Below are 142,686 nucleotides of genomic sequence, written 5' to 3' on the forward strand. Positions count from 1 at the left end.
GATGTTTCAGTCTACTTTTAAAGACTTTCATGTCAATAATTGGAACTTAAACCACATTTCTCTGTCATTAGGACTATGTGTGGCAGATGGAGGAGAAATGCAAGTGATGGAGGACAGGAAAAGCCAACATTTTCTCCTGATTAGATTTGTCCCATTTACTTTCTCCATATTGGTATATTCAGTAGAGGCACACTTCAAGAAGTGGTGAGTCTGGAAGTACAGAGACCCAACAGACAAAAAGCAGCAAATTTCAGGCCCCTTTGGTGTTCACACAAGTCACTGAGAACACAATTTTCCTTCTCCCCTGCAAAACACTGGGCACCACCACACCACAAACCCCACGTTGTAGCTACTCCTTACCTGCAGAATTCAAAGGAAGCACTTGCATCACTACTATTGTTATCCGGCAGAGCATAAAGGTCAGCCTCACATTTCATCTAAAACACAAACATGACCTTTGGAATGGGATTTTAAATGACAGCAGAGTCAAACCTTCCTGCTGTCATAGGAAGCTCTGTCTCTCCTTAACTGAAGGTGTTGCTCCCTGTTCTCCAGATTAAAAAAAATAAATAAAAACATTACCTGTGTCGTATTCCATAACTGCTCTTCATTTTCTGACCATTTTCATTGTTTCTTACACAGTGAAATGAGTATTGCTGGGAAAACTAGCAGAAGAGTACAACTGCAGAGATAAGATGGAGCTAGTACCACAAGGTGGTTTTGTGCAAGAGCACAAGAGAACAGCTTGTAAGTGGCATGTAAACAGAGCTAGGAGTTCACAAAAACCACATAAACATTCATATTTACAAAAGAACGTAAATATTTGTATTATTATTAAGTTATGGATATAACCTCAGTTTTATATTTATATACAAAAAACCTGAGTATAGAACTTATTCTACTTGTATTAAAACCTAAAAAGTTTCCCATTTGCAATTGACTTTGGCCAGTTTAAACGTGGTGCTGTGACTGTCTGGTACTTTATTCCTTTAAGTGTTTCATAAACAAACCACCACCACCACAACCAACCAAACAAAAAAGCCCCAAAATCAAACAAACAAACAAAAAAAAAATCACAAAACCAACCCCCCCAATTATCAAATTTTCATTTCAGAAACTATAAACTAGCTCAGATCAAGAAGCAAATCATGCTTGAACCCTCAAAACTAAATCATAGCATGTCTCATTTCAAATCAAAATGTAATGCCTGCCATATTCTCTTGGCACTTGGGGTTTTCTGGGGTTTATTTTTTGAATACTTTTTGTTGTAACACTATCACCAATGCCAAATTAGACATAATAATTAACAGTGTCTGAAAGTGACTGAATTTTTGACAGAAGAAAGTTAAACTCTTTTTTCCTGTTATAAATTTGATTTTTGTTAATAGTAGCCATAAGAGGGTTTCATTTTATATTTATGATACTTTATACTTGTTACTTTGCTATTTTATATTTAACGATGCTCTCACAGCCCACTTTGCAAAGCTCTAGAGAATATGACAAAAGCAGTAATTCTCACTGAAGAATGCCTTAACTTTCCCCTCCATATAAATTTGGGACTGGGAGGATGAGAGGGAACATAGAGAAGAATCAAAATAGGGGGGAAAAACCCTAAACAACCTATAACTCAATGTCCCAGTCACAGAATGGTTTTGGCCATGAGCCCTTCCAGGGACAGGTCATCCACATCTTCCCCCAGCACCCAGTGTCTTGCTAACCTCCAGGTAAAGAATTCCCTCCTAACATTTTGTCTCAATCTCCCCTCTTGCAGCTCCAAACCACTCCAGCATCACAAAATGCCCTTGTAGAAAATCCCTCTTCAGCTATCCTTGTAGCCTCTTTTGAGGCTCTGAAGTCCCTAAAGGACTGAAGGACTCCCAAGTTTCCTTGGAACCCTTTTTTCTCCAGGCTGAGTAACTCCAGCTCCCTTCTCCTGTCTCCATAGCAGAGGTGCTCCAGCCCTCTGAGCATCTTCTGGAATTGTCCAACAGGAGCTTCTCCCTTCTCCTCTTGGGGACCCCAGAGCTGGCCACAGCACTGCAAGGTGGGGTGTCACCAGAGCAGAGGGGCAGAGTCACCTCCCTCAGCCTGCTGGCCACCCTGCTTTTGGCGACAAACTGCTGACCTGTTCACATAGAAAAGTACATTATTCTGTACTGCAGTAAACATTACAGAAAAAATGCCATTGCACAAGGGGCAATTTTTCTAATATTAATTTCTTATCATTCTCCATGAGACTGAGAGGCTTTTGCCATGCTGGCAGCATGGTGCTTTCTTGCTATTTTTTCATATCCCATAGCATCACTTTTCTTTAGTGCCCATAAACTGTCCAGATTTCCCATTAGGTGGTGATACAGCAATATTCTCAGTGCCAGAGGAAAGGTCTGAAGCGTATTTTCAACTATAAGTGATTCTACAAAAGATCAAAGAACATTAATTTGACACTGCATGCCTAATGCTGTGCTTTCATTTGCACAGTTTTACCAGCTATTTTTATTCACAATTACCCACCAGACCCAGAACAACTGCAAAAAGATCAAGTGCAGTAAAACGAGGAGTGAAATTCACCTGTATATGCAGCTTTCAGCAGCTGTGAGCACTGGTGTCAGTAAAACCAGATCACTGGAACTCAGTGCAGGCTGTGAGAGAGAAAGCACAGCTGGAATTTGATGCTCACAGTCTTTATAGCTACTTGTAGTATCAATGAAGCTTGATTATAGGTTGAATCTTGAATTCTGGCAGCTGAAGAAAAGACTCCATTGGCTACACAAACAGACAGAAAACCTGAAGGCATTTCCTAGTGCCTTTTTAGTGTAGGTTTGCTAGTGTAATGTAAACATCAGCCTCAAGCATTTATTTCCTGCACTTGGGCAAGTATTTGTCCCGTTATTTATAAAAATCATTTCAGTCCCATCTCAGCCAGTGCAGCCTCAAGGCTGCTTTGATTTTCCACCTACAGCACACAACACCTCCAAGCAACCTCATTCCACATTGTCATGGCAGGGAACAAGACACGATGAGAGGGCAGATTCTCCATGAACCTTCAGCATCTTCCTTTGGCTCCTTCACTCCTGCTCAGGGACTTCATCACTACAGTGCCACTGCCAGAACAAAGACAGAACATTTTTACCCTCTGGTTAAGTATTAGCAATTCTCATTCACCCTGTTAAATTTTTATTCAATGAGAAAACATATTTTCCATCAGGTGCACACATGGTTTAAATAGAGCTTGCGCTTGCCCACTGGAAACAGATCTCGTAACCTTGTCTTTCTGGATCTCGTTGGGATTTTGCAAACAGCACCTCAATTCAACACAGGTTTTATAATTTAAAATCCCATTTTCCTTGTTTCATTTCTTCTTATTTTCTTTTTTTTTTTCTTTACAGAAAATGAAAGCAGATCATCAACCTTAGCTTTTTCAACAGACACTTAAAAAGAGCTCTATAAACTGATCCACCTGCTCTAATTACTGCACAGTTTTATATTCTCTTGAAGAGTAGCTGAGACTTGTCTGCTGCATCATGGCAAAGTATGAGTTCATCTGACCCAACCATATTGAAGCAAGTCCTTAGGGAGGAGAAAAGAAAGCATGCTGGCAAGCTTAATTAAATGTAGACTTTTCTTAAGTCAACATAAAACAGTATTTTCCATGCCACCCTTTTCCTACTTGCTCCACACTGATGCACATCTTTAATAAAATGAACACATGAGTATGTCTCAAATCCATTAAGGGTCTAAACTGTAATTTTTAGCTACAGTAAATTATGGCAGGAAATGCAATATTAGTTGGACAAAATAAAGCCTTTTTTTTTTTTTTTAATTAACACTAGGGCTGAATGAGACCAAGTGTTACATTTCTAGTTTTTAACAAAAATATTAATGGTACAATTTTATAATATGTCTTTGAAAAGTTTAACACACCAAACAATACTTGAAAGTGCTCAATTCGATTCCTGCTTTACAACAAATTCCTTGAAATAATAAATCTTAAAAACAGGAAAGACAAAAAAAGCAGACAGTTGCTTTCCTAAATACTGTTTTCCCTGAAGTTTCTTTATCCTTTCTTCCCCCAGTAGTGAATACAGCTGGAGAAGTGATGCTCCTAATATTTTCCTAAATACTAAGGGTTTGTAATTAGAGTAGTTCACGCCTGTGTTTAACAAGGGAATCACTTTCCACCAACTCTCCCTCCTCCTCACCCAGAGGAATTCCTCTTACCTTTTACACTTAAAAAGGAGCTGCTTTCAGCTATATTTTCCTTTAATTGCATACTTGCCCCTACCTTTCTTTCCTTGAAGCTTGAAACACTAACACAGAGACCCCAGCAGTTTAGATGCATTACACACTTTTCTGATAGACAGCACCTGATACCAACACTAGCTTTTCCAACAACACCCAGTGGAACGTCACAAATTACTTATAAACACAGCTAGACCAGCAGGGCAGGAATAAATGGAAAACAGTCCTCTATTTAAGTGGCAGATTGAAGGACAACGTAGAGCAGCATCCCTGCAGCAGCACTAACCCCCAACACAGCATAAATGGATTCTCTGCACACAAAAGCTCACAGCGACAGGCAGCCACCATCGAAACAAGTGAAATCACAGCCTCTGAGGAAAGGCAAAGCGCCTGCCCCCTTATACCACACAAAAAAAAAAAAAAAAAAAAAAAAAAAAAAAAAAAAAAAAAGAAAATCAGAGGCTCGCATCCGGCTTGAACCACGGCAAACCTTCAGGAAGCAGAACTCCCTACCCTTAGGGCTAGCGTTACACCCGCAGGCCGGGTACGGAGGAGCCGGACCGACCGCGGAAGGCGGCCGAAGCCCGGCCCGCGCCCTCAGCGCTCCCTCAGCGCCGGCCCTTTCAAGGGAACGGCGCGCGCCGCTCGCGCCCCGCCCGCCCGGCCCTGATTGGCTGCGGCGGGAGGGGGCGGGGCGGGGCCGGGCCGCAGGGTGACGCGTCAGCCGGGCGGGTCACGTGGCCGCGCCCTCCCCGCTGCGCTCGGGGGCAGCTGGATCCGGCCGCGCCGCTGTCAGCGGCCCCGGGCAGCGCCAACAGGAGCCCGGCCAAGCGCCGCCCGCAGCCCCGCACCAACGGGTGGGCAGCCGGCTGCAGCGCTCCGCCAGGTCAGTGCACGCCGCCGGCCGCGGGGACAGCGGGAGTGCTGTAGGGGTGTGTGGGGGCGGCGGCAAGGGGCGGTTGGTGCGCGCTCCTGAGGAGGTCTCGGGGCTGGAGGAGGTCGGGTCGCGCTGCGGTGTCGGGAGAGCGCTGGGGGAGCGGCGCCGCGCTCTCTGAGGAAGGTACCGGGGGGATGGCGCGGGGAAGCGCTGGTGCTCGGCCCTCGGGAGAGGTGGGTAGGGCAGAGCTCCCCCGCCGTTCGCAGGCGGCCGCAAGCCGCCCCCGTGCCCCTCGGAGCCCGCCCGCCTGCCCCCGCTCCCCGCGCTCCCCACGCCTCCCCCGGGCCCGCCCCGGGCCCGCCCTCCGTCCCCGCGGCTGTCGAGGAACGGGCCCCGCCCCCGGCGCTTCCCGCGCTCCCATTGGCTGCGGCGGGGCCGCGGGCGCGGTGACGTGGCTGGCGGGGGGCAGTTGGAACCGGTTGGGGCCGCGCCGCCCCCTCCCCACCCCCGGCAGGCGGCCCCGGGCGGCGGCCCCGGCAGGAGGGCGGGGAGCCCGGGCTGCTCTGTCCGCAGCCCCGCACAAAGCGAGCGAGCGACCGAGCGGGGGCCCGGAGCGCCGCTGCGCTCCGCCAGGTCAGTCGGCGCCGCCGGCCGCGTGTCGCGCAGGGGGCGATTGAGTGCGGCGGAGCCGGCTCTGTTCGAGCCCCGTGCGGAGAGGCCGCTGAGGAAGCGGTGCCCGGTGCGTTTTCTGGGAGGACGTGGAGGAGGAGCGCGTCGTCCGGGGACCGGGTCGTCACCGCAGGTTCCCTGAGAGGCGGGAAGAGCGCGGCGCCGTGCGCCCGGGGGCGGCCGCGGTGCTGCCCGGCCCGGGGCGGGGGCGCCGTGCCGGGAGGGCTGCGGGCGCACCGCGCTGTCCGGCCGGGCCCCGGCTCTCACCGCTGGGTGGCTTGGTGGGCGGCGGGCCGGGGAACGCGGGGCCCACGGCTCTGTTTGTTTACGTCCCCGCCTGAAGCCCTGGCCCGGAGCGCTCCCGCAGCTGCCGCATTATGCAAGCGGCCGCGCCGGGGCGGGCCCGGGGACGTGGCGCGCCGCCTCCCGGCACGGCTCCCGCTGCGGGCCGGGCCGGGCCGTGCGGGGCGGCGGCGAGCCCTCGGTCCGTGTCCTGGGCTCGCTGCGGCGCCGCTGGGCTCTGGCGGGTGTGCGCTGTGCTGTTCTTTGTCTCGGCTCTGCACTGAAGCAGCGCAGCGATGGTGCTGCCGGCTCGTGGTTGGATGCTACTGATCGCATAGGAGCTAGTGGGGCAGCTCTAGATTAAGCTGAACTTTACAAATTAATCTGTTGCCTGCGTCCTAACCAGGCACAGATTCCATTTTTCTCTTTTTCTTTTTACGTTGCAAGCTTGTCTTGCTAGTATTAGTGTTTTGATTTATCAGAACACGCAGTGTTAGATGGATGTTAACCTTCGACATATTTAAAATGTTAATGGTAGGGTGAAATAGTTGATGAGTAGAATTATTTTTATCACATGTGTTTCCATTCTAGCACTGCTTCCTGAAAAAATAACTATATAATATGTTAAAAAAACAGGAGACTGCTGTTGGTCTTGAATAGACGCTGGTAGCCCAAGCTGCCATGTAATTAGTCTTTTCAGTAAAGCACGTAGCCCCTCAACAGAATGGATCCAGGCTTTGGAAACCTGTTAAAAAAGTGGTTTATTGAGAGCTGTGGGGAGCGTTTTACATGTTATTTGTCCAAGTCATTCCTAAGTGAGGAATGTTAGTGTGATCACAGAGAGCTAAATTGCTGCCTGCCTAAGATCTTGTCAGCCTCACGTTAATAATAAGCAACACTTCAGAAAAGAGGAATCAGACTGATGCTGCTCTGTCTCACAAGCCTGCCCTAGCTGTTTCCTGTCTGTTTCAAGAACTTTGCAAAAGTGCTGTGGCATAGCTGAGGCAGAAGAGTCTGTCACATGGACAGGTAAATGGCAAATGCTGAAACAATTAACTTATTGTTACTTAAAACAAAGCAGATACATCGTGGGTGAACAGAGAGAACCAGGGCTGACGTGGCCCCGCACATGGGGAGCTTAATTGATACTGAAAATACAATCCTCAAGATATTTTTCTCACTTGCTTGTGTATTAGTGTGATGTAATTTCAGAGGTATCTCTTGAGGTTTGCTGCTTTCTAAATGTCAGCATAAGCCTGCTGGTAAAAGTTCAGCCTTTGAATCAGAGCAGCATGACCAGATCTTCCGTGCAAGTTTGTTTGCTGTCCAGTGCTAGCACTGCAATGCAGGAGAGACCTGCTGACTTCGTCCTTGCTCCTGCAGTCAAGGTGCAGGGGGAGGAAAGGAGGGGGCAGGAAGAGCCCTCTTGTTGTTTGGTTGAAGATGATGGAGTTGATGCTGTAATGCTGTTTCTAAAAATTCTCTCCCAGTTGTTAGAGGGAATGCCCTGACAAATACATCCTCTGACGCTGTTCTAAAACCCAGATGTCGTCAGCTAGTGTTATGTAATTTTCTTGCATGTATAATTTATTGCTTTAGGTGTATTCTCTAATATCTGATACCTCATTAGGGCCAACCACAAACAACAAAATCTGTTCATCATGCTACAAGATTAACCAGATACCACTCGGTATCTTTGGAATATCACAGTGTGTGTCTTAGGCTCGTGTCCTTTTGTTCAGCACAGCAGCAGACCTGATGCATGGTGCATTTTCTATTGCTGTGTGTAGCACCTCTTTGTAAAATCTGAGCACATCTTCTTCAGCAGTGCTGGGCTGTGTTCAAATTTATGGTTCATGAGGGAGGCTGCAAGGAGTGCTCTGTGTCAGCCCCAGTGCTGCCAGTGTGTCCTCCCAGCTGTCAGATGACTTGGCTGGGACTGTGGCACCTTTCCCCTGCTTCAGCGGGGAGTTGGACTCTCCTGGGTGTTGTTACAGCTCATGAGTCTCTTCTCCTAAGGTGAAAAGTGTCAACCCAAAATGACAAAAATAAAACCAAAAATACTCCAGCCTTCTAGTCCTTGCTGATTTTATCTTTATATGCAACACAAGGAGAGATATTTTGAAATAATTGAGCATGTTTACTTTTAGGATTGTGCACTTCCAGGACTGTGCACCGTGATCTGTGATGAAATGTGTGCTAGCATTGTGAAAGAGCCTGTTTGTGCACCCAACCCACCCCCCAGGTGCTGGTGGGTTGACTTGAGCAGCTCTGTCACCCCTCTCCTCAGGGGCAGAAAGGTGGAAAAAGCCTCAGGGGTCAAGGTAGAGGCAGTTAATACAGGAAGAAATAATTTATGCAGAAGCAAAGGGAAACAGAAGATTTTATTCTCTGCTTCCCCATTAGGGAAGCCGGGCTTCAGCAGGGATAGGAGATGTTCTGGAAGACAAATGTCTTAAATAACAAATGCCCTCCTTTCTTTTAGTTTTTTTTTTTTTTTTTTTTTTTTTTTTTTGTTTTGTTTTTGTTTTTTAATATCTGCCAGTCCCTGAGCAGATGCCATAGGATAAGGAATGTCCCTTTGGTCAGCTTGGCTCACCTGTGCTGGCTGTGTCTCCTCCCAGGATGTTGCCCACCCACATCCTCCTGGTGATAGTGAGGAATGTTGGAGAGACAGCGCTGATGATGCTGTGTGAGCACAGCTGAAACTCTGGGTGTTATCCACACCTTTCTAGCTGCCAGTACAAAGCACAGCTCTGTGAGGGGAAATTAACTCCATCTCAGCCAGACCCAGTACAATGGGCTTCATTTTTCTGCAGCTGACTAAGCAAATTCAGTAATAGAGCAGGCAGAAGTAATCTTACACTAAATATGTTTGAAAGTTCTAAAATACATCCCAGGAGTTTTGTGGCACCTTTGTACTTAGTTGTCTCATTTTAGTTGTCTAATTACCTTAGAAAAATCCTATTAAGTACCTATAAAATTTGTTATTAAAAAAAAAAAATCCACCCATTAAAAAGTTACTTTGTCAGCTGTATTTTTTCAGCTCGTTGGAAAAATCTGTGCTGCATATTATCCTGTCATTTCAAAATGTAATGTCACCCAAGAGAGTTTTGAGTTGATAGATTTCCATCAGAAATTTTTACTCTTAGTTTATTAGATAGAGATTGGTGCCTTTTTGTGGGGAGAGAAGGGGAGAAATGTGACACTTTGGTGTGAGTCTGATGCTTTTTGGCTTTCTTACCAGCATGTTACCAAATTCTTATTATCTTTAATGGGTAAGCTAAGTGTGACCAGCCATTCTGCAGCCCTTACAGTCAACTTAGAGTTGATAAAATCAGCTTTTCATTCAAGTCTGTCAAGGTAGTTACTTGAAATGTTCCCTGCCTAATTTTGAAAACCCTCTGTCCATGCAACAAAGTTCAAGGCCTTCAGGCTTGTAAGTCTCCAGTTAAAAAAGTTTAAAAAACCCCAAACCATTGTACTTCAAGCCTGCCCTTGGACCACTAGAATCAAAGCCTAAAAACCTGTTCAAGCTGCTATTAAAAATATTGGTTGTAATGAGGAGAGAGCAGGTAACCTGGCTGCATGGCTGCTGTGAATTTTTATAACTCTGGAATTTGTCCAGTGTTTGTCAGATTAGGCTCTGAGTGCCTCAGATTACCTGGTGTGTATTTAGCTAATCCTGAAAAAACATGTAAGATATGCTACAGCAAGCAGCCAGCACCTCTTAAATCATATTGGAAAGGTTAGGGAAGTTAAGGGTGGGGCAGAATAATCCACTAAAACTGAAGGCTTGTGAAGGGTTTTAATATACCACCAGACCTGTAAGCCAGAAGGTTCACATGAACTTCAAGATTTGAATTAATAAATTATGTCCCTGTCCTGGTATATTTCTAACTACAACCAAAAAATATTTTGGTCTTCCCCATCCACGATGACATTTGTTCCCTCATTTTAGAGGAAATTTATGATACTTTGTGATACTTTAATAGTTGATTGTGTTATGTCATCTTTTCTTTCTTACCTGCATTTTCTAGAAGTTCTCTTTTAGAATCGGGGAGGGGAGAGTTTGGATTTCCTATTCTTTTCTTCTATTAATGTATTGTATTGGGTTTGTTTGTTTATTTTTAGTGAAGTGCTGATAAGTGTCTACCTGTGTGATATGTCACTGACATTCAAGTGTTCACTGCTTTCTTGCATGTGCTTGTAGTCTATAAAAGGTGACCAAAGGAAGAGGAGCAATTGTTTGCACCCAGGTTAGCATCTGAATGCCTGTTGCTGCAGCAGATGTGAATTTAGCTTTATTACTTTTGGACTCAGGGATTGTTTAAAAAGGGTTGTTGCACAAGGATATCTAGCTTGTAAATCAGCTCAATCGATTTTATTAATATTTGGTGATTAGGAAATGTTTCTCATTTCTAATGCAGCTGTTCTAATTTGCTTCAGTTCCCCTAAGCAGTTATGACATGACCCCTCTGAGCTGAGGATTCTCTGCATTCACCCAAAAGTCCATCCTTACAGGAGTGGGAAGGATTTTGTTAATTCTTTGCCAGCTTCTTTGGTTAAGCAGAGCTGAAAATCTGAAGGAAGGAACATCCTGTTTCAAAGATGCCTGACACTTCGAGGTCAGAGGATTTGATTGTTAAAGCTTGCCCTTCCCCTTTGGGAATTAAATTATCATCTCTTTTCAGGAACCATCAGTAACTAGACAGCTAAACTTAGGTTGTTTGTTTTTTATTTTTCCCTCCCCATGCAGTAAAATGTTTTTGTATCATGTTTTGGAAGCACAGACTACTTTCATAAGTGCATTATAATATACTACACAGGCTTGATTCCTTAAGAAAAAACAGATCTGGTTTTTCCTTGCTGTGTGTTTGCATTCAGTGTTCTGCTAGAAAAGATGGGTTTTTTTCAGAATGAGGGGTGATACTTTGACCCTAAATATAAGAGCAATACCTGTACCTGCAGTTCTGCTAGAAAAAAAAAAAGTGCTCTTGCTTGGTGAAGTGGAATTCTTCTTTTCTTCATATACATCCCTTGGGTAGGCTGAGTAGGTTTTTGAGATAAAATGCATTTTGGGTAGAATTTTGGCAATTTTACAAAGTCAGTTTATCAAAACCTCCTTACAACTGGCTACTCCAATTTTATGAGGCAGTTCAGAAAAGCCCACACCTGTCTTGCAAGTAGGTACATAGAATTTTTACAAGATTGGCTAAAAGCTTTATAGATTAGGAGGGTTTTGGATGATTCTTTAGGAACAGCTGGGTAGTTAGTTAATTTGCAGTAGGACACATGCTGGTTTTTGTGAAGTTTAAATTCGAGTCATTGCATTGGCTCTGGAAACAGCTTTTTTTTTTCTTTTTAATTTTTTTTTGCAAGCCAAAAGCATATTTTTGCTTTGGGGAGCTGGGTGCACACATCAGCTTTCACTTTCCTTTTTGACTTTTGCAAGGCATTTTTGCCTACTTCATTTCCCCTTTGGCTCCTCTGCCCTTTCAGTTAAAGGCTGTCCAAACAGGCATTTGGTGAGCCCCTGACTACTTGGTGTCATCATAAATGCACACTAGTAATTTATATTCTCTGAATTACACTGAGATTTTTTTTGTCACATTAGACCAGTTTCCTGAGCCCAGTCTTAGTTTCAGCGCTGAAACATGCTGTGCTTCTCAGTCTATAAATAACTGCTAAAAAAAAGTGCTAGAATGTGTCACTTAACATACACAGAGACTAATGACACACAGGTGAGCAAGTTCCTAAAGGGCATGCCCTTCATGGAATTCCTGTTTATCAGCTCTGCTTATTTCTGCCTTCAGTAGTCTGGGATTTTATCATTTGCAGAATGATAAAATTTGTGAATGACAAATACAGAATTGGAATATGTGACCAGAAAACTTTATATGTCTACTGGGGTTTTTTGGCTCTCATTTTACTACTGAAAAGTCATTTTCCTTGACATGGAGAGGGAAAATAAGGGAGGAAAAAAAGGAATGTAAAGTAAAGGCAGCTGTAGTAGGAAGGAGAGTTAGAATTGAGAGGAGGAGGAGAAGATCCAGAAGAAATAGTTCTGAAGGTTCTATACCTGCAATAGCATTCTAAATGCCCACAAAGAATGAGGTTTGATGATGAGCTTCTTTTTCCCCTCCTGTTTGGTGTCTGACTATCTTTTGCTTTCAGCATATTAAACTGTCGTGTGCCCTTTGAAGGCAAGGGCTTCTCCTTGTAGTAGTAGAGCTAATGAAAGGCAAATTTTTCTTCAATGTTGTTAGTTCTTTCTGATGTTGTTATTAAAAGATTGCTGACCAAGATTGTACTGAAATAAAATGCTATTTGTCCTGTTCAAAAATAGCAATAGTAACATTCTCCTTCTTTGGTTAAAAAAAAACCCCAAACAAAACACAGAACAAAAAGCCCCCCACAGCAATGTGTAAAGAGCTGGATTAATTGAAACCATTGCAAAATTTATTGTGCACATAATTAATATAATTATTTTGTAGCCCTGTCCAGATGGATACACTTTGGTGGTGATAGTCTAGCAACATCCATATGTAGACTTTACGATGACTGCTGCTTTTGTAAATAATATAAAAGGATGTGATATATCAATAGTGTTTCTGCTGTAATGGTGAAAATGGGGTTCTGCCAGGTTTTTTTCAGTCAAGGTGTTGTGCATTGGAGGAGAAAATTGAGGCAGAGTCAAGTGTTCCAGCTGCTGTCCTGGCTAAAGGCAGTCTCTTCCTGCTGTGCTGCTTTGAAGACTGCTTGGTGCTTCCAATTGCTCCTGGTGCTTCCTGAGAAAGTCTGGAAGTAGGAGAGCAGGGAGTAGGGATGGACAAGTGATAGCAGAGAGCTGTCATCTCTTACGGGTCGTTCCCCTTGTCCTTCAAGGTGGTTGTGCTTCTCTGTGGAAATTTACTTGTGCTTTGTAGAGGATGCTGAAGAATAGCACTGATGAGACAGAAGTTACTGTTTGCCAAGGGTCCTAATCTTAAATCTCTCAAAAACCTTCCAGTGGCCTCCTTGGAAGCAAAATTAGTCAGAAGGAGAGTTTTGAAAAATCTCAGCTGAAGACTGATAAATGCTGCAGGATCCTGATACTTGCATATGGTATTTGATTTAGTAGTCTTTTTCTTATGCCAGTGTTGCAGCTGGATGCTGTTTTCTGTGTCTGCAGCTGCTTTTAAAGAGCTTTCTACTTCTACTGCTCACTCAAACAGTAATATCACAAGTGGCTTGCTTCCCTGTAAGTGGTGGGATTTCTGTTTCCTCTTAGAGCAGCAATAAATGTAATGATTGTTCCTCAAATTAGTTCTCTTTCTTCCCACTACAGGAGATTTCAACGATCCCAAGGCAAAAGTTCTGCAGAAATGACCTCTTGTCAAGTCACTTTTGAAGTAACAGGATCATCAGCACCAGGTACTCAAATCATGCTTTCTCCTTTTTGTATGGTTGTGTAGGAGAAAACTTAATAGAGGAGTGTTCAAAGGCTGTCTTGTCTGTTTTCCTCAGAGATAAAAGAACATATTAGATCAAATATCAAAATGATAAATCACTGTAAAATATATTAAGACATTTCACCCATGAATTTGAAAATGAGAGTTGGGAAATAAATTTTACCTCTTTCTCCAAACAAAAATTTCATAATGTGCTAGGGATTTTGGTGCTAACCGAAATGGTTATGATGGGTTTAAAATCTTCTCTCTTCAGTACCTTTTTATTCCATGGAAACAGGCATTTATATTCTGACCCATGATATTTAGGTACACATTGATGTGTTTGTTCTGTTTTTTATGCTCTTTGCATCCCCGTTGAAAGATGTGACCTCTATCAGAAGTTACAGACAGAAAGAATATGCAGCTTAATTCAGTATTCTGTCTATGCAAAAAAAAAAAAAAAGTTTAAAGTAACTTCTGTTATCCAAATGAGGAACACAAGGTATCACATCAGATAGAGCATGAAAATCTGGTATTGATAAATTGTGCATATTACGTTGACCTTCATCTTCAGGAACTTGGAAGGAAGGAGATGTGTTTAAACCACAGCTGGTAACTGAGGTCCACAAAACTGCTCCCAGCCATGTTCCTTCCCAGCTTCTTCCTTCCCAGCCCCCTCTCTGGTGGGGAGAGAACAGAAAAGGCCTTGATGCTGTGAGCAATGCTCAGAAGTAACTGAAATATCCCTCTGTTATCAGCACTGCTTCCAGGACAAATTCAAAACACAGCCCCTGCTAGCTGTTGTGAAGAAAATTAACTCTACCCCAGCCAACAACCAGCACAGAAGTTACACCAAAAATGAAATTGATTGTTGCCTAACAGAAGCAGATGAATGTGGGAGCAGATTGGCAAAATTCCTATGCCAGGCCAATGCCAGCCAGATGGCAGAAGTGTCTCCTGGAGTTGGTGGGGAAGAAAATGATAAAAGCATTGTACAGGTTTTGACATCTGCCCTGTGTTAGACCTCTCCTGTGTTTCTCCCTCATGATTTGGCATTTGGGAACTGAAAAGTGGTACTCCGTGTCAGTGTAAAGCTGTTAGTAAGGAGTAGAGTTTTTTATAGCATTCTGGAGAAAATGTTAAAATTTTAGAGTAAATTGACCTTAGCTCAAGACTGGTGTAGCTGTACCATGGGAGTATTGCAAGCTGTTCTCTCTTTGTCCTGCTTACACTGTTGCTTCCACAGCTGTGATGGCAGTGTCAGTAGCAAAGCTGACTTTGGATGTGTAACTTCTTCCTGTGCTAATAATACCTGCAATGAAAAGTAGGATTAGTGAGAACTAGATCCTGCCTCAGTGGCTGCTCACACGGAATGATCTGGAAATACAGCATTAAGAGATGGCACAAAAGGATGCTTCTGCTTATGACAACATTGATATTGTTGGGGTTTTGTTATTTTTGTTGGATCAGTGAGGCTGTTGCAAGCTTTGAGTTGTGGCAGAAGGCTTAGATTAACCTTCTTTGCAGTAGCTGAAGGAGCTCTGCCAGGAGCAGCCTTGAATTCCATGACAAGAAGCTGAGCACCCCTGAGCTTGAAATGCAAACCCAACCCAAACCCCAGTGTTCAGAATTGCCTATGGGGAGGCAGTTTGCCATGCTTTTCACTTTGCCTTTACTGGGGTAATTAAGGCAGTGTTGTACAAGTCCTAATTCAGCCTCAGTGCAGCTGTTGAAGGGAGTTTAGGGTGGCTGCACATCCTGTTCATGTGTTGCCTTCTGTGTGAGAGGGGGTCACTGGATGTTCACACGTTTGTTTAAAATAGGAGCCCAGAGAACTATTCCAGCTGGCACCTACTAAGAGGAATATAATTAGGTGGCACTTCAAAGGTTGGCTGTGTGTACACTAAGATCTATTAAGTACTGCTGTTTTAAGGGGATGTTAAAAGAATTTTAGCTTCTTTTTTGCTGTCTCTACTCAGAAATTCTACCTGTGTGGTGTTCAGGTGGTCTTCCCTCCCCACTTTATCTCCTCCCTGCAAAAACAAGCCATCATGTGCCTCAGGATAGGGTGGAAAAGGGAAAGCTAACATAGGCAATTGCATACTAAATATACTCATAATGTAGATTTTTGTCTGCATTTGTATGCTTACAGTGACCATGCAAAAAGTTCAGGTTTCTTCTTTTAATAAATTGCAGCAAAATATTAAAAAAAAAACCTGCTGAAGTTCAAGGTGTTATTATGTGAAATTATTTCAATAAGCTGCTTCCAGACAAAAGTTTTCTTACTTTGTCATCTGTAGATTTTTTCCTAACCCCTGGGTCTGCAGAGGTTTCTTTCATAAGCAGGCCTGTGGTATCCCTTATTAGTTTAACTGGAGAAAAGGGACACAATTTTAGAGACAAAAGGGCATCCTCAAAACTGTAACTGTGTACTTTGAAGTGTCAGCTGTGGTTTGTGGCTTAGGAGAAGGTAGTGTACACTTGCTGCATACAGCTTTTCTACTTTGTGTCTTGGGATTATTGTGTTCCCCATGGTACTCACTTTGAGAACAGGAGCTAAGTCAGAGAGGCTTGTATCATTCTTTTGTGGTGCCTAACTGTACTTTAAAACTCCATATTTGCTCATTCTGCAACAGCTTTTTATTATGTCTAAAAATCTTGTTGAAACCCTGCAAGATCAAAATGCTAACTTGTTCTTTCCATTAGTATTAATCATTAATCATCGTTGTTCTTACAGTCAGATATATATAGGTTTTATATTAAAAACAAGGCTAAGTTGCAATGGTCACTTTGGGATATTCCAAAATTAAATATACTGTTGTGACCTTTCGGGTTCTGTGTGTATGTATGCATTAAGATAAGTGTGACAGTTTCATGTGGATTTTTTTTTTGTAACAATGTTGTGTTTTGATACCCAGTAAAACCTGAAAGCATAGCAGCAAAATTAACTTTATTTCTCTTGGGAATCAAATTAATGGGGTATGTTGCCTTGGGAATAATGCCAGCAACCTCCTGTTTGTCTGTGCTTTCTAAATTGTTGGTATGAATTCGAGGGAATATGGACATACATTAAAAAATACAGAGTATCTAGGGAAATAACCGTGTTACCTTGAGATTACACATTTTACTGTGAAACTTTGCCTGCTACATTCCCAGAGATGTTTTGAACACTCTTCCTTAAGAACAGTTTGGAAGCCAACCCTTGTAAGGGCTGGGATTGTCATTAGTCCCTGTCTCAGGTCCTTGGGATGGTGAAGAAAACGCTGTTTTAGGTGGGGTATGATTCCTTTCTGGACAGGAGGGATTTTAGATGAGTGATTCTGGTGTATATATTTAAAATACTTGAAAGTTTGACTGTGGCTGTACTTTTTAATGCCATCTAGCCTGAAGTAATGATGATTGGGTTTTTTTTTCTGTCTGGATTTTTTAGGAGAGGTTTTTGCAATATGTGGAAGCTGCAGTGCTTTGGGAAATTGGAATCCCCAACTTGCGGTGGTCCTCCAGACTGTGGATGAGTAAGCTGGTTTTGATTCTTGGCTTTTTTTGGGGGGGATTTTTTTCTTCTGTTTTGAATTTTTTTTTTATGTGTTCCATTTGAAGTAGCTGGAGTTCTGGAGCAACAAATTTATTCTGTCTTTGAGTTTGTAAATTCTTGAGCTGCATGTACTGTTAGTAGAACTCCAGAATTTCTTGGGTTGCACTTGAGCACTCTGAATGCTTAGGAATATGTTTAAGAAAATATGAAACTTGGGTGTGCTTTTCTAGTTACAGATGATGCTTTTTCTGTTGTGGCTGGCATTTCAGTAGTTTAGCTTTAGATACTTGGATTAAGAAGCTGTTTTGGGGCAATTCTCAGTCCCATGGCTATGCAGCAAGTTACAGGAGATGTATAGAATAAAAGAAAGTAAAGACTATAAACAGGTTATTATTGTGCTAGAAAGTGATAGGGAGGGGATTATTTAAACTGAGAGTTGCATTAAAATTCTTAAGGGGGATGGGATGTCTGTATAAGCATGAGTGTCCATAAAGCAAGCTTAAATGCAGTGGAAGAATTCAGTATTTTCTTAAAATGGTGCCAGCTTATGGCAGCTCTGTGGTGAAGGAAAATAAGGCTTGCAGGCTGTGTCTGTAATTCTGTCAGTGACTGGCTGTGTGATCTTGGATGAGTCTCTGAGTCACTTCACCATGTTTTCCCCATCTGTTCAATGGGGGTGAGAATTCTTGCTCTCTTAGAGCACTTCAGATCTGTCGATCCAAAAGTTCACTTTCAATTCTCAGCACATCTCCTGTTCTGTGCATGTTTGCCTAAGGTACTTTGTAAGAACTTTCCTTGCAACAATTCACTAGACTTTATTTTAGAATATTATTAGACATGTGTCTGAGGTGGCTGTTAGGCTGTATTTTGAAACTTTTTTTTTTTTTGGTTGGTTGTTTTCTTTTTTTCTCCACAGTGTGTTTGAGAAAAGATGGAAAGCTACTGTAGAGCTTCCTAGAGGAGTTCCTGTTCAGTATCGGTATTTTAAAGGATACTTTCTAGAACCTAAGGTATGTACAACCTTGTCTACTTAAAGTTGGCTCATCCCTAGTAAAAATTCCCATACTTGAAATAAAAAAAGGATTTCCTGAGTTAAGCATGAGATTTTTTTTTTTTTAGAAATAAGTCTTGAATTGCTACATGTGAAACACTAAAACATCTATGGAAATACAGTTCACTTCTGGAAATACATGACCATATGCTGTTAACTTTAATGACATTATCTTCTTTCTTTTACCAGTGACAGTGTTCTAAAAATTTCAGTGCCCTGACATTATTATAAAGCTTAAATAATATGGTGAAGTTCTCATAGTTAGAATATGGTTGCATATGGACTTCAGCAGGGCATGGATCTCAAGTGATCCATGGAAGGAATGGGATATCTAGCCTATATGACAGGATGGAAACAAGTGATAGTAGGAGAAAAATGGTTAGTGTAGGAGGTGCATTACAATTCTGAAAGTTTTTGAAATCACTGCAGATCTGTTTTTGTGAAGTATGAGAAATATTAACCAGATTCTGTGCTGCATAGTTAACGTAAGTTAATCTCTTGAAGTGAAAAGATGAAACAAGGGATGAGGCATCCCATTGTTTTCTGTATGTTTGTATATAGGTATTTGCACAACTTGGAGGGAAAAAAAAGAGCCAAGAGACAGAGGCAGCTGTGTTTTTACAGGTATTGAAAGTTGCATATGAAAGTTACATAAATTAGAGTTTAATGTATGTGGCAGTGTACTGGTTTGTAAACATTGCACTAGGGCAGGGGGAACTTCTTCAGATGGGAAGAGGCTGCATCCAGGAAAAAGCTAAGCTGAGTTGGGAAAATAAGCAGCTACTCTTGAACTGTTTTCCATAATAACAAGTAAATAACCTTAAGAAATTTAATGCTGCATTTGCTGTCTTTCTTATTCTGTTAATATCCTTTAGCTATTCACCCTGGGCTTTAGTTCCTCATTGAAACTGGGATTATGAAGGCTGTAGGTAAATGTGCAAAGGAGTTACAGAACCAGCTCATCAATATCTTTAAAAAATTTCAAATTACTGTCAAGAGCATGTAAGTTTTTGTCAGCCTTTTTTTTAGCTAAAAAACCACATTTGACAGAGGTATCATTTCAGTGAAGGATACTAATTTCAAATGAAACACAGTTCTGGTTTTTTCATTACAGCATGTGATATAGTCTAGTTTAAATACAGAAACTGTATTTAAAATGGTACTTTGGGGCAAAAGAAGAGAAGGTCAGTAATAGATTTATTTTGTTGGGGTCAAAGTGAGGCCAAAAGTAGATTAATCCTTACAGCTCAGCAGCTCTGATGGGACTCTTACATTTTATTTTTTTTTTTTTTTTGCAAATGCCCAGAAGTTTAAATGCAAGCAATATCACACTCAAAAAGCAGAGTTGGTGAGCAGAGGCTGAGCCCTAGCTGATAGACAATACAATTTCTGTTTTACCATTTGCAAAAGCTTACCCTGTGTACTGGTGAGTGTGTTTCTTTGAGTAGGTGCTCTGTATCGTGCACACTTTATGCACCGTGTGATGCAGGGTCTGCCAAGGTAAGTATGAATTTTATGCAATATCAGGGTAAAGAGCAGGAAAAAAGGCAACCACCCTTCAAAACAAAGTAGGTGAATTCCTGGGGTGCAGGGTTGTCAGCTTAGTGGTGTCTGACTTGTACCTGTTAAATGCACAGGACTTTATTTCTCATAAAATAAAGTCTTTTGAAGGAAAGAAATCCAGGTACAGTGTTGGTTTCTTCATCTTTTTGTAAGCCTCTTGCAGAACAATGAAAAAGTAACAGGAATATCATGTACAGTATAGTGTGAGACAGTACATGGAGAACTTTAGCAATAAGGAAATGCTGATAAGGAAAGATACTTCTAAGTTAAATTATTCTGCATATTTTTATTTAAGATTTTTTTTCATTAAGCATTGCATGTGATTAATCTCCTAAATTTGACAAGCTGGCAATATATGATCTCTGACATGTATGTAATTTTTTGTATCAATTTTATCGGTAGTAAAACAACAGTGTAATCTTAAGCATATGTTCAAGTCTGAGTATATGAATTTGACATGACATAATTAGTAAATCATGCTGAGGACAGATCCACCTGAAGTTAGCAACTTCTACAGCAACTGCATCTGTGAAGATGCTTGAGTTGGACATGGTGGCAAAAATGGGGGTGATACATGTTGACACAGAGAAATGGTAGTTCCTAGATTACCCACAGTACTGCTACAGGCTGGATGTGAAAATAGATAGAATACTTGACATTTTATTTTAAAAAATTATGTCTTTTTCTCTTCTCCCTTTAAGAAGGTCATCATTTGATCTTAAAATTTTTTTACTTGAAGGAAAGTATGATGTAATGAAAAGTCTTGTTTGTAGTGAAGCATATTGGTGTTAACATAATTGTGGTTATGTAAATAGGGCAGGGTTTTTTTAAAATAATATATGGAAATTCGTAGAATTTTTGCATGCATATGAATATAGATCCAAAGAACGTTTTCCTATAAAATTGGTGTCAGGTCTTGGCTACTGCATATCAAGAGATACGCAGCTGTGTTGCAAACATTTTGACCGTAAGCATTTAAAAAGAAAAATAAATACACACACTTGGATGAAACGAGACAATAACTTAAAGTATTTTGGTCAAGGTTGTTCTTGAACATAATCTGGGACCAGTGAGCTCCCTGTGAGGATCTTCCTGGGTTTTATTCTACACTCACTTTCTGTTTGTGGCAGTGGGTTGTGAGGGGGTTTGTGTGAGGCACACCAAAACTCCCTTGGCTGGAATTTGTCTTCTGTGTGTCTTAGGTTTTAGAAGAATAATTTGACATGCATTGTTTGCATGATGCATATTTGAAAACCTGAGTAAGGAACACACCTTAATCTGTTCAGCTGTGTTCTGTATTTGCTTTTAGAACTGTAAATAAGCATGCAAGTTCAGGGTTACTTCTTTCAAGGCAAGTGTGAAATATCTAAGATGTCTGTGCATGTAGCAGGACTTTAAAAACTGGATTGGAGGACAGTTTTCACACTTTCTCTTTAATTACAGAGGTTTCAAATGAGAGTTAGATTTACTTTTTTCAAGTGCAATTAAATAAATCCATTTAGTGCCTGGACTGTAGTAATAAAGGTGAAAATTAGATCTAGACTCACTAATTAATGCCTTAGAAAAACTTTTGTAGATTAAGAACCTGTGGTTGTCATGATAGTAACAAAGGCATTATTATTTGCTGAGATAGCAGATAGTGTGTGAAACTGTTACTGGAAGTATTAGAGCTGTAAAATCTCTACTGAGCTCAGCATTTCTTGCCAGGTGACTTTTATGTGCTGCTGCCTTGCAAGCAATGGCTGAATGGCTTTAATTATTAAGTTTAGTGCTTAATTATTGTCTTCTGCATGGTACAGAAATCCAGAGAGATTTTGGTCAGAAATGCAGCTTTAGCAATTAAGTCTAATTTAGCTGTTTTGTATTATTGAAGTAGATTATTCTTGAAACATAGTTTTAATTAGTGAAGTGCACTTGGATAAATGTGTTTGTGTGGCATTTTTAAGATTTGGTTTGGGTTCCCCCCCATTCCCCTAATGCCTACTCTATTGTGCTGCCTTAAAGCAGGAACCTTGGAACTGATCTCCTAAATTACCATTTAAACATCCACAGAAGTGTTTTCATTATTTAATTGTACTGAGTACCCAGGCACTTCATGCAGATGATGCATCTGCTTTGAACCTCAGAACCATTATGCTAGATAGGCATTTTTCCCTTCCTTTCAAAAGTGTCTAATGACTGCTGGGGAGGGAGGCTCCAGCTTCCTATAATGGAAGAAGCCTCGATTTTTAAAGGAAGTTAGTTTAAAAATCCTTTAAAATGTCCTTTAAAATTGAATCAGCTGTTCAGCTAATCGAGATCAAGCAACAAAATGTTTGTGTTGGCTTTAAAAAAAAAAAGAAAGTATCTGTATTGGCAGAAAAGGATCCACAGGGCCACTCAGTGTACTGCCTGTGAGATGCTTGATGTGACATTTGAATGGACGCCCTTTTTAGACTGTCCTTTAGAAACTCTCCTTTTAGGCAATATTACCATCCTGTTAATATTGATGGCACATCATTTAGTTCTGCTGCTCAGCTGGGCTGCTTTTCAGATGTGGTCAGTATATGCCACAGAAATGACATTACTGTTTTGACCTCATTGTAACAACGGCTTCCGTTACATGTAATCAAAACTTTTTTCAAATGCCTGTAAAATCAGAGATGGTCTGAGCAGGGATTGAGAGGGTTCTTAGTGGTGTCTGTGCCTGTTCTCTAATCAATTGCCCTTTTTTTCCAGGTAGCTTTGCTTGGCTCTTCTTAGTATGGAAAGTGTTGAGGGTTCCTTGGATTAAATGCACAATCAGTGCTTTGTATTTCTTCCAGGAGAGGAAATTGTGCTGAATGTATCCAGCACGGTGTCCTTATTGTTGGGATAATGTTATTCAAATTCATTCAGCATTTTAGAACCTAACTTTACAATGGACAGTTACAGTAACGTGAGAAATACATTGGTATTTTCATACAATACATTGGGGGTTTTACGAAAAACCTTTGCTTACCTTCTGAAGGAAACTGATTAGTCCCTTTCAGGAAGATTTGCATTGCCCAGGTTCACAAACTAAACTTGTGCACACGATTGTGGGAGCTGCTGTTGGAGATCTTGCATGCCTGCATGATGGGAGTAAATGGCAGCCTCCCTGCTGACAAACATGGTTTGCAGCTTTAGAAACTGTCATTGTGACAGGTAAATGTCACTGTGCTGTGAAAGAAGGGGAAAGAAACTTCTCATTATTTACTTTTCTAGAAATCCTAAGTGTGGTCATTGTGGCAGCAGTGTGAAGTTGGGAACTAAAACTGCTCTGTAACAGGAATAAACTGGAAGCAGTAATATAATTTTATTTCTATTTTACATGCAGTCTTTAAAACATAACTAAGCATATATGTTTTATTCTGACATGACCTTTAAGTGTGGATGCCTCTGAACTCGTTAGGAACATTGCTTTAGCTGAGACTCACAGAGCAAAGCCATCCTACTGAGCTCTTGTTCAATGTTTGGTGTTTGCTTGCTGTTAGCTCACCCAAAGGCTTGGGAGATTAAATGTGCTCAGTGTATGTCAAGAAATCCCTTCTGCATGTAAAGAATTTACAGGGTGAGCTGTAATGGAACAAAGCATTATGGTCCTGTGTAATTGTGCTGCTGAAGTTTGAAGCTTGGCTGGATGTCCCTGTGGGTCTGAAATCTCTTTAAACAAGAACCTGAGCTACTGGGACTAGCTGGTGTTGAAGTTTCCATGTCTTTGGCAATAGTAGCAAATGTTTTTTGGAAATAAGAGTTACTTAGGCTCCAAAACATCAAAATGACAAATTGCAGCTATTCGACAGTGGTTTTTACATCTGATAGTAACAACTGTGCCATGCTAGGGGGGACTTCTCAGGATGACTGAACTGGGAATCAGACATGTTCTCTCTGTTGTTGTGGTTACCTAAAAGCTTTTACCTAGAAAGCTATTTCAAAGTTAAGTTGTTCTGAAAGAAGAGTTTAACACTGTTCTGGTTATCTGAGTCTTGGCTGTGTTTGTCAACAAATGTATTCTTTTGGTGGATAATATTTCTTTTTTATGAAAGTATCTAATTTATCCTGCTCCAGCTGGAATAGACTGCAGGGTCTTCATTGCTGGCTGGTTGGGTCAATTGTTTATGTTTTAATTAGATGATAAATGACTTGCTTTCCAGTACCACAACTAAAATAACTGTTTTATAGTCTTTGAATTTAGTAAGGCAAATTTTGAAGGAGAACTCACCCCTGCAACTGCTATGTGCATGAGTAGGTGCTGAGTGCTGTTTGGAATTAGATATGTGGGGTATGTTTTTCATAAACTGTTGCTGTAGCTTGAGAACAAAGTGAGCACTCCTAATGAATTGAGAGATTTTTTTTTTGTTTTGTATCAGAAGGAAACTAAAGTAGTCCAGCAGAGCATCTGTTAGCAGTAAAAGTTTAATGATTCCGTGTAACTTCTCTGCCATGTCAGACTGTCACAAGTTTTGTCATATGTATTCACAACACATTAAACAGAGTCATCAGCAGTTGCAGGGGTAAGAAGCTTCATCTGTTTTCTTTCTTTCTTCTTCAGTCTTTTTCTCTCTCTGTTCCTCTCCCTTTCTTCTTCTCCTTCTTCTTTTACTTCCTTAAATCTCTTAAGTTTAGTTCACAACCATCCCAAACAGCTTCATGGGTACAAAGTCAGATCTAACAAAAGAAATTATTGCAGACATTTAACTTTTAAATTACAGACTATCGATGGTCCCTGCGAAGTCATAGTTCACACGTGGGAGACTCATCTACAACCACGATCAATTACCCCTTTAGGTATGGGCATCAACTGCATCTGTTTGAGGCATATGCATAAGATTGCTGATATGCTGCACACTGGTTTAGAGGGATTGATAGCTATAGTTTTAAAGTACTTAAATTTATTAATATGTGGGAGGTATAGACTTTTTCTGTGCACAACATGGGCCTTACTCTCAAAATATATATGTATATATACATAAGTGGCTTCAAAATGGAAGTGGATGTGAAATTCTTTGCTGTCATCCTTAAGATTATGGGGGTTGGTTTTTTATTAATTTGAAATTTTAATAATTTTCTGTAAGCTTAATTCTTTGAGACTAAGGATCCATATGATCTTTTTTTAAAGAAAGTGGGGGGAGGGTGTGAAGTCACTGCTGCTTTTTTATTTAAGTACTATTTAATTAGTAAAATTTTAAACAAAAAATGTTTAATTAGGCTTCTATAAGTAAATGGATTAATGAAAATGGCAACATGAATGCACTTTTTTACCCGGCAATTTAGCAGAAATGTATTTTGCTGAAAGAAAGGGTGGCATGGAGACTTGCATATGAGTTACTAATGCTTTTCTGAACAGGGAAAAAGTTTGGGGTTTAAGAGTGACTGAAATAACCTTTGAATGTAGCTTGTAGTTTAAATCTCTTATGCTGCTATGGCATGTTTTATGCACTGTCTTTTCTAGCACGTAAAAAATGCTATTTTCTCCACACTTAGAAGTTCACATTTGTTAAGAAATTTCCTAATTATTTGAAAGAAATGTCTTTTAGAAAGAAGGTGGTATCAAAGAATCTGTTTGTTAAGCACTAATAGTACCATGACCACGTTCTGTTCTCCCTTTGCCTTTTTTTTTTAATTTCACTTGAATTAGTAATGTTTCTATTCCTGTAAGAAGGTTATTTCTGTATTTGTCAGTAACTGATAAAAGAAGCAGCCTATCCTCTGCTAGAGCCTAGACTTTATCTCTAAATTTAGATTACCTTATTCCAAGTTGAGATTTTTTTATTTACCCCACGTAATACTCAATTCTTCACAAGCAGTTTTTAAGAAAATGCAGCAGTGCACAGTATGTTAGCACTGGGTCATTTTGATCCTAAATTGTTGCCTGTGGTTATTAAGAAATTAGGTTAGGAGCCAAATGATTCTTAGGGGGAAAAAAGGGATTAACCAGTGTAGAGACAAGATTATGTGAAGTTTTATGTTTTGAGAAATGCATGGTTTGTTTAGACTATGACAGTTCTGTTAATGCTGGTGAATTTACTTAGTGCCTTAAGATTTCAGTTCTTAAAGCTTTGGAAAGAGTAAGGACAAAAGTAAGTGTGAAGTGAGCTTTTTCAGTATTTCATGCTAGGTTGGTTTCTGTCATATGGGCAGAATAAGCATTTTAATTGTGACTGACTCAATTTAAAACCTCTAAATGTGCAGCAGGACAACTTTCCTGTATGTCTGCAAGAAAATTTAATGTCTTTGACAAGTAAAGCCTCTTGGATACTAGTGGGATGTAGTTATCAGCAAAATACTGCAGCAAGCCAGAAAATAGTGCAACCTTTTTACTCTCAGTTCAGATTACTTGAAGGGAAATGTGGCATTTTGTGTGTGGGTTGTTTTTTTCATGCAGAAACTGAGAAAAAACAAAAATTAACATCAATCTTTATAGAAGGTTGCAAAAAACATGCTGCTTTGTCTGTTTCAGTTTTCCTGCCTTTTTTTAGATACACTTTTTAGAAGTGAAGTGAAGAATTAATTTAACTTGGCAGTGTTTTTTAAATGTGAATACTAATTACTTTTTCCCATTCTTTTCCATTCCTTTTAATTCTAGAAAATAAAATTACTGTCGATGATGGACACTTTGGAATCTGTAGTAAGTGAGATATATTAATCTTTATTCTTTACCATAAATTTAATTTAAACAAGGTTAAGTCTTGTAATTGAATAATATTTAAGACTGTAGGTTTTGAAAAAAATTGCCTGTGATAGTTTTCTTTGCTTTTACATTTATTTTTGTATCCAGCATTGGTGAGTTCATGCTCAGGCTCTTATCCCCTCTAATGTTAATAAAAGGGTGTTAGGAGGAGTTGAAGTCTTTTCACTCTGATGATGTTAAAGGTTGAAACTTGGGAACTTTAAATGATGAGCATGCATTTTTTGAAAATACAGAATAGGCTTAGCTTTCTCCTAGTACCTAGCCTTAGAAAAACTCCTCATGCTTGGAAAAACATAATCACTCCCACTGAATGTACCCACTCTGCCTCTTCAGACAGAGATGCAGCTGCCAAAAGATTCATGTAAGCCCACACCTCATGTTGTTGTGTGTGCACAAATGTCTCACTTCTCACAGTTCTGACCCACCTCTCACTTAATGTTCAATCCTCTGACACTGAAAGTAACTCCTTATCATAGCTCATAAATCTTGTCTTTTTTCCATTTCCCCCTCATATCCTCATCAAATGATGGGTTTGGCTCTTTAGGAACTCTTCAAAACTCTGGGGTTTGCTCCAGCACCCGGTTTGCAGCTTGTGTTTCTGGTCGTCCTGCTTGCAGACTTGCCTTGTTTTGATGTTCAGGGTGAGGATTCTCATCAAAAACCTTTTCATCAAAACTGCTGCTGTACCCTGTCCTGCAGACTTGCACTGATTATGATGAGCTAATGGGCACACCTGTATCTCATCAGAAACAGGGAGCCTCTGATTGCTTATGAGCCTCCAGAGCTCCTGTCAGTGTCACTCCATGTGTGGAGAGATCCCAGGACAAGGGAATGTTACTCAGTGCTGTCCTGCAGATAGTTTACACCTGGTCCATGGTTCCTGTTTAATCCCATTAAAATCCAGCAGACAGCTGCAGTTCCTGTTGGCTGGTCTGGGTAGTTCACAAAGCCTGGGGAAAGGCTGCACCCAGCTTCTTGCATTACTGTAGACCTAGGCTGGTGATAAAGGAGGATTATGTGCAAGAGGAACTGCCTAGATCTCCCTAAAATACGTTACTGAAATGTCTTCTCCTTTCTGTTTGGCTTTTGATAGATGGTATTAAAACTGTGGATGCTGGGTGGCTGACATGTCAGACAGAAATAAGGCTACGTCTGCATTATTCTGAGAAACCCCCTGTACTGATATCCAAGAAGAAATTTAAAACATCAAGGTTCAGGTAATAGCCTGCTCATCTCAGTATGCAATTTACCTCATGTTAATTGTCAATACTTGTGATAACATTTTTTACTTAATTAATGTAGCCTTTAAATTCATTTTTGGGTTACTAATAGCCCACTTTCCAAGTGTTAAAGCACAAATACTTCCTCCATACTTGTCTTGGTGTTTCTTGCTTTTTGGCTGGAACTGCAGTGTTCTTATGTTCTTACTTGAATCAGTTTGGTGCTTTTCCCTGCAGAGGTGCCTCAAAAATCAGGCATTTTTATAACTCCACAGTTAATTGTCAGAAATGGGTATCTTAGCCCTGGTGTTTAGAGGACTGCACTGTTGCACACAGTGGGCAAGGGTTTGGCTGGCTGGTTGCCCCTGGGTGTTGTGGTCAGCTGCTTGATGTCCCAAGTGAAAACCAGGGATGAGGGATGTCCCTCAGGGTCGGTGATGTTGGTGACATTTAAAATAGGGTTGAGTGTCCCTTCAGCTGTTTGCTGATGACACCAGCCTGAGGGTGCAGTCACACTGGAGGGAAGGGATGCCATCCAGAGGGAGCTTCACAGGCTTAGGAGTTCAGATCTCACCAAGGCCAAGTGTAAGATCCTCCACGTGAGCTGGAGCAATCCCAAGTGCAGGCTGGGTGGAGAATGGATTGAGAGCGCCCTGAGGAGAAGGACTTGGGAGTGTTGGTGATGAGAAGCTCCGTGTGACCCAGCACTGCGCACTTGCAGCCCAGAAGGCCAAGTGCATCTGAGCTGCAGCAGCAGCAGTGTGGCCAGCAGGGCGAGGGAGGGGATTCCGGCCCCCTGCTCTGCACTGGTGAGACCCCACCTGGAGAGCTGCATCCAGCTCTGGGACCCCCAGGATCAGAAGTACATGGAGCTGTTAGAGTGAGCCCAGAGGAGACCATGAAGGAACACTTCTGCTGTGGACACAGGATGAGAAGTTCTGTGTTCTTCGGCCTAGAGAAGAGAGGACTCTGGGGAGACCTTTGCAGCAGTGCCTAAGGAGAGCTGAAGAGGCACTTTGGACAAGGGCCTGGAGTGACAGGACAAGGGAGAACTGCTTTGAACTGAAAGAGGACAGGGTTAGATGGGATATGAGGAAGACATTCTTTGTGTGTGGGTGGTGAGGCACTGGCACAAGTTGTCCAGTGTTGTAGGTGCTGAAACCCAAGAAGTGTTCAAGGCAAAGTTGAATGGGGCTTGGAGGAACACGGTTGAGTGGGTGTCCCTGCCTGTGGTAGGGGGGTTAGAACTGATTGATCCTTAAGATTCCTTCCAAACCAAAGCATTCCATGGATCTCTTATACTTGATTTATTTTTTTTTTCTCAGTTTTGATTTGATTCTCCTTCCCACCAATTCCAGATTTGCTGATGAGGGGAAGATTTATTTAATATGATGCTCTTCAGTGAGATTTAGTACTTACATTGTGTTCTCTATAGCTTTGCCTTTTTTCCTTGCATGTTATAGCAGGTAGAGAGAGCAATTTCTGAAGCCAGCTTCTTGTCTTAGTTAAATGGTTGAAATAAAACTTGATGAAGTAGATGCAATTCACTAAATACTCTGTCCTAAAATGATGGATGTGTCCAGTAGTTTCTGTGACTGTCGCTCACTATGGCAGTGTCATTTTTCAAGTTTGTGTTGTAACTTGTATTCTTTTTTTTTTATGAGGATATATTTCATTGTGGACTCGGTGTAATGGATTTCCATGATTGTAATTATTTCTTTGAGATATGACTTCAGTTTTACTGGTGACTTGGCTTCTATAAATGATAATCCTGTATCTCATCAGCTGTGTCTGTGATGCAGGAAGGGATTTGGTTTACTCATGTATACTTACATCACTGACATAACTAATTTTGTCTGGGAGGTTTGCTCTGTATGGTGAAGGACTCTGAGTCTTATAGAGAAGCTTATGCTTCTCAGTCCAGGGTTTTTCTGAAATCCATTCAGTTTAAATGCTCATTTAGGATTTTTCAAGGGACTTAACTGCATCAGCCTATATTACTTACATCTATTAGAGTATACTTATCTGCCTTATCAGAGAGACATAGCAGCAGCCACCAATGTTCCAAGTCTTGGTCTTGATGATGACTGCTGTTTTCAGTGCTTTTCATTAGCCTGTTGGCATTATGGGTGTCAGTCTGTACAGGAAGGCTGTCTATTTGGCAGCCCAAATAGCCTGGTGGAGTGCTGCTTCTCAGACCACTAGTAGAGTCTTCATATTTACCCAGGTTCAACTTTAAGCAGTGACTTGAGCACTGAAATCTGTCTAAAATAAGATTTAGACAATAGCCCATGTGAGGAGCCTCTGTACACAGTGCTGTTCTGTGAGTGGTGGAGTTGAGAAGAATTCTTGTGTTGTACGAGCTTCTGCTCCAGCTTCTTCCTAAATCTTTATCATTTGCAAAGGCACTGCAGTGACTTAACCATTTGTTTTGTGTTTCTGGTTGAGTAGAGTAAAATTGACCCTAGAAGGCCTAGAGAAGGACTATGATGAAGAGGGCCAAGAGAAGACATCCCCTCCTGTGCCTCAGAAGATGGCAAACACAGTGGAGTTCTCCTTGATCAGTGACAACGACTACAAGTGTCGGCACTCTCAGCCAGACTGTGGCTATGCTTTGCAGCCAGACCGATGGATAGAATACACAATACAAACCATGGAGCCTGATAACTTGGAATTAATATTTGATTTTTTTGAGGTATGTCTCTTTACCCCTAAGAAGCAACACCGGTCTGCCTTTTGGAGCTCAATTGTTGTGAAGATTTCACTGTTGAAACAGAGCTACTGCCTGATGTTCTTCATCTTTTGGATTTATTTACACAAGTGTGAGACTACTGACTCCCAGCCCACTGTAGAAAGGTTTTTGTGAGCCTTCTTGATGTGGCACAGGAAGTTTTTTAGTGCTTCTTACTTAGAAGTCAGTACAAATTAGACTTGAATCTGTGTGTGTGTGCAGTATTGCCTGCTGTTAGGTTGGCTTGATATTAATCCAGAAGTTATGCTTCTCCTGCTTCAGCCTGTACAGTGCGTATATGAACTGGTTATATCACAACTATTGAGTCTAAATTTTTATATTATAAGCAAAAGACATTTCTCTGAACTAAATTGTGCAGATTAAAACCGGATTCTCACTACTGTGGCTGTTATTTTGCACTGTTCTTTCCCCCTGAAAGGTCCTAATTTGAAGTTCTTTTTAAAAGAAAGCAACTTACACAGAATAATGTTTTTTAAGCGTTCTCTTTTTGGTCTGAAAATGCCTTCAAGATCACTTACAGTCATAATTGTAAAGTGTCTTCATCGTTCTAGAACTTGACTATGGTCAAGTGCTCATTCTGTATATTAGTTCTTCCCTGCAAATGCATACCAAGTTTTTTAGCATTTGAAGCATAAATATTATTCCAGTTAATTTTTGTTCTGAATGGGACTTGGGCATTTTAGAAGACAGACTATTCCATGCATGCTATTTTGATGTGAAAAGCTTAGCAGATGTAAGGGGTGTCAGAGAAAAATGTGAATTTTGTAGATTTCTGTTAAAATTTGCATTTTCCTGATAGTAATTTATAACTCACTGTTACATTAAACAATTTGAGCTGAGATTAGTGTTTTGTGTAACACACAAGAAACTTGTGTTGTGTCCTGAGGAGCAAGCCAGAAGAGTTTGTTTAGAATTCTCACTCCCATCTAACAGTAGGGGTTTTGGGTTTTTGTTTGTTTTGTTTTCAGGAGGATTTAGGTGAGAAGGTAGTACAAGGTGATGTGCTCCCAGGTCACGTAGGCTCTGCCTGCCTCCTGTCATCCACAATTGCAGAACTTGGAAAGAGTGCTGGAATTCTTACACTTGCTATTATGAGCAGAAATCCAAGGAAGACAATTGGAAAAGTTAGAGGTACAGTTGATGCCAGCAACAGATGCAGATAATTTTCCTCAAAGCCATCTGCTGTTTACTGACATGTGAAGCATTGCTGTTTTCCTTGCAGTGGACTACATAATTATCAAACCTATCCAGGGATACACTTGTGATATGCAGGCTTCATATGCAAAGTACTGGAAACCAAGAACAACTCTGGATGTTGGACACAGGGGAGCAGGGAATTCTACAACAACAGCTAAGTAAGTTTGTTTGCATTTTAAACTGGGGAAATTGAGGAAGTGGACAGTTTACAAAGCTGCAACTCATAGTCATTTACTTCAGTATCAAGTTGTGGGTATTATCTAGAACAACAACTTGTGATTTGTGTTTCTGTTGTTTCAGTTCTGTGCTATACTGCATCTAACAAACCCTTTTTCTTGGCTGTTGTTTCAGGCTTGCTAAAGTTCAAGAGAACACCATTGCATCCCTGAGGAGCGCTGCTAGTCATGTATGTACACACATTTTCATGCACACAGCACCTGTCTAGTGCAAACTAGGTTGGCTTGTCTGCTTAATTTGCATGATTCAATACAGTGAATGGTAGTTGAGCTAGTGTAAATTAGATAAAATCACCGTGGAAGTTGCCTGAGTTATGGGAAGTTAATAGTGGGTTAGACTCTCAATCTCAAGTCCCTTAAAAAAATCAAAACTTGCATTTAGTATATTCTGCTGGTATTCTATTACAGGGAGAATTTTAATCTCAACCCTGTACAGACAATTTGAAGAAATAAATCAAATTTTGGCACTGCTTGAGTCTCTCAGCATCCTCTCAGGTGGCAAAGGTTTTGCTCAGGGGCTGCTGTGTACTGAAACTTGCTGTCTGAAAATGGGACTTGGGAGCTGAGCTGGTAGAATAAACCAATCCTTGTTTCGGTGCTTGAAATCCTAAGATAGAACTTCCAGCTGGGGAGATGATAGCTCCATGTGCCTGAATTCTCTGATGGAGGTGGTCACTTTTATTCCTTCCAATAATCTTGATCACTGAACAGAACCGTAGCTACTAAATTACTGTTTTGAACAGTAGTTCTTAATCCCCAAGTGGACTCTACAGGTTTATAGACAGGCTTTTAAAATGCTCACGAGAAATATGCATTGTGGCAGAAATTTGCTGTGAAGTCATCAGCAGCATCACCAGAGAAGTGCTTTCATCTATTTGCAGATTGAAAAGGCTGAAAGCCACCACTTTGAAAATATTTCTGCTGAGAAAAGGGCTGAAAAAAACCCATGTCCTCTTTTCTCTGTGTGCTGATGGAGAAAGTGGGTGTCAGGGTGATCATTTGAGGAATGGTATTCTTGGAGGCCTTCAAAGCAATGACTTCCAGACAGTCAATATAAGTAAAAAAACCCAAACCTGTTACTGCCTTTCCCTTTCTTTCTGGCCCTCCCTCTTTTCCAGAAGACTGTACTTAGAGCTTTTGGATCTTTCTTCCTTTTTTAAAGGCCCAGAAAAAATCATTTACAGCTGAAAAGGGCAGGAGAATGGCAGATGCAGCTATTTCTGCTCTTGCACAGGTTATAACACACTGCTGCTGTGTTACTCACTAGTGACTCCAGAAGTTTGTTCCTATATGGAATATCTCCCTAAAGCCTTGGCAATATGGATCCATCACTTCTCTTGGTGTGGTGGTGGGAAGGAGGGAGGAAGATGCCTCAAAGTTATCTGTGTTTAAAACATTTATGTTTAAAAATATTGTCCTAGTCTTTTTCTGTAATCAGGTTCACAAGACTTGAATCTTATTAGAGGGTTTTACAAGATTTAGCAAGATAGATGTATATATGTCTGTATTATGGTAATTAAGATAATTTGCCATATAATTTTTTCAGCTTTAATAATCCATTGCTGAGCATGATTTAATTGGTAACAGCCAGGTGTATTCGACTTCTGCTTGATGTCCAGGACCTGTGAATACTTGACAATACTTGCATGCAGTTCTGTAGTCCTTGTGCATAAGTAGTTAATGGGCTTTTGTTCTGTTCTGTGTGGTTTTCAATTTTCTGTAGGGAGCAGCATATGTGGAATTTGATGTGCATCTTTCTAAAGATCATGTGCCTATAGTATACCACGATCTCACATGTTGCATGGCCATGAAAAAGGTAAAGAAGATAATAGCTGTATTTTATGTATAGATTTGCCCATTCTAGAAATGTAAATTGTCAAGAATAATTCTGGGGACTCAAGGGATGGAATGGCAATAAATATGCAGCATTACTTAGTGCACAGAGCAGGGAAGTTGAGTTTTTTTTCCTTTTGATGCTGTAGCAACAGCATTTCAGATGCATGGTTTGGCACTCTTCAAGCTCACATTGTAGTTACTGCTTAGCTTCTTTCTGACTTAAGATTTGGGAGAAAAAAAGCAGACCACTGCTGTATTCAATGGTGCCTATGGGGCTCTCTTACACTGAGGCCTGAATGTTTGCATTCTGTCCTGTTCTGCTTATCTTCCCTCCCAGTTCTGGCAGTGAATGCAGAGCACACTGCTCTGCGTTCTTGGCACTGGGTCTTGTGTCTTCAAACTCCCACAACCATTGCAGTATTGCACTTTGTGAGAAGCTTGGTTTTGAACAGCTGTGGAAATGGAACTTTGACTGGGGGGAATGAATACTCAGTGTATCTTCACTCAGTATTGTTTTGCTTAGTAAAAATTTCTTAGTGAAGTGAGAAATGGACAGAATTTTTTTGACACCAGATCTTTATTTTGGGAGTGGTCTTTGTGAATTTTACCCCAGGACATTTATCTTTTTTTGTTAGTTTCTGAGACATTGGATAAACAGCAGTAAAGTGAACTGCCTTAAAATATTTTTTACTGCATTTCTTTACTTGTAAACATCTTTCCTGAATACATTAACCCATCAAGTTTTTACAGAATAATTATGCTAACATTTTGGGAGGAAATAACTTTGAAGCCTCTGACTTGCATGAAAGATGAAACACTGGGTTTCTTTCAAATTGTTTTATGCTTTTAAGTGCCTGTGTTGTCTTGTGAAAACTGATCATCTTATTCATAGGATATCACTTGTGTCTTTATCAGTAAAATAGGAAACATTAATTGCCTTTATGGCTACTATATGAAAGGTGTGTAGGCTTTTTTTGTTGTTTTCAGTGATGCTTAATTATGTGTTGGTTCTCTTCAAAGAAACTGGATACAGAGCCTTTGGAACTGTTTGAGATTGCAGTCAAAGAACTCACATTTGATCAGCTGCAGTTATTAAAGGTATTGTTTCCTTGGCTAGTACAATAAGCTGTGTGTAGAATTTTATGAAGATTGGAGGTTTTGGGAGCAGCTACAACTAGTTCAGGAGAGTACAGTTTTAAAAATTGTACAAACAGAATAATTGGGTAGTTCCAAGAAAAATACTTTTTGCACTGTTTTTACAACTTGGATAAATGTCAGTGCTTTTATCCTCTAGAAATATGGTGTCTAATTTTCAAATGATAAAGGGACTGTGTTGAACTGCTCTACCTTCCAAACAGAAATGCCCTGTCTAGATAAAAAAAGGATGAGTGGGCTACTGAAGACTCTGCTGAGATACCTGCCCTCAGTCAAGGACACCATCTGGCTGGTCCAAGAACCATATGATTCTTTTTACTTAAAATTACTTGGTCTGCTCCTTTTTGTGAAGAGAGAATTTGAATGGAGCAAGGGAGTTGGCTGTGTCTGGCCTGATTCTAGCTCAGTATATGTGACTGTAATATAAAACAGGTCAGCCCTCTTCACTGGATTGAAACACAGAGGAGGGATTAATGTTCAGACTTCTTCACATCTTGATGTTGAATTATAGTTTGTATGGGTTTACCCTAAACACAATTCCTGAATTTTCAGTGAGCATGTTTTCAGTCTGGCTTTTAGCTTTTCTTGGAATTGTTAAAACAAAGTTTGAAAGAAAATTGTGATGTGTGCAGTATGTCTTTTATTCTTTTACAAATTACTGTAACTATGTCTGTGATAGACTTTTGAACTGTAAAACTATTTACAAGCAAAATTAGTTACATTTTACATGTAGGAAGATGTGGGTAGAGTGTTAATGTTGCTCTTATGCTCTTCAGCTGGCTCACGTGACGGCCCTGAAAGTAAAAGATCACAATGGTATGTACTAGTTTGGAAGAGTGCTGGGATTGATGTATTACCATGTAATTATAAAAATTCTGTGGTTGCAGATGCTTGTTGTAATCACATTTGTCCTGAACATTTCTAAATGCTTATGTAGTTAATTTTGTGCATGCTGTAGAGTTCTTTACTGGGAAGGAAATATCTGAACAGAAGTTACTCCCTTGGGAAGCAGGGACAGAAAGATAGAAGGCAAATATATAGAGAGATATATATTTCTGAATAATCATAACAAAATTGCCACTGATGTTTCCATCTTATGCTTCTCCAGCTGTACCTTCAGCTCTCAAGAATTTCTGACAAGAACTTTGGTAACTGCTGTAGGATGTCTTAGCAGTGCTGTTCATTTTGGCCTTTGTAGGGACAGGAAATTATCTCACACATCCTACCTGTATAAGAAAAGATTAAAAAAAAAAAAAAGCCAAAACCAAACAAGCCTTAATAGCCAAGGCTTATTGTGGATATAACTCACTGAGTGAAGTGGTGAGGGATGGGAGAAGCCATTCTGATATATATTGTGGCAAGGTTTTAAATTCCAAACCAGGAATTGCCAACACCATCATGGGAGTTATGTCAGTGTTAGAGGAAAAGGTGTAGGTAATCAAAAGGAGACCTGATTTCATTGTTCACTCCTAAAGGCCTTACAATTTTGAGCCAGTCTTTTCTTGCTGGCATTACTGGGCTTATGCTTCTGTTTGTTTTAATTCATGATTTTATATTTCTTTCCAGCATCTTTTCAAGAGGAAGAGAACTCTGCTTTTGAGATGCAGCCATTCCCTTCTCTGCAAAGAGTAAGTAGTGAATATGGAGCAAGGTGTTTGGGGAACATGAAAGCCTGTGTTTTACTTTCAGCTTTGCACACATGGCAAGGGGGATATTGATTTTTGGGTTTAGGCCTCTGGTATCAATGCTGGAACTGAGAACAGGGGTTTATTGCTGGACACTGGAGAGTTTTCAGTGCTTACAAGTAACAGCCTGTGTGTGTTTCAAGCTTCTGAAGTCAAGAGCCCAAGCTGTGTAGCTCAGGGTGCACTCAGTTTTACAGCTGGTTAACGTGGGCATTGCCTGTTAATGCATTGACAGTTGTTTCTAATTTTGAAAGAAACCACACCTGGCCTTTTGCAGTTCCTCACAGTGTCTTGGCCATCTCTCAGAGCCAGACACTGAGAAATGTTGAGTGAATTTCCAGTGTGTTTCCATTTAGGACTGGTTTGTGTTAGCTCCACCTTTTGAAATCACCTTGCAAATAATTCTTTACAGGAATTTCACATGAAAGAACTTTTGTTATCATGGTAATGGCAAGCTCCTGGATTTCATACTTAAGATGCATTTTGCATTCAAAAGAACTTTCTGGAGAAAGAAAAATTTTTTTTTCTTTAGGAGTACAAATGGAGCATTTCTTACATGTGTTAAGGTGAATTGACTCACATTTGTACCATGTCAAAATCGTGTCTTTAAGATTTTATCCCCTTTTATGTATTCATTAAGTTTAAACTGGAGTCCAAAAGGGGTGTTGTATGAAATGTTAAAAACCTGGGGTTTTTAATTCTACTGTTAGACACCATTAATATTAAACTCCAGTGTATTCTCCCAACAATTACCTTCACAGTGCTCTGTTGTCCTCCTTTGCTGTGGGGTCTCTTCATAGTAAAATTTTTTTCAGGTCCTGGAGTCTGTTTCTAAAGATGTTGGGTTCAACATAGAAATAAAATGGATCTCCCAACAAAGGGTAAGGAAACATACATGTGATTTGCTTGTAAGTTTATAATTTGATGTGGCAATTTGTGAGCTGCAAAGGCATGATTTTTGTGGGGTTTTGTGCCCTTTTTTAAAAATGATGCATTATTTTTAAACTGGGGGTGCAGTAGCAGCACTCCAACAAATGAACAGACTTATTCTTAAAATGATAAGTATCCATAGGATTGAGTTCAGACTGCTTTTGGTAGGAGGCTCTTTTTAAAATCAACAGATCACAACAGGGCAGGCAGGAAAGTGCCAAGAAACTCAACCTCTCCTGGTCCAGCGCAGGAGCAGCTACAACATGGTGCAGTAGTGCAAGCAGCTGCTTCTTTCTGATCAGCAGGGTTGCAGACTCAGCTGGATTGTGCAGCACTCAGTCCAAAGGGAAATGTTTGTAAAGGCTGGGATTTGGAAGCCTGGAGTGGGGGAAGGAGGCTAAGGAGAGTGGTAGGTGGAAGTCAGGATGCTAGAAATAACAGCAGAGAGTAGCTGCTGGAATTACTGGTCTTCAGGGAATTCCTTTGTGGTTCTGTAGCTGTAATAGGCTTCCTAGGAATGCATTCCTGGGATGGGGAGACAGGGAATTTTTCATTGACTTCATTGCTGTGAGAATTCAGCTGCACCTCTCAGGCTGTCAGTCCTGGAGAGCTGTAACCAGCACTGAGCACACGGAAGGATTGAGTCTGCATTCAGACTGGCCAGCTGAATTCTCACTTTGCTCAGGTTGACTGAGAGACCATTGCTGGATAAAATAATTCTACTAAGCATTAATTTAAGTGACTCAAACTTGTGCTTTCTTTTTCCAGGATGGACAGTGGGATGGCAACTTGTCAACTTACTTCGATATGAACCTTTTTCTAGATATTATTCTGAAAACTGTTTTGATGAATGCTGGAGAAAGAAGAATTGTGTTTTCTTCTTTTCATGCAGATATTTGTACAATGTAAGTTAAGAAGAGAGAAATAATGTACTTTGTTTTTGAAATTTATTTTTATTTGGTAAAATTTCTGTTTGTATTTAAAAATACACACCAGGAAATAAATAACAGGAGTTCTCCTTAGACATAAAATTTGGGTGCCAAAATAGTTGGGAACTGAAATGAGACCACTTTGCCATCTGGAATGAGCCTGAAAAATAAAAGTAGATGAACAAAGTCATAGTGGATATTTTTGTCAAGTGCCTTTCTGGATGCTTCACTCTTTCTTAGCACAACAAAAAAGATCAAGGTTTCTTCTGGTTTCCCAAAGTCTTTTTCAGTCATACTTGAGGGGTGTGCAAGCCTAACTTAGGAGCAAATAAGCTTGTGACAGTATTCAGCTTGAAAAATGCATTAGTAAGGTGAGGGGCTGTGTGTTAATCATGCTTAGAAATTCCTTGTTGTGATCTTCATGATCATCGTGAATCTGTGCGCTTAAGGAGAAAATGACAGAATTAAATGGCCTTTGGGGATTATATATAAGCATACTGAGGATGTAAGGCTGAGTTCAACATCAAGTCTAGCTTCCCTTAACCTGTGTGTTAATCTCCAGTAGTGGCAGAAGGACTCATTTGAGCAGTCTGTCAGCACAGTTTGATGCTAAACTGTGGGACCATCTCCTTGCACAAGCTAAGAGCTAAAAGAGCATGCAGGAAAGAGAGGAATTCCCCTCAAAACAGTGAGATCAAATCTTTGTCTTTTCAATTTTTTTTCCCCCATTTGCTACTTGTGGACTTTTTTCCTGACAGGATCCGGCATAAGCAAAACAAGTATCCTGTGTTATTTCTCACCCAAGGGGAATCTAAACTCTATCCAGAGCTGATGGATCTCAGATCTCGCACAACTCCAATTGCCATTAACTTTGCACAGTTTGAAAACTTGCTGGTAAGCTGACAAGTTAAAATCAAACCAAATTATTACTGCTTGTTTTAAATCTGTCATTTTTGACACTAATGCTTTAAATTATGACTAACCTCACAAAAGAAATACACTAATATTGGGTAACTGCCAAAAAAATGTCCATTGTTTGAAATGGTTTTTAATACAGTGTTTTAAAATAGCGCAATAAATAAACTCTCTAATTGTATTAAATATTTTTTATTATTATGGATGAAACAGTAAGGATCTGCCAGTGTCAAAAGATTAAAAAAGCTAATGTAAGTGTTTCAGAAACATGGATTTTAATTGAAGTCTTTTGTATTTCAGGGAATTAATGTGCATTCTGAAGATCTGCTGAGGAATCCAGCATTTATTACCCGAGCCATATCCAAAGGCCTGGTTATCTTTTCATGGGGTGATGATGCAAATGACCCAGATAACAGGAAGAAGCTGAGAGAATATGGTGTTCATGGGTTAATATATGACAGGTACTTAGTTGTGGCTTTTTAAAAGAATAATCATAATCACCACCATCATCAAGCTTAGAAACTGTTGTAAATTGATTCTGGTGAAATTTCATGATGCTTCTTGGTTGACTGGGTACAGAAAGTACAAGGACCCAATAAACCTGGATAAAGAGCAAATCTAACACCAGTTCCCCCTCTTTCAGCTGTATCTATGAAGCAAAATAACTTTTGTTTTTCCTGAGATCAGCATAAATGTAATTTGATCCTTCAAAGAACAAGTGCATGGCATACACGTTCAAGGTGCTACTAATATTCATGATAGTAATTTTTAAGTTATGTATGTGATACAGCAAGGAAAATGCTATTTAATTGTTTGACTGGAAGTTTCAGCATTCTACACTGAGCTGTGGAAATAGTTAACACAGCATTCTGTTGTGTTTCAAAGCTGTGAATTCACATTTTTCCTCTTGAAATTAGCTTGGAGTGACTCCAGGGCAAACTGCCAAATTAGGAATTTCAGAAAGTAGCTGTTACATCCCAAAGTTCAGGTAGAGACATCAGAAAACTGTGTTAAATATTTGAACAAATGTGTTGTGTTATTTGGTTGCTTACAACAAACCAAAGTTGTAGGTCTTTTGTCTTTGAAGATGAGAAATTCATCATTATGAGATGAAGTTTAATTTGAAAAGCTGTATTAAACTAGAATTTCCTATAGATTAGAAAGTAATTGTGAAAACATTAAGTGTTAACTGAGGTTTCAAATTATAGAAGGCTTTCAAACCTTATTCTTTAGCAACAAAAAACCCCCCAAAAAAACGAAGGGGGATCAATAATTGTCATATAAAGTGAAAACTCTGAGAGTCAATTTAATCATACCTAGGGGCCAGAAATCAAATGTGTTTGCTCCTAGAGTTCTAGGCTCTCAGTGTAAAAAAAGAAAAATAAAAATAGTTAACTCTTTTCAGTCTGTTGCTGACTGCTGAGAGTCCTTTCAGGGTGGTGGATCCATTGCTTCTCGGGTTTGCCAGAGGTGCCACTTCTTTTGCTGTACAGAGTGTCTCCTATTCATTGGCAGTAAAAAAAGGAATACCCAGGTTTTTGCACTGGGGATCAGCTTCAGACTGAAGACATGGACACATAAGTCCTCTTTCCTGCTACAGCAGCGCTGTGTGTTGCACCTCTGCTACAGCTCTGGATTGGGGCCCCCTTTAGTCAATGAAAAATACCTCTGGGCTAGAATGCAGGTGAAACAATCCTCTGACTACACAGTGTGCAGTCATAGGGTAATGAAATTTAATTCTGTGGTATGCATTAGTTCAAGTGATACGTTACTGGTGGGGTGTTTTAATCAACACCACTGCATCAAGTCTTTGTGAAATGTCTCTTCATCTCATGTCTCCTGATCCAGTCTTCCAGAGTTGTTAATTACTCCTTGTGCAGTAGGTATCCACTGCTGTGGTAAAACAGTAAAGCAGGGGACAGCCCAATTTCTGACTTCTTGTTGCTTTTATTGCTTTAGATACTCCAAACTAATTAAATGTTGTGGCATTTATGTCGAGGCTGCAAGTCGCCTACTTGTCACCTTATGTGTCCTGTTGTACTGTTTGGTGTGTTTTAAGTTGTAGTAGGACAGTAGAACACCTTTTGTCTCACTTTTTGATAAATTCTTCGGAAGGCTGAATTCCCTTGTGGATTTAACTGAACAAATATTTCTTAACCTTCCTTCACTGTTCAGATCATCTGGATTCTTAATAGTGTTCATCTCTCCTCTTGCTGCCTGCCTCCTCTGTCACTTCCACTTCAACATCTTCCCATTTTTTGGAGAGGAACCACAAAATTAGTATGAACTCCAAAGCTGTTACTGCAGGCTTGTTATTTCTAAATGTAATTTCCCTTTTTTTTTTCTGTAGGCCAAAACAAACAGTGGGATGTCCCTTTGCAATTCTTAATTACTTTTCAAGTTTTACTAATTGTGTGAATAAAATTAAATTCAGTCTTAATACAGGTTAGGGATATGACACTTTCTGAAAGTTGCATCAGATGTCTCAAGGTGGACATTTTGAAATGCAGGTGGTACCTGCAAGTCCTGGAATGTAGGGATGTAAAACCTGGCAGCAAACTTTTCCACTCACAGCTGGAGCTGCTGGTTAAAGAGCCAGTCTTTCAGATCTTTTGAGACTTGAAGTTGATATTTAGTTGATATTTAGGTAGGGTGTCAGCATCCGTATTCTGTGCTGCTTGGAGTTTAGGAATAAATAAATAAATATAAAACTGAATTTAAAAAGCAAAACTTGAGAGAGAGGGATGTACATGACTGGTGCAAGGTCTAAGTAATAAGCAGGGACTGCAGTAATCTGTTTTAGTGTAAAGCCAATTCATGCTATTGTTGTGTCTTCAAATTCCACAACATTTCCAGGGCTGAATTAAGATGGTGCTTCTCCCATGGATTCTGCATTTTTGTTCTCTGGATTTATGGCCAAGTCCAGATATCTATCAAATATGGTATTTTGTGTTGCTGTTTACTAGACCTTTACTTACACCATGTTTCGTGCTAATTATCTGAATAATCTAGGAAGTGAATAGAGGAATTTTAGTGAATTTTAGGAATTGCTTGTGTGTGGCCCTGAGTTACTGTGTGCAGTAGTTATTTCTGAACTTATGAACTGTGTGCATAGAGATTATTTCTGTAAGATATTTTTTTTCCAAACTTTAATCATCCATGTAGAATTGACCAAAACACTGTAGCCAGTTGTGAAGATGGCAGAAAAACTGTGTCCTGAATACCCAAAGTTGGTGATACCAAGCACTGGGCAAAAAAAAAAATGCAGGTAGGGGGTCTGGCTTTGCTTTGCATGGAGGAAAACTGCAAGACTAAATCTGGGAAGCTTACAAATGCCAAAAGTATTAAAAGGCTGATCTCACTGGGGCAGAGGAAAGAACACAAATGCACTCCCTCCCCCCATCCAGGCCTTTCTCCACTTGGGCAGCAGATGATTGCATACACCCAAAGTCATTAATCCAAACAGATGTTCTGGGATGCTGGGATGATATTCTCCTGTTTTCCTACGTTCAACTGCCATTCATCTCAGTGTTTAACCAAATTATTTGAATTAAAAGGGCAGCCTCTACAGAAAGGTGCCATGTCTGCCTTCAGGCTTTTATCTGGGCTCTTACACAGGAAAGTGCTTTATGTGCATGACTGGGTATCTTCTGTCTGCACAGAAATCACATCCTTAAAATGCTTTCTTAGTCTGATGTTTCAATTTTCATTAGAGAAGAAATTTCATCCTATTGTGAAATTCTCTGGCTTGGTTAAAATGCTGCTTTTTAAAGCAGTATTTCTGAGGTGATTGATCTGGTGTTTTCTGCTGGATAGGCTTTGTAAACAGTCCAGAAAATATTTCTGTATTTGAAGATACTTACCTCAGTGAGAACAATGCAGCCTTGTGTTTTTACTCCTGCTGGCTGTGTATTAAATACCAATGTGGAGAGGGGGTGGGTGCTGGCTTACACTTGCATCATCTTTTGTCATTCACTTTACATGATCTGAATTTTATTTGTTGAATAATACACAGAACTGCATAAAAATACTGAATCACTACTTCCCAAACATGGATGCTGAGAGCTTTTCCATGAGAGCTTTGTCCAAACACTACAGTTCCTTAGGCTGCATGCTGCATTTGCAGGCAAAAGCTGTGCTTGACTGGTATTAGTAACTTCCCAACATTTACACAAATTTAGCTGGCAGTCAAATCACAAGCATTCTAAACACTTCTCAAAAGCAGAAGACTGCTGAAATCTGGGCTGCCCTGTTTGCCTGAAACTGCATGTTACTTTAAATAACAGCATGGATATGTGGAGGAAGTGTAGTATGAGTTGATTTATAATCTACTCAGTGACTGAATTAAGATGTTATGCAATGCCAGTTTAAGCCTTCCCTATTTTGTGAATTGCAGAGTAAACTCAAAAGTTTTCCTCGACATCTGAAGAAAAGTGAAAAGCTTTAACCAAAAGCTTCAGAAAATCTTCTGAGCATGAAAACAGTATTTCAGTGCTGCTACTTCTTGTGTTGTATGTGTTTTCAGAGGTTGCAAAACACCTTTCAGGAGCCAAACACATCAGTTTTACACCCCCTGCAGAGCCCTGCAACGTCCTGCAAGTCTTTTGTAGAAGGTGCTTACTTAAAAAAATAATGTTTAAAGGACTTGTCAGTCTTCTGCAGGGCTTTCTTATTAATAGGAGGTCGGATGGAGAAACTTTGGTGCATAATTGCTTACAAATAATTGTCCTGTTGAAGAATGGAGGCTAGGGAGATGAGAGTTTATTCCTTATCTTTACAGTGATGTTGGAAATAATGGGAGAAGTACTGGAGCTCTCTTGCTGCAAACTGGTGGTGTGGTTTCATGGACCCAAACAAAAAGTAGGGTCAGGAAATTCTGAAGTTTTGCTTTGAGTTGTCTTCTCTGCCTTTTGTTTATAAGAAACCAAATACCCACATTGGAGTGGACTGGCTTTAGTGGACAGCTTGTAAGGAGGCTTGGAGGGTTGAATTCAACCAGAATCTCAATTGAAAAGAATTTAGAATGGAGCAGGAATTAGAGTTAATACTTGTAGTAAAGAGCTAGTAATAAAATACTTGCCAGAAGCTGCTTAGTAACATGCTCAGCCATGTTCTAGGAACAAGGGCTTAGTAGAACCATTCTTTTGCTGTTATAGTGACTTGAGATTCTTAGTTCCTAGCATGTGTTTTATATAGAATACTCTTCAGTGTTCTGTCTGGAATTCGCAGGGAAATTCATGAGGTGTCAGCTGACTCAACTGAAGAAAGCACAGGAAGGAAGGAAGGTAGAGCTAAAGCTTCCATTGGGCAAATTTGGGTCGTATCTTAGGCCTGTACTGGATTGCAAGTGGTGTGCAAGTCATTTAAATGCTATGACTTCTGTCTGAATTTCATCAAACTGGACAGCACCTATCCTCACTTCTAGGAGTTTATTCACAGAAATTGTCCTTGACCTTACTGTGATCCATATCAATATTTCCTGTGGAAGTGTTTCCTCACTTGAATCCCTTTGTTGTACCCTTCTTTGAGCTGCATGTTGTTTTTGGTGTCTGAGAGTTGCCAGCAGTTCACAAGTTGTCTTGTCAGGGTAAAAGGGCACCTTGCACTCTCTCACTTTAGCACTACATTGTTTTCTTACTGGCATTGGTTCCTTTTGGGTATAACTTGAACATGTGTGAGAGACAAAGGATGATGAAATAAAACCAAGCTATTTTCTTGAAAGAATCGTAAGTGAAATCTGAACATTCTTGAAGACTAAGGCAGAAGCCATGGTAATTTATTGCAGAAGTTTTCATTTGAAGGAGATAAACCTGGAGACCTTGAATACCTGGAGCTGTGTATGTGCAACAACTAAAAGTGAGAGCAGCTCACTTTTAAGGTGCCAGGATTAAAATTTTGGATGTAAACATGCTGGTATTAGAAATGAATGTTGGGAAATGAAGGTAAATCCGTGTTACAATAGGTGGTGTACCAGTGTTGGGTTACAGAAGCATCAATGCTTTTTCTTTGTGATGAATTAGACCAGAATAGTGTTTGAGCTGTGCTCAGTGCTTACACTGTCACTCAAAACGTGGTTTGGATTTGGACAGTCTGGTATGATGCTGACATTTCAAATCTGCAGCTTTGCTTATGTGTGTGAAGACAAGTGAAAAGAGGATAGACTGTTTAAAGTACTGTGGACGGGTAATTTGCATTAGGTGTGCAGAGAGGTCAGATTTTCTATTTTTCACTCTTCACTTAATATGGTGGTAATTATGGTAATTTAAAAAAGAAAAAATTCTGAACTTCTTGAAACAGTAAGTGTACACTCCATGCAGTGTTACGTGCAAGCAGTAAATCACAGTCTGTTCAAATAATTTCAGGGCTCTGAAATTTCTTCTTCAGAGCCTGGAACACTGCTTTTGTTTCCCTGCTTTGTGCCACCTGTAAAATCACATTTGTCAGGAGATTGAGTGAGTATATGCCAGTGGGTCTTCAGTATAGCCAACGAAAAACTAACCAGTCTGTGGAACAGGAATACTTTTATATTGTGAGATGAGCAGCACAACTTAGGGTACTAACCCTAAACAAACTGACTTTGGGACCCAATTTTGCTCTGTTAAGGGGAAAAAAAAACCCAATTGCTTAATCTGGTGTACATTTCTGTGGACTGCTAGTTTATACTGATGAGTGTTTTTTCTTTTCTCATTTATTCAGGATATACGACTCAAATCCTGAACAACCAAATATATTCCAGGTGGAGCAGCTGGAACGTCTCAAGAAAGAGTTGCCGGAGTTGAAAAGCTGTGTGTGTCCCTCAATTAACCACTTCAAATCCATAGCTCCATGTAAATGCCATCATAGCTACCTGGAAGAGAAGGCTGTAGATAACTTGAAGAGTGTTCAGATGCAAAAGGACTAATTTTAGGCAGAATGCTGTTTTGTATCTATTAAATTTTCACCATTGGAATATTCTGTCTATGCTTTCAGGTTGGTTTGGTTTAATTTTTAGTCTTCAAATAGCAATAACTGTGTTCCTCCTTCCTAACAGTGCTTAGTAAAATTTCAAATAATGTTAAAATATTCAGCCAGTTATTGTTCCAGTTTACATATACAGTTTTAACTTTTTCCTCCCATCATATCAAATCTTGAAAAAGAAAATTATTATATTATTTTGCTTTTAAAAATACCCAAAAATTAATTAAGCAGTCTCAGTAGTGAAAGCTCAGAAACTAAATTGTAGAGAAATTACAATAATCTGATAGTGAATATATTGAAAATTTGTTTTGATTTTGATTTTACTTACAGGCTGACAAGCTGTAGCATTTATCTGGCAGCAAGAAATTGAGTGATTTTAAGATACATAGAAATAGATCTGGCCTATAAAAAGATCTGGACAAATTGGTACCTCATGTATATGTATTTGCACTGGTAGATCCACCTGTACAAAGCTTCGTGTCATTTTAAAATATTTTTTTTATTTTTTAGCAAACTGCAGCTCATTTTCCCCCACTTTATTGGACATTCAGGCTGCTGCCTTTGTTTCCTCAGCCCCAGTTCAGTGGTACAGCAATTGGGGGGGAACCACGAGTACAGGTTTTTCATTCATCACACACAGGCCTGCTAAACTTTAAAAATGTTGCTAATAATCTTAACAGAATTACAGAAACAACTTCAGTAGTTGAGAATCTTTTTTGCACAGTAACCTTAATGAACAGAGTATGTACCCTGCACAAACTCTACAAAATGCATGCTTTATCTATTAAGCATGAATTTTAGGTGTTTGCTGAGGTCCTTGCATCTTCATGGTGCTAGTTATGTGTGAAGGGTGCAAGGACCAACTCAACAACTTAATCTCCTTTGCCTGAGAAGCCACAAGCCTGTTATTCACAAACATTTGGAGAAGAGGCTATACCACACGTGGTTTGTCTTATTTACATAATGCAAGCTACTAGCTTTTGTATTTTGCAAGATCTTTGGCTTTTACCATCACAAATGTACTGGATTCAGATAATCAGTATTCTGTTGGCTGGTATCTATCCTCTGTAATTTATTACAAAGTCATAGTTTAGAGCTCTAATAGATAAGTATGCATGTCCCTTTTCCTCCTGACGTTGCAGGTCATGCCAACACGACAGCTGTAACTTTCTACTGAAATGTTAATGTATAATAAGAATGGAAGATATTTATTTTTTTTTTCTGTTGTAAATTGACAATGAAAACAATAGTATGTACTATATTCTTTATATACAGTCATTGCTACATATAGAACTGATTGTACAAAGAGTAAAGCCATTGCAAATAAGTGCTTGAGCCTGCACTGCTGAGCAGTTTGAAACAGCTTGTTTTGATTTGTGCATTTTAGTATTTAAAGTTTTTTTGTCCTGCACAAACAACACAATAGTATTGGGTATCTGGAAGCCTTCTTTTATTAAAAAAAAAAACCAAACAAAAATGGAAAACAACCCTAAACCAAAACTGGAAGTGTGTGAGCTGTGTTTTTGAGAAGGGGAGGGGGCAGTGAACCAGAATCTTGGCATCAGGAACCTGTGGCTGTTACTTGATACATTCCTCATTATGTGATTAATTCTTAATTTTTTTTTTTCCTCCTCTGTGTACCCTGTGGGATCCTCTTGACAGGTCTTGAGGGCTTTGCCAACTGATACTCAGCTCCTAGCAGAGTTTGTGTCACTGCTTGTGCAAGCTGAGCAGCACATCCCCAGAGATGCTGCGACGCCTGTTCTGTGCAAAGGGGGTTTAAAAGCTGTGCTGTGTGAAGCACCCTCTCAGACTAATCCCGGTGAGATGCTCAGGAGGGGTTAGGCACCCTTAAAATCTTCTTTCCAGCCTTCAGGGCTCAGGGAATAGCACTTGCCAGTTCTGCTTGAGGGGAGTGGGGGTGGAAATAAATCCACCCGCTGTGATGATTTTACAGGACATTTTGAGCAGTGTCAGTGTCGGTGTTTTCTTGCTGGCTCCCTTTTTTCTGAGTAAGTTGTGTCAGCAATTTCCTCCAAACCTGAGGAGCTTCAGCAGCTCTCCTGCTGTGCCAATTCTTGGAGCTGAGCTCACAGCTTGGGCACGCTGAGCAGCTGTCACTCAGCCACTGGCATTGCAGAGGGGATAGAAGGAACCAAAGAGCAGGAATTTGGGATCTGGCAGGGGAAGCTGCCGCCTCCTGCTCTGGAGTGCTTGTTGGAAACCAGCATGGTCCAGGGCAGAGATGGCTTTGCTCCAGCCAAGAGACTGCTACAGAATTTTAATGCAGAGATGTGTGAGCTGTAGTAGGGGAGACGGAATTTCTGTCTTGATTTTTGGAACATTTCCTTCTGGACCACCCAAAGACTGGGCTCTACATCTGTAGTATTGGTTGCTAGATGACACTCCCACATGATGCCTGTACCTGTGTGTGTGGATATATATATATATTTTATATATATATGTTTATGTATGTAGCGGGACAGGACAGAGCTGATGTGTTATGATATGCAATGGCAGTTTCCACCTAGGAAGTTTGGATGCTACCTCCGACATTTCTCCAAATAACTGGGCCTCCAGGTGTTTTCAGTCACATAGATCTTGCACCTTAACTGTAAACATGCAGCAAAATTCTTGGTCGCAACAGCTGCCAGCTGAGGAAACACTTGATGACTCCACATTTGTCTCACACCTCTGGAATTGCACCCCACATCCTGGAGTTTTGCACTTTCCTTCTCACCTGCATCCATCGTATCAATCTCCTAGAGCCCAGCTTTGAAGCTTTAAACAGCCAGCAACTGCTTCCATACAATTATTGGAAAAAAAAGCCAGCCCTGGCCTTCCCCTTCCCCTTGCAGACTGTAAACTGCACCACATGCAGGTCTTTGCTCTTTTTTTTCTCTGTGTGTGCCCTCAGATTCTCTCACAGAATCTATGTCCAAAATTAAGAAAACTCCAGCAGCTTCTCCCACAGAGAAGGTCCTGGAAGAAAGAGCCAGTGCTGGAGTGCCCCTTTCTTTTGTAACCTATAAACTGCACTGAGGTGATTCTCTTTCCCTTCTTCAGCATCCTGAAGCCCTCCCCTACATGCTCCCACTGAAGGTGCCAGGACAAAAAAGATGTTGGCTTTTACCTTCCCACTGTCACCATTCAGAACTCCACCCTATATCCCTGTGTACTTCCTAGACAACTAAATCTCCTGTCATGCTGCCTCAGAAACCCAAAGGGCAGATCTGAAGCCAAAAGTCTCTAGACCCTACTGCAAAATGTGCCAGGACAAAAAGAAACACGTTTATTTTGGGAGGCAAGCAGCTCTCCCCGATGGAGGTAAAGGCCAGCACCTGCTTTCTTTCATGGCACTTCCTGAGTGGGAGCAATCCACTCCCAGGAGCCCTGCACCAAAATGTGGATGCTGCCTCCAGAGTTGAGTCCATCCACCAGGGACTGCTGTAACACAGCAGTTCTCTCCAAAGAGCTGTTGCTGGTTTGTACCTCCCCGGGGCAGCATCTCCTGCGCCACCAACGATGGGGTGAGGTGCTTTCCTTAGCAAATGGAGGCATCCTCATCCTCTTTCTGGAGCTCACCTCCAGTATTTGGATACCAGCTCCAAAACTGTGTGTGTCCAGGATCTCTTTCAGAGAAACCTTTCCAGAGCAGAAAACTCTTCTTAGTGGTTTATACCTCCCTAGGGAACCCTGTAATATCATCCTTTTCTTTCAGGTGGCCGGCACCTGACAAGGACAAGGATGAATAAATGCTTTATTTAAATTGATAATGATTAGATGAAAATGTAAAAAGATAAAAATGCAAAACAGCAAACCAACAAGCTGATCAGAGTTATTTGCTACACAGTAAAGCTGCTCATACAGTGCTCTGTTCATTGCACCAATAACACAGCCAGCTTAATAACTATCAAATAGAGGTTGATGTTACCCACCCATGTCACTGACCATGGGCAAGTCTCAGCCTCCAGAGCTGTCCCTGAGGAGTATTCCCACCCAAGGCAAGGATCTTTGTGCATCTAAAGGAGATATGCTGGGAAAACGGACTGATCTTTTGTAGTATGAAGAGGTCGATTGTCCTGCAGCTTTTAGATTCTGTGTTGTCCTCAGCAGAACATGTTTGAGTCAGATGTTACCAGCTCTTTGGTTTCTGCTCCAAACTTCCATCTCTCACTTCCCTACCAGGCTCTTCCACATCCCTGTTGATGCCCACCTCAGTCGGGAGGAGCACCCTCAGGAGGGGCCTGATTTAAGAGAGTTTGGTCAAGCTGGTCTCAGCATTCTTCACCACTGAACCCAGCTAAACCCCCCGGTTTTTCATCCATCACCAAAATTTTGTAAATAAGACAAAGAAGGGGTTCTTTAAAGCTGTCCCAGCCCTTCCAAATGGAACAGCACCAGTGCCCCTGCCCCTCATAATGCAGCTGCTTGTTTCTCACACCAGTCCCGTGGTCCCAGAAACTAAATTGCAGAGAAATTACAATAATCTGATAGTGAATATATTGAAAATTTGTTTTGATTTTGATTTTACTTACAGGCTGACAAGCTGTAGCATTTATCTGGCAGCAAGAAATTGAGTGATTTTAAGATACATAGAAATAGATCTGGCCTATAAAAAGATCTGGACAAATTGGTACCTCATGTATATGTATTTGCACTGGTAGATCCACCCGTACAAAGCTTCGTGTCATTTTAAAATTTTTTTTTTTATTTTTTTAGCAAACTGCAGCTCATTTTCCCCCACTTCATTGGACATTCAGGCTGCTGCCTTTGTTTCCTCAGCCCTAGTTCAGTGGTACAGCAATCGGGGGGTAACCACGAGTACAGGTTTTTCATTCATCACACACAGGCCTGCTAAACTTTAAAAATGTTGCTAATAATCTTAACAGAATTACAGAAACATCTTCAGTGGTTGAGAATCTTTTTTGCACAGTAACCTTAATGAGCAGAGTATGTACCCTGCACAAACTACAAAAATTTGAAGAGAGCTTCGTGTCCATCCCTTACAGAGACAGTGAGACCCCTCTGGAGCTGTGTCTGTGTCTCCAGCTCCAGTGCCTGCATTCCCACCGCTTCCAGCTCTCCCTCTTTGCTGACTGGTTTCTAGGGCTGCCTCATATCCAAGTTTTCATGCATTAAGTGTAGCTGTGTCACCTTAGGGCAAATGGAATCTCACTGGAGAAGTGGGAAATGAGGTGGATGCAGCAAAAAATATCCCACCTTTGAAGAACTCATGAAGGTCAGCACGGACTCTGCGTTTAAGTGAGAAAAGGCCTCCAGAAGAAAAAGAAAGATGGCATTATCTACTTGGATGTTTTTGCTTCAGTGGACTGGAAATAATAGAGCTCAAGGTCTGGGTAAGAGGCATCCATCCCACTCCATCCCTGCCCCACCAGCTCTGTGGTTCTGTGCTTCCTCTGCCATGTAACCTTGCCCCTCACTTAATCTGCTTATTGAAAGCATTTCCCCAATTTTTCTGATGTTGCAGCCTCCTCCACTCATCTGCCTCACTGCTTTCTCCAAGGGGCAGGTTTTACCCCGTCTTCCTTTCTCAAAGTCCTTTCTTTGCACTTTTTGGCCTCAGCATCTGGAGTTCTGTGGTTTTTGCTGTGTGCCCAAGCGTGTTAAAAAGGAGTAAATATTCCATATGAAGAAGAAGGGGAATGACTTGCTCCCACGGACTACAGACAAAAAGGTAAAATTAAAAAAATGAAACCACTTGGGAAGTTTCACCATTTTAGGTCATTTGTGTTACCTTGGCATTTCCAATCTCCTTCAGAGGGACGGAGGTGGTTTGCCCTGCAGTTTGACTGCCCCCTTGCCTGGATGTGTGTGGGGCATTTCTAGGCCCCACTGTTTGCCCCGTGCCACATCCTGGCCTGCCTTGGCCACCAGCCACCCTCGTGTCCTCTGCCGTGACCCCCTCAGGTGTGCGGCGGCCACGCTGGCTCGCCGTGCTCATCAAAGGGGACGCGAGGCTGTGCAGGTGGATGGGCACAGGTGTCCCCTGCTGCCCTCAGCTGTCACCCCAGTGCCACCCTGCCCTGCCCAGGGACCTGCCTGGCACGCTCGGCCGAGCGGGGACAGCCGAACTGCGCTGGCAGCGCCCCGCGGCTGCCCCTGCATCTCCCGAACCCCTCCCATGCGAGTGCAGGTCACAGGGTTTGGCCACACCTGTGCCACTCACAGCTGTCTTCATCTGTCCGCGGGCAGCAGGGACACAAGAAACCGGGGCAGGAAGGGGAGAAAAGAGGAAGAAACGAGAGCAGGAAGGGCAGGAAAGGAAGAAGAAGAGAGAGGGAGAGGTGAGGAGGCTGCATTCGGCAGTGAGGAGCGGAGGGGCCCGTAAGCACCGTGCCAGAGGCTTCCAATGTCCTCCTCAACTTCCACCAGCACTTTGCCCAGCGGCCTGGCCGTCCTGACGACCTTCCCAGATGTGCTCTTCATCCCTGAAATCGTGAGTGCTGCCTTTTCCCGGGGGGAGGCCCGTGGCTGCTGGCGGGGCTCTCAGCACAGGTTATGCTGCAGGTGTCCGAGGGGTGACACTTGTCCCCGGACACCTGGCTGCGGAGCCACAGGGGGCTGGGGGGCAGCTCACCCTCCGACAGAACCGCGGGCTCTGAAGCCCTCCTTTAGTCTGCAGTGGGATTTTTCTGGAGCCTTTGAAAAACGTTGTAATTCCCCGCCTCAAAAACCAGCAGGGGTTGCTGGTGGGTTTAAGTGGGTTGCCAAATGGAGCCGGTAATCAGCCGGGGGTGATTTTAGCGGGCAGCACAGGCAGGGGATGAGCCGCTCGCTTGGAGCAGGGACGGGGCCGAGCTGAGGGAATTGTTCGCAGCAGCCGAGGCTGCGCTGCTCCATCGCGGCATTCCCGAGCCGCAGGCGCGGAGCTGCTGGACCCTGGGCGTGTGGGTGAGCGAAAGGTGAGCAAAGGGTGAGCAAACACCTTGTAACTTCTTTCCACACGGTAACTTCATTGGGCAGGAGATCATAATCTTAATGGATTTGCTCTGAGCATAGGTAATGAGATAAAAAGTCTCAGCTTGAACTTTTCCCCCCAATGTCCTCTGCCCCACTCGTGAAACGTGCTCTTCTCACAGGAGCTTGGAGGCTTTTTTCCAAATTCTGAGCGCTTTGGTCCAGCACTGAAAGCTCTGGCTGAGTACTGTAGTATGGCTTTGTTGGCCCCACCTTGGGCCTCCCCCTGGGGGCTCCCCTGGCAGGGGAGACCCTCCTGGAGCAGTTCTGTGTCAGGAATGAGAGACACATTGGACCTTTTCGGTCTTCAGCTTCTGTTTATTGTTATCTCATCAAAACTTCAGCACGCCGTCTGCACCAGACTCTGCGTGCAGGAAAAACAGCACAAAAATGGCCAACAATCTCGTGTTACAAGGCCTTTGAAGTCTAATCAATAACTAAGCTGCCCAATTAACAAGTGATACCTAAATTATTTTCCTTTCTAACCCAATAACTGACCCCTAAAACCCCACAATGCGGATTTTTCTAGCCAGTTACAAGATACCACCCAAACCCAAGAAGAAGGAAGAAAAAGGAACATGAGACAACACCCTGTACCCTCCATCTTGTTCCCATCTACAACATTCTAAAAATCCTAAAACCTAAATTTCTCACCCAAGTGACATACTATACTACTCTCTATAATCTATTTCACACTTTTGTGGTCTCTAGTTTATTTTGAGGCTTTGGAGGCCTTCTCCACGAATGAGGGTCAAAGACAGTTCTTCCTCCCAGAACCCCTCAGGGCAGACAGAGAAATATTCCCCTCGCCCTGGGTTTCCACATTGTAGGACGGCATTCAGATTATTTCACGCTAAAAACTTCAGCTTTGCCATCTGGCACCAAACCCTCCCCTGTCACCCGGCTTGCTCCACAATCCTGGGATTGACAGCATTTCCTTCGTTCTCCTGGTGATAACAATGCAGCAAAGAGGACCTAGCCTTCCAGTCGTGGTCTGCAGACCTGGTCTCTGCCCGAGAGCAATGCCCAGGTTTCCTGCAGCTACAGGAAGGAGAATCTTAAGTGCCTGTGGAGGTTTTGGCTGGGCTGACACTTGCCAGCCACCCCTGCCGCTGAGTTGTTAGTCCTGTTGGCCTCAGTGAGTTTATTCCCCCTGAACTGTTTGTTTGTAATCCCTGTCTCCAGGGGATTTGGCTTGCTGAAATGAGCACCCTGTCCTTTGGTTTGGCTAAGATCTGGAAATGCGCATCCTGAAGGCCCAGGAAGGAGGAATGCTGCATGACTGGATTTCTCCATCTCCAGGCAGCTTCTGGGCTGTGCTGCTGTGTGACCTCTGCTGTGTACAAAGGAGGTGGCTGCCTTTAATCAGAGGGATAAAGAGTTTCTCATTCCTTGGTGGGATCTCAGGTTGCCTGCCATGGGCTGAGATGGTAACACAACAGAACAAAATTGGCATTTAAAATGCCAAAAGACGGTTGTGAAATTTTCAGAAGATCCTACCTGCAGCTCAGATGATTGCCACATTAGCATGGGCTGATCAAAAGCTACCATTTTTAATCTGTGAGGCTCAGTTTAATTCTTGTAATCTATTTAATTTGAAGAACTTTCTGCACATATGGATACCCAGACCTATGTGGAAAACCTGAAACAAGCTGAAAGCAGATAAGTTTGCTTTGTAAAAGGTTTGTAAAGTTTAAAGGATATTTTTTTTTCTTAGACTGCTGTCCACATCTTGCTGTGAGTTATTGAAAGCCTCTCAATCCTTCCTTCCTTTTTATGAATCTTCCCCATAAAACCAAAGTCAATAATCAAACCACGTCAAACAGACTTTTCTGAGTGGGTAAGCACAGCCTCAGGAAGGAGAGATGGTGAGTGGTAGGAAGTGAGCTGTGGTGCTTCTTTCCCCATTTTTCTTTCGTATCTCACCATAATTTGTGCTTGGTTTTAATGGAGCAGCCACAATGCTTTTCCCCAGGATTTTTAGCTGCACCCCACTCATTGTGCCAGCACATGAGTGATTAACAGGACTGGATTAGTGTTCAAGTTGTTACAAGAGGGACCAGAACAGCAGCACTTTGGAAGACCCATTTTCACTCAGGTCTTTGCCACATCTCGACCACATAATTGATGTAAAGTGTCAATTTGCATAATGGCACCAACAGACTTTTCTACAACTGTGGGGTGGCACAAATGATGTAACATTTTCTGAGTTATCCTAGATCAGAGACTTCCTTTCCACTTGTAAAATGCCTGCAAGGAGATGGAAATGGAAATGAGTATGAGCTGGCACTCGGATGCTGACTGGGATACACTGGCCAGAATGACCTTAGAGTCAGCAAGGCTCTCCTACCTCTGGACATCTGCCTGAATCCCAGAGTGGCTGCTGGTGAGGGACAGGTCCCCACAACAGCACAGGTCCACACAGTGTGGGCTCAGCTGCGGAGCTCCTTATCATAGGATGCTGCACAGACTGAACTTTGCACAGGTCCAAGGAACACCTGGGCTGATTTGTGGCACAGAAAAGCTACTGAGGGCATTTCAGTGCAAAAGCACCACTTGCACTCCAGACATTCCACAACACTGAACATCATGCCCCCATCCTCTTGTGCAGGAGTCTGCCGGTGAAGGGATGGAGCCTAGACATATCTGTCCCTGTGTACCACCAGAAAACCCAAGGCAAACTCCCAAGGCTGGCTGAGAAGGTCCCACCTGCTCCCACAGCAGCAGCTGGGATCAGGCACAGCTGTGGTATAGCCAATGAAGGATGACCCAAAGAGCTGGAGTAGCAATACAAACTTGCCAAACTTTCCCAAGTAGGAGCTGGGAGCCTCAGGCTCACTTCCCCCACCCAGGGAGTCAAACCTCTCCTCAGCCTGTTCTCTCCTTTCAGAGTGATACTTGCACGTGGCCTTTGTGAGGGCAGGTGCCTGTGCTGCCTGTGCAGGTGAGCCGGGTTTGACACTGCTCCTGGCAGGGATCTGACAACGCTGGATGTGAAGCAAACACACCTCTCCTAAATCAGCCTCCTTGTTCATTAAAGCCAGCCCTCAGAAGGGTCTGAACAGCCTCCTGAGCACACTGGTGTAGGGAGGGTGTGAGTGGCAGTGGCACCAGTGAGGAATTATTTTTGGGTCAGGATCAGTGGCAGATGCTCCCAGCTAAATTCCCATTTTTAAGTGGAGGCTGGGAAGAACTCATGGGCTGCTGCCATGTGCAGTGCCAGAGGCGTGAGTGGCTTTTGTCTCTGCTCTGGACAAGTCACTTTATCCCGCACTCACCCCGTCCCCCGCTTTGGCTTGCAGATCTTTGGGGGCCTTGTGTGGATCCTGGTGGCATCCTCGAAGGTCCCAGAACCCATGCTGCAGGGCTGGGTGATGTTTGTCTCCGTGTTCTGCTTCGTCATGTCCATCTCCCTCCTGTGCCTCTACATCTGCGGGGCTCACGGCGGCGGCGGCAGCTGCTGGGTCACCTTGGTACGTGCCTGTGACAAAGCCCAGGGCTGGCTCTGTCGCCAGCGGGGTGCTGCTGCCGCACTCCAGCCTGCAGCCTGGGCACGGCTGTGTGGGCAGCGTGTCCCCCTCGGAGGTGACTGCGTGGTCCTTGTTCCTTAGGACGTCATCTGCCACGAGACAGCAGCGCTGTTCTACCTCAGCGCCGCGGTGCTGGAAGCCTCCACGACCTATTTCCTTGGGCGCCTGCCCCCGGGACAGGAGTACAGGGAGAACATCGCTGCCGTGGTGAGTGCCTGGCAGGAGGGTGAGGCATGGCACCAGGTGCCCCTGGAGTGGCCTCACGTGCAAATCTGTATTTGCACCAGCAGTCCGGGGAGGGGGCAGAGACACCGGCCGCCGTCTCGGCACGCACGGACGTCCCCGCGCGCGTGGCACGTCACGAGGCGCGTGCCCGGCGCCGCAGTGGCGCCGTGCCATACAGCACCGACGGGCTGCTGTGTTTTTCCATCACAGGTGTTTGCATTCGTGGCCACCCTGCTTTACGTGATCCACAAGGTGTTCTCGCTCCTGCGGTGGAAATCGTCCTGAGAGCCCGAACAGCCCCCAGGAACGACGGCTGCCATCTCCAGGCTGGGTTTGGGTTTTGGTTTTTCATGTATAGCCTAGAAACAAGCAGCTTTTTATGTGGGATCTTGGTGATGAAGACAAGGAGCCTGCCAGAGAAAGGAATATCCTGGCACAATCTGTTTCCCTTCAATATCTTACAGGCTGGGTACAGTTTAATGCTGGGGCCAAAATTAAAAAAGAAAAAAGAAAAAAAAAAAAGCCATCCAGCTTTAAAAAACAGTATAGTTGGGTTCAAAGGGCTAAAATATCCCTGGACTGCACCTTTATGTGTCCAGGGTTGCTACTGGTATCAGAGGAAAAGCGAACTACAAACACCAAGGAGCACAAACGTGAAACTGTGTCATTTTAATCGCTGTGTGCCCATTTAAGTCTGTTTCCCCCCCTAAAACCGCTGTACAAATTAATATTTTCATGCAGATTCTGAAAATGCCTTCCCTGACTTGCAATGAGCAATGGGAACAATATTTAACTCTGCTCGGGAGCAATGTGGATCACTGCAGCTCTTGAAGGGTGCTGCTGGATTCTGAGGCACGACTGCAAGGCCAGGAATTACCACTGCCCTGGATCCCCCCACAAAGCACAACCTGGAAGGGGCCCAGTGGGCTGGAGGAGAATTCTCTGGGTGATCAGAAACAAATCCTCAGTAAGCAGAGGCAATCAACTCCTGCATTTGGTGAATGGCTACTCTCTCACACACTGCCACGGTGTCACTAATAAAGATGGGTTTGCTGTGATGTTGAGGACGGGTGAGTCCTTGCTGCTCTTTTTCCCTTTGCTACACCCAGGCACAGCCCCAGGAACTCTGCACCCTGACAGGGCAGTGCCACCACGGGGGCTGTGTGGAGCTCAGTTGCCAGCTGGGGTTAAACCATGACAATGAATGAATTGAAATGGGGTTTAGACCCAGGAAAGGATGTTTTAAACGTGTCAGAGGTGCCTAAAAAACAGTGGTGCCAAATTATCTCTTCCAGCTTGTGGGGCAAAGAATGCTTCCATTTTAAGTCTGAAGTTCCTGGAGAACAACCAAGACTAGAGGGCAAGAGGGAAATAAAAGTTGACTTGGAGGCTCCTCTGTTGCTTCATATCCCAGGAAACTTTTGACCTGTGACCATGGGTTTGGTTTGAAGCTTTTTAATTGCAAACTAAGGAAAACATTTGTGGAGGTTTTTTCCTCACTGAAAACCAGCCTGACTTGTTTTGCTTGTGTTACTGTGACAACAGGGAACTGGTTTCAACAGAGGTGGGAAGAGAAATCCCTTTTCAGAGCAGGGAGGGAGCTCAAAGCCACTTTGGACAATGGCACATGGCTCTGAAGTTCAACATCCACCTGTTGAAACTGGTTTCCTCATCCCATCATCTTGGGGTGTGTGTGGGGGTGTTGGTGCCCAGGTTCTATTAACGCCCCTGAATGAGACATGGGAACACAAAGATGCCTTTCTGCTTGGATGTGTTTACAAAGGCAGGGATCTGCAGCCCTACCCTGGGCCTTGGGATGAGCTGTCTCTGTTCCACCTAGCGTGCCCAGCAGTGCTGCACCCAGCAGTGCTGCACCCAGCAGCGCTGCACCCAGCAGCGCTGCACCCAGCAGCGCTGCACCCAGCAGTGCTGCACCCAGCAGTGCTGCCTGTCCCCTCACATCCCTGTCCCCGTGCCTCGTGGCCATCCCATTTACAGTCCACGGCTTGGCACAGCCCCAATCTCCTTCCCTCTGCCTTGCTTTGCCCTTTGCTTTCCCCTTGCCCGCCACACACCAGTTCACACCAGCCTGCACCAGTCCCCCCACCCCGTGTCCTTCTGTCCCACCCTGTCTGCTGAGTGCCTCCCCCACAGCATCAGCCCAGCCTTGCTGGAAGCCAGCACTGGGGAAAAGCAGCCGGGTGCTGCTGCCATGGGAGTGTCCACCTGCTCAGGGCCACCCTGGAGGGACACTGGGGGAGGCCCTGTGGCCCTGGTGCCACCTGGTGCCAGGGGAGGGCTGGGCAGATGGAAGGGACACTCCCACCACTCACAGAAAGTGAAGCTGGAACTTTGACACTCTCCTGGTGTGAACCCCAGGCAGCTGAGCAGGGGGAAGGGGTGTCCCTGCTTGGCACGGGGCTGCAGGGCCCCAGCAGGGGACAGTGACACTGGGAGGGGTGGCTGCTAACTTGCAGCAATGTGCACCTTCCCTGCACGGTGGGAAGAAGAGAAAATGACACCAAAGAGGTTCACCATGCCCAGCTGTCCTGTCAACTCAACACAGCCCCAAAGACTGCCGGCCATGCCCTGGAAGGTGGGCAGCCCAAGGGAGCTGTCTGGAAAATGGCACGCCCCCAGCACTTCCTGAAGGGAAAGATGCTGCCCAGAGCTCAGAGAATCTCCCAGACCTCCAGACCACGTGTGCAGCACATCTCTTCCCCACAGAGAGCCTGAGGGCAGCACTGACTCCAGAATTTGCTGTCACTCTGCTGGAAACATTGGGCATGATGGACACTGCAGGCTAGCAAGCCTTTTCCCTTGGAGACACTTCCATGGGGCCAGTGGCATTCTGGCGGGGCTCCCCAGGATGTGGGAAGGCTGGCTCTGCAGTTTGTTGAACACAGACACTGCAGTCCCTGCCTGCAGAGCTGCTCCCAGCCTGGCCCAAAATCCCACACCCTGCATTTGCTCAGGAATTCCCAGATGCCTCCAGACTGGTATCCCTCCATCGCTGGCACTCCCTTGCAGGTGTAACTGGATGCAGCAGCCCATTTAAAAAGCCACACCTCAGCCTTTTTTTCAGAGCATTTGCAAGTCCCATTCACACTGTTGAAACACTGGGCCTATTGTGCCCCTGCAGCCACCACCAGGTTTCATCTGGTTGTGAAAGTGGAATCCTCATCTCTGCTCTTCTCCAGCTTCCTCAGCAGGACGAGGAGGTCTGCAGGCACCTGCTCTGGAGAGCAGGCAATTACATGCTAGTTAAACCAATCTGTGCACCTGAAGGCAGGCAAAGCCTCAATTCCTATTAAAAACAAGATTGCAGACATATTCATTAACTATGCCCAGATTGTAATCTTGGTTGCTCTTGCTTAACTAAGTGGTTTAACCACCACGTTAACTGTTCTCCAAATATTTGCATACTGGATGCCTTGCCTCCAGCAATGTAGTGAGTTAGAACCTCCATATTCTCCTGAATTGCAGGAGAATAATCTGATTTTCAATAGAAAGTTATGGCCAGCACCATGGAAAAAGCAGGAGTTTCTCATTTTGCAGCCAGCTCTGTCTGTGAGCAATGAGCAATCTGTGTGCTGGGTAAAACATCTACACAAGCCCCTGTGTTAATATGAACAAACCTGTGGGGACAGTAAAGCCACAAAACATTAATTTTATGTAGGGACCTAAGCCTAACAGCAGAGATGCCAGCTGAACACGGGCACACACTCCCCAACAGCAGCTTGATGTGCTGGTGACAAGAAACTTTGCAACCTGAACACCTGGCAATCCCTGTTGAAGGTGTATTTTGACTGAGCTGGCAAACAGGAAAAAAACTTCATCCCACTGCTCAGCAGGCACGGCCTTGGAACTAGAATTTTCATTGCAAGAGTGGGATAAAACTCAATTAAATTCACCCTGCCTGTCTGTATATACACAACTGCTGTCTTTAGAAACCTGGAATCACTGTAAAACATTGCTCCTAAATGTCTTCAACATCAGAACTCCAAATGTAAATTCCCAGGCTGGTCTTGAAGGCTTTCTAAGGTATATTCTCCCACAGTACCAAAAGAGGCGGCCCAAGCATCTTTTGGCATTTGGAGAAATGCCATGACAGGCACTCAGAGATTGGGAGGCACAGAACTGAACCCCTGAGCCCAGCAATGAGACACAGGGTGCACACAGGAGCTCCCACTACTGCTGCTTGCTTCAGCACCTCCCAGACACCAGCATTTTGCAACAACAACAACAACAACAAAAAAAGAGGACCAAACAAACCCAAACTAAACCCACTCTGATGATTCTTTATTGCTTCCACAGTCTTGTATTTTCAACAGTTTCCCAAGAGCTTGTGAAAGGAACGTGGACAAACCATCCTCTGGAGTGGAGCAAATGCATGCCTGAAGCTGAAGACTCGTTCTCTGTCTACTTCCATCTGAACATTCCCACTCAGGCAGGCTCAGGGGAATTGTGGGAAAGCAAACAGTGCTCCTGGATGGCAGCAGTGACATGGATGGCACCAGAGAGCTCCTGCTGCCCTCCCCTGAAACTCAAGCCCAGACACCCCGCCCTGAGCCCGGCTTTCCCAGCTGCACTGAGCGGGGGACGCGGAGGGACCGAAGCTGTCAGCACGCCGCCCGTCTGACCCTGGCCCAGGGAGATTTCACCATTCCCTGCGCTTCCTTCACCTCCCTCCACTCCAGCTTTGTGTCTGGAACCTCCTCCTCAGGCTCAGGCTCCTCCCGGACAGTCCCCTGGGGCAGGGCCACCACGATGGGCAGGGGGCCCTGCTCCTCCCGGAACTCCACCACGTAGAGGCTCTTCTGGTTTGCCAGCTGCTGGTGAGTCTCCTGGGAGCAGGACAGGGAAAGGACAGCCAAAACAATGCTGGCTTTACTGCAGGCCAAAATCTACACGGGATGTGGGGCAGGGGAAAAAGACCCCGAAAATAATTTCCTAATAAACAGTTTAAGCACTGTGTAAATGAAATGGCTGATCTTACTGGACAAAAATTGAGATAGCCAGAGCTCAGACACACTAATCAGCCCTACAGTGTCATCCCAGAGGAACTAGCTTCTGGAAAGACATACCCTGTTCATAAACATGCCTGTTGGCATGTTAGTGTTCCTGTTGGTAGGAACATTTTTATGTCTTTATGTGGATATAAATTTTGTTTTGATAACAGAAAAGTGCCTGCTACTGCCCAGACAGGTGGCATTAATGAACATAAAGATACATTCATAAAGATATGAATGTAACATTATTTTCAATGACACGTGTCCCTTGCCTACAGGGTGTTTTGATAACACTCAGATTTTACAGAGTAAATGTTTACAGGTGACAGGAAAGTTTTCCTACTTAGGGCAGTGAAGAAAACATATCAAGTGCATAACTCCAAAAGCAGTAATTTATACAGAAAGCCTTTCTTCTGTTTTTCTGTGGAAGGTTCTCAGTGACAGTGACTGAAAATGCAATGCCAGACTTCCCCAGGTGTGACTGCCCTGAGGTATGGCTAAGCTGGGAGATCTGTGACTCCCACCAGGCAAAGAGGATCACAACCCCCTCACCTCCTGAGGCTGACCTGATGACACTGGCCAGGACAGGGTGACACCCCTGACAGCTACAGCTCTGCAGGGCTGTACTGGGAATGGAAGCAGCTGAACCTTGGCAGCCACCAAAACTGCAAACAAAGGAGATAACCAGGAATTTCCAGAGGGCTGACTCCTCCTGAGGCTGCTGTTCAAAGGAAGGAGGATGAAATGCTGCATGCTGGAGCTTTTCCATCAATTCCAGGCAGCTGGCTCAGACAGAGACAACTCCACTGTGAGCACTCAGAGGTGGAGGGAACACCACCACCTCCCTGACTGAATTCAGAGATCTCAATTGCAGCAGCAACAGAAGCAGCTGGAGCTTCACTCCTTGCTCAATGAGAACTTGGAGCACAAACAAGCAGCAGCCACCAAAGCTGGCCCACCATTCCCTCTGCCCAGAATTTTTCAGTAGTCACCAAAACCACACCAAATGAAAGCCCGGGAACTGAGATGTCCCCTGCAGACACCTGGCTGTGGAACAGGCAAGGGTTACACACATCTCTTCCTGACTGGACAACTCCTTAAAAGTGCTGAGGAATTGGGAAAAAAACCCTTTGCTGATTTTATTTGCCCTTTGTAAGATTACTTTACTTTAAGCCTGGAATATAAAGTGTTTGCCCACAAACTATTCCATCCCCTCCTGTCCCCATACCTAATGGGCACTGGCAGTGCACTCACCTGTAGGCTCAAGCCTCTGAAGAGAGCTCTGGTGATGTTAATCAAGTTTTTGGATCCAGTGACCTTGGCATACATGTCCTTAATGCCAATTAGCCTGCAGATGGTGATAATGGCTCGGTGGCAGTGCAGACCATACCCTGGGGGGAAAAATACATAAATGAGCATTGTGTGATTATTCAAAAGCACTTAACTGACTCAGAAGAGAGCACTGTGATCTCTTCTTTGCTGTTTTTGTTACCCAGCATGGTAGAACACATTAGATGTTGAAAATGGCTCCAGGGGCTGTGCAGAGGCATCACTTCCCTTTTCCCGGCCCAGCAATTGCAGTGAGTTACACTTTGTCACAATTTTAGTGGCACAGAGTGAAGGAGAGACAAACATATTTCAAAATCCACAAACAAAGCACAGGTCTGTGTGTCATCTGCATCCCTCTCCATCACAGAGATGGAGATTTTATCACCTCCAATGCACAACTGTACTACATTGGCATTAACTGCAAATGGTTTCTAACACTTGCCAGGTTTTAATGCAGGAGATACTTTTTTGAAGAGTCTACTTTTGCTCCAGAGAGGTTTGTTTCACATGGCTTAGCTCTAGTGATCTTTAAAAACTACAGGACAGCCTTGCTGCTGCTGAGTAAAGGACACAGAAAAGAAATACATCCTGGAGACCAAATGGCTGGAAAGCTGCAGAAAAGGGCTAGAATGTTTATTCTAGTGAGGTTATCTGATTGGAGATTGGAAAGGGGAAACCAGAAACAAAAAATACAGAGACACAGATCTGAAAGAAAACCAAAGAGACAAGAAAAAAAAAAAAACAACCCCTAAACTGAGGAGCTCTCAGGAAACTTCAGGTGCCACTTCCAAGATGATCAAACTGACTCACAACCACCAAGGCTGTAAAGAAAGGGAGACCTGGAGTGGGAGGGGTGTGAGAATGAATAGCTCTGTACAAAGCCACCAATGGCTGGAGCAGGACCAGGGTCCACACCTGGATAATCCAGAACTGAAGGAATTACACTTAGGAAGAGTGAGAGAGCTCCCACCAGTGTCAAGGGGACAAATCCCAATATGCAAGAGCAAAGCTATGTCAGCAACAGTAGGTATTTCCAAAGAAAAATGGCTGATGATTTTCAACATTTAAAAAATGGTAGACTAGACACTAGATAAGTTTAAGTTAATCAAATAAATACCAGTCAGTAATTGTGAAAAATTCCAAATGTAAACTCCTTTAATTACCTTTGTTTTGTTTCTTCATGCGGATTTTTGTCCTTTTAAATTTCACAGAAATGTCGTGGTAAACTGAAGGGGGGGGAAAAAAAGGCATTACAAATAAATTCTTCCTTCTAGAAGAGCTTTAGCTAGTGCCTTTCTTTTTCTGAACTGTAAGTTGGTTTTACTCTCCCCTGACTTCTTTAAAGGTAAATTTCTGAAATAGATTACAAATGCTGAAATACCTGTGAATACTATGTTATTATTAAAAAATAGGTAGGTGTGCCTCCAGTGAGCCTCATTTCGTTTTGAACCGAGCTCACATGACACAATTTGACTCATACCTTTTTTAATAATCTAGTTTTTAACCTAAGACTTCCCCACAGGCATCAGCATTCTTGGATTTTCCATACAGAGTACTAAAAAAAAAACTACCAGGAAACATCAGGCTGAGCCTCCAGCCCAGGCTCTCCCTGGCTGCTGGGTCAGCACACATGGATTGAGTCCCAGGGAATCATCTCCTCTGACACAGAAAGGGGAAAAGCACAGGAGTTCACTGTGAAGAAAAATGCCCTGACAGTATCTGAGTCCCTTAACTCAAACTGTGCCAGAAAAGATATCATCTTGCTGTTAAGAGCCTGAAATACTATGCATTAAATATCCACATTTTAAGCACAGATCCATGGAATTGTTTGGGTTGGAAGGGGACCTTTTAAAGGTCAGCTGGTCCAATCACTCCACAATGAGCAGGGAAACCTTCAACTAGACCAGGTTGTCAAGAATTATAATACAGTGCATCAGATCAGAAAAACTTGATTTAACATTTTTTTATGCTTTTTTGCAAGTAGTTGCAACCAGCTCTTGCTGGCATATTCAGTGCTTACATTGACAGAATAATACTTACTTGTGTGGTTCTGATACAGCTCTATAAAGTGTAAGGAACTCATTGCTTTATTCTTTGCCTAGGGAATAAAAGCAGAAAACATTTTTCCCCTTAAATTCTTCTGCTAAGCATTTGCAATTTACCATTATTCAGTTAATTAGATAGGAAAAAAAGAAAGAGAAAAACAACTTAGGAAAGCAGATTTGACACATCTAAACTCTGTGGAAATGAAGATGTTTAGTCTGGAGAAGAGGAGGCCCAGGGGAGACCTTGCTGCTCCCTACATATACCTGAAAGGAGACTGAAGTGAGGTGGGGGTCAGTCTCTTTTCCCAAGTAGCAAGGGGTAGGATGAGAGGAAATTGCCTCAAGCTGTGCCAGTGGAGGCTTAGATGGGAAAAGATTCTCCCCTGCAAGGGTTGCCAAGCTCTGGACCAGGCTGCCAGTGAAGTGGCTCAGTCACTATCCCTGGAGGTGTTTGAGAGATGTGCAGACAGGGCACTGAGGCTGCTGCTGGACTTGGCAGTGTTAGATCAGCAGCTGGACTGGATGATCTTAAAGGGCTTTTCTAACCTAAATCATTTTTTCTAACCTAAATCATTCTATGATTATCTGCATCAAGACAGACAAAGCAAACACATGGTCTTACTTCTTTGCAAAGACTACAAATTATACTGATTATTAGGGAAAAAAACCCCATAAGTGTAGGTATGAATTATTGTAATTGTCATCAAATAAAAAAAAATTCAATCAACATACTTTCCTTAAAGCATTTGTCCTGTCACCTGCCTTCCCTAAGGCAAAACCTGCAAGACAAAAAGAGGCATTTTATTGCTGAGAAACAGATGATGCAGATGATCTTCAGAAAGAAAAGTGGAAAAAACCAAAGAACTTCACAGCCACGTTCAGCATTTAAATTTCCATTCCACTGCACAGACCATAATCAGCAAGTGGTTCAGAGAAAATCACCAACAGTTTAGGAGTTATGAACACCTAACATCTGGATGGCAACTGCTTGTTGTCAAAGGAAAAAAAAAATAAGGCTTAAGCTGTTTTTGTGTGTTTGACCAAACTTTTGTTTCAAACAATTGAGTAGAGGTGACTGCTTCAGACAAAAGAGATAGTCCACTCTGCTTAAAAATAAAGAAGGGAATGAAGGAAAAAAGCCTGGGACAACTTCAGTTCCATAATTTGTGACATCTGGATTACAGTGATAGCACATTCCAAGAAGAAGCTTTCCAAAGAAGAGGCAGAAGAGTTTTTTCAGAGTAACACATCTTTCTGCAAGAGAACCACACCTTCCTCTCTTTACAAATTTTCCTCCACTCCCAAGTGCAAGCAAAATTCAGCTGGAGGAACACACGAGGCCTTGAATCTTTCACAGAAGCAAAGTTCAGCCAAACTCTGGCTGACCATGAATCCAGCTGTCTTACTAAAGCTGCCACAAAATATGCCATCATCAGATGTTACCTTGTACCTGCAATAAATGCATAGAGTACATACCTGCAGCCCCTTTACCATTCCCAACAGCCACTAAGGCACGTACTGATTTTTTCCTGCCTTCCTTTGCCTTCATGCAAAACACATTTCTCACCTGAAGAAAAAATAAAACAACACAAATCTTCCTGTTATTGCACATAGTCCAAATGGGTTGGGTTTTGTTAGTTTTTCTTTCTTTTTTTTTTTTTTTTTAAGAGAGTCAAGCTTACAAAAAAGGTATCAGAGGTCTGTAGTGTACACTTAAAATAGCCATACTGCCCTTGTCAACGGGCAGCATCTGCAGTGGGACACTGGCTTCAAGGCATTAAAAACACAAAGGTTGTTAAAAATCCACACTCAGAGAAAAAGTTACCCCATGGAAGTTACCTTTCATGAAAGCAACCCCTCTGTTGTGCTCAGCTGCTCAACAGATAATGCTCTAATGCTGCCAGCTTTATGTGTGATTTCAAGCATGAGGAAAAAACATGGTAAAAAAATGGGAAGTAATACTAATATTGAGAAAGTGACGCAATATTGAAGTGCCCCCCTCGTATTTTAACCTATTTTAGAAGCACTCTCAGGAATTGTTCAAGGTCTGTTGTTGCTTTACATGAATTAAAGTTTAGGATTGAAATCTACTTGCATGCTGCAGAAGGCAGTCTCATTACAGAGATGGTGTGGCAAGCACATTAGATGGCAGCTGCTGAAAAGGAGATTCCATTTAAGAGAGGGGAAGAAGAAGGAAATAGCCTGAAGCTGTGTCAGGGGAAGGTTAGGTTGGATATCAGGAAGAAGTTTTTTCATCCAGGGGGTGGCTGGGCATTGGAACAGGGTTCCCAGGGCAGTGGTCACAGCACCAAGCCTGGCAGAGCTCAAGCAGTGTTTGGACAACAATCTGGGGCATTTGGTGAGACCCTTGGGCTGTTCTGTGCAGGGCCAGGAACTGGACTCAGTGATCCTGAAGGGCCCCTTCCAAGTCAGAATATTCCATGATTCTATCAACAAGTCACTGCCTTACAGCCCCCCACCTTATATGCTCTAATGCATCCCAAAGTGGACAAGAGACAGATGAACAGGTGGGAGGGAGAGCAGGCTCTGGGAAAAGGGAGCACAATCTGACCTAGAGAATGCAGAATGTGGCAAAAGGTCACTAAAATGATGAGATAAGGGGAAGAGACTGGTTACATGCCAGCCCAAACCAGCTTCAGTCTGCTGGGGTTTAGAAATACTTCAGAGTTTGTCCTTTGGTGAACTTGGCTCATTTTGATGTGCAAAGCACAGCTCTGAAGCTGAGGCTAGCTGCCTGTGAGTGGGGACCCCTAACAACAAACAGGAATTCAGAATGTGCTGTGCCCTTAAATCCAGGTGAGAGGCAGCTAAGCAAGGAGCAGCTTAGCCAAGCAGTGATGTAGATTCATTATGCAGAACTGTAAATAATCAAACTGTATAAATATGCTTGCATTTTTGGCTTTCAGTGTGCTAGCTTTACCCACAGCACCCCTGTTGGAGCAGAACTAGAAAGAAATCAAATAGCTCCACTGTCTGCACCTTGGCTTCTTGCACACTGGGTGAGAGAACCCAATTTTGGGACAACAATCTGAGATCCCCTGTCCATCTGTTCTAGTTCCCTTGGTTTTGTTTATCTATTGAATTAAATGTTTATTTAAATGCAGACATAGAGTTATACGCTGTATGTGATACGTGAATTATATATAAAGTATCAAAAGATAATACATAGTATATTTATAAATCCTTTTCCCCATATGTAATTCTTCAGTAAGCTACTCTGGTAGTAGTGTTATGCATCTGAAAGTAGATTATTAGAAAATACTTGGTCATGGTTTAAACATTCTTACTAAAATTCACCATAAGAAATCCAAACAAAAAAAAAAAAAAAAAAAAAAAAAGAAAAAAAAGAAAAAAAAAAAAAAAGAAAAACCATCCCAAAACAAACAACACCCCCCAAAATTCCACTGCCTTCACTGGGTACAGATTATGGTTAGGGTTTCAAAAATTTCACCTTGCTTTCATTAAAATAAAGATGCTGCTTAATTCAAGGTGCCCACGCATTCTAGAGAGCACTTTGAAGAAATACCAGCCTTGCCAATTGCTTTTTCCAAGCTATATTTTTCTTTCTTCAAACTCATTGCTGACAAGAACAAGCTAAAAAACCACACCCCATAAGATGAAAGTGCCTGTGTAAATGGGGTCTTTAGAGAAAATGCAGAATAATAATGGAAGAGAGAGAGAGAGTGAAGCAGTCTCATCTCCCCAGGAGCATCAAGAGAATACTATTTTTGCTTTGCACACACTTTTATCTTCTGCTGCCAATTGCAGCAGGTAGCTGTACAAAAATAGAGTCAGCATGTCAAAAATAAAGGATGTGATGTTTGTAGAAATCTCCTCATGGATTATTCCTCTCCCTTTCCAGAATGTGGCAATAAAGACACATGCAAGGAGCTTCTGTGCCACTCTTCAAACTGCACAGCCTCTGAAAAGTGACTGAAACCAAGGCACAACCACCCCTATGATCAGACTGCCACCCAAGTTAGACTGAAAGCCAATTTTTAAACTTGGAAAGCAGATGCAGCACATGCTCAACCTAAATCACAGTGTACCTCAAATTAACTGTCTCCTTGTATCCACCATCCAGTGCTGAAATACTGCAAACTCAGCTTGCTTTCTAGAACTGAGGCAAAGCAGCACCTCAAACCAAAATGAAACCACCTCACACATTTATTAAGAGGAGAAACGACAATGTGGAAGTAAGTTACACTCAAAGACAGGCTGCTAAACATTATTATGCTTTCAGCAGTTGCACTTGGTTAAAAAAAGGGTCAAAATCCAACATTTCCTGTGAGGTTTTGTTCCTGTAAGAGCCAAATGAATGACTGGCCAACTTGATTGCCCTTGGGAATCCCTCCTTCCCAGAAATCCTATTCTACTCATGATTTCTAGGAACCTGCCACCTCTAGGCCACACTCCTGACACTGCCACTCTTTTGTTTTGCTGCTGTTATGCAGAGAAATGTCTGCACAGGCTGATCCCCTCGTGGGCTAAGAGCCCCTGGTCCCAGCACTTCTCCAAGATACAAGGGGAAATGAGATAAAACGAGAGCAGGGTGCAGTGCTGAAAGGAAAGCACTTCCATGCCAATGAGCCTAGACAGGGTCAGGGGCACACAGCTAAAAGGTTTGGGAATCCAGTTACCTAAAAGAACTGAGTAATCAACTTGTTAACAAACCCCAAACCCATGTTAGCTACATCATGTCCCTACCAGCATTCTGTGCACCAGGGGTAGAGCAGATGGGTACACAACGGCAGAGCATCTCCCAGCTGCAATTTTTACACTGACGTGGTCCTTAACCCTGCACCCTCAGAGGAGGAGATGCTCTCCCCATCCACGTACCCTTACAGAAAGATGGGAGTGCAATTCCCCCACTGAGCTCTGCAAGCCAACACAAGCAGAAATGAACAGCACTCACACAAACACAAGCAGCACTCATAACCTTGTCCTGTTCCTCTCTCTCCTCTCCCAGTGTGGCTTCATACTACAGCTCCCAGCTGAGTACAGATCCTTTGGATTGACCCCCCAGCAATGCATCCTCAGAAGTCACTCTGCATCTGCAATGGCTTCATTTCCTTTTCAAAGGACGAGCCATAATTATGCCAAATTAAAAGTCACTCAAAAGCTTCTGGGTGTTCCAAATGTCAGTTATTCCCTCCATACAGCCTGACAGGTAAGAGATAAAAATCATGAAGTATTTATTAAACAGAACCAGTTGAGGGTAGCATTCCTAAAATCTACTTTTAGGGCAGGCCAAAATCTTTTGAGTACTCCAAGAGGATCAGAAATAGTGCACAGCTCTGACCTCTCCTGTTTTCCTGTCACAGGTGGCTTCAGGTGCTACCTTAAAAACTGTCTGAAATATTCACTGTCAGTCTAAAGACACTATCAGTATCATTTAGGGAACAGAAGACTTCCCTGTACTCTAAAAACAAAATCTAGAGCCTACAAATAAGCCTAAAGTACTTCTGAGGCAACATCTCATTAGAAGTAAATGATTACTCAAAGATTATCCTTTATACCATATAATTTTTTAGTCAAGGCTGTCAAACAATGGATCTCAGACACTGTAATTCATGCAGCATTTCTTTTTCACAGGGCTTTTTTTTTTTTTTTTTGCATCCATTGCAAAAACAACCTCCAATGGCTTATAATAAGAAACAAAAGGGTTTAGGCTGTGCATTAAAGAATATTCTCTTTGTCACAAGCAGCAAGTCTACCAACTTGAGCCAAGAAGAAGCCAAATGGACTGAGACAAGAACATCCAATGCTACTTTGCATTCTGCAGTTCAACACTCAGACACAAATCTCTGAGTGTTTTTGTTGGTTTATTTAAAAATGACAGTACCATACCTGAACCATCTGGCTCAAAACCAGATCTATCGTGGCACTGGAAAGGTTGCACTGACCCTGCTAAAATGGAGCAAAATTCTTCAAGTTGCCTTCACCAGAAACAGGCAATGGAAACAAAACAGCACGAACCAACCAGCAAGTGATCACCAAGCACAGTTTTCACAACTGGTAGGAGGCAATTTCAGTGTCGGACAAAACCCCTTTGAGATCTGTCTTTTGCAAAGGGCTTTATTTATAACTTTATCTTCTCCTTTAGAAAGCTCCCCTTAATGAGAGACTCAAAGGGCCACCAACCTCATGCGCTGTGCCTTCAGGCCCTACAGAGCACAAGGTCTCACTTTCTAATTTTAATTGCACTACAAGGCAATTACTATTACAGCACAGAATGTCATGTAGGCTACTTTTTTTTTTTTTAAGCTATGTTACCATGTTCATTTTGGAGAAAAAATAAAAGAAAAATTCATCTGAGGGTTGAAGACACATGAAATGAAGCCTTCCAGCGAAAATAATAATGGCACATGTCAGCTGTACCTGTAGATTTTAATTACCACTGTGATTATATTATGTTAGAACACCAGTTAAGCATTACCATCAGTTCTATTTAAAGAGATTGTTCTTATCTCTAATATGAGCAGAACAGGAAATGTTGCCTTAGGCTGGCAGGGAAAGTAAGAAACAGTTAACCCAACTTCTAGTTGATGTGAAAATCTGAGCTTGTCTATACTCTGTTTTTTAGTCAGGAGAAATCAAATTACAGCTTTTCTGTTTCTGCACTATAAGAAAACACTTTAATAAGCAATTTCTGTCTTTGTTTAGCAAAACAGCACAGCCTTTTCAGTAGCCCAATCACAACAGAAAGGCCCTATTATATCTTTGTTCATAAGGCAGTCCTTTAAAAATGGCTCTGAGTTTCTTGCTGTGAAGCACAACTTCCCAGCAAACGTTATTTTAATCTCCTGTACTGCTGTGAAGGCAAAGATAATGGAAAACACATCCAGAAATAGCAGCACGTCTCTCACCTATTTAAGCCAGGAATGCTAAAATGATCCATTTATTTCAAAACTCGTACTTGTTATCAGAAAATTGTAAGACTCGATTATCTTGAGCTCACTGCTGCTTTTGAACAGAGAATTTTTGCTGCTGCAAAAGCATTCCACTTTCTCAGTTCACGTCTGTGGCAATCTCATGTAACAGCAGAGCCCCAGCCTGCTCCTAAAAGCTTTTATATTACTCAAATATAATAAAGCATTGAGACAAATTTCTACAGCCCGTGGAAGCACTGCAGAGCGACTCAGCTTTGCTGTTTGTAAATAATTCTGCCAGCACAGAAGGGCAAACTCCCCTGCTCTGGCACCCAAAGTGAGAGCCAGCTGTGACATGGCACAGCAGCAGAGCAACATTCTCTGCTCTGCAATGTGCCCCTTCAGGCAGCAGAAGGCACTGCCAGCTGCAGGGCTTGGGAACAAAAATCACTTCTTTTGGGAACAGTTTCTGTGCAGTTTTCACAAATGGCCTTCAAACACAGCCTCAGCTAAAGGCCACGTGCTCCAAATGGTCTTTGCTGTATCAGTCAAAGCCCATAGTGTGGCCCAGTCCACTCCAAAAACCCACTGAGATAAGAAAATGGGTTAACAAGTTACAGATTTTGTCTCCCCATCCCTTCTGACAGATTATCTAGCTTGTTTTTAAAAAGCTCCAATAACAGACATTCCATATACTCCCAAATCCATTCCAGTATTCAAATTCCCATTTGCAAGTCATTCTTTATGTCTAAATTTACCTTGCTTTTTATTTATATCCATTGCTTTTTATCGTTTTCACAGCAGACATCTAAAACAGTTTACATCTTTCCCCTCTGCAGGATTAAAAAAAAAAAAAAAACCAGAAACCAACTCACGACTTTTAATTACCCAGACTCAGATTACAATACAGCATCATTGTTTCCCATGTCTCAGGAGATACCAAAACCCACTGCCACAAGCAAAGATTTGGATTTATCTAGAAAACACTCAAGCCACTGGGCAGAATTCCAACTGATGGTCATCTCAGCAAAATGCAGAAAGATAATCAAGGACAAGGAAACCCATTTGCACATTTATCAGGACAGGAGAGAAGCTTTTCTGGAGTGGAGCTGTCAGGTAGCTCAGCTTCTGACTAGCCTGATTATTCTTTTAACTTCCAGACAAGGAGCTGTGGTGAATCAGGCTATTTTGTTAAGAAGATGTTTCTCTTAGCCCTTCCCCCTCAAATGAAGAGACAAGGCAACTCATTTTCTCATAGGTTGTGCAGCTGAAACCAGACTAAACCAGAAAACCAGACTAATTCCTACTGCTATAATACTGATTTGGCAAAGACTTGTTAAATAATTGCAAGGTCAATATAAAGTGGTGGTAATACTTCAATGTCCCTGGGAAGATTTGCAATGCTTACCTCGATGACTCTTGCTTCAAAATCTTCATAGGTTTCTGTAGGGAGAAAAACAGGGAGAGAAAAGCACATTTCCTTGTGTTACTTGTCTATCAGCACACCCCACTGTAGGTGGTACAAATTAAGAAGGACACAACTTCCATGGAGATGTAATTTATAAAGCACTCTCAGCAAGAAGTAGAAAAGGTAAGAGAATAATAATTTGAGCCAGCAATGTAAACTGCCTTCTCCCCTAAATACCGCTCTAAAACTGCAAATAAACCTCCAATTTCATATATACAGAGCAAAAGCAGTAAATCGTTAAAATCACCAGATGGGTCACTTCCGTTATGACTAAAGTATTATCCAATATTTTTGGAATATTCTGAAGTTTTTACCATACAATTAACAGGGATTCAAAGAGATTTGGGGTTTGGACTAGACGACCTGTAAAAAGTCTCTTCCAAATCAATCTATTCTTTGATTCTGTGATTCTATGGAAATGCAAGTACTTCTTTATTCACACTTTGGTGAAATTCCAGAAAGGGGAGGGGGAGCATGAAACAAAACAATACATGACCACTTCAAATAACCATAGTCCTTACAACCTCTTGCTTTTCCAACTTACCCCATGAACAAGAGCATTTCAGTATAACACAGAAAACCTTTACGTGGTGTAGCTACAGTGAGATTTTGGAGGAAAGTTTAAAAGCCTGTAATGGTGACCAAATTTTGGTTTATTATTTACACAAAACCTCCAAGATGCTTATAAACATGATCATGTTGGCACAGGTTAGAGACCTGTCAGTCTGCACAAAGCAGATTTCTGGCTCACAGTAAGGATATGAATCCCAGAGGCACTCTCTGCTCCCTCTGAAGCTCTTCAGTTGCAAAAGAAACACTGCAAACTTGGGAGAAAAGCAATTTGATTTCTAAGTGGAAAACACTGTTCTTTCTCTACTCCTAGCTAGCGCAGTAAGTGACACCAGGGAATCCTGTCATGCCACAGTCTCAGGCCAAAAGGATTCATCGAGTTTGGCAGTTTCAGGTCTGCTCTTCCCATCACCTTGACACTGCTTTGCATACAGGGAATGTTCCAATTCCCGTGCAAAATCATTAATCCTCTGAATAAAAAAGAAAGGAACTGAAAGAACTGTGGGGGCCTGAAGATCCCTGACATTTTTAGCAGATTAAAAGGAAACCAGTGCATGCTTATCAGAAACTGCTTTTTCTCAAACACATTTATATACAGGCTGACAGCTTCATTCTCCTGTTTTGATTGCAGTGCCCTTTCCTCTTTTTGGCAGAACTTGATGTGACTAGAACAGGCTCCACACTTTAATGCAAGTAATCCACATCAGTAGTACCAGCCAAAAGCAAAATCAAGGAAAACACCAGAAGGTAAAGTTCACAAATGCATAAACACTGTTTACAACAGCTGTCACTTCTTTTAGTGGGATAAACTCAACACAGTCTTGTATTAAGAGTATGGAACTAGAACCATGGCACTTCTTTGACTTGCTCCATGTTCCACCACTGACTTATGGGGAATTTGGAGCAATTAATCTCTCAGACCTCCTATTTTTACACTGACAGATGCAGTGACAGTTGGCCAAGTCCATTGTCCCATCACTGCCTTCCACAGAGTATTTGCTCTTAGGGTAACAAAATGAAATGCAAAACAGTGCTAGAAAATACCACCTGTCTTTCTTAGCTCCTCTTACTATAAAAGTATACATAAAGATGTCAATCAGCAGAGTCTCACAATAAAAACTCAGCCCAACAGGAGTTGACAAGATTTTTTCATGTTTAATTCGTTGAAAAAGATTAGGCTTCTAAATGTTAAAGCTACTAAAGAATCTCTAGTAGTCTGAATAACAGCACTGTAAAAAAGTCACCTGTCTGCTGTACAAGTAAAAGCTCTAGCTTCACTATATTGAATTACTTAGGGAAAAAAAAAATAACTTTTATAGTTATTATGATAGTTATTTATTGCAGGTTCTTCTAAAAGCTACATTCAAACTACATAATCTTTAACCCTATTTCATTATTTGAACTAGAATTTCAGAAAGATTGATTTATCCCACAGGATCCTTTAAGAAACTATTAAAAAAAACATGACTATACTTCATACTCAAGACGATTGATTCTGGACACAGAAGAACATTTCCATCCTTTAAGACTCCTGTAGCAGTCTGTGACAGTACTCTGTAAAACCATCTAAAATCATTCAGTCTGTAATGTAACAGAACAGTCTAACAGCTGCAGGAAACAAAGCAGTGTTTTAACAGATTTCACTGGTGTGAGCAGTACCTGCTCTTTGATTTAGCTTGCTTGTGTGTGGGCCTGGAAGAAAGTACAAAACCAATTTTCAATCACAGAAAAAGTCTGGATCTCACTTTCTCCAAGTCCCCCCTCAGAAAGGGAGAGGAAGAAGATAATTGGTTTCCTTACCTCCATTAGGACCAGGGTCAGGAGGATCCAGAATGACACCTCCCCAACACTTTCCACTCCATCCTCCCTCTCTCTTAATTTTTATTTTCTTTTTCTTCTCAAATGTATCTCTCTGCTGAATGATTTCAGACTGAATTCTCTCTCGTTCTTCTTTTTTTCGTTGGGCAACTTCCTGCACTTTCCCAGTTTGCAACACAGGAGCATTAAGACCAGGCCAGAGGAAACCAGAACGTCCTTAGAAATAACAGAGAAAAAAATATGCTTTGCTCCAAATTAGAATTGCAACTCTGGACTCAGGAAAAATGCAATGAAATGGAAAATTCTCACATATTTCAAATGCATTCTATGATGCAGAATTTATAACTGGAAAAACAAAACCAACATTAAATAACCATACAAAGATTTTTTTGTTTAAAAACAAAGCAGCACTGGCATCACAGAAAGGAATATAAATTTGTCCACTAATGAAATCAAGAAATACTGTACACAGAAACATCAAGATGTCTTCAGCTTTGTATTTGTGAATCTACCTTCACCAATCTCCTGGCCTCTATTGAGATTCTTCCTTAGCTTCTTCTTCTTTTTCTTTCCTCTTCCTTTCTTTACTCCCACGCCAGTCTCTGCCAAAGCTCCTTTCCATAGCTGATCAGCTGTCACTGAAATAAAAAAAAAAAACAAAACTTCCTTAAGTTACATTCAAGTACAGCTTACACTGGAAACTGAACCTGAACAAAAAATAAACCCAAACTTGAAATATGCTTGATCTTTGCTTTGCTGGAATTTAAACTGCCTTGCCAAGAAAGTAATTTCCTACTCTGTGCACATGTATTTGGTACAAAGATGAGCCTCTCCTCCTGATTACTGCACTGAGAGAGGCACACAGCCAAGGGCATGTTTTCTACAAGGTGTTTCAAAATTGATTTAAAGACAAATATTCCAAACAACTAACCAGTATGGTATTCACTTCCAGATCATGAAAAGAAAATAATTCATTAGTAACTCAGAGCAGCAATACCTTGCAGTACATATCCAAGGACATCAATCAGTGACAGTCAACTCGAATCACCCCTAAAAATATCCATGGGCTAGCCTGCTTTAAAAGCCACAAAACACAAAAGGTTAAGCAAGACATAAACCTGCTGCCATTCTCAAGTTTTGAAAGCACAACGTCCTCCTTACTGCCTGTGTAAGTGGAATGGAATGTAAGGAGGAAGGAACACAAAACACTTTAAGAGCATCATCACAGAGCTCTGGCTCTGTCAGGCCTCCTCAGGCAGTGTCTGTGGCCAGGACCATGCACTGCCTTGGTGCTTCAACCAGCACAGGAGAGCTACACTTGGGAATCAAATTCAGGAGTTAACTGCAAACTCCTACTCACCCAGCTGATGGCAATACAGGACACCACGGCAGCTTAGACCAAAAAAAAACACACAAAAAACCACAACAAAAGAAAAAACTATACCAAAAAGAAACTGATTATGTGAAAAGATACCATAGATAATATTTCACAGAATCACAGAGGATGGGTCAGGCTGGAAAGAACCACCGTGGGTCATCTGCTCCAACCTCCCTGCTCAAGCAGGGCCACCCCAGAGCACATGGCACAGGATGGTGTCCAGATGGTTCTTGACTATCCCCAGCAGGGGGGACTCCACAGCCTCTCTGGGCAATCTGTCCCAGTGCTGGGGCACTGCACAGGGAAGTTCTTCCTCGTGTTCAGCTGGAGCTTCCTGAGCCTCAGCTCCTGCCCCTTGCCTCTTGTCCCACTGCCCGGCGCCCCGAGCAGGGCCTGGGCTGTGCTCTGGCCCCTCCTGCAGACCCTGACAGACATTGATGAGGTTCCTCTCAGTGTCTCTTCTCCAGGCTGAACAGGCCCAGCTCCCCCAGCCTCTCCTCAGAACTGAGGTGCTCCAGGCCCTTCACCATCTTTGTCCCCCTCTGCTGGACCCTGTCCAGGAGCTCCAGGTCTCTCTTGTCCTGAGGGTCCCAGAACTGGACCCAGCACTCCAGACTGGCCTCTGCAGGGCTGAGCAGAGGGGCAGGACCACCTCCCTGACCTGCTGGCAGTGCAGCTCCTAAGGCAGCCCAGGATCCCCTTGGCCCTCTTGTCCCCCAGGGCAGGGCTGGCCCATGGACAGCTCGTTGTCCAGCAGCACCCCCAGGTCCTTCTGTGCAGAGCTGCTGCCCAGCAGGGTCAGCCCAGCCTGTGCTGGTGCCCGGGGCTGTTCCTGCCCGGGTGCAGGACCCTGCACTTGCCCTTGTTGAGTTCCAGAGGTTCTTCCCTGCCCATCTCTCCAGCCAGAATGCAGAAGCATCAGCAAGGTCCTGTTTGCAGATCAATGCTATTACGTGCTTGACCCAGGGGCAGTGTTACCATGGCAGCGGTAAATCTTCTCTGATTACAAACTGATTTTGTTTATTTAAAGTATTAACCATAAAATCACTGCCACTTTTCACCAACAATTCATTCTTTTCAGAATAATGTGCCTGAGAGATCCTGCCCCACAGACTGGAAAATGCTTTGGAACTGGGCAAGCTCTGCCATGCTGACAACACAGTGAGAAACAGAAACAATCCAGGATGCCCAGAGGTGCCACTGAGTGCCCAGGTTTATTTTTGTACTAAGTTGGTTTAAGGTGTCAAGGTGGTTCTTCCAAGAGTTTGACACAGACCTATTCACTCAAATACCTTTTTCCAAGTAGGACGCATAACTGATTCCTTTTTGAGAATCCTGAATCCAGCAATCAAAGCTCAGTACAATGGAAAGCAAGTACACAAGGAAGGACACAGAACTCTGTAAGTCCAGGGAGCTACATAATAATATGACCTCAAATCAGCCAAGAGCAGAGTAGCCTCCAAAGTCACTACATACCCAAAAAACATGGTGTATGAACAGCTCAACAAGGCAAAACGTGTAACAGGGATTTTGGCTCTACTGCAGACAAGTGGAAATCTGTGTATTACAGACCAGCACAAATGCCTGTGGATAACAGCAAAGTTTATCCCACATCTTACATGCTCTGAGGCAAGAACTGAATTTGCTCCAGGGTAGGCTTTAGTCCCTGCAAAAAAGAAGTTTTTGTCTGAAATTACATGGTCTTTTCTAGACATTCAAGTGAACCCCAATGTTCAGAGGTTTGGAAGTTAAAAAAAAAAAATCCCACAAACAGCAGCTGTATCAAATGGCTTAAAACCAGTGTCTGAACTGTCAGCCACTAAAAACCTTCCAGCTGATTACAACACACCAATGCATGCAGCTGTGACCTAAAGGTGTCGGGGGAAAAAAATCAACAAAAACCCCCACCAAAACCAACAAAAACTTATATAAAACACATTACCTCCTTGCTGCAAATTTTTTCATGGGGGGGAAAAAAACCAAAGTAAGTAGGTGATGTGTTTTTCAGTAAATTCATGCTAAGTGAACTATGAGGTTGTTCCATCAGGTGGAAGGCTGGTCATTAATCCTGTTAAGCTTCTTAGCTGATTCAGAAAACACTGTGTAATTAGCAATTCTTTTTTAAAAATTATAATCCTGCTAGCCTGGAAAGGTGGAATCACAATAAAGGTACTTACATTTTTCTTTGCAAGGCTATTTTTAAGCTGGAACAGTCCCTCAATCTGCAGTTTGGGTGACCCCACAAAGGGTCAAACAGCTACAAAGGAGGCTGCAGAGGGGCAGCAACAAGCAGTTAAGAGAAAAGAGCAGTTCTGGAGCTGGTAATAAATGCCAAAAAAATCCTGCACTTCAAATATACATACAATCAGATCACTTTAATTCCAGTAGAGGAAAGTAGCAAAGGTCACAGAATAAGGACATTGTCTTGCACCAGAGGAGAACATTCAATGCCAACACATCCATGAAGAACAGGTCAGGCCGAGTCAAGCTTTGGCCTCAAGCACTGCACAAATTCTGACAAAATTAGAACCAGATGAAAACATCACATTTGGTCCCAAAGTGCAGTTCATCTCATCAGTGTGTAATAATACATCATGTGTTTGGAAAGCAGCTGCATTTAATGAAACACATCAGAAGCCTGCAGGCTGCAGAGCTGAGTTCTTTATAGGATGGAGGTATCACGCTGATTTTAAGACAAAGTGACAAGAATGGGATGTGAAAGGGATAGGCTGTCATCAGGAAGATTACAATGGTGGGGACATTGTTTATGACAGCCAGCCAACACACCACTGGAGAAAATAAAAATCTGTGTGTAAGAAAGGTCAATCTGACTTGGCAGCAAAGCACCAAGGTGATTAGCAAGCACACACAGAGGCAGGAGGAATGTCTTGATTTGGAGGAAGTAACTCCAGACAGAAAGGACTTTCTGCACTGCTTTCACACTCGTGGAGATGTTCAGTAATGAAGACACTACAGCAGAGATGCAGTGTCTTTGAGATTGATGGGCTTATTTTATTTTGCCTCTGTAAAATAGGGTGCAGCATGCATTCCTCAAGAGCTAAAATAGAACCAGTCATAAAAGCCACTACACATTTTTAGTCAGTTACCCAAAAGCACAGGGCTACTGAGTGGGGGGGAAAAAGTGTCACCTATAAGATTTGAATTTATAGACTAGAAAAAGATCCACTACTGAACTGATCTGAAAGCATGCTTTATGCAAGCTGATCACTAACAACAGTAAGTCTGTGTGACATCATTCCATTTAGCTTAATCTACACAAAAGGTATTTGTAATATTCTGGAAAGGATTTGGGTTTGTGTCTTTTTATATTATCCCTGAATATTGGGAATGAGACAGGTAATTATCAAATTAATATTTGGCCACACCTCAGTAAACCAAAAGCATTAAAAGACTTGCTGTAAGCCCCACCAGAAACCAGTATCCTAGATACTCATTAACTGAGATTAAAATCAGAATTGTTTGTCTCCTGCAAGATGAGTTCACAGCTTGCTGAGCATACAAAGAAAGACAAAGAGCAGTAAGCTGGAAAACTGAAGGGAGTAAAAGGAGAAGAAAGAATCAATTTTGTAGAACAGCTAAGTAGGTTCACTTCTTTCCAGTACAAGTAATCTTTCCCTAAGGATTTTGGTGACAAATAGCTTGTGGCAGCACAGCAGCAGAGATACAAAGACATTAATATTGACATAATAAAAAGACTAAAGAACTTGCTATAATAATCATACTCCTACTTATAATAAACAGTGCCTCAGTGCACTGTTGTCCACTAACACCATTACATTTGTGCAGCTGTATTACCTAAGGAACTCAGTAAGGTCTTTTCAATCACTTACATCCTCTTCCAAGTCTCAGCCTGGAATACACACTTTTATTAACAGATGAAATCTTACAAAGTATGATATTTCAACCCCCTTCCTTCTCCAGATACCAATGTCACCATCTCCAAACAAAAACAGGATTTAGAAAAAACTGTTTTGTGCATATGAAATATGAACTAGCAGAGAATGTGCTGCTACATATTCTACTACAAATGTAATGATAAATTACAGTCTATACCCACCTGCTTAATGACCACAGTGAGACATTTCTTCTTGGAAGCAGGCCTTTAACTTCATCAACTTACCCCTTTTACTTAGTCCAGAAGTTTAACACACTTATCTGGAACCTGGAGACCCGCACTCTTCCTGATCTGAAGGACTTCAACCTTGGCCTCCCATTTTCTGCAGGAATATACATCTCTCTGTTGTTTCACAAACACCATTCCAAAAAATAACTTTCTGCTTCCAGCTCCCTTTTCACACGTACTTCAAAGATTCCTACGACAGAGGCTGGCTACATCAACCACTCTAACCAGGATTTGGCAAAGAACTGCAATTTAAGTCGCTTAGGTTAGGAAAAAGGAGTGCTCCAGAAATCTAAGCTTTTGATGTCATTTTCTCTCTCCACCATCTTACAAAATGTGTATCCTTAACTACAAAGCATTTAGGGTAAAGGTGCTAGGAAAAAACATACCCAGAGCAGCTGTCTTAAGAGCAAAACCTACTGCCTCATTGCAGTGGCTGAACATGACTCAAGTAATTCAGATGTCATTTCCAATTGCATGTATTAACATTCAACGTCAAGCTCAATTCTTAGGAGTGGCTGGAGTCATTCTCACAATAACATTAAAACCTACTTCCAAAACAAAGACGGAGTTTGGCTTCTTACACCTTAATCATCTTCAGCTGAACTCATGCACTGTTCAAAACCTGTCAACTCAGTTCATACCATCTGTTATCCCTGAGAAGTTATGCTTCTAATATATCTCTTAGCTTTAAATGTGGAAGTCTTTCATTCCAAGACCGACTCAGGCTTTGTAAAATTACTTATGGAAAATATTTAACTCCTCTAGGTTGAATCCTCTCCACCACGATTCAAAAGTGAATATTCTGCAGATGATAATACAAAGAAATTTATTAATGAGAGAAAAATGGAACAATGACATACTAATACCAGAGGGATTACTTTTAACATGTGAAATTCTACAGCAGACTCATCAACATCAGTCTGTTCATCCCAAATGAGAACTGCTCTTGCCACTTGACCTCTGAAATCTGTCTGCCTCCACATGACATCAGTTCCTTGATTTCCTGTCTAACCCTGGCCCATGAGCAGAAAAGCGTGGATCTATAAAAAATGAGATATAGTGCCAGATTATTCTCAAGTGTACTAAGTCACCACACTCAAAACATTGCTTTCTTCAAAGAAAGAGACCCTTTTTCAAAAGAGACCTCTCAGCCTTTAAAAATGGCAGCATATGATGCATATTTGATACTGAAGACAAAAATATCCCCCTCCCCAATGAGGCCATTAAAAACCAGGGCTGCTTAAGCAAAATACATGCTCCTCTTTGCAATTCTGCCTCACCCTCTGCAGATGTCATCTTCTGAGGGCATTATCTGTGAGCCCTCCAGGGCCTTTACACAAACCTGGGAAGCCCTGAAGACTGTTAAGTGTTCAGCCTGGACAGCCACTACTGAGGCACACAGCATCAACTGGGGGAATCCAACTGCACAACTGCCAGAATCTGGGCACTGGAAACGTCTCACCACAAAAACCAACATGAGGCTGTACAAGAGACCACCACCACGGGACAGAGAGAAAAATGGTTTTAGATAAAAGTTCACAGAAAAAAAAAAAAAAGTTAAAAATAACAACTGCACATACCTGGTATGTTTCCACTGAAAACTTAAGCTCATTTCTACTTCCCACTGCTAGATGGATTTCCACAAGAGCAACACAGGGAAAAAAACGCTCATCTACTACCAAACTTTCTCTGTTTGATTTTTTTAATACAAGTCTGAAGCTCTTGGGGCTACCTATTTATTCATAGTAATTTAATAACATTGTCAAAAAATGCAAAAGCTCCAATTATGTGGGTTGCATAAAAGTTTTGTTTAGGTGGGTCTGCAAATTTGTTGGCAGAAAAAGACATCTATAGTCTAATTATTTTCTCCCCCAAGATAGAATGGGAAAGTTTTGGGCATTTTCCTCAAAATCCAGAAACAAAACTTGCATCCTGTTAGTACAACAAAACCTGGAAAATATTCCAAAAGATGCATTCACACTGCTACACTGACATAGGGAGTAACTCCACTTAACTGCAAACCTTGAGCACCCTTCCACAGTGCACCCAGATTAGAACTTCACATTTTCTAAAACTGGCAATTTGTCACAATGTCAGCACAAGTTGTAGACATGGGATTGTCAGGTTGATTGTCAGTCTCAATTCAAACCCTGAATAAATCCAGCTACAATTCCAGCATCTGAGAAATTGTACTTTTTCTGCTTTTAACATTTTATGAAAAACCAAGGACCTTAAATGTAGCTGGTATATGTTGTTGTAAATACTACTATATTTTGAAGGTTGCTTTGATTAGAAAATCTTTAATTTTTTATTTTTAGTAACTATCATGTCTCAGTGTCACCAGATGGATACAGAGAAGAGAAATTCCAGTGAGGTTTCTGTAAACTAAACACCTTTGGCTTGGTTCAGTTCCTCAAAACAAAAATCAGAGGCTAAATGCCTTTGAAAAGTAATATCAAAAAACTATCAAAATAAATACTGTAAAAAAAAAACCAATCGAATCAAAACCCAACAGAATACCTCTGCAGGTACAATTAGCTGTAAGGCATTCAGTCCCCTTTCTTTTGATTAAAAGCAATTAACCAACTATTTTTCAATATACAGACAACTCTCTTGTAAAAGGAAAAAAAAATTAAAAGCAGCTGTACAGATGTAACTCTTTACATCCTTAATGCTGAAACATCAAAACTCTTCTTATAGAACCACTGATAATGACAAGAAGCAGCTCTGTAATTATGTATCTGGAATGCTCATGCTTCAAGAAAAATTCTTTGTAAATTGAAAAAGTAAGCATTTTTAAATTCTGATCATGGAGTTAGACATGACTGTCAAAATGAACAATTAAGCCCCAAGAAAACTCACATATGCCTACAAAACATGGTACAAAATGTAATTAAGGAGCAGCCTCAAGGAGCAGTGGAAGGTGTCCCCAGCCACAGAAGTGGCTTTGGAACAAGATGCTCTTTAAGGTCCTTCCTACCCAAACCATTCTATGATGCCATGGCTGGCTCCCAAGGGCAGCTAATGGAATTACCTGTGAGCAGGACAGTATCATTTTTATACAGTCCCAGCATCAAATAAAAGCTCCTGATCTCACATGCACAAGGATACATAACAGATGATGAGAAAATCATGCTGGTTTGGATGCCTGGGGTCAAAGATAATTCCGAAGGGTGGGAGACAGCCAAAGCAGTAAATGAGAACTGAACTGCTTCCCATGGTCAGGAGGGTGGAAAGGGCAAAGAGTAAGCCTGCAATAAGATAATTTTACATAATTTCATTAAAAACTCACTGAAATATGTCATAGGACAGGAATAAAGCCCTGTGTATGTTTTTGTGTCAGAGCTGCAGGAAAGAAGTACCTGGGTAAGGATCAGAGACAAATGCCTAGGATAATTGCAATTCTTCCTATTTAAATAAAAATTCCTTCTATTTAAACCAGCCAAACAATTAAACATAATAGTTCTGTTGAAGGTATAGATGACCCTACTAACAAGAGCACAGTAATATTACCCAAGGAATGATGGAAGATCATTAAGCATTCACTAAGGAGAGAGAAAAATCCAGTCACCCTTCTCAGGCACAAAGCTCTGTCATTTGGCTGACATTTCACTTGACAGCTACTTCACATAAAATGGTCATATCTGCATTTTAAATGTTCACATTAAATGGTCATATCTGCATTTTAAATGTTCACATTAAATGGTCATATCTGCATTTTAAATGTTGCCACTCCTGAAGCAACTGCACTGCTAAGAAATGGAGTGATTTATACTGTTTGTATCCACTTCATTTGAATTGTGAGGGTTTTGCTTTTTACTTCTGTAAGAGAAAGTGTTAGAATTATTGTATTTTGAAATACAAAACCCTGAGTCTTCTGAATCTCATGGCTACTGCCTCTGCTTAACACATAAAAGAGGTACACTTTCATTTTTCCAGGTTGTTACATCTTATTAAAGAAGCCAATAATTTCAGGCAGTTTGCCTAAATAAATAAAATTTTACTAAACAACATGGATGTTTTATTTCAGCAAATATTTCTAATTCAGTAATTTAACTAGACATCTGGAAAAGCTGCTGGTAAAACAGAGCTCATCTAGAGCTTGTGAATATGAATACAGAGCTAATTAAGGAAATAATCCAACCTACAAATCCTAATCACACTGCAATCACTTGTGGTTTAATTTAAGATAAACAAAATAACAACAGAGGGTGGCTCCTTACACATTCTCATCTTGTTGCTGCTTGTCTAAACGAGTTCTCCCTGCAGGTGGCATCCTTAGAAAGCCTTTTCCATGCACAGCCTGCAGCTCACACTGCAGCCTTTCCCAAGCCTTTGGACACCTCTCCACCCTCAACTACTTGGAATCAGTCAATGGTCAAAATCTGCTGGATAAAATCAGCAGCAAGCCCAGCCCGACTGTTTAACCCCTTTTCTTGAGCAGATGTAAAGAAAACAAACGCAGTATTCTGTCACCCAGACGCTGAGAATAGGAAGAGACCACCAGTTCTGAGAGCCTGATTCTGCAGTGCTCTTAAATTCTACGGACAAGAAACAATCAAATTTTGACTCTCTAATTGCTGCAGTTACCTCTGCCAGAGACTGTGTCCTTACCATTTCTTCTCTTCTCCTATGGGACAGGATAAGGAAGCACAAAGCAGGTGAAAAAGCCCCCCCAGCTATCTGAGTTCACAGTCCTGAGTGTGAATTTAAACAGCCACCATTCCTCAGCTATGCTAAGCATGGGTGAAATTCCTTTCAGGGCTGCAGGAAAACACTGCACCAGAGCAGAAAATCTGCAGGGGGGTTACCAACAGCTTTTGTGCCACTCGTTGGACCACTGCAGCAATTCCACTCTTGAGGCAGCACAGCTTGAACAGCACGTCTTGCCTGTGGCTCAAAAATAATTTAGAAGATAAACACACAATTTATACTCTCAATAAAGGGCCTAGGAAACAGAGGGGAAGCTGCTTCCTCCTCCCATCCAGTGACATACATTAGAGGGATTCACTGTGACACAAAGCAAACCCTTGCTTGCTATGAAAAGATGATAAATTGATTCTGTGCATGCACTTCTGTCAACACCTGCAGCAGCTGTGTCAGGAGACAGAAAATAGTCAGTATACACAGATTTTCATGACTGTGTCTCTCCAGAGCAGTGTTTTCTTTCCCTCTCCTGTTTGTTACAATTACTAATTTTTATCCAGCTCAGGACTTACAGGTATTGAAGAAACTGCTTTTCCTGCACTGCTCCACTGTCCCAGTCCAGGGGGCAGAGAGGGAGCACCGTGTCTGGAAAGCCCATGCCAGGCTGGAGTAGGAACTGCAACTCCCTTTCACTGGCACAGAAGCAAACCCTGGGAACAAAGACAGACAGGTGTTTAGAGACAGCACATCTCCTTCCTTTAAAAACTCTATCTTCTGCAAATAGAGGCATGGGGAGAGAAGCCAGTGATTTTCAAAGGGAATCAAGACTTGAACCTTTTGTCTTGAAGTGCAAAGCAGGATGTGGGAGGGAAAACATTGCAACAGAAAATGTCACAAAGAGAAGAAGGCACTCTATCTTGCTGATAGAGTGATTTTAATGAATTATTAAGAAGCAGTTGCAGCCTTTTATTTTCTTTTTTTCCTGGTTTACCTGCAAGAAATGGTTGGGTTTTTTTAAGGATATTCTTGAGACTAGACTGTGGAAATGTTGCCCTCCTCTAAGGAAAACCCACCAGCCTGTTTTCAAGCCCTGCTTAATGTTCAGGCCCTAATCACAGTTTGGCACCACTTCATTAGAGATTGCCCTGAGGATGAAAAGAGACCCGAAACTCATCAGCTGCTTAGTTTATTTTGCTGCAGAAAAGAAAGGCAAGAAGGTTTTTAGAGGACTGTAGAAGACAAAGATGTTTTCCCTTCCTCCTAAGTATATTTTAAAAAACACATTTGAGTTTTGAAAAGCAACTGAAGAGGATCGACGTGCCCATGGATGTCCGGATGTGCCCATGGATGAAGTCTGGGTGTGCCCATGGATGTCTGGGTGTGCCCATGGATGTCTGGACGTGCCCATGGATGTCTGGATATGTCCATGGATGATGTTTGTGTGTGCCCATGGATGTCTGGACGTGCCCATGGATGTCTGGGTGTGCCCATGGATGCCTGGATATGTCCATGGATGATGTTTGTGTGTGCCCATGGATGTCTGTGTGTGCCCATGGATGTCTGGACGTGCCCATGGATGTCTGGACGTGCACATGGATGCCTGGATATGTCCATGGATGATGTTTGTGTGTGCCCATGGATGTTTGTGTGTGCCCATGGATGTCTGGATGTGCCCATGGATGTCCGGATGTGCCCATGGATGTCTGGACGTGCCCATGGATGTTTGTGTGTGCCCATGGATGTCTGGATGTGCCCATGGATGTCTGGACGTGCCCATGGATGTCTGGATGTGCCCATGGATTATGTCTGGATGTGCCCATGGATTATGTCTGGATGTGCCCATGGATGTTTGTGTGTGCCCATGGATGTCTGGACGTGCCCATGGATGTCTGGATGTGCTCATGGATGATGTCTGGGTGTGCCCATGGATGTGCCCATGGATGTCTGGATGTGCCCATGGATGTCTGGATGTGCCCATGGATGTCTGGACGTGCCCATGGATGTCTGAGTGTGCCCATGGATGTCTGTGTGTGCCCATGGATGTTTGTGTGTGCCCATGGATGTCTGAATGTGCCCATGGATGTCTGGATGTGCCCAAGGATGTTTGTGTGTGCCCATGGATGTCTGGATGTGCCCATGGATGTCTGGATGTGCCCATGGATTATGTCTGGATGTGCCCATGGATGTTTGTGTGTGCCCATGGATGTCTGTGTGTGCCCATGGATGTCTGGATGTGCCCATGGATGTTTGTGTGTGCCCATGGATGTCTGGATGTGCCCATGGATGATGTCTGCGTGTGCCCATGGATGTGCCCATGGATGTGATGTCTGCGTGTGCCCATGGATGTGCCCATGGATGTGATGTCTGCATGTGCCCATGGATGTGATGTCTGCGTGTGCCCATGGATGTGCCCATGGATGATGTCTGCGTGTGCCCATGGATGTGCCCATGGATGTGATGTCTGCGTGTGCCCATGGACAGAGATGTCCGGGTGTGCACCCTGAGCGCGCTCCCCTCGCCCTGCGGGGCATCCCCCCGCCTCCCGCAGCCTGCCCGGGCCGGTGGCCGCTGCCCTCCCCGCGGAGGCTGCCCCGGCTCCCCGCGCTGCCCCGTCACCTCGCCAGGCCGCTCGGAGCGCGCCGCGGGCACACGCCCGCCCGGCCGCCACCACCGCCGCCGCCATGACGGGCCCGCGCCCGCTCCCGGCCACCGTAGCGAGGTGCCCCGCGCGCTGCCTGACGAGAAGGCGCAGCGAGCGAGGGAACGGCTGGGCACACACCGGGGCGGAGGGGCGAAGGGCGGCGGCGGCCACTCGGCTGAAGCCTTTGCTGCCGCGGTAGTGAAGCCTCTGCTGAGCCTCTCCCCGTGCCCCGTTAACCATCCCACCGGCAGGCAAGCGGAGGACAGCCGCGAAGGGAAAGCCCCTGGCAGGCCCCCAGCGCCCGCCATGGCGGGGCCCGCCCGTGAGGGCGGAGCCCGCGCCGGGTTCGTGTTCCGCTGCGGAGTCTCTCTGCTGGAAGAGATTCTGCATAGGTGCTTCTGTTCCAGCTCCGCTGGCGCCTCTTAGCTGGAACTACACCTTTGAAGTTGTTAGTGCTTCATCTCCCGATGCTTGGAATAAATACTGGCGTTAGGGACGTGCTTAGGGGTTGCTCTCCTTACAGTACTACGAACATCGCCGGGCAAGCCAATAAAGCGCACACTCGAGAGAGACATCCATTATTTATTTCAGAGTTGTACAAGCCTGGGTGCTCGATGATATTGCAAAAATCAAGGAAGGAATGCTCACTGGTGACAAGTTCCGTAGTTCCCTTGTCAATCAGTATTCTCTCTGGGTTAATGACTCTCTCTGGGTTAATGACTCTCTCTCTCGGTTAATGACTCTCTGTCTCGGTTAATGACTCTCTGTTTTTTAATGACTCTCTCTCTTCTCATGCTCACCAGTCCGCATGCTCAGGCTCTCTCCTGCTCTGCGGTGGGCTCTCAGCTGGTGGTTGTGATCTGTCCCTGCTGGAATTACCTTTTACCCAGGCAGAGCTGATTCAGCACAGTCGCTGAGCTGTCTTTATTGGTTTCTTCCTCATCTTGGGAGTTCTGCTCAGTGTCCTCGGGGCCCATAAATTCCGCATTCTTTGTGTCCACTCTCTGTGGTACATCCTTCTCCCCAAGCCTGGTCTGAGGTCACTGAAGCAAGGTCCAGCCCCAAACCTGAACGAGGCAATTCTACCCACAAGAGCCAGCCCTGGCTGCCCGGCTGAGAGCGAGACATTCATTCTGAAGAATGAAGAATTTTAGGAAAGTTCAGATGATGGTTAAATTAGATGTTGCTGAGTTAGCAGAGGTAGATAGATAGATCGGCTTTGTTCACAGGGGACAGTAACTGGATCTTAGGTAAGAGCTCCAGGATCTAGTGACTCATTGCTTGTCGACTGTGAAAAATGCATATTATATGGCTCTACGCAGATATTTACTATATGTGTTACGATAGGTTGGAAAGTTATGTTGTATTAACGTTTTAATAATATAGTAAATGTAGTTTTGTAATTAAAATTAAGCTTTAGTAGTTAAAATAGAAATTATGTGTGTAAGGTATTCTTTTAATTAGCTCAAGAAAAGGAGAAGATAATAAAAAAATTCTTCGTACAGGGGTAACAATTACAGAAACCCATAAATTTTCCAGAGGAGAGGAGTTTACGATTTTCCTTATCAACAGAAACGAACTTCTTCAAGCTGGACTTAGACTGGAAGGCGCCTGGGGATTATAGAAAATTTCTTGACAAGTACCAGATGAATTTCTTGTTTTAAATAAAATATATGCACATTCATAAAGTGTTTTGTGTATGCAACAGATTACCCTTCTTAAGGAGTAAATTTTCTTTTAACGGGGTCCTTTTCCTGGCTCACTTTTGTCCAGAGAGGGGTACCCAGCCCGGGCTGTAACTCTTTGCTGTTATTGTCTCATTAATTGTCCTAACTCTAATTGTGTAACCTTTATTACTACACTTGTATTATTTTTATAACCATTTTATTTTCATTAAACTTTTCTAAATTTTTGAAACAAGTGATTGGCGTTTATAACATCGACTTTCTGTTCGGGTAGCTGTGCTCATCATGAGAAACAGAATGTGATAAACAGATTTCAGGGGCACAAGAACAGCTGCAGACTTCCCATACTTGAGGAATCCATTGGACACAGGAAAACCACAAGGGTTCATTTGTCACGTATGCATTGAAGAGGTAGAAAGGTCAGAACGAGGAAGACTTATTTTACTTCTTCATTTTGGAGACCCCTCCCCAGAATGGACCCCCGACTCATTTCAGGGAACAAAACTACTCATGCTCCATTGCCTTCTTGCCAGTTAGCACACGGAAGCGGAGCAGAGGAAGCGGCAGGGATATGAATACGCACTCGTATTTTGTGCGTTCAAGACTTCTGTAAGTAAAAGGGCTTTGTAATGCCTGTGGCCTTTGCAGTGCACATTAGGGAGTTACCCCACGTGCTGCCCGGCCGTTGCAATAAACATGCACTTTCCAACTCTAAACTGTTAGAGAGTTTTTGTCCGCCTCAGTTGGATATCGGTGTTCATGTTTTAGTAACTCAAGAGCCCCGACCCCACCTGGGCTCCCCCTCCTGCCAGGGAGCTGTGTGAAAAACACCTTCACTCGCCTGTGGAAACGTGAAAAGTTTAATAGAGGACAAGAGGAGGCAAGGAGCTAGAGCAAAAGATGTTACTCAGTCAAGAGCGCCCTGTTACCTTCGGGGACACCCCTTAAACACCTGTTAATTACATCAGCCCTTTGCATATTCATAGACCCTTAAGCACAGTAGGCTTTCCCCCAAACTAGTTTACATGTTCTAAGAATCGTTTAGCCTGGCTCCTCCTTGCATCCGCCTTTTTTAGAGCATGCAGATCTCTTGGCTGTGCTTTCAGTCCTTTTTTATCACCTCCAGTTTTGGGCCTTGGTGCACACTGCCTTCAGAGGGCGAGTGCTGATGGCTGGCAGATCTGTGTCCTCATCCTGTGTCCATGGGATGTTATCCCACCCCAGCAGGCATTGTAACACTGATATCAGCTATTTCACTGAGCTTCATTAACAACAGAAACAAAAGCTATACCTTTATAACTAAGTTACTTCAACACCACACATACAAAATCCACTTTTATTTTTGCAAAAAGCCAGTATTACAATATGTATCTATAACAAGCTGTGAACACTGCTGAGGTCACCTCTGAGCCTCCTTTTCTCCAGGTTAAGCCCCCACCCAGCTCCCTCAGCTGCTCCTCACAGGAATTGTGCTCCAGCCCCTTCCCCAGCTCCACTGTCCTTCTCTGGAGTCTTTCCAGCCCCTCCGTGTCCTTCCCGAATTGAGGGCCCAGAACTGGACACAGCACTCGAGCTGTGACCCCACCAGTGCCCAGCACAGGGGACAATCCCTGCCCTGCTCCTGCTGGGAAATGAATTTGGGAAATGAATTTGTAGAGAATTTTTAAAGTCTGACAGGAGGTTTATGTAGTATGTGTTTGTATGTAAATTTTGAGAGAAGAAATCCTGATTTAGAAATGTTATGGAACAGGATAGATATTGGTGAGAGAGAACTAGAATTAGAAATAAGTTTTGAAGCATAGTTTTATGAATAAGATGAAGAGTAATTTTATGAAGAGTAATTTTAGATGATTAGCTTTAAAATATTTATAGTATAGTGCAGTAAAAGTTAAGAGCTAATGAATTATAATGTAATTAGGAAATAGTTGGTTTTTGATTGTAATGGTGTGAATTATAATATTTGTATTGTTTTATTTTTTATATGAGATTGAAAATGGAATAAAAGGTTTTAAAATGTTTTTTAGTTTAGATGCTGTCTTGAGTTATCTATGTAGTGTAAAATTTTTGATTGTGGGTATGTTTGTTGGGTTGGAGATAAGTTTTTTTGTTATGAAATATTGATAAATAGTAAGTCAGGTGTCTGTCCTGAGTAGAGGGCCTAGAATTGGGCACAGCACTCGAGGTGTGACCCCACCAGTGCCCAGCACAGGGGACAATCCCTGCCCTGCTCCTGCTGGCCACACTGTTCCAGATCCAGGCCAGGTGCCATTGGCCTTCCTGGCCCCCTGGCTCGTGTTCAGTCTGCTGTCACCTGTGGGAAATGAATTTGTTGAGAATTTTTAAAGTCTGACAGGAGGTTTATGTAGTATGTGTTTGTATGTAAATTTTGAGAGAAGAAATCCTGATTTGGAAATGTTATGGAACAGGATAGATTTAGAGAGAAATAGAATGATAAATAAGTTTTGAAGCATGGTTTTAGAAATAAGATGAAGAGTAATTTTATGAAGAGTAATTTTTGATGATTAGCTTTAAAGTATTTATAGTGTAGTGCGGTAAAAGTTGATAAGCTAAGGAATGCTTATAATGTATTGTGATTAGGAAATAGTTGGTTTTTGATTGTAATGGTGTGAATTATAATATTTGTATTATTTTCTATATGAGATTGAACCTCACACAACTGGCCTCAGCCCATGGATCCAGCCTGCCCAGGTCCCTCTGCAGAGCCTTCCTGCCCTGCAGCAAATCAACACTGCCACCAAAGTGGTGTCATCCACACATTACTGAGGCTGCTCTCAATGCCCTCATCCAGACCATTGATAAAAGATATTAAACAGGACTGGGCCCAGCACGGAGCCCTGGGGACACCGCTGGTGACCAGACACCTTCCGGGTGCAGAATTCCCCCTTCCCCACCACACCCTGCACCCAGCCATCCAGCCAGTTCTTACCCCAGCAAAGAGAGCCCCTGCCCAAGCTGTGGGCTGCCAGCTTTTCCCAGACCATGCTCTGGGAGATGGTGTCAAAGGCGCTGCTGAAGGCCAGGTGGACACATCCACAGCTTTTCCCTTTTCTCCACCCACTAATTCGGTCTTTTGGTCATAAAAGGAGATCAGGCTGGTCAGGCAGGAGCTGCCTTTCCTAAACCCATCCTGGCTGTCCTCGATCCCCTGGCTGTCCTGTGTGTGCCCTGTGCTCACACTCAAGATCTGCTCCAAAACCTTCCCAGGCACTGAGGTCAGGCTGACGGGCCTGGAGTTCCCCAGCTCCTCCTTCCAACCCTTCCTGGGGATGGGTGTCACACTGACCCACCTCCAGTCACCTGGGACCTCTGGGTCAGCCAGGACTGATGGTGAATGATGGGGAGTGCCTTGGGGAGCCCTCCCAGCAGCTCCCTCAGTGCCCTGGGATGGATCTCATCCAGTCCCATTGACTTGTGAGAGTCCAAACGTGCTTTAGGAGCTGCTCAGGACCCTAAAGTCCCTCACAGCAAGGGTAAGAAGGTGGCCTGGCAGTTCAGCTGCACACACCTTGTCCCCTTGGGTGCAGTGCCCTTGGGGTGGGATCTGTCTCTGCAGAGTCTGCCATTGTGGCTGTGAGCCATTGCCCTGCCAAGGATGAGAAGGCAGGATGCTAGGGAATGAATTCTTGCTCTTTCAGAACATTTTTCTGAAGGGAAAAGGAACATTTTTCTGAAGGGCAAAGGAACATTTTTCTGAAGGGAATTTTTTCTGGAGAGGCTTCATAGCAGCTTTTTTTTCCTTCTTATATTCTCCTTTCTGTGCAGCAAAGGCAGTGGAGTTGTTGGTCTAAACAGCATCTTCTGCAATACAGGCATGTTTGTATACTGCATTACCAATCTCCTTCCTGATGCACTGGTTTCAGAATTAAAGACTACAGTAATAACAAATTGCTTCATTGGCATCAGTGAGCAGAAGCACACAGCCTACAGTGCCTTCAGGATTTGTCATACGTTCAACATGCAACACAATGATTGCTTTGTACCTTATGGGACAAAAATACACCCAGAAGCTGTAAAGAAGAATTTCCTGTAGTGCTCTGGCAGATTAGCTGCTGGCAGAAAGTGGATGCAAGACATAATCTTTTAAAGAGGATTTTTATCTCACCTTCTGGCACTTTAAATATGCCCATTCTCACAGTGTTAAAGATATCACATGTGCCAGGACGTGACCCTGCAGGGTCACCCTGGATAAAACCAATTAGTCCCTCATAAATTCCTGCAGATATGTTCACTGAGGGCATTCTTTCCAGTTCTTCCTTTTGGAAGTAATTGTGTCATGTAGAGAATTAAACCCTCTTTTATATTTATGCACTGGGTGATGTAATGGAAATGCCACTTTCTGCGCATCATTTACCAAAGAGAAGGAATTTGCCTTGTACAAATCTGTTACCCAGGCAGTGAAATGACTGTTTAGTCACTGTACCTTGTTACACTGGGACAGCTGCTCAGTGCCAGCAGTGTGAGCAGAGCTGGGTTTTCTTGACTTGTGCCAGTGGGAATTGCTTTATGCACTAGCCAGCCTCTCAGAATGCTGCACAGAATAAAAACGATGGAGAAAAAGTAATATACAGTCCTGAAAGCCAGTTCCTGAAGTTCACCTTAAACTCAAAGAGGATGAATTTCCTCCTTGACAATTACTGCACTTATTTTCTTCCCACCCTCTCTAAAAAATGGAGCTACATTTTAAGGACAGAATTTCTAAAAGGGTCTAAACCGTCTTGGAGCAAAAGCTGCATTTAGTGTCCCACCGTGCTCCTGTGAGACACACATCGGGTCTGTCCTGCACTGGAATACTTTCAGCAAAGTGATGTTAACAGCTATCTCTTTGCTGTCTCAGGGCACAGAAAACAATTCCATCATATCTGATAACTGATTTGGATCAGGATTAGTCATCGATTTGTGAACAGTGCTGCTGCCACTGGGAGGGGCACAGTGCAGGCTGGTAATGAACCATAGAAGGGCAGGCTTCCTGCTCCAATAAGGGAGGAATTGTGCACTCTAATGCCAGCAGACAAAATTTCCCGAGGAGATGTGATTTTGATTAGGGGTTTCCCCGTCTCTGAATAATAGCCAAGTCTCAATCCAGTTAATTTGCATCTGCAAGACTGATAATTTTAAACAACTGATAACGTAAAACCCTGTTGTTTTTTTTTTTGGTGTTTTTTTTTTTTTTTGCCTGGCTCATTGCTTGTAAGTCTCTAGTGCTTTAAAGTCACTCCCCAGGGCACATTTTCCCGTTGTAAAAGCAATATCAAACAAATGCATCACACTGCTTTGGCTCCTCCTTGGTAGGAACTTCAGATATGCAGGGAGGAAGCAGAATAGATTCTCCATGGAAACCTGGAGTTTGCTTTTGTACATCTTGGGGGCCGATGACTGGATCCTGTTTCAACGAGGTTTCATGAAAGATGCCAGTCCAAGGCCATCCATGAGGCCATGAGGGTGTACCTTGCCAGAGTGCAGATGCCTTTAGTACCAAAGTGGTTTTATGGTTTCTGCCAAAAAACCTGTTTCTCCTCAGCCAGGCAGCAGTGACTGGCACACCATCTCCTAGGAGGTCATTCCTTAGTTTTGTGGCAGCAGAATCAAAATTCCCTTTGCAAATGCTACCCCTACAGTTCCTGCCTGTCTGTGCTATGGTTTAAGCCCAGCCAGCAAGAGTTGCTACAAGAGTGTGCCTCTGGGACCAGAGATCAGATGCCAGGGAGAGTGGCAAAGACAGTATAAATCTCTGCTAACATAGAGGTGCTGTACAACTGCTGGAAGCAGGCAGCTTTCAGGAATTTGGAATCTTCAGTGGGTATTTAATAATACACCTGCTCATTGATTTGAGGTAAGAAACATTCCTGCCCTGGTCACTAGGCTTTCTCCTCCTCTCTGTCTCTCCCTCTCTTTTTTCAGTCCATTTGTCTCACATTTGTCTGATCACTTGTTTTCTTCAGCAGTTCCAGGTGCTTGACTTTTCTTATTATTTGGGCATAAGCATCAGTTTTATGGAGGTGGTGGTGACATGTGAATCCCAGGTGTTCTCATTATCAGGGATAACCACGACAGAGTTGCAGCAGCTGTAGTGATGCTGCACCCAGCATCACTGTGTGACGTGGCATCAGGTGAAACCCTTGCTGCCTCTTCCCAATAAAAAATGATACCAAAAATGATACCAGCATTCATATCTAAAGCACTTGCTGGTTGCTCTGCCTGGCTACTCCTTCACTTTTGATACACAGCTGGTCAGCTTGGGCCTTGCAACTGCTGCTTGTGCTGGGAGTCACACAGCAAAATCAGTCACTCGTAACTGTTAACCTGTTTTGAAGGTTGTGCAGTCAGAAAAATAGCCAATCAGTTATACAGACCAATAAACAAAGCAGGATCTGGCAGGCCCAGGGGCTGCTCAAAGATACCTCCCATCCAGGATAACATTCATCTCACCCCTGCTTGGCCACACATTTCCTCTGAGATCTGAATATGATTGTTACCTGGATGCATCGTAGTTGGAGTCTGCATGGCAGCAGCCACACACACAGGAGCAGTAAAAAAAGCAGCTGATCTGCTCTTCACATCATTTGTGTGTTCTCCATCCCATTGCTGGCAGGGACAATCCATACTCCACCTGTCTCACCCACATTATTTGCTAAGCAGAAGGCTGCTGTCCCCAAAAAGCAGCTGCTGGCACTCAGGTGTACAGTGGGCACATCCAAAAGCTCTGACTGAGCTCTGCACTGGCAGCAGAGCTGGGACACACAGACACTTGCTGTGGCAGTGACAGCACACCTGACCAAGCCAGGGTCTCAGCACAAGCCCTCTTGTCACTACTGTGCTGGCACGAGCAGATCCCAAGAAAAGGAAATCAGAGGGGCTCTGCCACACCAGGCTTCATGTATTCTACCCTTGACTTGCCCCGGACCTGATGTGAAATAGAGGGTGCACTGAGGAATCCTACAGGAGCAGCTGCTGCAGTTAAGCTGGACACTCCTGTCTGCAAACCTCCTCTTCCAAAGGCTCTTTGCCAGGGCCACTGTCACATGGCAGCAGGAAATACAGCTGCAAGCTGCTTCTGGCAGGCTCAGGTCCCTGCCTCTAGCTGAAGCATGAGTGTAGACAGCAAAAAGAAGAGGAAGCTTTGATACTGCTCACCCTGAAAGATACCAGTTACCACCAAGGAAGGCAGAAACTCTGTACAGGACCAAGACATTCATGACCAGCACTAAAACTACCAGTTGGAACCTCTAAGTTGGAACCTCTAGACCTCTGGGTTGGAAATTCTCCTTTGACTATGTGGGGTCTTTGTTTCCCTTCTCTAAAAACGTTGTACTGAGAGAAGTAAGAGCAGTGTTTGCCATGGAGTCACTCCATGAGGAATTTTTACCTGTGTGCTATCTGCCAGGATAACAGGTTATTTATTGACCTGCAGTATCTCAATTTTTGCAATGACTACAGGACCCTCAGGACAGCATTCTCTTGCCTGTTCTTGGGTTGTTAAATAAGCTCTAGCAGTCAGTGCTGGGAACTCAGGTGACTCAGAGCTGGCAGGAAAAGACAGATAGCTGCACTTACTTGGGTTTGCCTCTTTGCTGTGCTGGTGGCAAGGATGATCCTGCCGCAAAGTTCACCATCTTTTGGACTGCACTCCTGGACTGTCCTGCTCCCTGGCAGCCCAGCACCTCACATTCCCTTGTTTCCCATCTGCATGACTTGTCTGAGCAACACCCAGCTCGATTTATGGATCAAGGGCTTATTCATGAGACAGCAAATAAAGTGAAGCACCGAGCAATAAGTCAAATCTCATGCTGGTTGCCTGCAGTAGTAGCACAAAATTAAGAGGCTCAGAGCTGGTACTGGGGGACTCCTTCTCTCCCAGCAACAATGAGAACCAGCCTGCCTTGTCTTCCTGAGGAGGAACCCAGTGTTTTCCCAGAAGTCACTCAAGGTCCATAGAAATCAGTCCTAATAAGAGTGACATGTTGCCAGGGACTGGGACATCTCTAGAGAATGTCAAGAAGCCAAAGGGTGCATTGTGAATAACAGAGATGAGAAGTTACGGCTCAGAAATTAGATGCTTTCAGGCACAAAATGAATGTTCATTTTGCTTGAGAGGACTTAAAAAAAAATTAAAGCATACTGTCATCTCCTCTTTAAACTACATCTCTAGAAAAGAGGTGATGAGATTTTCTTTTTTGCCTCCCTGACAAGTCAGAGATTAAAGAAACTTTAAATTAATGCAACACTAAAAAAAAAAAAATTAAAAAAAAACAAAACTCCCTGTCTGCCAATCCTGTGAGCTGGTAGAGGTGACCTGGGCCAGGGCACCTGAGCTGGTTTGTGTCAGGGTCTGAAATACAGAACAAACAAAGGCAGAATAGCTGTCAGACAGGTCTGAGCTCTCTGCCTCAGACATCCCAGCATACTGAGGGGGAATCTCAGCCCCTTCTCTCTGGGTGTGGTAGATAAGCATGAGCACACTGTCAAAGAGGATGTGAAAAGCTACTCTGCCCATGAAGAAAGGCTGAGAGAGCTGGGGCTGTTCAGCCTGGAGCAGGAAAGGGGCTCCAGGGAGAATTTTTTGAGTGGCCTTTCAATACCTGAAGGAGCCTTAGAAGAAAGACAGGGGCAAACCTTTTAGTAGAACAATTAAAAAAATTGCAATAGAATGGGGGATAATGGTTTGAAACAAAAAGAAGGTAGGTTTAGGCCAGGTATAAGATATAGTTTTTATAATGAGAATGATAAAATGCTGGAACAGGTTGCCCAGGGAGGTGCCCCATCCCTGGGAACATCCAAGGTCAGGTTGGATGGGGCTCTCAGCAAACGGGTCTAGTTGAAGATGTCCCTGCTAATTGCAGGGGGATTGGACTAGATGACCTTTAAAAAATGCTTATCAACTCAAATGATTCTATGAGGGCTGTCAAAAAGCCTGGCAGGTGGCTCTGGGAGGGGAGGCTGGTGAGAACAGGCTTCCATGAGGCACCTGAAACAGGCTGGGGAAGATTCACATCAGGGATAGACAGCTACATCATTTCTAACACATTAAATTGAGATGTTCCTCCTTCTTTTTATTGCTCCCTACTTATCTGTGTTTCCCACTTTTCCTCTCCAATACTGGTTTACCCACAGCACGAGGCTACCCCTGGAGGGGCCCTGGCTGATGCTGTGATGTGTTTTCACAGGCTGAGATCTCCAGGCAATTACAGACTGACTGGAAATCAGTGGAACAACTTCACAGCCACATCCTGTCAAGATTTGATCTAAGCAATTGTACAAAAATTGAGAACTAGTATCTTCACATGCATAATGCATGCTTTGATTTTCTGCTTGCTTGGCATCCTTCTAAAGAAGCTGCTGAAATATTTCATCAACAAATGAAGATCTCAGCAGAAGCCTGAGAAAACATGCTGAAGGAAAGGAAACCAAAGCCATGTGAGACACTAGATTTTCCTGAAGTCAAGTCCTGTCCTGCTCCTCAGCATTCCTGTGGCAGATCCCGACCTGTGAACAGTCCAACCCACTGCTGAGGGCCCAAAGGTCAGGCTGATGTCTGGCCCTGTAGTGGACAATGTTGTCCAGGCAGCTGCACAAACAACAGTAGTAACTCCCAAGGGCACACCTGGAAGGATGCCCACAGGAGCACATCATTGCTGAGGCCAATGTTCTCTTGCCCATAAAAGAGGCAAAGAACAAGGCAGAAACCTTTTATTTGTGCTGGGTTTTGGGAAAAAAAAAAAATAAAGCAAGGATGTTTGGAAGCCCAAAGGGTCTCCTAAGAAGGAGGTTTAATTTCCATGCTGAGAAATTTCACTGGAGCTCCAACTTCACTTACTGGGTTTTGCCAGTGTTTATAGCCAGAAATAAAATAACTACTTGGAGGAGCTTCTCCCTGCCCTCCCCTCCCCCCCCCCAAGTAAAGCAATGAAATTTAAATTACGTGAAGTGAATAATTTTTTAAACAGAAAGTTGCTTGAGTGCTTATAAGCAACTGAAAGGAATTATTTTTAGCTGTGTGTTTGGGCTGCTCTGCTCCAGAACACACCCTATGGAATGCTATTAGCACAGTGGGCCAAACCTTTCACTGGTGGGAAGTGGCATTGCCCCATTAATTCCACAGGTTACACTGACCCCACTGCTTCCCCTTCCTCCTCCTGCCTTGGGAAAAACCTGTCTGGTTTGCCAGCAAAGGATACTTCAGCCTCAGAGAGGAGAACTCAGTTACTAATAACAGAAGCAAGTGCAATATATCCAGTCCACGGTCTGCAGTCTGTGCAGGCCTTTGAAACCACTCAGGGTGTGCAAACCCCTCCATTTTACAAGGAAAGAATCCCATAAGTGCCTTTGAGTAGTTCAATGCCATGGACTGAAGCTAAATTTTTGGGACCTTCAGGGCCTGAAGTGCAGAATAAACTCTGGTAAGAAAATTTGGTCTTTAGGCCAGATGACCCATGGTGGGACAAAGTCATTTAGCAAAGAACAGAGGTCTTTTGTGGTGGAGGCACACTGTGTCCCCAGAGATCCTATTTCCAAGCAATAGGAAATCCACGCAGAGAAATCTGTATCTTCAGGTCATCTTTAAAGATCCCCAGAAGAAACCACCACCATGGATAAAAGGTTCTTGTCATTGCATGGTCACACCACAGAAGCAAACTGGGAGCTTTATTCTCTCTTTTTGGATGGCCATTGAGAAAATACTGTTTTTAGATAAATCCTTGCAAGAGTGTGAAGCTGAACACCTGACTTCAGAAAATAGAAATTATCTGTCAAGGGAAACAAACTGAGGGTCTTTTGCTTTTGGGAACCTAAGAGCAATGCCCTTTTCCTTTTCCTTTTCCTTTTCCTTTTCCTTTTCCTTTTCCTTTTCCTTTTCCTTTCCTTTTTTTTTTTTTTCATGTTCTCTTCAGCATGGGAATGAAAGGCACATGGAGAAACAGCTGTTCCCTCTCAGCATGGGAGAGGATAAACCCTTAGACCCTTTTCCCCTGGCAAATATTACCAGGAGGTGAAGGTCAGGATTGATTATGGATGTTTCAAAGGCCTTTGAAGGAACCAAGTGTCCCAACCCTACTGGTCATCAATAAAAAAAGTGTCTTGAAAATTGTTTCAAGAATCTTCTTTTTATTCCTCTGAATGAGGCAGTCACAGGCATCCATTGCTCCACCCACAGAAAGTAACACACAAAAATATGTTAATGCTGGAGACTTAAAACCTTAAAGACTCCAAGATTGCTTAGATTTATTGCTGGCTTCAAACCAGTGCACCTTCTGCTGTATCATCAGAGTGAAGTAATAATAAAATAATAAAAATTAAAAAAAAAAAAAGAACAATGCTGAGAAGGTAAACCATTGTTGTGTTTAAATCCTGAAAATAATGCATTTTAAAGACTGATTTAGTCATCAGACCAGCCAAACAATGAGGAGTAGAAAAGTGAGATGTCCAAGCTGCTAACAAAAACCTGCTCCAGGCTTGGTGAGAAAGGCACGTGTTGACCTGTGGCAGGTTCACAAGAGGCTCCTGAACTGAAGGGCTGTCCTGCAGAACTGCAGAGCACTTGTAAAGCTGATGAAAGCCCAGAACAACACAAGGAAAGGGATGGGCAGTGCAGGCATTGTAAGGAAAACAGACCATCCTGTTCCACTCCCTAAAATCCTGTGAACTAGCTGATGAAACTATTGCCACAGGAGGAAATGGAGACTATTGCCACTGCAGCCAAAAGCCAGCAAAAGGTAAGGAGATGTCTGTGGTTTTGTGAGGATTTCAGATATTGCATCTCATTATCATGTCTTGAAACCAACAGAATCACGGAATTATAAACAGGTTCACTTGTAACATCAATTTCCTTGAGTTTGAGCACTCCTTCCTAGAGGATCTCCAAGGCAGAGATGGGGCATACATCTGCCTAGACCTATCCTCATGTAGCTTGGGAAGCTCTTGGAGTGATCCCTGCCTTATCAAAGGGGAGCAGCTTCCTGCCCCAAACCAGCAAATACTCAGTGTAAATCCCTGTCAGCCCCCAGAGGTTCCCCATTTTGCTTCAGTTTTTTTTTTTTTTTTTTTTTTTTTTAAGCTGTGCATGTCTCAGCAGCTACACGAGACTGGCTTGGATCAGCTGCTGAGGGATGTAAATGCTTCGGGGTGAGCAGGAAGTGACACCTCCCTGAGCCTGCCTTGGGGTTTTTTGGTGTCACTTCGCCCGCTCCGGGTGCGCAGCCGAGCTGACTCACGTCTGGCACAGGAGCTGCACCGGCCTCCCCTGTGCTCCCAGAGAGCTGCAGCTGCCATGCAAACCTCGCAGCCCTCAGCAAGAGATAACCCCAGTTATTACTCTCGTCCCCGTTCCCCCATCTCCTCTTTGCTGTATGTGATGGCACTCACCAGGGTGCAAAGCGTTAGTGTGTCCCAGGCCCTGGGGTACTCTCAGGATGTTTTACTCCTGGTCTCACCAACACCTGCAGTATTTACTCCTGAACTAGGGAGGCTTTTCTCCCATGCACTGCTGAGGAGTCCTCCAGGGGCAGATTCCCCCTGCCATGGGACAGAAGTTCTGCTCATCCTGGCAGTGCCCTCACGTTCTCCCAGCACCCGCTTTGCCCCGGGAGCAGGCAGGGACTGCACAGTCCCCACTACTGCCACTCTCCCAGGGCAGGGCAAGACCAAAAACTCCATGAAAACAAGAATGCACAAAGGAATGTATTGGCTAAGAGGATGAGCAGGAAACTGATCCCTGTTTCTCTGCTTTGAGTCCACCAGGAAGGCTGGAGGAGCCTCTAGAACTCTCCATGGCTTTCCTGATTCTCTTCCTTCTGTTTCCTCCCAGCGAGGATGATGACTTGGGCAGCATCCAGGCAATTGAACCCTGAGCCCAGCAAGATGAGTGGAAAAATCCAGGACATAAAGACCGAGATGGAAAATTCGTCTGTGTTCAAATTAACATTAGATTTCACAGAACAAGAGAAATACCTTCCCCTAAGAGAATGAGTGTCTTGTTTTTGTGGGATATAGGAGTTGTAAGAAATCTGCCAAAGAAATAACATTTCTTCTCCATTTTCTCTGCCCCTGCTTCCCCCTGCCCCCTGCAAACTTGAGTGAAGAGAGTTTGGAGGTTTCCATAGTTACACAGCACCATTAAGCAGGAGGGAAAAATAATACCTTGGGGACCGAGCAAGAAAAAGAAAAATATGTTTATTAATACATCCGCTTTAACTGCTCCCTGTTGACTACATCCCGATTAAATTAGCTGTGTAGCAGAAGAAGGCTGCTGGTGAAAATCCTGTGAATGCCCCGTTCATTCGTGGGTGTCAGACTTTGACTCAGAGCGTGATGTCTCTGGTACTTCTCTGCCAGCCTGGCGCTGCAAGTGCCTGAACAGATAATGGCCAGCGTCCTCCCAGATCGCTGCTCACATGAAGTAGTGACAATGGGGACCTCTTGTGGGATCCCATCACAGCTCGTCACCAACGCGCCAAACACCATTCCCCAACCCAGGGAGGGAAGCCTGGCAGCAAATTTACAGTAAATGCTCAGAGGATGAGGCAAGTTTCTCGTCCTGCTCTGTTTTCTGCCTGACACTGAGTTTTGCAGGCTGCATTGTACCAACAAGGCAGAAGGTTCCAGTCTATGGCAAACTGTTAGGAAAAGTGGATTGATTCAAGAGTTTTCCATCTCCCTTACAAACATCATGCACTGGCGGAAGTGAACAAAACAAAACTTTTTGAATGAGTCTAGGACAAGATCAAGTCTTCCAAAATAAGATTTATGCCCATTAACTTCCATTCTCTGGTTACAAGCAACATACAGGAAAGCTGCTAAAAACAATATTCATATTATTATACTCAGTTCTGTCTTGAGGTTGGGGTGTGTGTCCCTTTTAAATCTAGGGAGTGTCCCAAATATCTGAAGGAATGATGGACATTACAGTACAATAAAGTACTTAATCTTTTCAGTGGATGCCATATGTTATATTAATTGCTAGGAAAAACAAAATCATACCACCATTTATGAACAACAGAAGTGAAATTATGGCTTTGATGCTTTGCAGATAAGGAATAGCCACTGTGGAACTTGGAAGAGCCCCTGTGGAACAAGGGTCAACCCACAGGGCTGCAAAAGGCCCTTGATGAAGAGAGAAGCAGCAGCAGCACAAAGGGAGGAGCTACTTGGTACCTATGGACACAGGAGGAGAAACACAGAAGTCCAAAAGGGGAGAGCAAAATGTGGAGAAATCCCAAGATTGCTGTTTGGGAGGAGTAGGGTGGAGACAGGAGAGGGAAGGGTGCCAAGTCCAGAGCAGATGCTTGATTTGCTGGAGAACCTGTGTGGCAGGCACATTCCTCTCTCTCTCAGGATTTTTACATAGAGGAGCACAGAGAGAAGAAAGAGAAAACAATTTCTATTTCTGCTCCTTGTTTTTCCCATGTGGAATGTGTTTGGAGAATTGTTTACCTGGAGTGATTGCTTGGTTGGATTCTGGTAAGGATTGTTTGAGCTTGATGGTCAGTCCAATCCACCTGTGGCTGGACTCTCGAGAGAGGGCCAGGAGTTGTGAGTTGGTTAGATATAGCAGTTAGAAAAGTAGGTTTGTAGTTTTATATTAATGTATTATAGCATAGTTATAATAAAGAAATCATTCAGCCTGCTGAACTGGAATCAGACATCATCATTTCTTCCCACTGGGTTCACCTCATTTACAGTAGACCTGAGATACTCAGATAGAAAAATCTGCCAGGGCCATGCAGTGGCTTCACAGGCAGCATGCCCCCATCCTGTCTGGAAGTCGGTCCCCTCCTGCCATGCTATCAGCTGGGAGGGCACTGGATTGAGATGAATGAAAACCACTCTCACGAGGAAAGCAATATTAGTTAAAATGTCTTCTCATACATTTAGTTAATTACTAAGTGAATTGCTTTAATGCTACACAGAATACACAGCTGTGTTTAATGAGCTGCTGAAAGGCTTTCTGGGCAAACTTTAATAATATCAGTATTCTCACTGAGGAAAATTGCTGCAGGGGAAAATGCAGCTGTTTGCACCTCAAATGTTCCGAGTGACAGCTCGCCAGCTATTATCTTTAGGGCACATGGGAGTCTGTTTCATTAATGTGAAATGTTAAATATTTATGCTTATCACCAGTGTGCAGCCGCCTGGGCAGGCTGCAAGCCCAGTCCCTCTGGTGACACAGAAGGCAAGGTTAGGTTAAATAAACCAGGACAGGTTAAATAGAGCCAACTCCTCCTTTTCACTTCCTGCCACAGCTCACCCTTCCCAGGTCTCAGACCTGGAACCACCTCACGCTTTCCCTGGGACTCTCTCCAGCAGGCCTACATCCCCTCCATGAGGAATGCACACAGCTCCCCAGCCCACAGCTGACCTGCTACAATTAGCAAAGAGCCAGTTGATTGATTACTCAGGTGCAAGGAAGACAGCATCCTGTGCTACGTCCCAGCGCGAGGCACGCCTTCCCTGGGACGGCACAGATGTCCCCTGTCTGTGCCCCGGGTCACTTCAAGGGCTCTCCAAGCCAAGAGTTGTAGCTTCTCCCCAGGTACAACCTGCAGGGAGCTGCATCTCTGGCTGTCAGGTGGGGAAGGGCAGCATACTGACAGTTTTCCTCTGAGAACTCACCCCGGGACTCTTCTCCTGCCTCTAAGTGACTTTGGGTATCGTGATGAGTTGAGACAACCTGAAGCACTTAGAGATCTGAGAACACTGCGAGAAGAATTTGTTTGTCTTTGCTTGGAAGAAGCACAGTCACTTGGGAAAGATAAATTTCAGCGATGTTTCTGACATCTATAAACAAAGTCAAATATTTTGACTGTGGCGATGCAGTGACTGCCATGCATTACAAATACAGTCAGAAGCACTTTCTGCTGAGCACTTGATCAGGCTGGTGGGTACTTGGTCTGCCCTCTATTTGTCGCCTCATTCAGAATAAAGTACCAATGTTCTGAATATAATTTGTGAATACATGACTATTTTGAGCTGAGGAAACACTTCAGTCTTTTCCTTTTCGGAGTACTTGAACGACCAAGTGCAAACATTCCTGCCTGTATCATTTATTGAGGAAAGAAATCATTAGCTGCAGCAAGAGCAATATCTTAGCTGTGCAATTATGTTTATGGCTTGTCATCTGCCACTAATGCCTAGGGGAAAGAGAGCTTTTTATCTTTTTATTGCAGAATTATGCTGAAAAAGAAATAAGCACCTGTGTGCTGGGGAAACCTCGCCTTAACTTGCTCAGCGATAGTGGCCAGGTCTATTTGCTCCTTCTCTTGATGAACATTCTTGCTATGAGGTTGTTCTGCTTGATGACTCTTTGCTCAGGTTGTGAGGAAATGCTGTGGATGCTCCCAGCCCACTCTGTTTTTTCCCTGGATGCTTCTGTCCCTGCCTCAGAATTACAACCCGCTCTGGGCATAAACGTATTTGTGAATATGCATGGGGCCATCAAAACCCACTTTGCACTCTGCAGTTTTTAGATCACTGCTTTGAAGGAGGCTCACAAGATATTTAACTGGCTGAGTTGCTAGATGGGATGTGGCTTGTGGATGGAGCTAAGAGCTTTCTGGAGATTTTTTTCCAAACCAGGCAATTCTTCTCTGAGCCTCTTTGATCTTCAGTAACAAGACCTCCCAGGAGACTTGCAGCTCTTCCTGGCTTCTGCCAGGCTAAAGAGAACAGTATTTTTTTCCCCCTTTTTTCTCTTATTGAAGCATTTTGCCTTCTGGGCATGGTTTTCCTTCATAACAACCTGATTTTTCTTGTCTTTTTTTGGGAAAGGAGAGATGGATTGGAGAAAAAACCAAACCAGCAAAAAACTGAGGCCAGCCAAATCTTTGTCAAGTCAGATCTAATGTTGTGACCTGAAAGGAGATTAAGAATGAGAATGTGTCCCTAATCAGTCCGATGGAGAGAAGAAGAGCCAAGGACAGGCAGAGGCTCCAAAGTTCACAACAGACACCTTGGAAGTGATGCTGGGAGTCCTGTGTCTCATCTGAGAGTTCTTCATCTTCTGCATTCTCCCAGCACTGTTCCTGCAGCAGGTGACAGCACAGAGAAAAACCAAGAGAAACCTGGATTGTCCCCTGAGCCACCAACCTGTACAAGGCCAGGACCTGGATTTCCATGGCACTCCTGAAGTGACAAAGAGCACAGCAGCTCCACAAAGGAACAACGAGTTGTTCTCATCCCTCATGGCCAGTGCAGAAGTCTTGTTTTCTTGGCTCTGCCTATGACTCATAGAAATTTTCCTCCAGGTGTGCAACAGACACCAACAAGGAGAGGAGCTGGCTAGTGACAGTCTGTAGGATCACCATCCATACAAATTCCTGCAGGTCAGTTGGATTCATGCCCTAATTTAACTGTCTCCGACTCTCTTGGAATTACTTGTTTGTTTGTCTGGTTTTCTTTGGTTTTTAATAAGAGAAGAGCTGTCTCATCCAAGTAAGTAAAACATTCCAGGCCTCAAGGGGTTTGCAAAGGGAATTGACAGTTTCCTGTAAGAGAGCACATATGTGGAAGTGCCAGAAGAAACAGCAGGGCACAAGTCAAGGAATGGCAGACATGCAGCAAGTCAGGAGAGCAGCTGTGCCATCCAGAATGGAGCACAGATCATTCCTGGGAACTGGCAGCAGATGGAACTGTGAGGACTGCTGGGTGCACGTTGGTGCTGGAACACCAGTGGTGGGACTTCTTCCTCACTTGCTGGAGCCAGCTGAGGTCTGGGTTGGGTTTTAAAAATAACAGTGACACAATGTCATGGGTGCTATCAGGAGACTTGGAATCTGTTGTTTCTAATCTTCCGTGTCACCACAAGGAGCCCTGGACAGCCACATCTAGATGCTTGTGAGTGTTGAGGAATGGGAGAGAACAGAAATGTGTCTTTCCAGAAACCAGAAATGGTTTAAAATCAGCTTTGTCCTCCCCTTTTACAGTGCCTCACCATGAGTTTTGCCACAGTCCTGTGTGTTCTCCAGGCTCAGGATGCTGTGTCCTGACCGAATGCCAATGCCATGGAGGAGAAAAGATGTGAGAACTTGATCTGTTTGCTCTTGTGTTTCTATCTAAACAAGAGCCCTGGGGCTGACAGCCCTCAGCAAGGCTATTTCCCACCTAGAGGAACGCTGGTGTCTTTGTGTTCATTCAAGTCAGAGCAAGAGCACACCAGGAGGCAGAGCTGAGTAGCAGAAAAATGCCCTGGGAGACAACTTGGGAAAAGCAGGTTTATTCTCAGCTGCAGGACAAAACTTGTAGTTGAGCCAGCTCCTTCATCTATAAAGCAGACATCTGTGCTTAGAAAGTCAGGTGCTGGAATTGTACAGGAGCTGCTCTGTGGAAACAGACCAGCTTTAAAAAAGGACAGTTATTCTTGGAAATAAGTCTCACACACACACACACACATATATATAAAAATATAAATATAACTATATAAAATACAATATATAATATCACATAATATCACATAATATAATTAATATAATATAATTAATATAATATAATTAATATAATATAATAAATATAATAAATATAATTAATATAATATAATATAATATAATATAATATAATATATATAATAATATATCTGTATGTATGTATACCTACCTATATTTATTTGTCTACATAAATATGTATTTGTGTACTTGTATTTATGTACAAACATGCATATATATACATATATATATATATATATATATATATATATATATACACATATATATATATGTATATGTATATATATGCATGTGTACATACATACACATATTCACATGCAGAAAGAAATTGATTCTGTGCAGGACCAGAATCTCAGCTTGTGCTATTCTCCTTCTCACTTCTCCTTCTCCTTCACTTTCTCCTTCTCCTCCTTTTCCTTCTTCTTTAATGAAATGGAGTGGAAAGGCTTGAAAACTGTGAAATGAGTGCCAGGAGGCAGAACAGAAGGCCTCTCTATCTGTGTGAGGATTTAAATAACCCAGCTTTCAGGGGCAAGGCTCAGAAGTTTTGAATGCAGAGGGCTGCCCTGCCTCTAAAAGCAGTTCTCAAGCTGCCCTTCCTGTGGGTTCCTCCAGCTGACATCTTGCTGTATTAAATCCTGCCAAATTAGGGGGAGATAAGTGGTGAGGCATACAATTTATACGGTGGTGCTTTTATGGTGGTATTTATTCGGTATTTATACTAATGCCCTGCGTAAGAGAACTTTTGGGCAGGCTTACATCAGTGCCCAAAGGAAGGTCAGGGTCCTTGACATCGTGATTTGCTCTTCCCGTGATCAAAAAACCATTTCCACACAGGGACAACCTGCAAAATGCCCAGGTGAGGCATCTTCCTTCCCCTCAGCCTCTGAGGAGTTCTCTGCACAGCTGGGATGTGCCACAGCGGTTTCACCACAGAACTCCACCAGTGCTGATGCGAGATGAGTGCTTAAAACCTGTGCCTAGGTCTTTAGGAAGCCTTTGGAGTAGTTTACCCATCTTTTAATCAATACCAAGACCCTTTGAAAGACCTGGGAACAACGAGAGCAAACCAGAAAATTTCATCCAGCCGCTGACATCGAAGCGTGCAACAAGGGAAGCAGAGAGCAATGCCCGGGGAACGTATCGAGCTGGAAACAGCAGCACTGCACATCCAAGTGTGCCTGCCAAAACAAAGAAAACCACAGTGCAGGGAGCAAACTCCCAGCTCTGGGATTCCCAGAGCAGTGTGTTTGGGCTAGAGTCTTTCCAATGGCAGGGGTTAAAGAATCAAACATGTCATCAGCAGCTCTTATTCCCCAGCCCAAGTGAGGAGGAGGGCTCTGGGCTCCATGCCAGACCCCATCACATGGTAACATTATCCAAAGTTCTCGTTAGAGCTGACTGGGAGGATTTAGACCAGGCAACAAACCCTAAGAACATGCCTTTCTTTCAAAGCTGGAAAAAACCTTGTGAGAACTGTGTGGTTCTGACAAAAAACCACACGGCGAAAATGTTTTGCACTTCATTTTGGAACATTTTATTGCATCTGCTGTTATTTCTTGATTTTGTCTTTAATATTCTGACATCATGGGAGAAAATATGGATTCAATAGTTTTATGGGAAAATGCCATGGCCGAAAATCTTTATTTCTGTGACTCTCCATTTAATAGGGCGATGGATTTTTCACAATATGTGCTGGAACAGGGACCAGAGTGACTGTGGGATTGCCATCCCTGCAGATCCCAAACCCCAGCTGAACATGGCCCTGAGCAAACCCATGTAACTGGACCCGCTCGGAACAGGGAGTCAGACTTGAACTCCTCCCAGCCAACCTTCATTGTTCTGTATTCTGTGATGCAAAGGATGGGAAGAGGCTTGCTATGACACAGGAGAATGAAAGCCTAAGGAAGATTTTTTTCCCCCCATTTATCTCTCTTCTCCACAGAAAATCACGAAGTGCAAACCATTAAATTTCAAAAATCTAAAAATATTCCACAGCGCTGCCTCCTCTGGCAGAGAGTGGTGGGGTCATTTGATCTTCCTTTTAACACATTATTTTTTTTTTTTTTATTTTTAGTTGAACATCAAACAGCTCCAGTCAGAAGTGGGACCTGAAGGATTTGCCCTCCTTGGACCTGGCCTACTCCTGCAGCGCTGTGACGAGGCAATCCAGCCTGGAAGTTCACAGTGCTGGGTGGAAGGCACACAGCAGGGACTGACAGCAGCACCAGCTCCCCTTCCTCTGCATTTCCCAGCTGCTTTTTCCACAGAGCCAAACAGGATTCTTTGCTTTTGCAGATGGATCACCACAAGTGCCCGTTCTTTCACGTTAAAGGCAATTAGTGGATATTTATAGAGCAGCCCACATGGAAGGACTACTTTGGATTTAAGTGCTTTGGGCCAGTCCAAAGAGAGATTTGTGACTGTGGCTGCCTCTGCTGCCATTCTCTAACTTCAGATTTAGTAGCCCTCAAACAGTTTGTATTTCCTCTTTACTCAGTGCTTCAATACATCCACCTTGACATCCTCACCTCTCCAAGGCCCCAGTGCTGGTGGCTTGGGAGCGCAGGAGCTCCCAGGGCTTGGAGCAGGAGATGGAAGCAGGTGCCTGCACTGGCACTGCCCCTCTGGCAGCTGCCAGACCCTCCTCTCTCATGGGCATCCATCCTGTGGTGGGTCCTGGATGAAATGTGCATGGAATATCCCTGATGCAGTGCCATGTTCTGGCTACCCCTTGCAGCTTCCCTTCCTGAAGGCACTGATTTTAACAGACCCCAGTCTAGAATTAGTCCTCTCTTTCTCTCTTAATAACACTCTGTACCCCATACTGCAAATACTTCTTCCCGTGTTCTGCTACATGCAGAGAAAATTAAGCAGCACAAAACCCTTTGCAGTTCAAGCGTCCCAAATGCCATTACACAGCCACTTTCAAATTCTCAGCATTTGCCATCCAGGCTGCTTAGAAGGAATTCACATTAACAATATATTATAGTTGAATATTATGCAGTTAGAAAATCAGATTTCCTCCGTAAGAGAGACATAAGCACTCTAGAAAAAAAGCAGTTTATGGCATTGCAGTCAGCCACTCTTGTGGGGTGGGGGAGAGTACAATAAAATTCACACAGGCAGCATTAAATCTGTTACCTGCTAAATCATGGGTACTTGATTTTCACAGTGACAGACATTTTCCTTTAATGCTTTTTCCCGTTATGCATTTTCTTGAGCCACAATTTATCCTGGGCAAAAATCCCTACAGATCCCATGTCCCATGGTTATTTCCCCTAGGACAGGTTGGGAATGGCTGGAAAGCCTGTTTGAACTATGGTTTAAAACTTCCACTTTCCTTGGAGCAGGGCACAAGCCTGATGGGCAGGTTGAAGCAGATGTGGGTAGAGACTCCACTCAGTGAATCACAAGCACTGAGGAGCGAAATTCTGGACCTCAAATGCTGCAAGAGGACCTGTGAGGTTCCTGGGACACCCACTAACTCACCAGCCAGTCTCACATGCACTCCATTCTTACAGCACCTCCCACTTGTTAAGGCCAAGCAACAGCTTTCTCCTGCAAATCTCTCTGCTAATCTTAGTTGAATTAAAAAAAAAAAAAAAAGAACCTTCAGATTCAATTAGCAGTGCCAGTTAAGACTTCTGCAGATGTTAAAGCAAACATCCTCCTGATTTTGACGTGTGCCTGACACCAGGAGCCTCTGAGAGGATGGTGGGATCTGTTCCCTTGCCCATTTGCCTGACCCTGGTACAGGCTTGTACTCAATTTACTGTACTCAATTTAAATTTAGCTGAGCCATCGTGAGAGGAGGAGGCCCAGGAAAAGCTGCCACCACCAGGCATCTCCTTGCAAGTCACCAAGTTTCCATGGCCCTGCCCTCTTATCTCTGTTTAAGAGTATCACAGTGACTTCCCATGGGGAAGAGGGTGTCCCAGTGAGGTTTAGGAGGAAAGCTTAATTCTTGACATTCTGTACTCTCAACTTCTCCAGCATTTACAGAGCCTTTTTCTTTTTTGGTCACTTTGACCCTGCTCCAAAACTGCTCCTGCCTCTTGATGTGGATTTCAGTGCTTCCACTTCTGCCTTCTTTTCAATACCCACCCAAACATGCACCACCCCACATGCACAACCACAGGAGCTCCTTTGCAAGAGAACTTTGGTCCCTAAGAGAAATGAAAACCCCAGCTGCTTATTCAGCTTGCCCAGTACAGGGAGACAGTTCCCTGCCTTGCTTTTACTTGGTAATTCCAGTTTGACAATTGCGTGGCCTTTTTGCTTCTGTTTGTTTCTTGTTTTACAAGTTTGCATTTGTAAAATCTGCATGACCTGGATGCTTCTTAGTGACTGATAATATTCCTAAATCACATTAGAGCTTGGGGATGCACCCTGACCTCCTCCCTGTTTTAGCTTGGCCCTCCACTTCTTATTTCAATGAGTTGCTTACGTTGGGCACTTCTGACACTGGAGAGAACACAGTGGTACCTTTTGGAACCTTCCTTTTCCTAAGCAGGCACATCACAGCCAAAATCTCAGCTACTTCTTGAACCAGCCCTGCACTGGCAGCACAAAATGATGGCTGTGTATTACCAGTAGTTATAAGTAGTGTTTTACAGAATATTTGCCCCTCTTTGCAATGTGTGTAGATGGGAAGCAAATCTGATCCCTGCTGTTAACAGGCTGGGCAGCTAAACCACCTCTGTGGTTATTCTGATGGTCACCGTCAGAGCTGCTGCTCTAGGAGGAAGAAAGCAAGTCTGAGAGGAATGATGCTTATCTCAGCAGGATGCCTGGCAGTTTTCTTTCCTTTAATGCTCTTTTCTGTCTCAGGGAGGGATGTGTGAGAGTTCAGGGAATGATGGCTGAGTCTCTCTTTTGCTACTTGCTAATGCAAAGAGCATTTCTGTTATTTAAATGGAATTACTCTAAAATCAGCATTTACATTAAAAGCACTAAAAATTTCCTTCGGAATAAATGATAGCAATAGATACTGAAAAAGCCCAACATATATTTTTGTTAGGAACACACAGTGTTGGCCTCTGAGCACTTATGATGAGCTTCACTTTCCAAATTGCTTCAAGAAATGCTTTCCACTCAGCTGCAGGACTCATCTCTCTTTATTCTCCCATTGCTTCTGTGCAGAGCGGTGCAACTAATTGATGTTTATTTCCCTGGCTGTTCAGAAAATGAAACAATTTCCACTGCTATTTTTGTTTTTAACTGAGGTCCCTACGAGTTAAAAATACATTTCACATCGGCCAATGAAGTTTAGCTGGAAAATGACTAAAAAATAGAAGTTGACAAGAATATAAATTTGCATTAAAAGTCCAACATAGTGCATTAAAAAAAGCAAGCACAGGATTTTCTGAGCTGCTGTGAGCAATCTGGTGAAACAGCATAGATTCCGTAGGACATTTTGGTGTCAACTGAATCTGCTTTGCTGCTTTCCCATTTTTGTGAACCTATTGCACTTTCTTCACCCCACAGACTGTGGACTGCTGCTCTGGCCACAGACCCTGTGTTGTGGTGAGCAGAATGCAAGTGTCTTGTCCTGAAGAGATTTATTAACTGCACTGAGCAAAAACCTTGTAACTGGGGATCTGATTCAAAAAGCAGACAGGTGTTGGTCTAGCTTTGCCTTCAGCAAAATCCTGCTGGCTGCAACACAACTGAAAATCCTCTTCAGTGTTAATGCTTGGGAGCTTGACATCTGACTGCTTTGAGGAATGCTTAGTCATACTCAAATGTCACATTTGGATTCTGCTGCCACTGGTCTGGGGTGTTGCTCTGTTCCTCACACAGCGTGGACAATGCCTCCCAGGATTTAAAGGGCTTTGCTCCCTGCAGACACGCCCAGGAGGAATAGATATAGGTTCTTGTAAAAATCAGGAGCAACCAGGCCCTTACAATACAGTAGGGTCTATTTTTTACATCCCAAAAGGGTTTTAGAACATGACGTTAACTGTATCTGATGTATCAACTCCTCTGTTCTGTAGAGCTCACAATGAGAGTCTGGCAGATAATTTCTTCTGAATAATTTGTTGCATGAATCCAACCCCTTTCCCAGCTGACGGAAGCCATGAATACTGTGCAATTCCTTCAATATATTCAGTGCTGCCCAAATTAATGGAAATATGCTCTTCCCAACTTGCCCTTCTTGCTTGGGAGGTCAGGTATAAAACCAGCACTGCCAGTTCCTGGCTACTTCACCAAACCTTCCCTTCCTTTGGTGGGGAAGGGCAGCCTGTCTGTCCCCCAGGTGAAGGGGACCAGGATTTCTGTGGGAGCTGCTGCCTGCTGCCTGCCTTTGGGGCAAAATGAAGCACCAGCAAGGAGCAGGGTCAGTATTTGGGCAGGAAGGATCCCGACAGAGCAGGCATATTCCAGCTGCACTGCCCCCAAGTTCAGCTGCATCCACACTCTCTTAAAATCAGCCTAAAGTCACAGCCTCAGACCTTGTGTCATCCAATCCAGCATCTGAGATTTACTTCCCTCTTAGGGCAGAAAGAGACCTGGGAATTAGCCTGAAGTTGGCTGCAAATAAAACTTGACAGAACTGCAAAGTCTACCCCAGTGGAGGGTTGTGGTTTTTTTTTTTTTTTTTTAAATTTGTTTTTGTTTTTGGTGGGGTTTTTTTTTTGAGACTATGAAAGCTGATATCCAACATATCTTAATAGCAAGCCCTGCTGGAACAGAACAGGTGGGTATTTTTTCCTCTCTCAGTCCACTTACCTAAGGTTGGTCTTGGATCATAGTTAGGAATTGCATAGTCCTTCTTTGCCCTGATTTTTTTTTTTTTTTTTTGTGGGGGTGTGATAGTGTATGGAGTGGAGTTGTGGTTGGTTTTTACTATTTTTTTTCCTTTTTTTTAACTGGTCACCCTACAAATAAAACACTACTGGAGAAGAGATGTGACTTTGTGAAGCACTTGGTGAGAGAAGATTAACAGAAATATTTCCTGATCCCGTCAATCCTGACCCTAAGAGGGCCAAGAGAAATTAGCTGCTGATCTTCGTAGTAGAGAAAATCTTGCTATTGAAAGCAATTGCTAAACAGAGGGGCAGCTTCTTGTGGAACAGACTGGCACTGTGTCTTTTTTTGAACAATTACATGGTGTTGCTGTGTAAACAGCTCAGTGCCATAGCTTGTCATGTTCTGATACCTTCCAAAACACTGCATAAAGGCATTTTAATTAACCTTAGTGATCCACCAGTATTCAAACAGCAATTTTATTTTTTGTTCCCTAGTTCTGTTTTACCCCATGGCAATGTGGTTAAGGGCTAAGATTGGGAAGATGCACTCAGCTCCTTTCAACAGGAAGAGAGGCCACATTCTTTCAGGGCAAATGGGGCAATAAAGCGCCTCACAGGCCACTGGAAACAGAATTTCAATTGTTTTGAAACAGGTGGTTTCAAAAAAAAAATCAAGATGATTTTTCACCTGCTGCCCCCAGGACTGATAATTCAGTTTGTCACTGTGACTTTGGGTGGAGAACAAAAAAAAACCATATTAATTTTTTCCACCTGAGTGAGCTTTACAAAATGTGCCCATTGAAGGTGTGAGAATGCCTGAAGGGATGTGATGCTGTTTGCTGTGCAGTATTCATGACTGGTGATTGTATTTTCCTCTTTCTGCACCGAGTTCAGTCCAGCTGGTGCCTGAATCTCTCAGCACCACTCATCTTCCAGCTCACCCATCTCCCTGGGATGCACAGCTGGTAATCTGGCTTCTAAAAATGCTTCAAAGTCCCCAATGATACTTTAAAACAACTAAGAGGGGTGAATAATCTCTTTAATTTAGGCCATCATACCACCTGAACCAATAATTCCTTTAGCTCAGAGGGAATCCAGGGCTGCCTATTCCTTCTTCCTTCTCTGTTTCAGACTGATGGAAGAGACTCACTTGCCATGACTCCCACACTGCTCTGCTCATTTCAGACCTGACCACACTGCAAACATTTCTCATCACTTCTCCATTATTTAATGCTCACTTTTTCCTCATAAGAGGTTATATTAGCCCAATTTCTTTGCAAAAGAAAAATTACCACTCTTGCAGATGCCTATGAGGTGCTAGCTAGGAGCCATGGCAGCGTGTTTGCAGCAGACATATTTCTCCTGTCTGAAAAGTCTTATCACTGTGGAGAGGAGAGGAGAGGAGAGGAGAGGAGAGGAGAGGAGAGGAGAGGAGAGGAGAGGAGAGGAGAGGAGAAGAGAAGAGAAGAGAAGAGAAGAGAAGAGAAGAGAAGAGAAGAGAAGAGAAGAGAAGAGAAGAGAAGAGAAGAGAAGAGAAGAGAAGAGAAGAGAAGAGAAGAGAAGAGAAGAGAAGAGAAGAGAAGGAGAAGATTTCAGTTGGAAGGGACCTACAATGATCATTTAGTCCAGCTGCCTCAGTATGTCGAGGCTGATGAAAAGAGAAGTTCCAACTGGAAATGAGAACAAAATGTTCCCCATAAAAGCCATGCCATTGTGAGATGCCCTTTGAAAACAATAAAGTCTATAGAGAAGTCCTTGTGTCCATGTGCCATTTCCAAGAAGTTTAGCTGGCTGATCAGAAGAGGTTCTTTCCTGTCACAGGACTTTCCTGTGCAATCACTATCTGTGATCAAGAAGGCTGAAAACACCATTTCTTTGTGATAAAGACCCATCAGCCTCCTCCAGCTTGGTGGAAAAGAGCTTCCCACTGCACTAATTCCAGGGCCCCCTCCCCAGCACTGCTCCTGGAAGATCCCTGACAGGGGGATGGAGGTGCAGCAGTTGGCACAAGCAAGAGCAGTGGAGAAGTAGAAAAACACTAGCTTCCTCTTTATGGATTCTGTGCCTGAGTCCTTCAGCCCCCACAATATGAGTGCCCTCTAGAAAACCCTGAAGGTTTTATTTTTACATTAATCACAGCCCTTCTGCACCTGCTCTACTTGGGCAGCATGCTGCTACAAAAGTACCTAAAATGACCCAGTGTCTCTGCTATATCTGGATAGCACCAAGCACAAAGCGGATTTTAGCCCCCAAATATGCATCTTTGGCACACCTGTAATAATGTCCAGGAAAGAATATTTTTCAGGGATATATTCAGGGGTAGAAGTAGTATCGGTGTTGGGATCCATAAATTTTCCTCCAGGCTTTCTAAATCTGCAGGGATTGCTGAAAGCCTCTTAGCTACAGCCACGTACCTGCCTGGTGCAGGATGAGTGTACAAAAAATTGCAATTTATTGGGGCTTGCCATCTAAAGTTCATCTCCACCTCCCTGCTCTTGGCTGGGCAGAAGGAGAACAGCTTCCCTGTGCAAGACTTCATTAAGATTGAAGAATTGTTGCTGTATGCAGAGATATTTCATGTAGCAGGGCTTGGCTATGAATGATGCTTTATATTAAAACTGATTAGTGTTCACAGCAGAACAGATGTGGAACTCTGATCCCTTCCTCTGTGTTAGTTCTGCATTTTTGATTGTGATCCCAGACAGCTTTTTCCTTGTCTAGAGAGGAGGTCCATGGCACTATCCCAGCAGCACAAAGCTCCTGGGGCACCACGCTGTGGGCAGTGGGAGAGGGGTGGCAAGTATGGGGCAAACTCTGTCCTCAGGGTGCCTGGGGCTGGCCCAGGTCACAGAGCACGTGCCAGGACAGGACACTGTGCCATCAGCAGGGCTGCACTGCAGGGGGGGAAGCAGAAGAGGAGAGCAGGGCTGAAATGCAGTGCTGACTTTAAAAGAGGATCACAAGGAAGAGCTGAAATTAAAGCCCAGTAAGAGCCCATTTCCTAAGGCCCTTCTACTTCCTGGGGGCTCACCATATTAGATGTAACTATTTCCCTTGGTTCTTGGCAAATTAATTTCTGAAAAAAATTAGGTGAAAGAAAAACGTTTCTCGATGTGACTTGAAGCATGGTGGCATTGCAGGACAAAGCTGGAGCCTTTCCTGCAGCAGCCTCCTGGGGACACTCCTGCCAGAACATTCACTGCAACATTGAGTTGAAGACATTTGTGCTCCTTGCAGGGGCTGGAATGGCATTTAAAAGTTCCCTTCTAACTCAAACCCTTCTGTGATTCTATGATCCCAAGGGTCACAAGCCCCATTCTGCTAGGAAAGCCAAGGAGGAATGAAGCAAAGCAAGCTCCATCTCCACCTGTGAACAGAAACATTCCTCCAGGGCAGTTCATTATCACCTGCAAAACCTCTGCTCTGATAGAAAGTTTTTATTTATGCCACAAAATTATTTTACTACTGTGGCAAAAGCCACGGCAAGCACTCAGAGCCTTTGCACTCAGCTGTGGCAGCTTGGAGAGGCACCTACACCTGGCAAAAAAAACTCATGACTTTTTTTTATTTTAATTATTATTCAGGCAGGTTTTTCTCCTCTTTCTGCATAAGCTTCTGGAAGCCATTTGGCCCCTGCACCCCAAAATCCAAACGGGCTGAGCTGGGGGTGATGCTGCAGCCTGTAAGGCTTCGGTGTGAGAGGGGGTTTAGGACAGAGCACAAACACCATGTGCTAAAATAATTACAACCTGGCTAATTTGATGGGTATCAGTGGTGTTATCAATGCTGATAACAACTTCAGATGAACAGGAACCCACCAGGAGCTGCATATAATTAGGCACACCTATGTATAATGAATGTATTATAGAGTACATAATGAAAATGATGGGCCACTTAGTTAACTTACACAGTAAGTACATCCCATTTAAGGAAGTGCATTTTAATTAGGGATGGACAGACAATATCCACCGTGCAGGAAATGCTAATGCTGCAATGCTTAATTTAATTCTGAAGCGGAAAGAAAAAATAATATTTCAGCATCCTTTCTGGAGGATCAATTCCCCCTCCTGCACAAATTCTTTTATCTGCCTTTTAGGCAGGGATGGGCAGAAGTCATGCTGTGGTTTTACCAACTAAACAATGTACAGGGGTGTGGGTTTTGGAATACATCACTCTTTGGAAATAATATAATTTCTTGCTGTAGTTATATTAAACTCATTAATCAAAGGACTGCATACAACTTTATTTACATGAAAGGAGAAAGGTGGAGGATTTGGGGTGAGGGGCAGCTGCTTTTCTCTTAAATTCTCAGTTGCACAGGAATGTTCTGTTTTCTCTGGTTCCAGTCTTGGTCTGTGTGGTTTTGATCAGCAAACATTTTCAGAAGGGGAAAAAAAATTGCCTTTTTTTCCTGGTCCTTGTGTTAGTGAGGGACACAGGATCAGGAAGAGTAAAAAGGGATTGATGGGATGCAGTGGTGAACAGGGACATTGCCAGCCAGCTGTGCCAAGGAGCCTGGCCCTGAGATGTTTGTGTACCAGGCCCAAACCTGTGTTTATTTAAAGGCTGCTGAAAAGCTGGATAAAATCCAGAGGAGGACAATAAAACTTGGCCAGCAGCTGGAGATGATACTTTGTGAGGAAAGAGCTTCTTCTGCTCCAGTTATTGAGAGAGAGAGTGGTGCATGAGCCTTCAGGAGATGCACATGTTGGAAGGATTTTTCACTGAATGGGGAAAGAAAAGCCCAATGTTTCTGTTTGGGATTGGACTTGGGGCTTGCTTTACCAGAGAGCAGATTCCTGAGACCAGTGCAAGGGAAATGAGTGATGCAGATGGTTTTGGCTGGCTTGAGGGGCGACCACTTGGTGCTGCATGCACCAAGCCAAGCTGGCTTTGGCAAACCAGGGGCAGCATCTGGCTGCAAATGACTCAAAAGTGGCTCCTTGATTTTTTTAATGCCACTTCTACATCCCTGTGCACTGCACTGCTTTGTCTCCTCCAAAGTGGGACGGGGTAAGGCTGAGCCTTCAAAACCTAAGTAGATTTAAATGACAGGCCCACTGCTCTTGTTTTAAACCCGTTATGTAATGCTTAGAAACCTTGACAGAAAGCACATTATAAATTTGGATAATACACCATGCTCCTCTGCTATGCAAGGTATCCTTGAAAAGCTTGTGTTCTTTAGCCTTTCCCTCTGAAGACTGCCACCTTTTCCCTTTTTGCACCACAACAATGTTTTGCTGCCTGTAAACACCAGGCAGCTCTGAAGGATCTGCTAAAAAGAGCAAGTCCATTCCCAGGAAGCTTAAATGTACCTGCACAGGAAAATATCGAAGGGCTCAGAAAATAAGGAAACTAGATGTCAGCTTAGTTGGCAGCTATGAGTACACAAAGAAGGAAGATCTATTGTAGTCTTTGCAATGGTGTTCAATATTTAAAGGTAAATGCCCATCAATTAACTGGAGAAGAGAGGTCTAAGAACATTTCCCTGAAGCGACTATAAATATAATTTGCTGTAATTATGAAGCCCATTCTGTTGCCATAGTGACTTAAAAAGGCTTTAGTCTACCTGAGAATTTGGTTAATAGATTTTGACTTTAGCTCACTGTCATGGTTTAACCCCAGCCAGCAGCCAAGCCCCAGGCAGCCACTCACTCCCCCACCAGCAGGACTGGGAGAGAATCAGAAGAGTAAAAGCTGGAAAACTTGAGATCAAGACAGTTTAACAGGGAAAGCTGTGCACACAAGGAAAGCAGAACAAGGAATGGGCAGGCAGCAGTTCAGCCATCTCCAGGAGAGCAGGGCCCCATCACACATGATGGTGACTTGGGAAGACAAACACCATCACTCCAAATGTGGTCCCCTTCCTCCTTCTTCCCCCCACTTTATATACACTGAGCAGGATGTCACATGGTCTGGAATGTCCCTTTGGTCAGCTGGGGTCACCTGTCCTGGCTTTGTCTCCTCTCAACCTCCCCTGCACCTCCAGCCCCCCCATTCCAGCAAGGCCAGTAAGAAAAGCAGAAAAGGCCTTGGCTCAGCAGCAACAAAAACATCTCTGTATTATCAGCCCTGTGTTCAGCACAAATCCAGAACACAGCCCCACACCAGCCACTGAGGAGAGTTAACTCCACCCCAGCCATAACCAGCACATTCATGTATCAGTTTTCAAGGAGCTGATGGATTATCATAAGGTTTTTTTTGGTTATTCAAAGGTAGATAAGGACACTGATGCCTTGTGAAGGCTGATCTAGAACAGAGACTGTGGGAATCCAGGACATCCTTCTGGCTGCCCTGGCTGTCTCCAGACCCTGGCAGGGGGCTCAGAGATCTTGGCACGAAGTCAAAAACACCTGTGGCTTCCATTTTAGCCCGTGGAAAAAACGGCCAACTTTGTGTGAGGATTTACAGGTCGCAAGAGTTTGAGTTAATGTAACACAGGGTGAAAAAGTAGAATTTTGGGGTTTTTTAGAATGGGGTTTTGGAGGCAAGATGGAGGAATTTGGGCGTGTCTTGTCCTTCTCCTTCTTCTTCTCCTCCATCTTTCACTGTGATGGTGACACTTTTCATTGGTTTAGAGTAGAGACACACAGTCTAACACAGGGGATAGGTATTGGGAATTAATCGTAAATAAAGTACACGTAGCTCATAGTATAAAATGCAAACACCACCCTGGAGGCCAGACAGAATGTCATGGCCTCCTTGCTAGCAGAGCTCAGCAGGTCAGAAAAAGAATGTTATAGATAAGAGAAAACAAACAACCTTGAGAAGCAAAACTGACGCATCTGGACTTCTTCTTTGGCTGCAGGGCTGGAAGGAAAAGACTTTTTACAATCTCAGGGTCATCTTGACCACAGAACCCCGAGAAGAGACTAGACAGAGCTAAAGAATAAAGTAGGGATTTATTAAGTGTCCTCAATAGATCCACCTTGGGCAGCACAACCTAAAATGGTCACCAAACTGGTCATGGGTTCTCTCACTTTTATAAGTTCTGCTCCATTTGCGTAGTGGAGCTAATTGTCCAATTCCAGCTTTAGCCCATGCAGTCCCATCCTTCTTGTTTCTGTCTTCAGCCCACGTTGTTTGTGCTCTTGGGCCTGAGATTTGGATCATTTGTCCTTAGTCCCCTGCTAGAGAAGGAATTGTTTTGTCTCCCTGCTCTGTGAAGAGACCTCACCATCCCCTCATATGAAGCCCAGACCCACACACGAAAGCAGCACACAATCTGAAAAATATAAAAGCTAAAACCTGAGGCATCAACCTCATCTGCATGTGGTGCCCTGTGTGAGCACAGAAGCACCCCAGGGCAAAAGACCACTCCAGACAGAGAGCCTGGCATCTTCTTGCACTCTCTGTCCTCCTGTGGAATTAATCCCTCTTTCCTTGGAATGTGGCTGGAGCTAGGCAAGGAAGGCAGGAAGGCATTCATGTCTTTATTGAGAATGTAGGGAGAATATCAAATATCCATAGCCCCTGAACACTCTGTTGTGTAACCATGACCTAGATGACAACTTGTGGGCTAAGCTTTTGTCAATGCACTGCTTTGATTTAATAGGGCACAATCTGTTTAGCTGGAGCATTTGGCTCCTAGGTATATGAGCCTGGGAAACATCTGAATGCTGACTTCCACGCTCCTGTCTGCTTTCTAAACGTGTCTGAATGCCCAAATATATGCTTGAAGTTGCCTTTATTCCAGATGGCATCTCACTGGAAGCAGTCATGCCCAATGTGTGCAGATAGGCTGTGATGTGCAGCAATGGTTATGAGGCAGCCATAGGTCATCCGGCTCCTCCGGCTGCTGCACAGGGCCCAGCATTTCTCCCAGCCAAAGGGAGAAGCTCAGTTTCTCCCTCCCCAGCTCCAGCGAGGCTCTGGACACCACAGCCACCATCAGTGGTGCACGTGGCTGGGGGTGGCCTGATGCAGTCACCTCCAGGTCACCGTGTGTCACAGGGGAGGGGCAAGGGAGCTGCATTTCCACTGCCAGCCTGCATTTCATCCAGGACAGGAACGAGGCATGTGGAGGCAGGTAAAAAAGCCCCACCTCGTGCTGGGGCTGTGCCCCGTGCCTGTGACTGTGAGGCTGACCCACTGGAGCTACCTTGCACGGAGGATGTGGCACAGCCTATAAAGCTCCACGCTGCTGAAGTTTAGGGCAGCTCCTGGGGGACCAAAAGATGTGGGAAGCAAATGTAACTGACCTTCCATAGAATATACATTCCCACAGAATATGCATTCCCAGTCGCATTTGAAAAATATCTGCTCTGAAAGCCCCTGAGCCCTGAGCACAGCCTTCCCTATGCATGGATGCCCCCTGTGCATTGCCATTTTTCCTTTGACGGGAGTAATGTATCAGGCCATTTAAGAAGGCTGCCATAGATTCCCCTGCATGCTTTGAAAAGAAGTGTCAGGTAACCTCGGTTCACACACTTTTTCCATTCTTAGGAAGAACTACAGGAAAGGTATAATAAGAGTGATTAGCCCCAGGTATAATACCTGATATTCCCATGTCTTATCCAGGGTCAGATTTCATCAGATCATTATGGTCTGACCTTGGCACATTCCAAGATTTTTTTCCCCCCTATGATTGTTATCACCTTTTCTGCTCTTTAAAGAAATTCTCCATCCACGTTAACAAAGCGTTCCACTAGTTAGAAAAGTTGGACATATTTTAAGAGCTGTGTGGCCAGGGGGTTTTTTCCAAAGTGCTTAGGTATCTGCTAGAAGTGTTCCAGAAATATAGCTGTCAACATGGAAAAATGCTAACAGCAAAATGCTCAGATGAAAACTTAAGATGTACAGAGGGGAAGATATTAAATTTCTGATGCCCTGACAGAGGTCAGGGAATCAGAAGAGTCAGTCTCTCAGCCTGCTCAGTCTTTCTCTCCTGGAAATGCTATTGAGAGAGAAATATTACCAGTTCATCTCATTGTGGGTCTGCTTTCTTCCCCCTCTCCTGGCTCCCCAACATTTTCACTCTGTCTTGCAGGCTCACCATTGGTTGGAACTATTTTTCTATGCATGGGGATGAAGGTACTGATTCCTTTAGTTTTCCCAGTGGACTATCTCCAGGAAGGGCAAGGAGCTGAAACTGTAATTTAACTGAATTCCATCTCTGATTTGGAAAATACAACAGGCTTTATTGCTACATTCATTCTCCTTTACGTTTCAGGCCTGGATATTGCAATGGTAAATATGGGTCCCAGTTCCTTTGTTTTTGGCACAGGAAATAGACTACCAGTGACAAGTTAATGTCATCATCCAGATATTGCTATTTTTATAGGTGAATATAATTCTGGTATCAATTGGCAATCTGAGCTCTTACAGCATTGAAGACCAAGCAAAACCTAAGAGTCTTGCAAATCACACCTAAATTTTGTAGCCATTTACCAACCACATATTTAGCAGAGGGCAAAGCTCACATCAAATGGTAGGGGACTCAAAATTCTTCCAGTGCAGGACCTTCCCTTCCCCTTGCCCCCTCATGTCCTGGTGCCCTGCAGGAGATGTGCAGCCTCCCACACACGGGGCCCAGCTCTGTGCCACCATCCCTCTGAGCTCAGAGGAGCTGTTGGAGCAGCAAATCAGTGGCACAAGGCACAGCCCAGCTGCCTGTAGCCAGTGCAGCCCACGTGGTGGCACACGGACAGCCAGCCTTGTCCCCGTCACTCCAGTGTCACTGCACACAGGAGCACTGACATCCTCTACTAATGCAGGCCATGCCCTGCTGTTCTCTGCTGCAGCTTTGCTGGGGACAAGCAAGTGGCCTCCAGGGCCACCTGCAGGTGCACAGCAGGAGCTCATCAGTGGTCTTGTCCCCAGCAACATCACTCAGGCCAACAGAAGATGCTGGCTGTCCCTACAAAGCCTTGTTCTGCTCACATGATCAAACCACAACAGCTGTACCCACCCAGCCATGACAATTCTTTTTATGCTCACAGGTGTAGCAGAGCCTGATGCCCTCTGGGCTGCTGGCCATGGCCATTTTTCTGGCCCGAGTGCCAGAAAAGTGCCACTTTGTTGTGGTCAACAACAGTCCTGGATTCTGGTGTGGACAGGCTGTGTTTCCCCATGGAAGGTCAGCAGCACAGCTCCCTGCTTTCTTTTTCTCTCCAGGCAGCCTCTTGCAGGGTCTGCTGGTGGTGACACAGCTGCCAGGCAGCTGCTCTGCTGCTCCTGAGCTGGAGGGCGTGGGGGCTGCAGCTCTGGGCCACCCTGATCTCCGGTGTGGCTGCCTGCCAGGGCTGGGGCAGCACAGCCCTGTGCACGCCTCAAGGTGGTACCCATGCATGGAAGCACTGGCTTCAGGAGGCTGAGACAATTAGCAATTAAAGTGAATCAATTAGAGCAATGCCTGTGTTTTCAAACCAGCTTCAAACTTAATTCTCATTGATTTTAGTTTTGCCAGTTGATGGCAGAGAGGCGGTGGGGTAGAAGCATTGGTGGTGAGAAGAAATCAGTGTCCATCAAATAGACAGAGCCATAATAAATGACCAATTAAGATCAGCAAGCTAAAAATGGATGTGATTAACCAGAGGGAGTGCAAATGGGAGCTGTGAAATTGGAGTCACAATAACAGGGCAGTGAGTTATTAATGAGATGTGGCAGCAATCAGAATGGCCTTACTGTACTAAAGCACTCTGTCTCTTATGGGTTCTGTTAGCTGACCTGTCAGTGGCACACTGGAAAAAAGAAAAGCAAAACAAACAATCAAGCTTCATTTTAGAGGCTGGGGATTATGACAGATGTGGTGTAAACACAGTTGCTTCAGATGTGACCACAGTTCAAGCTGCTGTTGTGACATAAAATGTGTCTATATCAGCCTTGGAGGGCTGCCACAGGGCTGCCATCGTGTCCTTATAAAGGCTCAAATTTCACTATTCCAGTGAGATTGTTTTCCAAGGCAAACTGCTTTCAACCTCTTTTATGGCTTGTTCTGGTATCTTTTTCATTTTAACAGAAACCACCATGAGTGCTGCTTCACTTGTTAGAACATGAAAGAAGGGGCAAAAGTAGTGCCAGTGGGAGATCTCTGCTGATGGGGACACCGACCCCCTCCCACTGGGTCCTACCTTGGAGCCATTGCTGGATAACCCCTGCACATTTCCCACATCCAGCAGCCCCTGCACTGGCAAACACATGGAGCAAAGCCATGAATGGCAGCCAGGCATCCTTTTCCAGCTGCACTCAAAAACATCCCTGTTAAGCACTTCTTGGCAGATGGGGATTGAATTCAACATGGCAAATTTTCAGCTTTTTGACACAAGGAGTTTCACTTTCTCTACTATTTTAAGACTTCTGCAGACAAAGACAAGTCTGCTCTGCTGGGCACAGCCAAGCATGGCTGCTAATTAGCCCTGTGAGGAAAAGCATTTTTCTTTTATGCCCAGATAGGGATAATGTAATCTGTTACAAGCAAAAAGGAGTACATTAAATAATCAAGGTAAGAAATTACTGTAGAGTGGGAAAGTCTCACACAAGCAGAGCAGGAGTTACATCAAGTCCAGATATGACTGATGAAAAACTTTAAGCAATTAAAAACCAGCAATACAGTATCTGCTTTCTTTTATTTTATTTTCCTTTTTTTTTTTTTAATTGCAGATAAGGGACTGAATGCCTTACAATCATAAAGAACGTTCAAGAGCTGCGCATTAAAGGGATACAGAGAAGGCCCTTTCTGTGGAAAGGAAGGAGAGACAATTTAATCTCATCAACCATGGGATTACTGGGCTGTGCATCACCCATCAGTCTTACTCATGCTGATGGGCAAGTGCAGCAGCAGGAATAATCCAGCCTGACTCCCAGCAGCAGCTCTGCCAGCCAGCTCCCTGAGCCACGTTTTCAGGCAAGGAGAAATCACAGTGCTCAGCCAGGAAAAGGGCTCCTGAAAGGAGGGAGGAAAGGGAGCATCAGGTGGAGGAGCAGAAATCCTTCTGAAAGGCAGGTTTGTAGGGAGACAAGGAGAGAGACAAATCACAGGGAAGGATGGGCCAGTGGGGCTGCAAGCTCTCACACATGAAGAGGCAAGAGGAAAATGTCTCAAAGTGTAACCCAGACCTCAGTCTCCTGTAGCTTGGCAGTGACTTTACAGATGCACTTTCAGGTGAATGAGATGTCAAACTCCCACACCTCTCAGCAATTACCAAGACCAGTGCTTCACTAGGGTAATGGTACCCAGTCTTGAATTTTTGATGTCAGATTTCAGGAGGATTCAATATTACCAGCTTGGTTGTCAGATAAAGCTAAATCCTAAGAGAAAAATCTTCCTGCTGTCTTAAACTCTAGAAAAGTGCACTGTGTATTTTTCTGGGTAATTTTCATTGCATAAAAAAGTTACTTTGCCTCCCTGTAAAAGCAGGTGGTGGGGATTTGTTGTGTTTTGTGATGATTAATCAGCAGAGCACATTATCACACACAGCACTATGAACAGTCAGTGAACGTAACGAGTGGAAAGTCAATGTAAATGGTGACATTTCCAATGAAAAAGCAGTTATAGCCTAGCTGTAGTCTAGTTCCAGCAGCAGAGAGCAGGCCAGCTCAGAGGGGTCTTTTGTAATTTCTTTCCTTTCTTTGATGTGACATAGGTTTGCAGCTTAAGGAATTCCCATTGTGTTTCTAGCCCCTTTCACAAGAGGGTTTTTAAACACAAGACAAACTGAAGGCTAACTCAGTTACCTTAACCAGTTTCTTTGTGCAGTGGCTTTGCAAAGTGCCTCAAACTGGCTTAGTGCTGGAGGTTATCATCTTCGGGGTCTGGTTCCTTGGGCAGAAGAAAGGAGAGAAAAATTCCAGCAAATGTTCATATTTCCCGCCTGTTACATGAAGATGGAGAAACACAAATGAGCCAATTTCCTAGAAAAAGCTGCAGTGCACAGAGAGATCTTGCAGGCTCACTGTTACTAAATTTGCCATGTCAATAGATGCCAAAGTCATTATGACATTACTTTTTGCTGCAAATCTTACAGATGGAAAGCATGGATAAGGTCCAAAAGTTTTCCTTGTTTAGTAAGATTATTTAGAGTTATTTTGACAGAAATGCATGGTGGGGTGAAGGTCTGGTACTTAGGAACACTGTGTTACCCTAAGAAAGGAAATGTTACAGCAAAAATTAAACTTACTACAAAATTGCCTTTTCAAAACTCTCTTTTAAATAAATACCCTAGGATTTGCATTTTCCTGCTGTTTCAGTGAGAATATAAAGCAAGAAAAAGATTAGCCAGTTTTCCACAAGTAAGACGTGGGTTAGGACTGCCTTGCTGTGTATGCTAAAGGACAGAATTCTGATAGCCCTTTGAAACCCACAGCTATCTGAACACTAGATCTCGATGTATTTATAAAACTCCCTCCCTCCTGGAAACTGCCAACATCTGCCTTGGGATTTCTGCCCACAAATGAGTCCCCCTGCTCTTGGGGCTCTTCATGAGCAGGTCATGTTTTGTCCTTTCACCTCATACCCTGGTTAAAGCCACATTTTCTCAACCACTTTTCAGACCAGCTTTTCTAATTCTTGGCTGTTTTTCTCAGCTTCCTGGGTGGTTTGTTTTTGTTTTGTTTTGTTTTTGTTTTTGTTTTTGGGTTTTTTTTTGGTGTTTTTTTTTCTTGTTTTTTTCAAGAAAAGAATCTCTTTGTGTGTGTAACTTTGGCTTGACCACTGGGGGAGCATTACTCTCACCATGCAGATTTACATTTCAGCCTGCCTTATTCTTGTGACAAAAATATTCAGCCATGTTTCAAAGCCTTTCTGAGAGCATTTTGCAATCCATGGTGCACTCCAAGGAAGTCCTTCAGCTGGTGCACAGGGACTCTGCTGGATAATAGTAAGTTTGGAGGGTTTTTTTTCCAGCTTTTTGGTCTGTTTCAGCATCTTGGGGGAGCACAGTGCTAGCACGACTGCAAGAACACTTAAGATGATTCAGTGCACATGCTGCTAAGCTCCTGAGAAATAAACTAAAATCTGATGCTCCTTTCCTTTCTCAGACATGGAGATTGTTTTGGAGGGGAGATTAGGTTGCTCTGATGGGCTTAATTGAGATGTGTCCCTTTTGACTGGGTTGTCACCAGCAGGACACAGATTCTGTCCTTGGTACAAAATACTGCAAAATGGATGAGCGCCTTCAGGAGAGAGTGGGTGTACCAGGAGTCCTCTTGCAGAATTCTTGGCATGTTTTCAAAACCATGGCTTCCTGGTGAGACCTGTCAAGCCCTGCCCTGCTCGGCCAAAGGAATCGCAGTCCTGTGAAAGGAAGAAAGAGGAAAGAGGGGCTTGGTGCTCTCTTTAAGCTCACAACAGCTTTGCCTTGAATACTGAGTGTGTTCATAGTGCTAGGTTTCACTGGGGCTGGCAGTGGCGGAGCAAGGAGCACAATTCCACATATTGCAGGATGAAGGAAAAGCTCTCCAGGCAAAGCAGACCAGGGGGAAGGAGAGAAGAGAAGCCAAAAGGGCCTGGGGCTGTGGTGGAGGCACTGTCAGCTCCAGTGAACCACAACTGAAGAGGGAAAGAGGACTAAACAGAGATTATGGGTACAAATCCTCTCCAGCACACCCCATGGATATTTTCATCCTACCCAAAGCTACACACATCAGCCCTTGCTGTGATCTCCTGTTGGTTGTGAACTGCACTGCTTGGCCCAGGGTCCCTTGCAAACCTTTCCTCCCACTTTGCACCTCCTCACCCGAGGACATCTCTCCACTCCAGGCCTTGTCACACATCTCAGATTTTCCCCTCCCTTTCCCAGCAGCTGCCTTTCCTTTTTTTCTTAGACTTTCCCCATAGCTGTCTTGGAAGACCAGCCCCAGGGTCTGGTGTCAGCACCCTTTACTGTCACCATTGCTGCCAATGACATTCGTCTCTGTTTGTGATTCAGGACTTTTTCTTATCTTGCATGGGGACAATTCAGTCTCTCAGAGGACCTTGTACTGCTTTATCAACACAGCCTGCTACTAATGAGGCACAAAAACTGGGGGACTTGTGCCATTGTGTTGGAATAGAAGACTCAGAGGGTCTTATATATATATTTTGACACTCTCAGAAGACCTGAAGATATGCAAGTAGGTCAAAAAATGGATTTTAACTTTGCTGTGATCAGGGATAATTAAAAAAAAAAGCTAAAAGAGTTAATTTCCACCAGCACTTTTCTTTGGCAAGCAGTTTTCACTGTTGGTGTTTATAATTAGAGAACATGCAGAAAGCAGTGCCACGTCCCTGTGACACAGGGGTAAGGGGCTCTGTCAGGACATGAAGCTGGGCTCCTATTTCACACTGGCTTCCGAGCACTGTGCCATTGTGGAGGAGCCATCCCTCAGGAGGTGGCAGACACCATGACAGGGCAAACATGGGGTCAGTGCCTTCACTGCCACCTCGTTTCAAGGTACTGGGCACAGATCTCCCCAGAGCTGGGATGTGTCCCTACATCCCCCTTCTCCTCTGTTCCCCATCAGATGGAGGCTGCATCTGTATGGCAGAGCACCAGCAGTGCTGTCAGCCAAGAGTTGCTAGGCAAATCTGAGCAGTGGGAGGATTCTCATATCCTGCAGCCACCTGAGCTGCTGCCTGCAACTCTCCTCCAGCTCTCTCCCCTCTGGCTTCTCAATCCCTCTTCTCCAGCCTTGTGATACCCCTTTCCATGTGATTTCTTAAAGAAATATGGATATTGATCTAGCACCGATATCCAGCTGTGACGGACAAAAGCTCTCAAACAGTTTAAAGTCAGAAAGCGTATGTTTATTGCGATGCCGGGCAGCGTGCGGGATCGCTCCCAAATACACACCGCGCCTTTCAGGTGATTACAGAGTCCTTCTATGCATGCAAGTATTGAATACCCAAAATACAAATGCATAGTCATCATTTTGGTACACCCCATCCTCGCTTCGTATGCTAATCATTTCAAAAGCTATTAAGCATGCATAGTTTGTTCCTTGAAATGGGTCGGTGGTCCCTTTCATGGGGAGGGGTCCCAAAATGAGGAAGTAAATGAAGTCTTCCTCATTCTGACCTTTCTACCTTTTCAATGCAAAAATGACAAATGAACTCTTGGTAGAACTCCCATTCCCTGTCTTCAATTGGTTTCAGAACAGAGAAGGCCCACAATTGTCTTATGTTCCTAAAAGCTATTTGTCAGTTTCTATATTCTTCATTACAAGCCCAGCTAACTGAACATTGTGTTGACAAGCAATTATTAGTTAACTACTAACTCAACTTCATCAAGGCCTACTCATTTATTTTAATTAACTCCAGTAAGGCTTATCTCTAACTAAAATCTTAGCTCCTCTAAAATCTCTAAATTCCTTAAAGTTTATGTTTCACATGCCTTTTCTACTTTAAGGGCAAGCCCCTCTCTAACTCCCTCTTAAGCTTGCTCCTTACCTTTCCCCAAGGGACAATCCACTTGTGCAGCCTGTGAGGAGCAGCAACTTTCAGTGCTCTGAGAAAACACTCACTTTCCCTGGCTCAGCCCAGGCAACCAGAGATCTCTGTGACTGTCTGAGGTTGGAAATGCAGGATGTGGCTGGGGGTGTGTATTCTATTTCCCATCTGTTAGAGGTAGGGCAGGTATCTTCTGCTCGTTGGGCAGTTTTCTTTATCTCTTCCACAATCCACCCTCCCTCTGGAAAATATCTTCTGTTAATAGGCCATTAATTATTAATTATCTTCTGTTCATGGGTCATTGAGTGTCACTGCATGACTGATAAAATTCCATCATCCCACTGGGAGATGCTCTGCCCAGGGGGAGGAGCCAAGCATTCCTACCTGGATACAATCTGAGGCTTGCAACACCACAACAGCTTTTTCCCACTGCATTCCCAGAGGAAAACCAGGCCCATCTCCACCAGCCCTGGAGCTTCAGAGGAAAACTCCACCCTTGTGCAGGATCCCTCCTCCAGCAGAAGCACAGCTGGCACTGCAGGAGGGCTGAGCCACCATGGGATGGGACTGCTGCCACCACCCTGACCCACAGGCTGCCAGGGCCTGCTCTGACTCTGGCAGGGTTGTTTTGTATTACTGCATTTTTATTTTATTTTTATTTTTTCCTGAATAAAGAACTGCTATTCCTACTCCCATATCTTTGCCTGAGAGCCCCTTAATTTCAAAATTATAATAACTCAGAGGGAAGAGGTTTACATTTTCCATTTCAGGGGAGGCTCCTGCCTTCCTTAGCAGACACCTGTCCGTTCAAAACCAGACAGCGACACTGAGGTGATGAAAAGTGGGGGTCAGCTCCCTGAGAGAGACCCCAGAGTGCCACACAAAGCTCACCAGTGGAGGCCTGCCTTCTCGGGTCTGGTGGTGCCCCATGTGCTCAGCAGGCTGAGGACACAGAAAAGGCACTGGCTTCTGGAGGTGCTGGCAGAGGAGTAAAGCCCCTGTGCCAGGAGGTCATCAAACACTACAGAGGAAAAGCGCCCTGCATTAAAACTGCTGTAACTTCTGCCCTGGGGATAGAAAGCAAAAGGTGACACAGAGCAATTAAAACCCAGCCACTGCAGAACGGCTGAGCAGGGATCACACAAAACTGCTTGTTTTTCAGTTTATTAGCAAGAACTTAACTGAAGAGAGAGCTGGGAGATGATGAAAGAGCAGCAGTGGGAGCTTATTTGTAGGATGCCAGCCAAAAAAAGAAGAAAATTTGTAGGAGGAGTTTGAAGGATGGAAATGGACTTGTTTTTTCAGGCATAGTCTGAAAAAATAGTTCCAGGGCTCGGGGTTATTAGAGGGGTCTGCAGAGCAGAATAACCTGCTTGGCTTTAAATAGACAGGTTTGAAAAAAGGACACCCCCCAAAATGAAGGAAAGACTGTAAGAATAATGCACATTTGCTTTGTATTGCACTAAAACATTATTTTTTCCCCCTCCATTTTTGTGTTAAGGAGATTTTTTTTCCCCACGGCTTCTAAAATGCCCTTTGGAAAGCACAATTTCAAAAGTTTTTGAAGAACTTTCAACTCATCTGGATGAAGTCTCAGACTGATGTTGCTGATACCAGAGCTGAGAGCAATGAGATGTTGGACTGGCTGGAACAACTCCCTTACTACATCATTCTGCAAACTGGAAACAGAAATAGGAGAGAGAGAAGGGGGGGAGATTCCTTCACTCCTTTAGACCAGCCATGCTGGATGAAATTGCTTGCCCAGCAATCATCCTACTCTGTGAGCGGAGATGCTGGCTACAATCCCTATATCCAAGAAGTTTCCAGTGCCAGAAAACAGAATAAAACACAATAGAGGCGTCCACAGTGATTTGTGTTTTGCTAGATCTGAGATTATGTTTAGGACTGTGGCTGATGGGAGGGGGGAAAAAAGACCAAACAGCTTTAATAATAGATTTTGGGGGACTTTGAATTGTCAGAGCCATTTTCTAGTGACAGTTTGTCTGAATCATACTTGGCACTGGTAATATATCACATCTCCTGTCATTCTTTTAATTAGTTTATAGCCTTTTAAAAGAGCATTTTAAAAAATTAATTAAGAACACCTCTGCTTTCAGACCAAGCATGAAAAAATAAAACATCCCCACTGTTTCATTTTAAGTGGCAGGTTGTGCTGGTGTTGAAGATAAGCTCTCTTAAAAGTCTGACATGCCAACAGTGGAACAACCCCAAAAGAGAACCTAATTTTTTATCCATTTAAGGGCTTGGGAAATGCAACATTTTTGAGTTTAAGGAGACAAAGGACCTCTGTTAATTAATTATGTTACCAGAAGTCTGCATTAGAAGGATTGGTTCCACTCTTCACCAATTAAAGCTTGAAAAGATACTGAGGTTAGTCTGGAGCTGGTTGTAGCTGTGGTAGAAATCACTTGCAGATTTCTTTTGTGCAAAACCAGAGGATATGAACTCTTTGAAAGACTGAAGAAATATCAGCATCTTAGGAGTCATGTTAGAATTGAACAAGATGTTTTTGCTTTAACAGCTTATTTGATGGATTTTGATCTCTGCCCAACAGATGTCTAACAGCTACATTCATGCAGTTTATTCTGGTGCAGCTCTTGCAGTTTAGTCAGTGCAGATCCAGTGGAGCAGTGTTACCTGTCCTACAGCACAGCTGTGTTGCTGGGTTAGGAATGGTCAGCTCCATCCTGGAGGGGAATGTGTGGGAGGGCGTCGCACTACGACACAAGAAAACTCACACACTTAAGCTAGATGCAAAAGAGGGAAGAAAAAAAAGGAAGTTTATTTTCTGACTCCTCAATATATAGAATTCCAAAAGTGACAGTGGACTGGACGGTGAAACTGCCACCTCTCCAGCCACACTGGTCAAACCAACAGTCCATCAATTCTCTCTTCCCACAAAGAAGAATGAAAAACAATCATTGTTTATATGAACAGTGTGTGAGAACTCTAGTAGAAATATGTAAACATTAGAAGGCATAGAAAACTTTTAGAAGAATTTTAAAACTCTTATAAGAACAGGGTGACAGGAGGGAACCTGGAGGATGTGCTGTCCATGTATCACTGTGGGTATATGGACAAGTAAACATGGTCACCTGCTTCAAATGCATTCTTGTGCACCCAAAAAGGGTGTGTGTGCCACGTGTGTGATGAGAGGTATCCCAGGGCATAATTAGGATCTCAAATAGCAACATCCGAACCACTGGCCCTGCCTTACTCCATCTCACACAGGATCCAGCAGCAGGACCAACTGCACCAAAGGGGAAGAGGAAAAAGAAACCCCGAGGGGAATCTCAGAGGTTCACTGGATTCATGAGCCACCTTTGAGTGTCTGTGCAGCAGGTTTAGCCAACACCAGCGAGGCAGGAGTGTCTCTGCTGTCCTTGTGACATCTCAGGGGGAAGAGACAGCCTGGTCTGGATCAGTGGGGTTCTAGGAGGCCTGTGGCTGCTCCTGGTTCTGCTGCCCACTCCAGCCCAGGAGGCTTTAATTTACCCATGCCCCAGCTTCTAAGCTAAGCCAACAGTGACACCTTGGTTTGTAACCACACTGCTGTCAGGTTGTTACCTTTCTTCAGAACAGGACTGTGGAAGAAGTTCTACAGCCACTTCTGTGAGCCAGAGAGAAGTTTGATAAGAGGATCCATGTTTCCCCCTGGAAGAATTTTCTGCCAAGGTTGTTGACATAGAAACCAAGAAAGAAAGATAAATAAGAGAAACCTGCAAGTGTCTATTTCAATGAGTACTTTGTTTGTCTTTCCTGACCAATGAGTAAAGTGTAAATTTAGGAGTTTTGTCGGAGTGTATAAAAAGCATGCATGCTGTAATAAAATGGGTTTGAAGCCTTCTGGAAATGGAGTGTTGCTCTGTATTGTGACCATCTAAACTACGACACAAGACTGCCTGGTGTTAAGTGGCAGTAGGTGAGCCAAGGGCCCCTTATCCAGCTGCTCAGAGCAGACTGGGAATACCCAGTTGGCAAGTCTGCAGCACCCATATCCAGGCCAGGGATGCTGGCAGGCTCCGTGGCTCCTTCCTCCTCCCACTCCCGAGCACGCGGAAGCAGAGCAGACAGAGCTGCCCTCTTCTACAGCTCCTTCAGCTCTGACAGCCTCATTGCCTTTGTGCAGGGGCACAGTGTGAAAAAAGGGTGGCAGGGGAGGTTGCTCTGAGCTGCAAGAAGTTTTTGGAATAAAACACCTGAATGTCTCCTAGGCTGTCTTCAGCATCTGGTGAGAACCACCTGTCCACCAAGAGCACTCCTTGGTCAAAGGCTCCTGTGGGTCAGCACTTTGGGCTGAACAAATCAAACCAGGCTGCACAAACCTGTTCCAAACTACAGGGGGTTCATGCAGATGCTGAATGTACCCCCCTCCAGAGCAGTCTCTGATGCCCAGCTGCAATGCTGAGTTTGCCAGCACAGCACTGGCGACTCTGAGCCGCTGCTGCCTCCTCATGGCTCTTGGGAGCCCACCCCCACACACAGGAGAGAGGAAATGAGCAGAAGACTCCTTCAGTCTTGCCATCCTTGCTTAGAGCATGATAGGTCAGAGCTGCATGATGGCAGGGAGACGGTGTGGGAATTGTTTCCCTCTCCTTTCTGTAAAAAGTAAAAATAATCGTAATGAGTAAGACCTGGAGCTCAGGCTCACCTGTGCTGTCCACTGAGGTTGGGACACATCACCCAGTGCATGTAGCACATAATCTGTCATCCTTCCCACGAGGGTGACAACTCTGCCTGAAGGTTCTTTTCTTGTTTTTCTCAGCATAGCGTTGATTAAAGCCCTGGCCTTTGATATCAGGAATGCTTTTCTCCCAAAGAAGAAAGCCAAAGGGCTGGGATAAATTTAGATCTGCCCTCAACCATTCTGAGCACCAAAAAGGGTCTGTGCATATTGTACCACTGATGATAACTTTAAGGAAAACAACTGCAGACCAAACCAATGGCAACTGGTTTTCAAATAGCCTTTTTATAGAGGTAACAGATTAGCTGGCTGAAAAGGAGCAGCTCTCTCCCCTCCTCCCTCATCTCATGTGTGGAGCACATTAAGGCTTTCAACAGACAAAACATGTTCAATTCTTGACCAAGAGCTGCTCAGCATACAAGGAAAAGAAAAAAGAGAAAGGAGGGTATCACTTTTCCCTTTTCTGAATGTGAGAATCCACCTGTCTTCTATACCCAATGTGTTTCCTGCCATTTGCACTGCAAAGAGCCAGAGAGCAGCCAGGCAGCAGCTAGCCAATCTCCTGAAATTAGTGGGAATAGCTGCCTGTGCTGTATGAGAACATGTTTGATGGGAATATGATCTGGTCTCATGTAAAAGGCTGCCTCCACTCAAAGCAGCATATTCTTAACCTGGTTGTGCTGGGATACAAGATGTCTTTCTTTCCTGAATTACTTTTGAAGCTGACTCTGCTTTGAGTGAGGGCTTGGACCACAGACCCTTACAAATCCTGTCCTGCACAAAGTCTAGAATAAAAATGTTTATGTTTTCAATACTAGATTTTCAATGCTGCCAGGCCTTTGCTTCAGAATTTCTTTATAGTGCAGGTAGAAATTAAAAGCATTTAAGCTATCTTGCTGAACCCACAATATTTTCTTATTTCTCAACTCCCTTCCCACCCCAGTGCCATTGTTTCCTCTTACCAGAAGTCGGTGACATTCGCTCACAATGACCTCAGTTTAAGGGTTTCAGAATCATCTGTAAAAAATAAATCCATGGTTTTGGTCAGCTTTGAACAGACATGAGTGAGTCAGGGTGATTCACTGACCTGCTGAGGCATGTTTTAGCCACAGCTTAGTCCCTGCAGATGTCGTCCTCTTTGTCCTGAATAGCTGTTCTGGGGGCACAATTAATGAGTCTTAATTGTCTTCAGCTGCCCCAAACTGCAGTTAAGCCAGTCTGTTCCTTTAGGCACAGGTCCTTCAATCAAAGGTGCCATTGAAGAAATCTCCTGTCCAACACTTCTCTATTCCAACCTGGAACTTGTACTTTGAGCACTGATGGAAAAAGGAAAGCAGATCCCATCAGGGCTGGTTCCAAGGGTCCCTGCTTAGGCTTTTTTATGCATCGCGGTCGTGCCTGTGTGGAGCACGATTTCCTAGGCACTTCTCAGGCCCAGCTCTTCACAGCTTGTGAATAATAAACCCACAGGTCTCTTCATTTCTCAGTTTTATGGCAGCACAGCTCACACAGCCCTCGTGTATGGTTTCCCTTTGCAGCCTGTCACCAAAGGTTCATCACAAGTATCACTCATAGCCACCATCACATAGCAATGATTTATTAATCTCTAGTTGACAGGAAGTAGCAAGGAAAACAATCAGAATTACTTCAGCTATTTCCCTGGTTTATTCAGCAGATATTTGAGGAGACACACAACTGTAGCCTTGCCACAGAGCCGAAACCCAGTCGTGGTGTTATTTGAGAACCCTACCTGTTCTGCTGTTGGCTGTGCAGTGTTTGTGAAAAAAAGCGTGCACAGGCTTAGCTGATATCACTGCAGCAACACTCTCGGCCAGCTGGGGGGAGATGGGGCAATAATTTACAGAAAGAGCTGAGTATTTCTGTTCAAAAGCATCCATGCCATGCTTGTGGCTGCTGCACTCTTACCTGAAGGCTTGATTGTCTGATGCAGTTTGGAGTCATGTCAGTTAACTATAAAGTTTAGCTAATTGCTATTTATAGAGAACGCTTGAAGGTCTGTCACTGGAAATGTTAATAAAAGCTCAAGATAGAGTCATCTAGTCATCCTGCATGTCTTTTATGCTGGGGTTTTCTTGGGTGTTTTTGGTTTGGTTTTTCTTGGGTGGACTGTAGCTCTGTGCAAACCTTCCCCTGCATGACCTTGGCTCTCTTAATAAACAAAGTTAAGGCACACAAATGAGAGGGTCTTCAAAATTTACAGAGAGAACTGATCTCAGAAGCTCTTGGAGATCTCCTGGTTGTCATAAAGCTTCCAGAAACATATTTAATTTTTCCCCTCCTCTTCTATGATTGGACCTGAGCCCTGCTGTCTTTCTGCTTTCCATCAGAGCTGCAGTGACATGTGTCTGCCTCCTTTGTCTCCAGCACAATGACTGATGTACACAACCTTGACTTTAGTCAGGCTGCCCTTGAGTCGAGTCACTGTGCCCTGCCAAAGATCACAGAGCCAAGCACGGAGCTGCAGGTGGAAGAATCTTCTGCGAGGAGCAGAGTGACCTGGGCTGGGAGCAACATCCCTCTGGGAGCCTGTGCCACCTGGGCCCTGGGTAAGCCCCATGGCAACGGGGGTCCGAGCTGCCAGCAAGGCATGGAAGAGCTGGGAGCCAGCATGAACTCCAGGGAACACTGTCCACAGGAATCAGAGGGAAAGCAGGACATAACTGGTTGTTATACCTGTTGTCACACAGGTCCCTGCATTAGTCCACCTACCAAGGAATTCACAGAATCCACAGAATGACCAGGTTGGAAGAGACCTTCAAGATCATTGAGTCCAACTCATGTCCTAACACCTCAACTAAACCATGATCCAGTCTTTTTTTAAACACATCCAGGGATGGTGACTCCACCACCTCCCCGGGCAGCCATTCCAGAACTTTATCACTCTTTCCATAAAAAACTTTTTCCTAATATCCAACCTGTATTTCCCTTGGTGCAGCTTGAGTCTGTGTCCTCTGGTTCTGTCAGTGCTGCCTGGAGAAAGAGACCAACCCCACCTGACCACAGCCACCCTTCAGGGAGTTGTGGAGAGTGATAAGGTCACCCCTGAGCCTCCTTTTCTCCAGGCTGAGCACCCCCCGCTCCCTCAGTCATTCCTCACAGGGTTTGTGTTCCCAGCCCCTCTCCAGCCTCGTTGCCTCCTCTGGACGCGCTCAAGCGTCTCAATGTCCTTCCTAAACTTCTGGGACAAGTGGGATGGGATGGGGTTTTCCAGTCATGGAGTTTGATCCTATCTCTGTTTCAAGGCCAAGGGCAAAACCACACTCTGGGTGTGGATCCCTTTTCCATCACAGCCTGTTCTGTCCTGGCAAACACTGTTTAAAGGTTTACATGTCCTCTGAAGACTGCTCCCATAATAGCACATCTATACATCACTGCATGCTCTGGGATTTCGTGCAAATCCTTTTTGGATTGAAACACAGAGACAGCAAATGAATCATAGATACAATTTAGAGAGGCTGGTTTTGGCTAGATGAGTTGTTCTGCCTTGCAGTCAGAGAAAAACTTGCCAATTGGATAGACAGGGATAAAGTCAGAGAGTGGAAGATGGGGACAGGTCTCTGTACTGACAGTCTGGAGTTACTGAGGGAGGAGATGATGCCTCTGTCTTCTGACTGTTGCAAAGTCTTTCTTTCTCACTGCATGGAATCTTAAGTCTCTGATGAAAGAGCAGCACAGCAGTGCTCTCACCCATCTTAATGCAGATTCACTTTCCATCGATTGGCCATTCAGAACCGCTCTCATTTCAGGTGGCTGTCACTTCACTGAGCACTCGTGGATGCCAGATTGATTTAGCTACACTCTTCATTTTTAAATTTCTTTGCAGCACAAGTTCAAGTACCTGGCAGAGCCTTTAGAGAATCCTCTGTGGACGCTGGGTAAGTGGCAGGAGTCAGACTTCGAGGTGAGGATCACTGACTGACAGGAAGCTGAGCATCTCCTGTGAGTCACTTCTGAGACACCAGGGATTTCAGTATGGCAGCAGGAAGGGCCAGCCTGCATGTGAGTCACCAGTCCTGGTACTGGACTTACACAGGAACCAGTACCACAAACTACAGTGCAAGTCCAGGCAAAACTTTTCTCACAAGGAAGTTTTACAAAGCTGTGCTTGCTGTCCTTTAGCAGAGCAATACTCAGTACAAGGAATGAAGAAGCAAATATATACATGGAAAAAAATAGGTGAAAACAGCCCTACCTGAATGTTTCCCTGTCTGGCTGCTTTCCACTCCTCAGACTTTGGCTGTTCCTCCACCACTTCTGGTCTTTGCTTTGTCTTTTCTACTTGCCCAAGGGTCCTAGTGAATCTCTTAATAGGATTCATCAGAAAATCTGCTTGCTACAAAAAATGTGATCTAATGGCTGGCTAAGCTTTAGAAATGACACTATGGCTTTATGAGAACTTAAGTCATGACATAAAAAGAAAAAAAGAAAAAAAAAAAGAAAAAAGCAAGCAAACAAAAAAAATGCATAAAACATTAACAGCAATGAAGAATATGGCACCTCCCTCCCCAGCACTTCTCATTCCAAGAAATATGAATCAGTATTCTTCTAGCTTGAGCACTGCTGCGGAGAAGGCACGGTCTTCATTGACTTTGTTTGTTGGAAAATTGTTTTGCTCGTTCCCCTCTCAATTTAATTTGTGCCATATGGATGTTGTGCACGTACATATTCCACCATCCACTCGAATCCGAGTGGCAAAGTCAAGGATTCCTTGGCCTGCCAGCCACATCTCTCACTTCAGGCACAGGCACCTCTCACATGGACACCTGTGTGTCCATGACAGAGCCAGGCAGGATTGGACCTGAGGTGCTGTTCCCAAGGCACAGAACTCAACACAGCATCCTCCTCCACCTCTGAGAGCCTCTTTGAGGCTTGATTTCTGTCCTGCTTTTCCTAATCTTCCTGACTCCTGAGTCACAAACTGAAATACCCATCAGCTCTCTGAAAAGCTTATGCAAAATGGAGCAGCTTATTGGACAGACACTACTCAGAGAGATTTCATCCCACGTGGTTGTTTCTTCCATCTTCTCAACAAGCCCTTTCCAGGTGCTTTGTCAGTTTTTTTTTTTTAATGCAGGAAAGATTTCCATTTTACTAGCTGCTTCAACCACAATTCCTGCAATGAGGAATAACACAACAAGAACAACAAGCCAACAAGCCAACAAGCCCTCACATTTACAGCAGTATGTTAGAAAAATACTTTTTTTTGTTTTCTTTTTGCAAGGTATAACACAAGAGGGAAAAATCCTTTCAAAATCTCTTTGTTGTTAGACACATAAACTGCTCAGTAAGATATTTAAAAACCAACACTTATAAGGTATGTGTCAACCTCCAGAAATAAATAAATACTTAATTACATGCTTTTGCACTGGCTTGCAGCAGTGGCCATGCACCTTGCTCAGGCACTCCTGTGTAGGAGAGCTGAGCAGGGAAGGAGCAGAATTCCCCAGGCTTGTGCAACAGCTTCAATCTGTTATATACATCAACATGTAGGATGTATAGACACATCACTGAGCAACAACTATGGGGAAAAAAAATCAACTTCCCTCCCTTCTTTTGGGCAAGGATACAGATATACAGATTGCAATGAGGATTAGCATCAGCTGTAAAACACATCCTTCCACAAGTGAGTTTGAGATAATTTTTCTGCTTCATTTCAATAAACTGTTGGGACCATTTAGACTTTTTTGCATTTTCTTTTGAAAGGTTTTTTTTGGTTTTTTTTTCCCCTCTCTGCTAATTTAAACTCCTCATTTCAATAGGCTGTACTGGTCAGAGAAAAAGGAGTGGTGGTGTTTTGGCAGAGCTTGGTGGAAGTCCTGGACTCCTGTGTTAAGCTGAAAATGAAAATCTGCTGCTGAAATGCTTCTACATTATT

At 43.5% G+C, this 142,686-nt stretch overlaps 3 protein-coding genes and 1 long non-coding RNA gene across 10 annotated transcripts; 3 read left to right on the top strand and 1 right to left on the bottom strand.

The window, feature by feature from the left end:
- The first annotated feature begins 4,985 nt into the window (after positions 1-4,985).
- On the top strand, positions 4,986-47,652 carry GPCPD1 (glycerophosphocholine phosphodiesterase 1). Of its 5 annotated transcripts, none has more exons than XM_068186461.1 (20): positions 4,986-5,125; positions 13,398-13,483; positions 16,931-17,015; positions 17,952-18,045; positions 24,362-24,437; positions 26,236-26,277; positions 27,434-27,557; positions 30,012-30,255; positions 31,281-31,443; positions 31,535-31,667; positions 31,861-31,915; positions 33,469-33,561; positions 34,602-34,679; positions 35,513-35,552; positions 36,303-36,364; positions 37,237-37,302; positions 38,120-38,256; positions 39,039-39,174; positions 39,496-39,656; positions 45,892-47,652. In XM_068186461.1, the coding sequence occupies exons 2-20, from the start codon at positions 13,435-13,437 to the stop codon at positions 46,094-46,096; spliced, it is 2,043 nt and encodes a 680-aa protein (XP_068042562.1). In that variant the 5' UTR covers positions 4,986-5,125; positions 13,398-13,434; the 3' UTR covers positions 46,097-47,652. The 5 variants fall into 5 exon arrangements, with proteins under 5 accessions (XP_068042562.1, XP_068042565.1, XP_068042563.1 ...); XM_068186464.1 differs by lacking the exon at positions 4,986-5,125 and adding an exon at positions 5,726-5,749; XM_068186462.1 differs by lacking the exon at positions 4,986-5,125 and adding an exon at positions 6,358-6,382.
- A 4,831-nt stretch (positions 47,653-52,483) lies between these two features.
- Positions 52,484-57,952, top strand: MAL (mal, T cell differentiation protein). 2 transcript variants are annotated; one of them, XM_068186470.1, is made up of 4 exons: positions 52,484-52,612; positions 56,436-56,606; positions 56,745-56,870; positions 57,099-57,952. In XM_068186470.1, exons 1-4 carry the CDS (start codon positions 52,526-52,528, stop codon positions 57,171-57,173), a joined length of 459 nt encoding a protein of 152 aa, XP_068042571.1. In that variant the 5' UTR covers positions 52,484-52,525; the 3' UTR covers positions 57,174-57,952. The 2 variants fall into 2 exon arrangements, with proteins under 2 accessions (XP_068042571.1, XP_068042570.1); XM_068186469.1 differs by lacking the exon at positions 52,484-52,612 and having other exon boundaries at positions 54,384-56,606.
- Positions 57,953-61,169: 3,217 nt separating this feature from the next.
- MRPS5 (mitochondrial ribosomal protein S5) lies at positions 61,170-88,918 on the bottom strand. 2 transcript variants are annotated; one of them, XM_068186466.1, is made up of 11 exons: positions 88,809-88,918; positions 86,765-86,902; positions 76,536-76,661; positions 76,006-76,239; positions 73,576-73,610; positions 66,751-66,841; positions 66,007-66,053; positions 65,270-65,327; positions 64,393-64,455; positions 63,155-63,291; positions 61,170-61,735 (listed from the first exon to the last, which is right to left on the bottom strand). In XM_068186466.1, exons 1-11 carry the CDS (start codon positions 88,873-88,875, stop codon positions 61,511-61,513), a joined length of 1,221 nt encoding a protein of 406 aa, XP_068042567.1. In that variant the 5' UTR covers positions 88,876-88,918; the 3' UTR covers positions 61,170-61,510. The 2 variants fall into 2 exon arrangements, with proteins under 2 accessions (XP_068042567.1, XP_068042568.1); XM_068186467.1 differs by lacking the exons at positions 86,765-86,902; positions 88,809-88,918 and adding an exon at positions 85,769-85,890.
- Positions 88,919-123,692: 34,774 nt separating this feature from the next.
- Positions 123,693-128,698, top strand: LOC137470001 (uncharacterized). Its single transcript, XR_010996865.1, has 3 exons — positions 123,693-123,748; positions 124,709-124,752; positions 127,321-128,698. It is a non-coding gene; the product is annotated as an uncharacterized lncRNA (long non-coding RNA).
- Positions 128,699-142,686: the final 13,988 nt, after the last annotated feature.

Source organism: Anomalospiza imberbis, chromosome 3 (assembly GCF_031753505.1).
Source record: "Anomalospiza imberbis isolate Cuckoo-Finch-1a 21T00152 chromosome 3, ASM3175350v1, whole genome shotgun sequence".
Classification (NCBI taxonomy): domain Eukaryota; kingdom Metazoa; phylum Chordata; class Aves; order Passeriformes; family Viduidae; genus Anomalospiza; species Anomalospiza imberbis.

Excerpts from the sequence above, each read along its gene's own strand:
- GPCPD1 (XM_068186461.1), top strand. The coding sequence starts at position 13,435 with ATGACCTCTTGTCAAGTCACTTTTGAAGTAACAGGATCATCAGCACCA. Across the intron at positions 30,256-31,280 it reads TAATATTTGATTTTTTTGAG|GAGGATTTAGGTGAGAAGGT; the intron begins GTATGTCTCTTT and ends TTTTGTTTTCAG. Across the intron at positions 37,303-38,119 it reads AATGGATCTCCCAACAAAGG|GATGGACAGTGGGATGGCAA; the intron begins GTAAGGAAACAT and ends TTCTTTTTCCAG.
- MAL (XM_068186469.1), top strand. The coding sequence starts at position 56,343 with ATGTGCAGTGCCAGAGGCGTGAGTGGCTTTTGTCTCTGCTCTGGACAA. Across the intron at positions 56,607-56,744 it reads GCAGCTGCTGGGTCACCTTG|GACGTCATCTGCCACGAGAC; the intron begins GTACGTGCCTGT and ends CTTGTTCCTTAG. Across the intron at positions 56,871-57,098 it reads GGGAGAACATCGCTGCCGTG|GTGTTTGCATTCGTGGCCAC; the intron begins GTGAGTGCCTGG and ends TTTCCATCACAG.
- MRPS5 (XM_068186466.1), bottom strand. The coding sequence starts at position 88,875 with ATGGCGGCGGCGGTGGTGGCGGCCGGGCGGGCGTGTGCCCGCGGCGCG. Across the intron at positions 73,611-76,005 it reads TGACCCTGGTCCTAATGGAG|AAACCTATGAAGATTTTGAA; the intron begins GTAAGGAAACCA and ends TTCTCCCTACAG. Across the intron at positions 61,736-63,154 it reads TCAGAGGCTTGAGCCTACAG|GAGACTCACCAGCAGCTGGC; the intron begins GTGAGTGCACTG and ends TCCTGCTCCCAG.